The sequence below is a fragment of the Aspergillus chevalieri genome, chromosome 8 (assembly GCF_016861735.1).
Source record: "Aspergillus chevalieri M1 DNA, chromosome 8, nearly complete sequence".
Taxonomy (NCBI): domain Eukaryota; kingdom Fungi; phylum Ascomycota; class Eurotiomycetes; order Eurotiales; family Aspergillaceae; genus Aspergillus; species Aspergillus chevalieri.
In genome coordinates, this window is record NC_057369.1 from 1527683 (window position 1) to 1664348 (window position 136666).

Consider the following 136666-nt stretch of genomic DNA (forward strand, 5'->3'; position numbering starts at 1 on the left):
CACATTTGTATTTAGTTGATATTTGATAGCCTTGGTGCTGCCCTCATTATTTCGTGGAATAATTCATTTCATCAATAACGTATGTTAGGACCAGATGGCATCGGGAAGGTTGGCGAAGTCGTTTTCTTCTTGTTTTAATATATATAGTTATCTGAATTTCTCTTGTTTTCCGATGCAATGAAGCTCGAGCAAGATGGTGGGACAGCGAGAGCCGGCGTGAACCGGGAGGCCTGGGATCGGGGCGTTCTCCGGGGGGGAGAACTAAATCGAAATGGAAATCCTCCACCCTTTTGCCGAATCAATCGACCCTATTACTTTTCAGCGATGCGAAGCTGCTTGCGAGGATATAGTCATTTCCTTTGATTCTCCAACATTTGTGATTTCCATCGTGTGTATGGCTTTACTAGACCTCGAGGTCCAGGTTTCAGGAGGAAGATAGCGTTAGGCCACGGGATCAAAGTGAATCCCAACATCTGAATGTGTAGTTAGTATGTTTTTCTTATCATTATCTTTACGACCAATTTCTGTCTGTAGCCACCACTTGTTAAATTGCTTCTTACTCATGTCGGATTAAAAAACCCAGTCACAACTTATACCTTTCATTTCGATTCTCTTTAAGTTCGTTTTAAACAATGAATATCAGCCTTGAGAATATCAACTTCTGCTATCAACCTTCTCCACCTAAACCGCGCTCACATGCCTTTCCTACCTCTCGTTGGAAGCCATACCAAGCCCCTTCAGCTCCAGCACGCCTGTCACCCTGGACTAGTCCCATTCCATCTAAACCATGTGCCCTCACGATGGCGAACATTCCCACCCAGAATGGTACACCAGGAACCTCCCAACAGTCTCAAGATCTGAGGGTCTCCTCCAGTGGGGGTACAACAGCAGTTCACAATGAATTTGATATCGAGTTTGAGGACACTTGTCTGGTAGAAAACACCTTGATAGTGTCTGAGAAGGGTCCAGAGACAAACACACCTGTGGCCACCAGGGTAAGAACGTCAAGGATGTATTTTCGAGCCAGAACGCGCCCTCAACAGTTGGTATGCTCAACCTACAGTGGACACGCCTCATAGCTTACTAATTGTGGACATGTAGATTCAGTGGCAGAGGCGACACAACTACAGACCAATGATGGTGATGGTCGTGAAATCGTGCATCATGGACCGGCTGTTGAAGTGGACAACGTCACACAGGGGCGGTCGCATCAGCAGGTGTTTCCATCGATGGACATTGCCAGTTATTCAAACTCAGAACAGGTTGGAACTGAGCAAGAGTATCCAGGTAGGCATGATTCACCAGTGGCTTGTTACATTTTCCTAATACACGATATACCCTCCAGTGGCCACTAGTCTGGGCTTGTCTGAAGATCACGTTGAGGCTTTAGGAACTAGCCGCCAGAGCAGTGCAAGAATGTCACTGCCAGTATGTACCAACTCATATGCGCAGATCTCTCAGTCGCCTTCAATGGGCATCTTGGATAACACACTGAAAATTGGAGGTGAATCTTGAGCTGAAAATATTCAGTCCGAGGAAACGGCTGTCGAGGGATCTAAAGGCGAGGTCGCCCCAAGCTATGAAGATGAGAATGCAATGGACGAGGCGAACATTACTGAAAGCCTCCGATACAGGAGCCTTGGGGTCGAAAATTCAAGTGCCGATATGGGTGAGAAATGAGAGACCTGATGACAATGATGGGGAAGGTGCCGCCTCCAGTTCCAAGCAAACCCATCCTAACTTACCTTCAAAAATACCTGCAGGTTGCTTTCTCTCTCTGTGTCGTCATCCACAGGCAAGACCTGGAAGGGCAACACAATTCCCATCTGTCTCCAAGATCATGCCGATCCGTCAGCCACAGTCAAGCGACAAGGACCACTAAAGAACCTGCACCCTGAATGGTCCGAGGTTGCCAAGATTCCAAGAATAACCACAATAGTGAGAGTAGTCCGGCAGCAGGTGGGCTAGTTGAAGATTCTTCAACGTCGGTATGCAGACCTAATTGTGAGCCAAAAGAATTCCCAGCAAAGACACGCAGGCATCCACCAAGGGTGAAGACAACAGCTGGAAGCACTTCATCCATGGCCAATGATGCTACTAGAGAGCATTTGAGTCTGTCACAGATACCACAGGACAGCAGCTTTGCATTCACTGATGGAGTACAGGAGGTCTTTGGCCGAGGAATTCTATGTATCCAACCCCATGGCCCTCGGAATGCGTATATCATAACATTTCTACCAGATGTCATTCCACCGGCGTCTACGCCATCGACATCTGAGATGCCTTCTGAGAAGTCGTCCGATTTGAGTGACCATGGCCTGGAAATTTCTGCAAGGGCGCAAGTGGCTGGCAATATGCCAGGTAATTATACAAAATGACATTCCGATTGACCCTCTAATTCTCGCCGATAATGGGCCCTGGGAGGCAGGAGATCTGCGTCAGCCGTCCTTGCAGAGTGATAGTCCAACAGTTTCAGAGATGATATGTCCATATCCAGACCCCCCACCTGTTTTCTGTGATGCACCAGACCAGCAAGACTCCATCACACAGAGGCAGGACGGTAATCCTAGGTCAATTAGCCCCCCTCACACCAAGGGTCATCAGCAGTTGCCTCGCTCCTATCCCAGTACTGAAGCCGGCATTTCTTCCTCTGAGAGCCCTCTTGATACCTCACACAGCGACAAAAAGTCTAAATCTCGCAAGCGAAAGCCGCACCAACCACATGAACAATCATCCAAACGGGTTTGAGGTCTCTCTACATCTATTGGAGGGGAAGATTCATTTTCAGTGCTTCGTCCACACTTCCTGTCTCTACCGCTTGACAAACGTTTGCAATTTCTTCGGAAGGCGCGCTACCATGTCACATTCCTAGATCTGATCCAATGAAATCCGGGAACAGAGATGTGCGGTCAGCAAGCCGCTTGACTCACCCACCTGATTACAGTGAGCCCCATGGGAGCTCCAGGAAGGGTATGCCATGGTCCCGTGAAGAGGTGGACCTTCTACTGAAGCTAAGAAGGGACGAGAGACGGCCTTGGTCGGCGGTGACAAGGTTATTTTCGAACCGATTTCCAGGTCGAAGTCAGGGCTCAATCCAAGTATACTGGAGCACGACCCTCAAGAATATGGCAGATTGACGCTCTACGGGGCCGCACTAGATAGAGTGTTTTTGCAACGGTCTCACTATTTCATGAAACTATTAAATATTCTAGCTTGGTCTATGAGATGCCCTGGCCTACCTTCCAACCAAGACGCTGTACTGGTTTCCGTATACATTATAAAAGTCCATCTAACGTTCTGGCTAATGGGATGAATGTAGATGAAGGCTGATCTAGACACCATGGAGTTTGAATGCTTCATCGCCTGGACCACTATCTTTGTGCCTGAGCAACATCGAATTCATAATACATGTATCAGCCATTAGGATCTAGATGGAACTTTAACATGAGGGTGCTCCTCCAACCTCCATCCCTCTTCAGGCCTTCTGACACTGTCTCATAAGCCGTTGTCTGCCTTCCCCCATTTAAAACTGCGATCGGCCATAGATGTTCAAAAGCAAGCAGGGATTTCTGCTTAGATAACTTATGAGAACGCGTCCTCTAAATCATGCACTGCCGCTTCACGGCGACGCACCTCTTCCGCGGAAGGCGGCGCCTCAGTAGCTGGATTGCGTTCGCCAAACAACTGGTCCTCTAAATCATGCACTGCCGCTTCACGGCGACGCACCTCCGCGGAAGGCGGCGCCTCATATGCTTTTCCGTACTTGATCTTGAATCTGGCGACTTTATTCAGGTCTGGTGAACCTGGAAGGATTTCAAAGTCCCCACCACTGTCGCGAAGACATACGAATCCCCGTTTGTCGCTGTTTGGAATCCAAGCAACTAAGCTCACTACATGCCCATCTGGGATACTTCCTTCTTGCTCATCATCGGCAAGTTCAGTGTCCCAGAAAGCAAACTTGACCGGAGTTTGAGGACTGGTGGCAGCGAAGAGATAGGACTGGGGGACATAATCCATCAAGTTGGACGTAGCTGACAGGGACATTGACTCGCCTGGGTTATCGATCTGATATTTCTGACCGCGTATTGCCTGGGATTCCAACCTCAGTTAGTCTAGAACTGCCTACAGGGCATAAAGATGGAGGACACCCACAAGTTTGTTGCCTTTAACGTTTTCAGTTCGGATCTTGAATACCTTGGCAGCTTGAGTTGCATTCCGTGAGGTAACTCTGCGCACTTTGCTTGGGTCTCCCCCGAAACTAGTGGGCAAACTACTATACGGAATCAAGCCACCTATGTGATTTATGTTTCCCAACGGCAATACATGTATCGCCTTTCCTCCCATCTCAAGCTTCACTTTCAGCCAATGTTTATATACAGCTGGCAAGAGGAATGTTGGAGTTAAAGCCATTGCGTACTCATCTTTCGCCACAATGTTGTCTGTGAACATAATTAAGTTTAGTCGTCGGCTAAGGATAGATTCAACTTACCGCCATCAGTACCTGGACATTTCTCATCCAATGAAAATTCCTTGCCCTCAGAGCCTTCCAGCTCGAGCGAGAACTCCACAAAATATGGTACTTTCGAAGTTGCAGTATCTGGTTTCTGATTTTTGGCGATCTTCTTAAATGTGTCTGGGATGTGTTTGAACCCAGGAAGCTTGCCAATGAGATCTGGGAGGAAGACAACATTTTCTTGCTGTCGAGTTGAATTAATACATGTCAGACTATTGACACGTCGGAATAGAGGCCATTTACCTTAATAGTGCGCCAGTTATAGAATGAATGAACTGTTGGGCACCAATCCGGAGGGCTGGGAAAAGGATCAGCGATGGGTCTGAGACCAAGCCCCTTAGATTGTGAGTGCAAGCCCTACCTGTTGCAAAGCAGTGTATCGCCACCTTGTGCCTCCCAGGACATTGACTTATTGTATGATATCTTCTGTTCTGTGCCATCACTTGCCGACTTGCTTTCATGGCTGTAGCTTGTACTTCCCCGGGCTGATGGGCCAGAGAAGGAAGCACTAACAGCAGCCTTAAATGCATTAGCCTTTTCCTCCTTAACGGAACTTGAAGTAGATTTTATGTCTTCAGCGGCGTGTAATCGACCCCCCAGCTGGACTTGCGTTGCAAAGAATTGACCTATTTAAAAAGGTGAGCAGCAGGAAGCTGGCTGATAAATTCAGCTCAGATAGAGTACTAACCGTAATCAGCAAAAAATTCCGACATGGAATTGAAGTCTGTCACCTTATCAAGGCGACTACGACAGACTGGGTCCAATTCCAATGAATTTTCATCCAATCTTATTACAACACGGGGGAACTGGGAGAAATATCAGTCTGTGAAATTCATCCATGCAGGGTATGCCCACGAACATTGTATGAAATGTGCATCATTTCCACATTTTCCTGGCGAGCCTGAGCATACCCGTCTTGCTCTTTCGCGCTAAAACCAAACTTGGCGCCAACATCATATCCAAAGACATTCCCCCCTCTGATGATAGATGTCGTGGTCAGTTTAAGCAATAGAGATTGTGGACATTGTTTCATTAGAAAGAACGTACGCAGCTACTTGGAAGTCGTGTTGGCTGAATGAGCTCCGAGCGAACGATGATTCAACATCAGTCTTGGCTTCTGTCATCCTTACATATGAATCATCCTGGATGCGGAACCGGGGAATGGCAAATCCAACAGTCTGGAGGTTATGAGCAGAGATTCTTCTTTTTAAGACAATGGGAGGTAGTCACTTACTGTATCTACCTCTACACCGGGAGCCTTCTTGTAAAACTCAACAGGCCTTGGCTTCAGGGTGAACGCTGGAAGGAAGTCAGCAAAGTTGGAATAGTATTAGTATTATACTCAGGCAACGTACCAGGAAGGAAGGATCGATCTATTCCATTCAAAGTAAGCTTGTTGTCTGGCGCACGCGCAGGAATAACTCGGAGGCCATGCAACAGGTCATTGTTTTGCATAACTATAGCCCAGTCCTCTTCAGACATTTCGGCTGGATAACTGCAATCTTTCAGCGTCAGGTTGAGTGGGGGGCCTCAGGTAACAAACGTTCTTGGGCCTTTGTCGACTTCTGCTGCCCACAACTTATGATCATATGAGCTTTTGAGCTGCTTCAGCACTGCTTTTGGTAGATCCCCGCTTTGCTAGACATCCATGTTAGTAGTGTGAAGGAGGAGCTAACTAAAACTGAATGCTTACAGAGAAGTTCATGTCCAGCGCAGAGTCAAGCAAGTTCTTAACTGGATCACTGAGTTGTACCTCTGTCTTCTTCCGGGCGATCAGGTACACATCACAGGTTGTCAGTTTATCACTCTCATCTGATCCATCCTGGAGTGGACAACAGTCAGCGATCTTAAGCTGAATTCTTCCGCTGAAGATGATTCCATACCACAGGTTCTTGGGCTTCTGTGGAGGCGCTACCACCATCTTTGCGCTTAACAGTTCCAGTGTCACTCTTCTTGTGAACCAGTCTCGCATACTCAGAGATCGTCGTTGTCTCCTCTACCCTCGCTCCATCCGCGGTGCAAAATGGAAGCGCTGAGCTGGAATATTTGTCAGTTGACCTTGTAAAGTCTTCTTGAAGTTAACAGGGTTGGCAGTGATTACTCAATTGATTTTAAGATCTTTTGGTTGTTCAAATATTTTCGCAAATATCCGAGGCTTTCATTCTCAAAGGTGGCAGCACTTCCAACTTTACAAACCGCCTCAGGGGATGCTTTTTCTGCGCCGGGGAAGGTCTTGAAAACCCTGACTGACAGCTGTGGGCCTACAGGCACAACTGGCTGCGCATTTTCCGAGACGCTCTCATCTCCAGGGGGATTGTTCGTGTCCCTTTCATCCGGTGTGGTGCCTTCAGTAACTTTGGGGTTGTTGGTGGATACCATTTTCATGAGCTTCTTCAAATTAAATTTGAAACAGGTCCCAGAAATCTTTCTGGCCGGTCTCTGATGAACTGGTTCAAGAGTTATTTTACACTGGGGATCTGGGAAAGGGTGGTTTATAGCTCCTTTTAAATTCAACCTGCTCCACTTTGTGGGCTGCGTCCTGGCTGCCGTCCTGATACTACATAAGGCAACGAGTATCGGAGACTCCACCCCATTGCTTGAGAGAGACCGAAGCTGGCTGAAGTTTTCTTTCCTTCGGGATATCATGGGTGCGCACGTGTACAACAGGCCCCTGAGATCTGCAAGATATCCACTCACTTACAGCTGAATCACTATGGGCGAATGGAGGCATCACCTTTTCAGCATTGTAAGGAGGGCGTGTCAGCTAAAACCACCCCCAAGGCGGGGTCAAAATATGTCAATCTGTTCCTGAGACCCTCAAGACTGCATGACTAGCGTATGTTCTATGCATTATTACCAATGATCGGCAATTTACTTACAACGTAGCATGAACTTGCGTTCGTAGAAAAACGCAATAGCAGAAATACCTCATGATTTAGACCTCACCACGGCCCGCCCGTGGGCAGAAGGGTAGAGCACAGCCCGCCCGCGGGCCGGCCGTTACATAATACCATCCTCCTCCCCAATTGGTCAGCTTCGCTGTTTCGCATGCCATAGAAGGTCCACGCCAGCCGCCACACTTTGAATCTAGGTGTGATATGTGTGATGGATCCAATGTGAACATCCGTCTTCCCCAGAAGGGGGGAAGGTGCTTGATTCTGCTTTGGTCCTGGGTTCTTGCTGATTTCTGCCAGAATAGGTTTTATCCACTTGCGAAGCAACAGCCTAGCTGCCTATGTAACTAGTGGTAGCTACATACTGAGTAGACCTGGACATGGGAACCCAAATGGGTACGAGCCTCGAAGGCAGTTGGGTATTGGGTACAAAGTCTGTATCCAAGTGCCAGGTCTAATACTGAATGACATTCGCCAGTGTTACCCACACCCGCTATGAGATCACACAGATCCTACTGCTGCTCTAAAGACAATAGACATCACCGAGATGAGAGAGGTAGGTATTGGGTGTCAGCAATACGCAGGATGGAAGACTCGGATTCTTGGCATAAGCCAACTGACACTTGGCTTGAAGATTATCACCATATGCTCGGTTGCAAGGACTCTTGGGGTATAAAGAAGCTGCTAAGTCACAAAACCAACTTTCCACCCATCGTTCATCCAAGCATAAAAAACCTTCTTCTCTTTACCAGATTCCTTGTGTCTCCAAATTCAGCCCAACGTGTTATCACTATCTAGATGAATTGAGTGATCTTGCATTGATTTCGGCAGTATCACAGGATCTTCATGCATTGACTCTACCCTTGCTATACAAAAACATTTCTTGGGAGTGGGATTCTGTTCCCCTATCTCGCATCTTACGCCTATTTCGAACAGTCATTCAAAATCCAAATCTCGCCTCATTTATACAACATGTCACCCTTTTGTCTGCACAGAAGAATGTGGAACAGCACAATTGGAATAATGAAAAAGTCAAAGACGACTGGGAATGGAAAAACAAAATATCCAAATTCAATGATGTCATTGAAGTCGCAAAAGGAGTGATTAGAAAGGCTGAATTTCCTGAAGAAGCAGTTCCAAAGTGGAACAGTGCCATTGAAGATGGCAACGCCTATGCACTAGTCGCTATTCTTCTCTCCCAGCTACACAACTTGGTATCTGTTCGACTTGACTATACATTTGTGTGGCAGTCAGGCTTCCCTGGCCTAATGCTAAGACATGCCCTGTTCTCCGCCCCAAACGGTACCATGTCAAAATTCGCCCATCTTGCTACAGTTGACTATGGCAGCAATGTTCCTCTTTCTGAGGAGGAGGAGCCGCTGTATGAGCATTATCCTGAAGGCTATCCTTCTTGCGACCCGAGCCAATTCATGGCGTGGTTCCACTTACCATCTGTTGTGTCTATTTCAATATGGCTACAGAATTTCCAGGATACTATCATTTCCCGAAAACAACTTGAACAAGTACATACATTGGTGCTTGCTCGCTCAACTCTTGCTGATCAGGAAGTTTATGATCTGCTGCAACACACGCCCAACCTGAAATCCCTCCACTTGGGCTTGGCATACAAGACCTCACCAGCATTGAACAACCCATATATCCTTCTTGATGCTTAGAGTCTGTAAGCCACACGTCGAGGCGCTATCAATGGGCGTGGAATACTACCCCTTCTCTCGCGGGAACCACGCGTTAGACTACAATGATTGGGGGAATAGAGAGGCGTTCCAGGGCTTTCTAAAAATGTTTCCCAAAATACGCTCTGCAGAAGTCCCTATAACAGTTCTATTAGGTGTCTTTCCTGAAGAAGCACCCGATATCAAGACTGTCTTGCCCAGTTCTCTGGAAGAGCTATGCTTGCAATGGGATAGTCAGGAAATGATGGGGCAGACATGGGATTGGGAGACAAATCTGCTTGGCCGTGTACAAGAATTACTCGTGGACCTGAGGTCTCACTTGCCAAGGCTCAAACGGGTCGTGAGACGCCAGATGGCGTGGTTTCCGGAACGGCGTGGGGATTCTGAGAAGGAGCGGCGGGAAATGCAGGCCGACTGCGCTCTGGTTGGAATTGATTTTCATGTGGTTTTTGACTGGTTATCTCTGGGGCTATGGACTGAACGGGTTAGATAAGTCTAGATGAATTGTATCCATCAAGGTTTTTTTTTTTTTTCTTGCACTGACCTCTACAGCGTACTCGCTGCTACGTATCAACCGGGAAAAATCTGGCCCGAGTACTTCATCATAAAAAGCACAACTCGGTTATTACACGAGTAAGAACAAAAACATACAACAGCCGGGATTCGCTGGTGATTACCCACCCAACTACTAACCGGCCGGCGTGTGGCTTAACTGCGGACAATGGTTCGGTGGGTGCCTTCCGGGTGGGTTAAAGGGTGATGCCGCTTTTCGGTCGCGCGACCAGGGTGAGTTAGGGTGAGTGCGCTATAGATGAGGGTGAGCCATCATCCAACATCGCGCGCAATCTCAATCCTTTGAAATCCTTCGAATCTAATGGCATGCTAAAGCGATTAATTATTGGCTGTCCTTTTCCAACTTCAAAACACCGATCCATCTTGGCATCGAGCTTGTTAAGAATTCGAATGAAGAACTAGAAGATGCCCCTGCTAGTTTCAACACAACTTCATCACAGTCAGAACAGGGTCACTCTTGGGTTGTGACATCAGACACTGTGATTCTCGTGGATGAGGCATAGAAGGCTTACAGTGATTCTGTGCTCTGGAACACAATTTTCAAAAAGAGACAGAAGTCTGTCTGTGCATATAATTTTCGACTATGTCTTTTCTGCTCTTACGGCAGTCCAGGCACAGGCCCAGATCAAACATTCTTCACTCCAGTTACCCTTGTCAACAAAAAACGTATCTCATTGACACCACAAAGCCAGCCAGGATCACCATCTATAGGCTTATTTTACAGCAAAGAGGAGTTCAAGGATGTTGTTTCACGATTGATTAAGTATCTCTATAAGCAAAAGTTCAGTTTTGATGAAGGTGCCCTGGACTACATATTTGTGCTATCAGGTGGTCATCCAGGAGCGGTTGAATCCCTAGTCAATGTAATTTTCCAGGTATGTGCCAGAATTTTAATTTTTTTTTATTTTGATGTTTCTCCCACACCACCAATAGTGAGGCATGGTGAGAAGCTTTATCTGAGTCAAGAAGCTAACAGTTTTAGAACTACCGCCATGACATCAAGCATGGGATTATTAGAACCTTGACAGAAGATCATGTCATCTGGTTCCTGGAGGGCACTGCCACAGTCTTTGACAAGCTTAGTAGAGAATCAGTTAATCGCTCTTTCCCTCGTATAGAGAGGTTCACAAGCAAGATTTCAAACATTTTGAACAAAATTACAAAGGAAGTGTTCCATTTGATCTCAATGATGCAGACATCAGGTTCTGCTATCAGAATGGTTGGATTCACAGGGTAGCTCTGGATGGTGATGATATTGCAGTTCTGCCATCGCGCTTACATGAAAAGTAATTATTCTCATATACCAGTTCAGTAATGGCATGACAGCAGCAACAGCAGCACTTGTATCAGCAACATCACAAATGAAGTGTAGATGAAGACAAGAGGGTTGAATATATGGTGCAAGATGGTCAATGGCGCGGTACCATTCTGAAATGACTTCTTGGTATTGCGGTATTGACCTTGAACTGAGAGGTTCATCGTAGTGAGCACAATCAGGGTGAGAATGGATTGGCTGCTCCTTGCAGCATGACCACCCTAGCTCACGGCTGCTGACATTAAGAAAAACAGTCAATTTAACAACAGGCTGAATAACAAATTTCTGCAGTCTCTGCAGATGGGAATTTCGTATTGATCAATAAAGTGTTTGTTGAGTACACAATTGGCGCCAGTTCGTTGTAAACTAGGCGGCATGCCAGTAGCAAGTTCCGGCAGTTTTGTCGCAATTTGTGATTACGATAATGTGGTCTGGCCAAGCTCTTCGTAGGAAATTGGACTTCATCGTGTGGAATAAGATGCTCGTAGATCCGCTGGCGAATTGCTCGGGGAAGACCTAGGGATCGTGGGCGATGTGAAAGATTTGACATGGAGAAGTAAAATGATAAAATGATAAAAATGAAAGTAATTAGGAAGAAAGAATAAAAAAAAAAAAACCGAAGCTTTTCAATTACTTTGTGAGAACCAGAGACAAGCGTACGGCGATACATTTGAAAGTGTGACGGCTCGATGCCTCAACGAAGAATTAGGGAAGGGATGAGGTCAGAACAGTGAGGGAGGTCCTTCCATACTTGGGAGGCCAGGCAGACGGCGTTTACAGTACAGCGTATCGGGAGACTATCAGAAACGGCAAAACTAACCACGAGGGGGAATTCACAGGTGCTCGTTTTGCGAATACAATAATGTCTACTTGTATGGTCATGATGGTAAGTTCCATATAAAATCCAGAGCCCCTCCTTCAAGCGCCGGTATCTGTCCACCACTACTAATGCCAAATGGAGCCATCGACGGGTCGAACGGCAACGAAAGCCAATCGTCCGCAGCCATATCATTCAGCGATGGAATGAAGCTGATATCCGACATGCTACGTGATATTGGTGTACTGTTCACCATTGTCGTATTGCCATTAGCAGTCCCATTATCAGGCCGTGAAGGTGGGCATGTAGAAGATGTTGTGGTAGTTCCACGGCTGTTCTTGCCCTTTGAAGATACTAATAGGTTGCGTCGTAGACGCGAGACGTGCAAGTCCAGTAGTGTAGCGTAACGGCTACTCAGATGGATATCATCCAGAGCATTGGATTTTAGCGCCTGGATGGTCCTCTCGAGGATGTCGAGTGACTCCCGCAGTTTTGCTTGGCGCGCGCCCAAACTTAGGGCCTTCATTAGGAATATGGACGAGCTTGTGATGCGCAAGAAAATCCGGACTGGTGAGAATCGCAATGCACCAATTTCTGCGAGCTGGGTGACCTTTTGAAGGATTTGGCAGCAGCCATCGATGACTTCTTGGATATATTCATAATCGATGGAGTCAATGTTCAGAGGGCGCACTTCTTCCAAATTGGGTTCGCCATCTGCGAGGACACGTTCTACAACGGCTTGCATTCCGACTGAGTGAGTATAGACGCGGACGAAGTGGTATTCTATAAAGAGGATATTGAAAAATGGCTTATCCAATACTGCGCGCGATGATAGTCAGCCCATTTAATACGGAATATAGAATCAATGGGACACTTACATTGAGGCCGAAGATATTTCTCTTTCCACTGAGTGAGCAACGGTCGAAAATGATCCAGTAAATCAATATACCGACCACTATGCAACTGCTGCCTCGCAAACGAAACAGAAGGAAAGAAAGTATCAGTCACCGATTTCGCCAACTTGGTCAAATCCATCCATGAGTCCATGAACGTGAACCATCCATCTCCAGAGCGGCTGAGATCTCTTGTCGCTTGCCCGCTTATAATCGCGTGATTCAAGCTCTGCGGCATAAGCGATATACACCCTATCCTCCATGCCAACTGGTTGATATACACGTATAGTAGGCGCTGTACGCGCTGCCTGCGGAATTTCATTTGGTCACCCGGCACGTGCCCTTCCGGTTCTAATGGAGAATTCGGTTCCTTATCCCCGACCTCGAAAATACCAAGTTCATGTGCAAGCGACAAGGCTGATCCAAGTAACATCCAGGACATTTGATCCGATCTTCTAGCAGGCTCGATCATATCTTCTAGCCACCGGTTAGCAGACAGCATATCTTCCTCGTCCGCGTTTGCGCGAGACTCGGTAGTCCCTGTCATTAGGTCACAATCCCAACCGTCAACTTCCGGAGGAAAATGCAGTGAACGAGGATGCCATTCGGACATCAATAGAAGTGCTTCAATAGTTCCAATGCCGCGAATCTTTGACGAAGTAGATTTGTCCTGACCAAATATGAGGCGTGTGATTAGTTGCTGGCAATGCTGCCAGAGTCGGTGGTGGATGAAGAAGTTTCTTGATTCGCCGCCAGCTCCTGGTAATACGTGATAGCGAGCTGATACCATCAGGATTGTGCAACAGAGGACTGGATCGCGTGTGAGTAGGCAGTAATGGTTTTTGTGGTTTCCGTAGAAGTCTGTAAGGATCGGGGATAATGGAGACATATTCTTGAAGAACCTGTCAACATCTAGTTAGTTGTATTTCGACTATGTCCAATGACAATGAGACATACAGGTCAATAAATGTCACCGCTTCCCTGGAAGTAAACCATCCCATCTTAACAAAACGGCATGACTCCCACACATCGAGGACCTCTTTCGACACCCGAGAGATTTTCACAGGGTGCACCATGCTCGTTGAACCCTCTAAATCGGCGCCTGAGTAGCCACCTAATGAATCTTCGCTTCTAGTAGTTCTGTTCTCGGAAGACAGAGCGTTTCCCGGTTGAGCACCTGCAGCCGTGCCATTTCCACGACTGTGGGCCGCAGCAGCTTCGAAAAGGATATTCAAAGCATCATTCCCGCTAGCAACGACAGTGCGCATCATCGAATTACCGAGACTGGAGGTTGGTTGTTGTCTATTTTGGCCGCTCTCGTTGATATTCCCGGTATTCTCTGCAAATGTGGTGTCATTGTTCCCCGGACTAGGTCCATACTCTGACACATCACGCGAATGATGTCTCTCACCAACATCATTTAATCGCCTTCTTCGTGTACTTGATGAAAGCGTATCAACACCATCTTCCGCATCTAAATAAAACCCACATCAGTACAGACGTGGCACAATCAAACCAGACCCGGATAACAACCCACATCTCTTATTTCCCCTCTCCCACGCCCTCTTCTCACTAAACAAACACTCCTTCTGCTCCCTCCGACACCTCGCACACGGAGGCCCGATCGGAGTACCATCTTCTCCCGTTCCCAACTCGCATTTAGCCTTGCGTTGCCGACAGGAGATACAAGCTTTGTAGGTGCGCTGGTACACCCGGTCCGCGGTGTGTTGTCCACGGGATGGCTGTCTGGTTTCCATATTGGTTAGAGAGGCGCATTGGCCAATAGCATTGAGAGGATTGTTATCTGGTGTTTTCTGGAGCGATATGAGGTCACAATCAGGAAGACGAGGAATGGAGGAATAGTGTCAAAATATCCGGGAGAGGGGGTGCGGGGCGGATGTTGCGAAATAGCCGCTGATTGCCGGCGGCGGGTGTTTAGAACATTCGGTGGAGGGTAGCCCTAACACCCAGGTTCAATTGGCGATCATGTTTTGAATAGCTTATAGCTATTGATGTGATTTGGCACGTGAAATTATAGTTCCTAATTCATTTACTTTGTGTCATTTTGTAGGCATAGTCACTAACTGGCTATGATATATCACGTGCATTCATGAAGTTTACACTCCCATCCCAATTCGCAGTTTCTTAATTGAAACCGAAGATAATAGTTCTAGAACAATTTCAAGAATAGCCACGAAAGATGGCAAATCAGACTACAGAAAACGGAAATAAACGGAACTCCGTCCATGTAGACTCGGGTATCTCAGCAGCGGAAACATTCCGCCCCTCCTACAGCCGTGCAGAAAGCAATCGTCAGTCCGAAATACAACGATCAACTCGATACATTGGCCAGTAGAGGGAAATTATAGATCATTCTAGGAATATGCCCCTGCACAACGGTAAGGAATTTGTACGCCTATTGCCGGGCAAGTTTGCATATTTACATCCGCTCTCATATTTGTAGCCCTGTGGTGTTCTTTGGTCACGGGTCGTGGGGTGGGCACTAATGGATCCTTTCGCAGACAACGCAGCTATCGGGTATTCCAGGTTAAACTTGGAGAAATGGACAAAGGAAGATCGGTCCAGTCGTCTGTGGGTGAACGGAATAGACTATTCGCAAGGAGTCAACTGCTTGAGGCACTTGGGATGAAACAACTAGAGCCATGATTATCACCCTTGAAGAATGGGCTGCCAAAGGCATTAAGGCGGTTTTCGATGTCGAGAACTTGCCCGACGATCGCTGAGTTGCTTAGTTGTTTATGAAAGACGCGGACGGGTTCTGAGCCGGGGGCTTGCTGAAGGCATCGTTGTTCATGTAGAAGCAGACATTGGGCTAGTAGAAGAGGTCGCTTTTGTGATTGTCAAAGAAGCATCTTTCTTGCTTTAAGTCTTGGGATTATACCATTACTCCGGTCGAACAGCCATAATCATATCACATTACTGGTTGTATGATAGTAGAAACGCTTGGCTGATTGAAAGAGGAATGTCCAGAATCAACTCATACTCACAATGGCTCCGCAATCTCAATAATAACACCCTCATACATCTATGAGTTTCAATGAGTTCCTGCACCGCTGAGTGGGCTTTAGTGTTCAATAAACGCCCAGTGCGTGGTTAGTGTTGATCAGTGAGTATCCCAAAGCCCTTCGGAAATAGTCCCGCGCTACCGTATTAGGAAGTCAGACAAATACATTACAGTACCAGACCACTATATCTAGACAGCAGCATCTAAAACCAAGCCGTCGTCCCCCACAAAAAGCAAGAAGCAACGAATAATTTCACACAAGCAAACTCACACAAACAACCCACCAAAATGACGGACATCACCAACATAACTCTCTACACCTACTTCCGCTCCTCCTGCTCAGCGCGCCTCCGCATCGCCCTGCACCTAAAAGCCCTCCCTTATACCTCCATCCCAATAAACCTCCTCAAAGACGAGCAGCGCGCCCCTACCTACGGCACCCTAAACCCCTCGCTCACCGTCCCGTCACTTATCATCGAACACGGCAATCAAACCACAACAATAACCCAATCCCTCGCCGCCCTCGAATACCTCGATGAAATCACACCTTCAACACCCTCTCTCCTCCCCCCGTCCTCCGACCCCGAGACCAGGGCTACTCTCCGCACCCTCGCATCTATCATAGCCTGTGACGTGCAACCCGTTACGAACCTGCGAATCCTAAAGCGTGTCGGACCACTTGGTATGGACCGGGCGGCGTGGTCGAAGGATTTGGTTGTCGAGGGGTTTAGGGCGTACGAGGCGATTGTGAAAAAGACGGCTGGGAAATTTAGTGTGGGGGATAGTGTTACGCTGGCGGATGTTTGTTTGGTGCCGGCTGTTTGGGGGGCGGAGAGGGTTGGGGTGGATATGGGGGAGTTTCCGACTATAAAGCAGGTGGCGGAGAGGTTGGAGGGGGAGGAGTGTGTGAGGAGGGGGCATTGGATGACGCAGGAGGATACGCCGGAGGAGTTTAGGGTGAAGGAATAGATTTGTAAATAGGATTGATCTTTTATATGTTTATACTTGCACAAGGATGTCGGATCCTACTTGAACGTTCAGGTTTATAGTCATTTCGTATTCTTCACTTTTCATACAGCAAACATTTAAGATAAAAACGGAGAAATGAACTATCTAAAATTCAAGCTTCAACGCCGGCAGGATAGTAGCCTCACAGTCACCGAAGCCCACGTAACTTCCCTCCTCACCAGCCAAACCACGCAGAACAACGCGATCGCCATCCTCCAAGAAGATACGCTCCGAACCATCACTCAGCTTGATGGGATTCTTTCCATTTGTCTGCTCCAGAATACTACCCTGTGTTTGCGGCTCCTTTCCAGAGATCGTACCACTACCAAGCAGATCACCAGTGTTCATGTTGCATCCCGTAATGGTATGGTGCGTAAGCATCTGAGGGAACGAGTACAGAAGGTTCTGCGCGTTGCTCTTCGAGATAACCGTCGACTTTCCACCATCAGGCGTAATTTCAACTTCGAGGGGAATGTTGAAGGCGTTGACAGCGCGCTTCTCACGGAGATAGGGCAGCAGAGTCTCACGGTCACCTGGCTCGAGACCCGGCGCGCGGAAGGGCTCCAATGCATCAATGAGGACAACCCAGGGGGTGATTGTGGTGGCAAAGTTCTTCGCGTTGAAAGGACCCAGAGGAACGTATTCCCAGGCCTGAATGTCACGGGCAGACCAGTCGTTCATCAGTACCAGACCGAAGATGTGGTCCTCGGCTTCGTTAACGGGAACTGGCTTGCCCAGGTCATTGGGCTTGCTAACAAACGCAGCCAGTTCCAATTCAATGTCCAACTTCTTGCACGGAGAGAAGGTAGGGACCTTGGGGTTGGCAGCTGGGTTGGTCAGGATTTGTCCATTGGGACGGTGGATGGGTGTGCCCGAAACGATCACAGACGATGCGCGACTGTGGTATGCGACAGGAAGATGGGTGTAGTTGGGCTGTAGAGCATTTTCTGGACCACGGAAGAGCACACCGACGTTGTAAGCGTGGTTGAGACCGGCGTAGAAATCCGTGTAGTCACCGATTTGCAGAGGGACGTGGTTCGTCACTTCTGACAGAGGCAAGAGCGCTTCCTTCTGCAAGCTTGCATTGTCTTTGAGGACTTGAGGGTACGGAGTGTCGGCGCGGAAAACGGCTTGAAGGTATTCGCGGACCTGGCGATGTACCGGACGACCGAGAGCGGCAAAGGCGTTCAATGTTGGCTCGTTAAAGACGCTGAGATGAGGCTGGATTGCGGGGAGCTGCGAGAAGCCAGAAGACGAGGCAAAGGCGCTCAAGTTCAGCGCATATTCACCAATTGCGATCGCGGGAACTCGAGGGGATGCCTTTGTTGAGGAGATAATGCCAAAGGGGATATTGGCCAGCGAAAAGGGTGAGTTCTTCGGGATCTGAAGCCACGAAGCCATTGTTTCGATATAGATAAGGTTGAAACTTGACAGGGTATCTATGAGGATAATTCAAGAACTTGGAGAGCGACAAGAAGGCCGATTAAAAAGACACTGCCCCTCCTTCTAATCCTAGCTTCTGCTGTCCTCGTCATCTCCTCTAACCGTGTCGCCTTCCCTTTGCGCCGTCCTCAATTTTCCGTTGTTCTGGGACTGCGGAATCAAGTCCGCCCCCTCTCCCCGCTTATTGCCGGCTATATTCCGCGACTTCCCCGCAACCTTGCTTTACGCGGATGAAAATTCCCGTCGCGACGGACGAAGTCGCAATAGACTGTGGAAGGGAAAGGATGATGGATATATTTCACAGAGAGCCCAGTTGAGCTTGCCCTTCCAGGAGATTGACTATTTGGAACTATCTACGAGAAGGAACACCACTGAAACGACACCGCCAACACAATGCCGGTTACTCAGTTTAAACACCCCGATCCATACAAATACCAGAATGGCTTCGACTCTTATCATGAGTACGTGATAAAAACCACAGAAAGGGAAAGTGACAACTGCTAACGATAATCCCAACAGAACCGAAGCCATCGAAGGCGCCCTTCCAATAGGACACAACTCCCCTCAAAAAGCGCCATATGGCCTCTACGCCGAAAAACTCTCCGGAACAGCCTTTACCGCTCCCCGACATGAGAACAAACAGACCTGGGTCTACAGAATCATCCCCGCAGCATCCCACGAGAACTTCAACGCTGAGGAAACAGATACATACCACACGCGCATGACAACCGAAACTCACAAGCTGCACCATATCCCCAACCAGTTGCGGTGGAATCCGTTTGATCTGGACGAGAAGGTTGACTGGGTTCATGGTTTGCATCTTGTGGCAGGCGCAGGAGATCCTACCTTGAAACATGGTCTTGGGATTCTGCTGTACGCCGCTGGAAAGGACATGGGCAAGGAGGCGTTTTACTCGGCTGATGGAGACTTTTTAATTGTTCCCCAGCATGGCGTGTTGGATATTCAGACAGAGCTGGGAAGACTCGTCGTCCGTCCGAATGAGATCTGCGTGATTCCTCGTGGTGTGAGATATCGCGTGACTCTTCCCGATGGTCCTGTGAGAGGATATATCTGCGAGCTTTACCAGGGCCACTTCCAGCTTCCCGAGCTGGGCCCAATTGGTTCCAACTGTCTAGCCAACGCACGAGACTTCCAGGCTCCTGTGGCTTCCTTTGAGGACGATGAGTCTGAGTACCATCTGTATAGCAAGTTCGCAAACACTCTCTTCTCCGCCCGTCAGGACCACTCTCCGTTTGATATCGTTGCTTGGCACGGCAACTACTATCCCTACAAGTATGACTTGGGACGATTCAACACCATTGGTTCGGTTTCTTTTGACCATCCCGATCCGTCGATCTACACCGTCCTCACTGGCCCGTCGGACCACGTTGGTACAGCGATCGCGGACTTCGTGATCTTCCCTCCCCGCTGGCTCGTGCAAGAAGACACCTTCCGTCCCCCATGGTACCATCGTAACACCATGTCTGAATTCATGGGACTGATTGCCGGAAACTACGATGCAAAGACTGGTGGTGGCTTCCAGCCGGCTGGCGCCAGTCTGCACAATGTCATGAGTGCCCATGGTCCGGACATGAGTGCTTTCGAGGGGGCGAGCAATGCGGATTTGAAGCCTCAGAAGATTGGAGAGGGAAGTATGGCATTCATGTTTGAGAGGTGAGTTCTGTCTTCGTTCACTACACAGAAATATCTTGCTAACCTATGTGTGTAGTTCGCTCATGGTCGGTGTATCTGAATGGGGTCTGAAGACTTGCGAAAAGGTGCAAGAAGAGTACAACGATCACAGTTGGCGTCCACTCAAGAGACATTTCAAGGATCCTCGCAAGGCATGAGCAGGTGTATTTGATACCAGTGTTTTGATGTAGCAATAGCAATGTCTTAGTAAAGAGAATCGTTGAAGCAATGGCAACACACGTATGAAAAGCATTTCCTAGTTAAACACACGTTATTCAGATATACACAATGACATTGTAACAGAATAACGGCTACAAAGTAACAACTCATCCTACAACCTCCTTCCTCATCGCCTCCTTCACAATAGCTCCACACATCTTCGCATACGGATTCGTCTGCACCGCCATTTGCTGCGCAATCTTATTCCCATATCTCCCTCCCAGGAAAAAGTCCCTACTCGCCATCTCCTCCAACTGATCGGATCCCAGCTCCCACAGTTGTCCCACCCCTTGAGCCTTGGAATTCCTCCTCGCCCTGGCAGCTTTAAGCAGCAGATACCCGCGATGTGTATGCGTGTCTGCCAGGATACGCGCCTGAAGGAGAGAGACGGGGTCTGCTGGTGATAAAGGCGTGGATAGGTTGATTGCTTGTCCCAGATCAGCGAAGAGTCGAGAAACAGTAGGCGCATTCGCTGGATCCGTGAACATTGCATCCCCCGTTTTTAATTCCAGCTTCTCACTCAGACTAGATTCCTTGTCAACAAGCATCCGAAGCACCTGCGCTCTATTAGCATAGGCGGGCGGGTAAGTCGGGTTATCCTCGATAAGAGCGTCTAGGGCTGTAATGGCGGAGTGGATGGTTTCTTGGGAGACATTGTCGATTTGGAGGGATTTTATGATGGATTTTTCGCGGTTGCCGAGTAACTTGTGATCTTCCGGGGTGATTTGTAGGTTTGCAGGGAATGGGGGGAGGGTTGAGTCGATTTGTATTGCTGAGGATGGGGAGGATTCGGCGTCGAAGAGAGCGTGGAGGACGGCGGAGTCGTTGGTTGTTAGGTTTGACATTTTGACGTTCGTAAAGTAGGTACACAAGAGAATTTTTGCGTATGGAAATGCGAATGATAACGAGAAAACGGAATATATATTATCATTATTTATTTACCTTTGCTCGTTCGTCATCGCGTTGAATGCTATGGCCCCGGATATCGCAAACACCCGCTATTTTCCGCTCCGCACCGTGAAATACCCGCTAACAACCGCCATCATCCTTTGTTTGCCGTGGCTTACCCTGGGTGTTGCTTCTTCGATAACCATGATTTTTATGTTAGTCGCGGCTACTTTATGGAAAGGAAATCGAAGATAGGATGATAACCGTGTCAACCATGGTTTATAAATACCGCTCCATCTACTGGTCATCCCCAGCATCATCCAAACAGCCCTGATCTAACATAGTCTCTTGATCCAAGATTCAAGTCCCAACCAAGTCTTTAAATAGATAAACAGAACAAAATGGCACCATCAGCACTCCCAGACTCAACCCTAACAAGCGACTCCTCCCCGCTCGCCTCCTACAAAGCCTACGACCACGTCCACTGGTACGTCGGCAATGCCAAGCAAGCCGCCTCATACTACACCACCCGCATGGGCTTCAAGCGCATCGCCTACCGCGGCCTCGAAACAGGCTCCCGAGCAACCTGCTCGCACGTCATCCGCAACGGCGCCATCACCTTCATCCTAACCTCCCCGCTCCGCTCGCTCGACCAACTCGACCGCTTCACTGCCGAAGAACAGGACCAGCTCCGTGAGATTCACGCACACATTGAGAAACACGGGGATGCAGTGAAGGATGTCGCGTTTGAGGTTGATGATGTAGAGGGTGTTTTTGGGGCTGCGGTGAAGAATGGAGCGAGGGTTGTGCACGGGGTTAAGGTGTTGGAGGATGAAGGGGGTGTGGTGAAGGTTGCGAGGGTGCAGACGTACGGGGAGACGACGCATACGTTGCTTGAGAGGGGGGATTATCGGGGGGCGTTTCTGCCAGGGTATCGGTTGGAGAGCGGGGTGGAGGATCCGGTTGAGAGGTTGTTGCCGGGGGTGTTTCTGAAGAGGATTGATCATTGTGTGGGGAATCAGGATTGGGATGAGATGGAGGAGATTTGCGAATAGTACGTTTTCTAACTTTCTGCTTGAGATGATTGGTTGACCTTTTCCAGTTATGAAAAAGCCCTTGGCTTCCATCGTTTCTGGTCCGTTGATGACACTCAGGTTTGCACGTGAGTAATATACTCTCTACAACCCTCTACAATTGAGATTAACTAACAAATGCAGCGAATTCTCGGCCCTCAAGAGTATAGTCATGGCCTCCCCCAACGAAATAGTCAAAATGCCCATCAACGAACCGGCCAAAGGCAAGAAACAATCCCAGATCGAAGAATACGTCGACTACTACAACGGCGCCGGCGTGCAGCACATCGCCCTCCTAACGGATGATATCATCCGCGACATCACGAACCTCAAAGCGCGTGGAGTCGAATTCATCAAGGTCCCGGATGCGTATTACGAAGATGTGCAGGTGCGGCTTAAGAAGGCAGGACTTGTTCTGGAGGAGGATTTCCAGACCATTCGCGATTTGGATATCTTGATTGATTTTGATGAGGGTGGGTATTTGTTGCAGTTGTTTACGAAGGTGAGGAAACCCAATTCAACACTAGAAAATAGAGCTACTAACGGTGTATAGCATTTGATGGATCGTCCAACTGTCTTCATTGAGATCATCCAGCGACACAACTTTTCTGGCTTCGGGGCTGGGAACTTCAGGTCGTTGTTTGAGGCGCTTGAGCGGGAGCAGGAGCTGCGTGGTAACCTTGTGTAGTTTCTATAGCTTGGCTTTCGACTGATATCGTATATGGTATATGAATTATGACTTGCGTGTACATAATTTATCTCAATTCAAACATCTTTCAATAACTTGCTTAGCATACTCGCACATTATACGTGCTGTATCTCAGAGAACAGATATTTTGAACCAGGCTATTCAAAAGAAAGAAACCAAAATAATGACAATTTGTACACACCATAACATCGCAAACCTAATCATTACCATTTTAGTTTGGCACATAATACTCTTAGCTGGAGATGTAGCTGAACCTGTGGCAAGGTGGCCGAGTGGTTAAGGCGGCAGACTTAAGTCAGACAATTCTGAGGTTTCTGCTGATCGTAAGATCTCGTGGGTTCGAACCCCACCCTTGTCATTTTTTATTTATTCCCCGATCACCTTAATTATTCCATATAAGTTTTCGTGGTTATTATGGGCTTTTCAAGTGGGCTTTTCAAGGCTTGAAAATTCTTATTTTTATTTTAATATAATATGACATCTAAGCGTATATCATATTAGTGAAAATTGGGCGTGTAGCTCAGTTGGGAGAGCGTCCCAAGTAGGTTGGTGATGGTCCGAGTTTCGAGTTCTCGCATGTCCGTCCAGTTTCTTTATTGGTTGTTTGTTCGAGCTCCACTGGGCGCTCGCTAATGGCTTTTTTTTTTCTTGAACCCACTTTCGCTTTACCTGATTTGGTTGTTCGTTTACTCTTTTTCTTTGGTATCACTATCATACGTCAAGAAGGAGTTTCCATGCTTGGATGTACAGACTCTTTCGCTCGTTCGTAAATATGCTAGATAGATACAAGTGTTCTACGTTTTGTACACATCGTCCACTCGTAAGAATACCCTTCACACAGCCACCCCTGTCACTGTACAACCATCTACTTCTTCTTCGACGCATTCGCCGTCGTACCCCCACGACGCTTATACTTCCGCGGATCTGTTCAAGTTAGCAACAACCCATAACCGACGACCCAAGGAAAGAGGTGTACGCACCCTTCCGACTCATCAACACCCGATTTCTCGTCCCCTTTCCACCCTCCCAGAACCCACTTCCTGCTTTCCCGATGAGGATCGCGTGGCAGATGCCGCAGTTCTCGGGGCGGTAGATTTGTTCGCGCGAGCAGAAGCCGCTGGTTTTTGTTAATTGTGATTTATTACTCATTAGTGTGTATGATTAGTGTGGGGCTTACCAGAGCATGCGGTTTGCGTGTTCGTTGGGATGGTCTGTTTCTGCGTCGTGGCATCTGGGGTTGTTAGTATCTTTTCGTTTCGAGGTAGAAAGAGGTTGTGGACGGGTTGCGTACTTGTCGCAAGGGAAAACCTTTGCGCAGCAACTGAATCTGTTGGTTGTAAGCAACTGTACGCGACAATGTCAAGTAAAGGTTGAATACTCACCGGAACCAACGGTAACTCTTTGCATAATGCGTGCAACGCCCCCGTCGTGGCAATTCCTGGCCAGCGACGATACCAAGGACCTCCTTGGGCTGTCTACGTTAGTCTCCTTGCTCATATATGGCTATATACCGTGTACGAACCTTCCGTCGTGGGGCACGATCGCGAGATGTAACTGGAACTATCAGCATCTATGTGATTCCAGCTTATGATATCCGAACTTACCTGCGGCAGACGCAATTCTAAGGAATTTCACCTCGGGTATCTTCATCACTGTTCGATTATCAGAAATTGTAAGCGCGGGTGGAAAAGTAACCAATACATACCCATCTTTCGATGGCACTGACGACACATAGCAGTCGAGCTCTCGCCACGGACCGAAGCAATACCTGGTGCGGGGAACGTCGTGGAGCATTCCGCACATGTTGGGACGAAGTTGCTAGAGAGAGGTTCCCATCAGCTACTGAAGCGTTACAAGGCGTCGAAGCAGGTCCTACCTGGGAAGTAGATCAACCACGGTACATCCATCCAAATCCAAGTATCCCGCGCGGTTTGAATGAGGATGCATCAGTTGTCGTCGGAATCCTGAATAATGCGCCAATCAGTTATGTTGTTCACAAGCCAACAATCCTTGTTCAAGTCAACTCACCAACACTCATCGCATTAGCACACTTCTTGCATGTTTCAGCCTTGGGTGTGTACGCGTCGCTGTTATCCTTCGCTTGAGGGATATTCTTCACATCAAGCGTTTCCTTGCACCGCTCGCATCGTATCGTAATGTAGAGACCCATGAGTTCCAAAAGCTCGATTCCGTAGAGCTCCAAGAACGGAAAAGACAGTGCAACACCACGTTCCGCCGTGTTGAGCTCTGAGATCGTGACAGGGGCTCCTCCATCTTCTTCGTCCTCCGAGTACACCTCAGAATCCGTAAGGTCACTGGAGTCTTCCTCGCCATCGCCGTCGTTTTTAGGAATCGACCATTCCGGAGGTCGTGGGATAACATGAACGTGAGGTTTATCTTCTAATCCAGCCACAGGCTCCGGAAACGGATCCTGTGGCTGCTGGGGTTCTTCATGTACAGGCTTCTCGACCGGTGCTGGAGCGAGTTTCGATTCAAGTGGTGTCTTTGCAAGGTTGTGCATGTTGCTTGTCAGGTAGTTGACTTGCGACATCAGGTTGAGTTTGCTGTTCTCCCCAGTCCATTTCGCAAAACCAATTTCAACGGCTTGAGCTTCAGGGCCGACGACGCCTAGTAATTTGATCGTACTAGGCTCCAAGGGGTATAACTGTGGTACTTCGAGATTCACCGTCTTGATGGAACGGAGCGAAGCAGGAAGTCGATCTGCCTTGGTCGGTTGAACGGGCACGGTATATGAAAGCCCGTCCCCGGATCTCTGGAACAGTGGCAGTCTACCGAGACGAGCATCCAGCTGTTTAGTCTCAGTTTCCCGTCTCTTCTCAGCCTGTGCTTTCTCCTCTGCAGTGAACATACGTGCTGGCGCAGCTACTGGCTGCGTCCTTGGAGCAGATCGAACTTGTTCTGAGACGCTGGTAACCATCTGTTGTCCCTGCGCTGGTTGTTGACTCCCTGGCGCTTCTCTGCTGCCAACGTTCGCAACAAATTTGATAGTGGGTCCTCTTTCTACTATTGTCGTGAGTAAACGCTCCAATTGCCGGTCAAGACTGTTCATCCATGCAAGCAAAGTTCCCCGATTATTCATCCGCATCGAAGTATCCACGATGTCGTCAAAGCCCCTCGCCACATTATCTTGAAAGGCTTTGTCCATATCAGCATTGGTAACATTAAGCTTGGGTTTTGCCTGTGCAGGATACGATTGCGGAACGTATAAGGTACATTGCAGCTTGTCCATCTCAAACGGGAAATCAGGGTCTGAAGGGGCCAGCTCAAGCTCCATTGTTGTCCCGGAATCATCATTGGTCTCCTTTGGGCGGAAGCGTCGCCGCAATTGGTTGATCTGGAATTCCCGTGGGTTTTCGCTCTCAGCTGTGGAGACTGGTCTTTGAGCAGGCGTAGGATTTGAAACGACTGGTGGCTTGGAGACTGGTCGTGGCCTCATGGACAGGTTTCCTAGATCGGTGGCTACATCTTGTACAGGGTCTTCTCTCTGTGATGCGCGATTGGCTTGGTCGACAGCGTTATCTGGCGGTGAACGGGTTTGGTCAAGTGTGGAAGTATCATGGAGATAACGACAGGCATTGCCAGACCGGCAACCTTGATGAACGTCAGCAATGAAACACGGAAATCAAGACAAATGAACGGCTCATAAGAATGATGTCATCACGCAGATATCTTCAACACCAAGGCGATCAAACGGTCGCCAACAAGACCAAGTTACAAGTAACTCATTGGATCGGCCCAGCCCTGATACACCCATGTAAAAAACCAGACCGTGTGTATGCGAGATACCGTAATCAATGGCCAAGATTATGCAATAATGCAAACGACAAATGACATGAAATCAAAAAAAAAAGCGGTGCGCCAACATCACAAATGGATTGTACCTACCCTTACGGGAAGTAAAGAAGCGGCACTTCTGCTTTTTTGCGGGTACTTGTTGAGCATTAGGCGCTGCAGTAGCCGGAGGCTGAGTGGCTGCCAACTCAATACCCACCATCGGTGGCTGTTGACCTGCGCCAAAATATCAGCATGAGCGTGTGATCAAGGTTGCGGGCCGGGTTGTCAGGTGTAGAAAGAAACACGAGCTGAGCTGCCTGAAGATAATGCGGGCACGGCGCCTGGACCACAGCAGCCACCCGACATCTGCACAATGACGGACATTCAGCCAGTCGGACGATGGGCCATGCCGATCGGCAAGCCCTGCGTCTGGAATACGACAACATGGAGGGAGGACTTTTTTCACAGCCATAGCTGCGCATTTGCGGCGGGAAATATGGCAGATGTCGTGCAGACAGAGTGATCCTCGAAACTGACTTCCCCCAACATCGATAGTGACCTACCCTCAGACATACTTTCCATAGTTATCTCGTTAATCAATCGACTCGTTAGCCGAACCCGGTGTCATGAATCGATTCCTGAGAAGCGGTCAGTAACCGACCAGCACAAATCACGCGAAGCACATGGGAACATCAAGGATTTACCCGGCAAGTGCGGCGCGTAAAAAAGGGGACCTGCTGACAATAAAAATTACCAACACTGACTTGTCCGTCTGAATGGCGACGAGCTCGGGCAGGAATAGATCCCAGTTGATCGCAACTGCCAACTCAGAGATCTGGTGACCAGGTCCGATTCCCCGCGATATCTGCAGGTGCTAGATGCAGGAGAATAGCCGAGTGATTTTCTAATAAGGGCACGATAACGATTGCGTTATATAGCCAGTGGCCAATATTATTGTTTCTATATACGTTTCTATATACGGATGTGGTCGTTGGCGGTCGGATGACCACGTGACTAGATTTCCAAAGCAGGAAATGACAGATGAAGGATAGTCAACGCCACCGTGAGTCACAGCGACTCACAGTGAATCGAAGTGGAACTTGATACATATTCAACCCTTAGCATTCTATGGGGATAGTATGGAGAATTGTCCTCGATGCTTAACTTCGGTGGCAATAAGTTAATAATATGAAATAATATGAATCATAACGTGCATATGCTGAATAAAACTGGGGACGCCATGTCATATTGTGCCTTGTACAGAGTACAGTAATGGAGTATGGACGCATGGCACGCATTTATGCACTAACCTCCAGGACATTCATGGAACATAGTGCTCCGACAGGCATCCCATTCGACAAATAAGGCTGAAATTTCTGCCCGAACCCCCAGGCAGATAGGCATCAATCTTCCCCGCCAAAATGCCCCGCGCCGTTCACCGGGAATGCAACCTCGATCCACTGCACGAAAATATTCAGGAAGCTTTTTCTTCTTTGGGATCTTCAAGAGGTCACCGGACCTGAAGACTTTTCTACCTTTCCAGAATACTTTACTTTTACTTTACTTACCGCAGTTACAACGAAAATCATTCGTTTCTGAAGCAGGCTTTTTGTTCGAGTTTATCTGCTCGAAGCCAATGGGAGTTGAGGTATTCGTAGAAGCTCAATTGAGCCTGAGCTAGAATCCAATAGAGTGGGATACATGCGGAAAACTCAGTGAGGACACATGATTTCTTACTAAAATGCGGAATACAAAAGCTGGGGAATGCTTCCTCGGTTGTCAGGTCTCCGGACGCTCATATTCCGGCATTCACAGGTGGATGTAAATATGACGTCCAACAATTGTAAGTCTCATCCAGTTTCTATAACAAAGCCTTAACTTCGACGAGAGGTTTGAACATGCAAAACATAAACCCATTTACGGTCTTGTATCGAGTACTCTGAGACTTGTACTGGAACTATGTAAGATACACCATAGCCGCATGCAGTACGGTAAATTACACATGACTCGGTATGTATTACCAGGGACGTTAATACAAGCCCTAGCTGCATTTGGAAAAGCGCATTTCTAGAATGTTTCTCGAAACAGCCTACGAGTCAGAATGTGTTCACTTCGGCTTGAAAAATTGTGCTAAGTACGAAATTGTCGTCCGTCGCGGATATGTTTGCTTATGGTCAGATGAGTGAATATGTCGGTAGATACTTTGTAGAGCACTTTTGATTGAGCGGCCTCGAAGTACTCCGTGTTTGATGCGGAGAGTGGTTTGCAAGGTATCACGGAGCCAACAAGAATGAGAGCATTTAGTCTAATAGAGTAGTCGGTAAAGTGCCAATGCAGCCAAGATATTGAATCAGGATTACAACAGAGCTACTCCATACCCAAACAAGTTGAACGAGTACTCGTTGGAGATTGCGAATGCAGTACATGGCATTGATTAAAGCGCAGATACTTTGCATGCTCCCCTTTGCCAAAGCACATTCTTCACTACAAGTACATTTGCACGTTCTACTATAGCTCCCCTTCCATATGCGACGGTGCTCTGTACTCCATACTCCGTCCTACGTATCCAACTCAACCTATATCCCACCAATCCAGACATTCCAAACCCCCAAATCCATCCAAGTAAAATGTATTGCATAAAAGCAACAAACACTCTGTCCGATACATCGGACCTGCCCGTCAAAGCTCCACACCGCACTAGCGCTGGAACCAATTCGTACAAGGCCGTTTGACTCGGCATCCACCCGAGTCGTCGGATTGCAGTGGTCCGTGACGACAGAGTTGTAACGCTTGGATCAAGATAGGATTTCTGTTGGTGAACATTCTTGTACAAAGTAATTGTAGGCTTAGGCGTTATCTACAAGTATATGCAGGGTACGCTCGAGTTGTATGCTATATCTGCAGCAATCGACTTTACCTACTCCTTACACAAGAATACATCGGTAGCTGGAGAATTTAAGAGACGAGGAAACACATAAAAAAAAAAAAAGAAAGCAAACAAAGAAGACTCTTCTCCGCGTGGAAACCAGCATAATTTCGGCCCGGTGTGCCCCGGAGAATTTTGTCTTCGGCATGCCGAGACTACTCGTCTCGGTCGGCGATTTTGGATTCAGGTCGGAGTTTTCCGTGTATATGTCATGCCGACAGCGACGACCCATTGAAATGCGTAGTCTGTACGTAGTTTGTGCAGCCTGAAGAAAACAGAAGAAGGTAAAGTATCAGACTATCTAAGATCATGGAAAATGAAGAGAATGATGTACGTGTTTGACCTATAAATCTTCCACAGCCAAGATAAAAGGTACCTGCACCCCTGCAAAATGCCAACAAATCACCGAAAGTTCCTATTCAAACAACGGTCAAAACCAGCTCAGCTCTAGCCCGCCATCGACTTCATCTACAAAATCCCCATAAGCCCCATAGTGACTCCATAAGGATGCAAATGTCAGTACTGATCCACTGTACTGTACATACCCGTAAGCCACCCGTGCAAGTACCTATACATACGAATACACCCTGTTTACACTCAATAGCCGGTACCTGTACAGTAAAACAACCAACCCAACCAGTTACTCGTAAAAAAAAAAGCCAACAAAAGCCAACAAATCACAACCCCCCGCCTCAAGCCCCACAAACTGAGCCGCAAATTTCCTCTCTTTGTACGGGGCTTCTAGCACGTGGGGTCCAGCCAATTAGCTAATACAATCACTTTTCTTTTCCCCTTTGTCCGCATTCAAGCAATATGACTGGTCAGCATCTTTGGGGTATCGGGAGAAATAGGAAGACATCCTTGAATTCTGGCTTGGGTCAGGTGACCACTCCAATTTTTCTTTCTTTTTTCTTTGATACATCGGCGTAATCCCGGCGAATTAGACCACGGAGAACCAAGTTAGAGGTTCAAGGTACTTCCACCTTTTCCCCGGCCGGGGGATACTCGATCTGGTCGCCGAAACGGGTAAGGACTGTCATGACTTACGGTGGCGAAGATTTGGGTCGATAGTTCTACTACATACAAGTATGTACACCTGGGATGACTTGATTCGAAGAGTTAAGAATGCTTTGGAAGGTGTTTTATTCATCCACGCATGGTCATGGTGGGCTAGATGTAGCATTACCTGAGTGGAATGTGCAGAGTTGTACAGAGTACAAAGTGCTGCCTTGATTTTCCAAGGCGAATAATGAGCGAGCGTAGTTAATCGTATAGCACTCTACGGCGTACCCGAATTAGCAGACATCATAATGAACCCTCCCACCGGGTCGCATTTCCAGCATTCGGACGTTCAGTCACAAGGCATGACTCTCCAACAAGCCACGGCTGCGTAAAAGTAAGCATCCCATCATCCTGCATACCAGAGCGATCAGTGCGATTCTAGAACACCTCCATGGTCAAGCTATCCTGGTCCGGGGAAGCATCCCGGCCTGAAATTACGGTGTAGTCGATAATCATGGCATCATCTGATCTTGAACTTCTTATATGCTTTTTTCTATGATGATGTGGAGATAGTAAGGTACATGTGAACCAAGAAACTCGCAAGAAAACTGTCTGGTATCTGGTATCAAAACAAAACTGAAATCGACAAAAAAAGTAAACATGCATTTTTAGCGGCCTAATAAGGCCGGGTCCCTAGTCACGATGAAGACAGGCGTAGTCGTAGGCCGGGAAAGAAATTTTTGAATGCCCGTGGGCCTTCCTGAGCAAATAATAAAAAAAGAAAGAAAACATGAAAACCACCATGACCCAAATGCCCATCGTGCAACCGGGAAGAAACAAAAACTGTACAAGATAATTAATTCTGTAGTCGGTCCTCTAAATAGCCCAGAACATAAAACAAACAGCCGAGGCCATGCAGTGCGAAGATGAAAAACCGATCGAAGAAATAAGACCACAGATGAACGTAAAATGAATCCCTCAAGTGCGCCAAGATGCTATGCAGAGTCGTCGTGATCGTAACTGTCACAGGGGTATTTTATCGGTGGTCTTCACAAAGAAAAGACGTAAAGCAAAATCGGTGGAAATCGGATATCGAGGTCAGAAAACACATTAACGTATCTCCGAAAATACGAAACGGCATATGCACGAGTCGTGACCCGGGAAGGAGAGGAAGAAAGAAAGATGAAGAGGATATGAAGTCGAGAAATGAAGAAGCAAAGAGGTCTCTACCAGCCCTTGGCATGGTATTCCCACGGTCCATAGTCGGTATAGTTGGAATATGAACCATTGCCTTTCGATAAGTCCTTCTCCTTATGTTGGCTGCCCTGTCCTCGAGCACCCTTGGCTCCAGGATACTCCTGCAGGTTGGCCATATCATGGGCAGTGTGTCGTCGCTTCAAAAAGGCGTTTGCTGTTGCGCTCTTCTGCTGGCGCTCCCACAGGAGATGGTGTCGAAGGGATTCGGTCAACTCGGTAGCAAGCATGTTTCTGCGCGTTGTCCGCGGGGAATGGGCGACGGATTGCGGATTGGGTGTCACGATTATCGGCTTGGATCGAGGCACTTCTGGGCCACGCATTGTCAAATTGTCCCCATCTTCGGGCGGCGAAGTGGGATAGGACGGGCCATTGGGACATGTCAGACGCGATCGCTGTCGCTGAAGGGCAGGGCTGGAACGGAAGGCAGGACTCTGCAACTTGTTCGGTTGGTTCATCATCATCGTGAGCATGGAGCGACGCGAGACAAGATTGGGTCGAGAATCCACGCGCTGGAACATGCGGTTATCATCCACGCTGGACCGTCCACTTTCCGTAACCGAATCTTCCCAATCCGAGTCCTCATCATCATCATCGATAGCACTTTCAGAGATATCGTCATCATCGGTCTCGATCGCATCTTCATCGCTGTCGTGGCTGGCATCCTTTGGTGGATCGATCGTGCCAACTTGGTCCTTGAATGTGGTCACTTTCTTCATCGGACTGGGGGCGACGGTTGTAGGCTTGCTCAGTTCATCCGAGAGAGAGCTGCGGTGCGTTTGTTGGGCCAGCATACGATCGTCGAACGAGCTTTCGTCATCATCGCCAGACGAACCACCCAGTGTGAACATTCCACCTTTCTTCTTCAAAGGGGATGGTCTGCGTTGAACGGGGGTGCTCATTTTCTGGGGTTCGGGAGCCAACCTGGGCTGCGAGCGGTACGACGAGGAGATTTGCGAGGGAGAGAATCCACGGACGATGCTGGGAGACTTGATCAGGCTAGGGCGGGTCGGGATAATACCAGAGGAAGAAACGCTCGTATCAGAGCCATCCTGCTGTGGTACATCGCTGTCATTGTTGTCGGGCGCAGTGGTCGAGCACGATTCGGTCGACTCAATGGGTTGTTTCCGCACCAGGGATGGGCGAACTGGCACTTCCTTCGCGGTTGAGGTCGAGGGCGGGGTAGGAGTGGGGGATGAGGGTCTTGTAGAGGGACGGGTAGTAATGTCAACGACGGGTGGCGATACTGTCATGGTAGGAGGAATAGGTTCAAGATCCTTCTTCTCTTTGATGTTAAGAACCATTCGTTCCAAACCAGAAGACGTGATGTGCTTCTCCTTTCCGCGACCGAGGTTCAGCATGGAATCTTCACGAACTACTGCCGGCTTGTAGTCACATTTGGGGCGTTTGATGTGGTGTTCGATTTTCTCCGCTTGGTCTGAGGCCGCCGATTCGACACTGGACGAAAGGTCGGGCAAGTCACCTGCCTCAGAACGGAGAAGTGGCAATACCGACGCCTCACTCGAGGTTTCCGGGTCAACACAAAATGTTTCCCGCGTCCATAATCTCCAGCTGAGGTTTTCCAATCGACGACCCTGATCCATATAATCGGCACATTTTGAAAACACTGTTCATAGAAAGATAATTGTCAGTCCAGATTGATTAGTCACACAGAAGACAGCAATAAGCTTACCCATCCACATCCCATGTAAACTCTGCGCATTTGCCGTATCTACCTTGTGGATCTTCTCTGTATCCACAGTCAATACCGGAGTAGCCAAGCGAGGAAACATATTGTCCTTTCTAGCGAAGCCACGGTTTTAAAAGGCTCGTGATCCTTTTCGTTGTTCGAGAACTTCTCGTCGATTTCGGGGTCGCCGTCTCCCCCGAGTGCGGTCGTACGGCGCTAGGGTAACGATGGCGAGAGTACACCGCGAACTGATAAAGGATATCACCGGACGACCTAAGCTTTTTGTTCTGCAGTATGCGCTGCAGAATACCGATCAAGTAGAAAGAAATTGGCGCCGCAGCTGCAACAAAGCGTGTGCAATGAATGCAGCCGATCAATGGAGGAGCTTCCAAGAAAAGGTTCGGTTACGGATGAACGGGGATCGTTGTAGATATCGAATTCAATCCGGATGAGAGTAACACAATGGTGCGGAAGGCCTAGCAGGGTATAGATAACGCGAATTGATCCCTTCAACGAGCTTTCGTAGGTCACGCTTGATGTCAGGGTTTCCCTTTCCTAGTTCCGAGCTAATTCGATAATCTTTTTTGCCTTTGCTCTTTCCCTCAGATGGCTGGCTCGTTCCTTGTCTTCCTTCACGCCCGTCCTGCTGAGTTGGATGCGGAGAAGGTGGGAAACGACCGACGGTAGGAGGGTTGTATGGGAGGTAGGGTCGACGAGGTGAGAGAATTGAAGCCGTATATCAGATAGGTTGGTAAAGAGAGAAGAGAGAAAGAGAGAGAGTACGTGGTGGGAAGGAGAAACGGAAGAAGAACGACACGAAAAAGAGAGAAAAAGAGGTGGAGCGGAAGGAGGAAAATACCTGTTATTAGGGGAGTGGAGAGTATGTATGTATGGTATATATTACCATACAGTATGGATTGGCAACGTATGTAATGAATACCACCGGATCAAGAATTGCGAGGGGCGAACGGGGGTTCCCGAAAAGCAGGTTCCAGACCCAATTTTTCTATTGGATAACTGAGGATGGCGGTCAGAATTTCAGCCGGTTGGGTTGGTCCGTTTTATTACCGCCCTGAAAATTTACTTGGTAATAAATTACGGTACTTCCGAAGTTGTACCCCAAAGCGGTGGGTCAGTAATTTTACCGGTCTGTTTCCGGAGGTTCCACTGTTGAAATGCTGGATACAGCCATAAGGAAACAGCATACATAATAGAGTGAAGCACAAAGTACAAACTGACAGCGGTTAATGATAGAGTACCGTGATTGATGAGTTGTCTATGAAAGTCTGGTGATGCTCATAGAAATAATGTCATGAAGAAACCAGCGGTTACTCGGTGCTCGCATAGACTGCCCAACTGAATGGTCGCGGTCTAGACACCAATCATCCAGATCCTGTGACCTATCGCTTGCCTTAGTCAGCGAATTGGACAATTCATCCGTCACTTGACCAGGTCCCGCCAATGATTAGCGCCCGCGAACAACTTCAGTCAAATCCGCCTTGCCTTCAACTTCTATTCTCATCATGCAACAATAATCATCACATCAACCCTCAACAGAAGAAGAAAAGAAAGGGATTCGCGTCCCTGTCCGTTTTTGTCGTGCGCCACTCAGTTTGTTCTGCTGATTTTCTACTTTCTTTTTTCCCCTAACTACGGAATTGCTGTTGCAATGGTTGCAACTAGATGATACAAGGACCGCGCGCTCTGTTCAACTGTTTGCTCTGTGGCCACGGAATTTCGGATTCTTCTTTCTTTTTTCTTTAGGAGTTCGAGAACTGTTGGTTTTGAGTCACGTTGCTCTAGAAAAAATAAAATCTTCTTCTTTTCCCACCGGAAATGCTTCCCACTTCCGGCCCTGTCTGTAACTGTTTGCTTACCGGATTGGGATGTCCATATGACCTTGCAAATTTTCCGATAGTCGGGATAGCCTGCTAAACTGTTTGTTCCTTCCTCGTCATGTTGGCGTTAATTGGGATCTTCCGAGGGTTTTGCTTTTTTGTGATGCTCCTGGATCGGTGTGGCATGTCCCAATTGTTTCTCGTTGCATACCTTACCGGCCCGGGGAACTACCGCCAGGCTTCCGATCTGGTTGATCAATTCTTTATCCTCGGTGGTATTCAGGGCCATTTTTCTGCAGTGATTCGTTCGTTTTTATCTGGTCTGTATCATGCGAACATCTCCCGCGTTACCGCCCCTTTGTTACGTCTTCCGATTCATCCCTGGCGGGATATCCTCGACCGTCAAAGATGAACGGGAAGACGGAGTAGGAGTAGTCCTTTGTGCCCAAATTCGGGCAACGGTCACAAGAGCCAAACGCTGCTACAACTTCCAATCCGGGGCCAAACAATGACAGATGCCCAGCTCAGTGATTCCAACAGTCCGGAACTGGCTGTTAGTGCAAGTGGCACAGTTGCATGCTCTCGGGCTCATGTGAACGCGAGTCCACGTCAGGCTGTGTACAGATATGCACGGTTGGTTATACTTTGCAAGCGACAAAGGAAAGAAAGAACCCTTTTCTGTGCAGCCGCACCGGGCCCAGACTGCAAAAGCCGCATAATAGGGCTAGAATGAGTACAAGAGCGTATCCTGTACAGAGTACATACATAAACAGGGTCATTTGATGTTTACTGCCATGTATGGCGTGCTAGTACTACCTCTGGGAAGGCATTCAACCAACGCCTCACCAAATATAACTCAGCACAGTGCGTACGGAGTAGTCAGACGAGCTATATTTTGTTTCGCAGTTCTGCTACTAACCGGCTTTCTTTCATACGTCGCTCTCTTACCGGCATGTTTCACCATTTAATCATCTGTACAGAGCACTACGTACAGGTACTTGTATACTATACAAGTACTCCAATTCCAACAACTCCGCACGACGATCAACAAGACTATAGCCATGACCATGGACCGGGATGAAATCATGCCCATCTATCCGGATTCAACCCCATAAAAAACAACTCGCTTAACATAGTATGCTATAGTCTGCGGATAACCCCAGAGTGGCAAAACCCCAGGTTTGGTCACGAGGACATACATGTCCCTATCCGGTAAAAACCGGGGCCCCTGAGCCGAGGCAGAACATCACATGACACATTGGGGTTTCCGTCCTCGGAATATTAGACTGGTTCAGTATTTCTAGCCGGATACTCATTTTCCGACGAACTATGTACGGAACGGCGTTGGTTGGGGGGCGTACGTTTTCAATAGAAAACAATAATAAAACACCCATTGATTCGGTGACAGGTAACGCGCGAAAACTCATCCGTTGTTGTTCCGGGAGGTCATGCGCCGATAGCAATACCTGATTTCCGTCCTACTTTCTGCGATTATCCTTTTGGTTACCAAATATCCTCATTTTTTGTGCAGTCCGCAGTTTGTCTTGTATCGGGCGCTGTACGGTGTACTCTGTACAGTACAGAGTATGTACTTGTGCAGATGCACGCGATGGCTTCTGCTTCTATTCAGGGATATCGATATCCACCGCTGCGTCGATCATGGGTGATCACTCGATGATAGACATTGTCTTGGAATACAGGCGCTAATAGCATGCAATAAAGCGATAGCTATCGAGCGATCAATCACTCAATCACGCCGTATAGCTATACGGCAGCGGTGCACGGAGTATACGCACCAACTATTTCGATTACGATCAATACGATGCTCGATACATATTCGGGCTGTTTTTCCTGCCTTGTACGGAGTTCGCCGTGGTCAGATAGATATCTACCATCCTAGTGATGGATATTAGTCGACTCATCACATTTTGCCTTCCGGGCCGCGTCCCCGGTTAGCCCCTTGACTCGTGGATGTGAGGAGATGCCAGTCATGTTTGTTTTATGCGTTTATCACGTACTTTAGTGTTGTTGATTTATTGATATCGCCGTACGGCGTAGTTGACGATACTTGCTGTTCCAGATTGCAGTATATGCGAGTTGTTGTCCGGGTAGCCGGTACGGACTCTGAATATACATAGAGCGATAGAGTTACATAATGTAGATCCATCTCGATATATTCGGTTAAGAGCACAAGTCAAAGACCAGAGAATCTGTACTTTGCACAGATATGAATACAAGCAGCAGTGCAGTCTTGGTATACCGAAAAGGCACAACTTCATTCCTTAAACTATGCATATCGTATTCAATCCTTGGGCCCCTCGATCAATGTCTTCGTACCCTCACCACGCTTAGCAGTTTCCCACGCCTCAGTAGCCGACTCAAATGGAAAGACACTTGTCACCAGCCCAGATAACGATACCTTCCTTGAACCCACAAGGTGCACCCCCAAGTCAAAGTCCCCCGCTCCATACCGGAAACAACCCTTAGCAGTAATCTCCTTCTCGCACATCTCTGATATTGGAAACTCGATCTTGCGCTTTCCCATCCCCACTTGAGCATAAGTTCCTCCCTTGTGTAGCGAGAATAATGCTGTTTGCACTGACATCTCAGCACCAGATGCATCAATAGCGATGTCACCCCCTTCACCCAACCGATGTTCTTGTACCAAGCGGACTGCGTTCTCCTCAGGGCTAAGAGATGGATCCGCAAGGACCGTTCTCCCCACAGATCCACCAACGAAGCGCTGTGCGAAAGAAAGCTTGCGCTCCATGATATCCACGGAGACAACCAAAGCTGCACCAAATTCCCTAGCAACAGCCGCACAGAAGAGCCCAACAGTCCCAGCACCAAACACAATAACTTTCTTCCCAGGTCTAACATCTGCCTGGCGCACAGCATGGATGGCAACAGCTAGAGGCTCCATGAGAACAGCTTCTGTCAGACTGACGCTCTCAGGCATCTTGTAACAGAAATCGGCAGGCAGCATGAAGTATTTAGTGAGTGTTCCATGCAGCACGGGCGGATCGGCTGCAAATTTCATCTCCGGGCAGAGGTTGTAGTGGCCATGCTTGCAGTGGTGACAGCGGCGGCATGGATAGCCGGGTTCAATTGCGACCTTATCTCCAGTTTGAAGGGAAGTCACCGCGGAGCCCACTGCATGTATAGTCCCCGATGCTTCGTGGCCCATTGTTAGAGGTTGTGTTTCAGAAACGAACGTCCGAATTCCCCCGTGCAGCCAGAAATGGACCTAATCGAAAAGATGTCAGTAAAACTAGGACTGGGTACTGATGACAGCAATACTTGTGCTGGGACTACTCACATCGCTCCCACAAACACCTGTATAGGCGATGCGAACAATGACATCCTGCGGATTCTCGAGAACAGGAATTGGACGGTCCTCAAACCGGGCATCTAAAGGACCGTAGAGAACACACGACAGATTCTGTGCGCTTGGTGACATGTTTTCTTTGCTCTGCGTTGATTTTCTTGAAGACCGCTTGGGAGAAGAATTTTATCGAGAGAACACTCAACATGCAGTAGACACTTATAATAGCATGGCAGGACCCACTTAGAGAATGGGGTTATTGCGCGGCCGACAGTCTTCCTTTGTTGCTATTCCAAAGCTAACCCTAGGACAAAGGCTATCCGTCATCCACTTGGACGGTTCTATGTTATTGATATACACAGCAGACAGACAAATAATGAGCAAGAAGTAGAAGAGAAGAAAAACAAAAAAAAAAAAAGGAAAAAGACATAGACATCCCTTTGTTACACGAAATCGATTGGAGTTGGACTCGGCCGGTGCTGCTCCGATAGTTGCAATGCGGAGGTCCAAGGCCCACTACAACACTTAGGTAGCAAAAACAATGAAATAACTAGATCTCCATGATTTGGATTGTTTGCCTCGCTACAGGGCTGACTTGAGATCTGTTTTGCCAGTCATAGATACTTCCCTGAAGCACAAATCTCCGATGAACGAAAAAAGCAAAGACCAATGATTGTCTGCAATCCCTGCTCATTCAGTACATAGCATATCGCTGTTGATCGAGAGGACATGATCAGCATGTGAAGCGGACAAGAGTGGTTCGGAATTTTGCAAGTGCACCCTGCAGATCCTCCACGGTTGACAGTGGCCCGATCTTGTGGGAGCGCCGGACCACCTTTTTGGTGAAGACCTGGAAAGCAACACAAGGAACGACTTCCGGAAAATGAATTATTTTGACAGTCTATGACTATCGAGCCTAATTTGGAGAGAATGATAGAAAAAGGGGCAATTTCACTCAAAGCAGACTTCGATAAATGTTCAGTTCTGCTCAAAGATGGAATGTGTCTATTCGGACTCTCGCTTCTCGGGCCCTTGGGATATACCAATCCCGGAATAATGACAACTACGCTTCAAAACGAGTCATCATCGCTCTAAGCGGCCCTTCGGGCTCAAGAAAGTCCACAATCGCAAATGCCTTGGTTACACGTCTCAATTCGCAAACCACAGAGTCACTTGCTATCACGCTCCCGACGGACGGCTTCCACTATTCAAAGGCATATTTGAATTCCCTATTAAACCGCGAAGAGTCGTATCATACCGCGGCGCACGCTGGACTTCCAACGCAGCCGGAGTACTGCAATTGGTCAAAACCCTTCATCTCAGCAAGACTGACGTACAAAGGAGGCTTTATATGGGCCGCAATTTGACCATGCAGTAGGGGATCTTGTTGAAAACGGTATATGTGTATCCCCAGATATTTCGATTATAATCCTCGAAGGCAACTACCTGTCTTGTAATATCGCTCCGTGGTCCGAGATTGTTGATTATGTGGATGGTACTTGGTTCGTGGATGTTGACATGGAAAGCACAAAGCAGCGTGTTGCTAGACGGCTCCTTGCAAGTGGTATTGAAAGTACGTGGGTAGATGCCGTCCGAATAGCCGAGAATAATTATCTTCCCAATGGTATGAATATACGAACACACTTATCAAGCCGGCTGTGATTGTTCAGACTCGAAGAATTAAGGGGGTGAATCTACTGTCCTTGTGTACTATATTTGGTGGAAGGACGGGGGGATGGCATTCACAATGCGATATTTCAACATTGTCTTTAATATTCAACACCTTGTCTATGGATTACTTGCCAGGCTCAATTATAAGTGCTTGAACTAGAGGAGACGATTGTAAATGATAAGAGCCATACTCTTTCCATTTACGTCAATTAGGGTAATACATTAGCACCCTCAATAAGAAAGTCACTACAGTTTCAATGCCATTTTCAAAGCAAGACCGGGCTTGGTGTAATGCTTGCTTCACTGTGAAAAGCACTTTCTCTCCGCATCGTATGGTGGAGACCAAATTGAATCTGGAGAACCATGCTTTCGGAATGCTGTGGCCCGATTGATTTGCACGTGATCATACGTATCCATCTCAAACTACAAACTTGCATTTTTTCCACACTATTGCGCATAATTGATCATCTCTGACTATGCCAAAATCATTGAGTGCTGTGTCACGGCTTACAGAGGTCCGGGCAGTAGGTTTCCCTTGCTTTCTTTCTGGTAGTCCGTCCATCTGGTTGACAGATGTCCACAGTGTACAGAGTGCAGGGTGAGTGGAGATTAATGTGCATGGGAAAGGCTATCAGCTAATAAGGTGTACTCGCATCGAATAGAAACGGAAGAGCAAGGTAAGCTACATGAATAATACTCTTTGTTTGACCCAACAAATCATTTACAGACGACAAAGTGTTCGGGCACTTCGCCTTGCCATTACTGCTCTCGGAACCACAAATCTTGTGTCTATGTCCGTCCACCGTCTCGCACGCCTTTAACAAGGAGGTCAGCGCTTCTGTTTTTTCTTGGATTTTCCCGACTCTAAAGGAAGTAGGCATTTGGATGAGTTTGAGAACCGATGTGCCAATTTGAAGAGAATGTTGCAAAAGCTCAACCCGGATGTTGACATTGAGAGAGCCTTGAGAACAATGGCAACGTCTAGCGAAAGCAATGAGTCTTCACCTGAAGTACAGTGGCGCTCGGATCCCGGAAGGGAAAATGCCCCTTCTGCGGACAAGTTTGAGTGGAACGAATCTCCACCCTCGCAAACAGACGATCTAGATGGAATGGCATCATTGCCAACAAGAAGCACAGGGTCCGGCTATCTTGGTAATACAACACGAGCCGTAACTTAGAGCGTGTTCTGACACTGCCTTTAGGAAATAGCTCAGGATCTCATCTTCTAAGAACTATCTCGAACTTGCTTCCTGGGTACCCTGTCCCAGAGAATGATCAACTGGAACAACTTTCGCCTACGATTCCCAGTGCAACCAAAGAGCTCTCGTTGTCGGCGGATCTGGGCAACACCGTCGTCTTAGAAAGCTTAGTTGACTCCTATTTCATGTTCTATAATCCATCATACCCGATACTGCACGAAAAAACATTTCGGCAGCAATACCAGAACCGCGCAGACATTGACGCCTGCTCGAGATGGCATCTGTTATTCCATATTGTCTTAGCAATCGGGGAATGGATTCTCGCTGGCGGACCAGAGACGGAGCAGTCAAGATACTACATCGCTGCACGCTCACGCATGTCGATGCGTATGCTGGAATCAGGAACGCTCCTCACTGTGCAGGCCTTTCTTCTAATGGTAAGAAGGACTATTATATTTATCTGGTCCTGTTTTCCCTTACTAACGTAATTACAGGGCAATTATCTTCAGAAGCGAAATCGGCCCAACACAGGGTACAACTTCATTGGGATTGCATATCGGATGGCCCTTGGGCTTGGGCTTCATCGCGAGCCACCTGCGGTAACGGGCAATGACACATTATTATACGAACAGAGGAGGGTTGTCTGGTGGATCATTTATTGCTTTGACAGTGGATTGAGTCTCACCACCGGAAGACCTAGCACGATATCTAACTCCTTCATTGAAACTCGGTTCCCTCGTAACATCGACGATTCCGTAAGTGAGAACCATTTTTGTTCTAAGGGACAGACCGTTGATCTTAATGTTGCAGTCCTGCTCTATGAACTCGCCTCTCCCGGAACCAACGGACAAAACAACTAACGTACTCCACATGCGAATGTAACACACGGGCGAATGTAACACGAAATCGCTCCGACGCGACTTCCGATTTCTACTACAAATTTCACCACACCCAACGATGCCTCAGAAACATGATGAAAGCCAAGTAATATTGGCCCTTCAAGCTATGCAAAATGATAAAAATCTAAGCGCTCGAGCCGCTGGCAGGATCTATCACGTGGATCATGTGAAGCTTAGTCGCCGCCGGCGTGGCATGCAATCACGATGCAATATATCAGCCAATTCACGGAAGCTCACTGATCTAGAGGAATCAACGATTGTCGAACACATACTTGATCTAGATTCCAAAGGGTTTCCTCCTCGGTTGTCTGGTGTGGAAGATATGGCCAACCGACTACCGACTACTCACAACGCGCGACGCGGGACGCGTTGGGGTAAACTGGGCTAGCACCTTTGTCAAACGGCACCCAGAGCTCACAACTCGTTTCAATCGGAAATATGACTATCAGAGGGCTCTATGCGAAGACCCAGAAGTTATTTGTCGTTGGTTTACACTTGTTCAAAACACAATTGCGAAGTATGGCATCCAGGAAGCAGATATCTATAACTTTGATGAAACTGGGTTTCAGATGGGAGTGATCTCGACTACAATGGTTGTCATAAGCTCTGAACAACATGGAAAGGCAAAAGCAAAACAGCCTGGCAATCTTGAACACTGCTGATGTCCTTACAAAAGGCACGAGGAAGATAATGCATAAGATGGATTTGATGGAAGCAGAGATTCATGATCTTCGGGCGGCAAACGAGGCCCTTAGCAAACGCCGGAGGGCTAAAAAAACACGTCTAAGGAAAGGAGGGTCGCTTTCAATACTGGAAGCTCAGGAATTAGGGGATCAAATGGAGGTTGAGGTGCAACTAAAGGAGGAAACACGCATTAGGGCTGGTCGGCGACCGCGGACTGAGACACGCGCGCGGCGCTGTGGCAATTGCGGAAAGGCCGGACACAATGCGCGTTCCTGTCAGATAGTAGTAGAGACGTCTGAGGAAGATGATTCTGAATAATTTTAATGGAATTTTAGTGCATTGGTGGAGATGTTGGAGTTAACATCGCGGCGGAGCGATTTCGTGTTACATTCGCCCGTGTGTTACATTCGCATGTGGAGTACGTTACTTATTCGGCCATTATTGCACAAGCACGTTTGGCAACCATCGGAAATATGGTTTACAGTGACGTGGTTGGTGCCCCAAATGAGAAATCATTTTATCCAAGTATCTCACGCTCCCTCGATCATCAACTTCAAGCCTGGAAACTATCCCTGCCTGACTATTTCACATCCCAAGATATTCCAAGGTGGTTCCGTGGCCCACGAGCAATAGTATGCTGGAAGGAACAAAACCTGCGGATGATGCTCTGGTGGGGGACTCAGCGTTTGTGCAAGCTGCCACGGGATAGCGAAGAGGCGTTTGTAATGTGCCAAAACGCGGCACTCACAACTATCCAGAACATCACAATATTCTGCATTGACCAAGCTGATGCCTTGCATACTGGCCTCAGCTGGTATGCCACTTACTTTCTTTTTCAGGCAGCGATTGTTTTAAGTATCCATCATCTGAAACCATGTCAACCCACGGACACAGACCTGGCAGCAGTTCATCAGGAACTCTCGGTTTCTTCCTTTCCAAGGCATGTGACTGCTTGGCAAATTTAAGCCAAAACAACAAAGCCGCAGCAAGATGTCTAGAAGTCCTGAATAGAATTAGAGACCGGTCTCAACCGGCACAGTGTCTGGCTACAGATGTAGCAAATCCTGGATTGAATTCGAATCCGGACACTACGCAACGACCAACCACACTCGAGAACACGGACGCGCACCCGACAAATTTCACGGTCGACCCTTCATTGCGGATTCTCTTCCAAGATACTTCCTGGAACAATGACATATTTGAAGGCCTTCAAGGATTTCCCGGTACGAATGAGGTGGGATTGTTTGATTATATTCCTGAAAATAGTTTCGATGCACGTGTACTTCCTGATTGGCCTACGGACTCGGGCTTGGGCCCTGTTTAGATGCCTATTGAGTGCTATGGTGTCTGTTCATTTTCCCACAAGTCTCGCCATTATTGAAATGCTCTGTGTCATTATCTCTCATGCTATCTATTTGCCGATTAAAGTTGTAATCTATCTGTTTATTACTGCTTGACAGACAGACACGTAAAATCACAGCTATGGACCCGGAAAGCTTCTGGCGATGATTATCATTGACCTTGGTAATACCAATTGCCTACGTAGCTACCTTGTACTTGGAGCAATTAAACACGGGCCAGTGTGGACGACATGTAAAGGCCCTAGAATGCCAATCGGCTCGATCTGTTTTGACGGTGGGTAGCAGGCAATGGAAATGTGTCCAGCCCCAAGATTGTCCAGCCTCCCTTGTTCTTGCCTTCGGCTCAGTTCAATCTGATGGTGAATATTTTCCTCAATGCTGTTAGCTGGGTGATTACCCCGCCCCCGAATCAAATAGAACTTGAGATACATGCTGTCATAGCTAAGGTTGTGCATATGACTCGAACGGGCTGATGAGAAATTGGGAGAAAATCGGGACATTGGCGGAGGATGGTAGTAATGATGTTGAAGCACTGTTTGCTATCTCGAGTTTCAAGGCTCGCACAAGTGAGTATTATGTAAAGAATGAGTTGAGTCAGAAACATGCTCTACTCCCGAATGAAGTGACTTGGAATTACAATGGTCCCCAGGGAGTTGTATGCAGCCAACTAGCTTGCTTTGGTTACCCATCGCTTTACTTGAGGGACCGACAATCCGATGCTCAGTTGTGTAGGTCAAAGTCCGTTCCCCGTCCTTAAAGATCTCGACTACCATAATGTCTCTCATAAACCAGAGATGCTTTTTGGTCGCGAATACCTGTATATCGCTGCCATCCTCCTTCCATACTTACGTTGGCTCCAGCCATCTCCTCAAGAAAAATGAGCAATGTCAACCAGTCCTTCTTCATTCCAATGGTAAAATTTTCAAGGTCCGAGCGAGGGTCATCTGGAAGGAGACTATGAGCAGATTTCCAGTAACGATTATTTGTTTGTTCCCATCGCGTTTCACATTGGATATTTGTACATAGAGCCCTTGATGCAGGTGCGATTCCTAGACTTCAGGTTTGGAATGGTCCTGGAGAGTCCTAGAATCTGATTACATTGCCATTTGGTAGTTACTGTAAGTAGCTGCTTTATCATAGTGTAGCAATTGATACAAGCCCCTGGTAGCCCACTAATAGGACTGTAAGACAATTTAGTACTTATCATGGGCTTGCTTGCTATCTATATCTGCAATAGTTGCCTGGATGCTTTGACTGTCAATATCATAACCCTAACATATCCGTGGGAACAACGGATCCCATAAGCTAGCATCATATCGAATATGCCCTATCTCTCTGACCAGCCACACTCCCATAATATAGTGGGCCATCTCGGATGTTACCTGTAGAGAATGGAAGGTGCTTTCTTCCATGGACATCCCGGTGTCTTCAAAATGTCTCTGCTGACGAATCTGCCGTTACAACTAGGCTATGTTCTTCGTCAAATTTATCAGGGGTTTATTAAATGCAGTTCGAAAAGCTCTTTCAGAAATTTCGTGGAGGGCTGCTGAGCGAAGGAGCAGCGATATCGTCAAAACGTGTCATATTAGGTATCGCTTTCCGTCAAAGGACCGCACTGTCACATGTTCTCGATGGTCTGACTTAGGCCTGTGGAAGGAGTCTGGAGTACATTCATCACCTGCAAGAACACAATAGTAGGCATTTTCTTCCAGCCAAAGCTTCGTGTCGATTTCCATAACGCCGTGGTCGTATGTGATCATGGACTCTTTCTGCCGCCGAAATAACCATAATTGTCATCACATCGGAACTCAACAAAGACAACATATCGAACGCTGTTTTAGTATTTCCTGCTCCATAACCTGCTTTGTATTTTCAATCATCGATCTTTCGTTTTCCATACGACCATGGATATTATAAGCTTTCTGAGCGTTGAATAGTCATTTAATAGTGCTATTTAGGACCCGATTTAGAGGGGCATGACCTGATTGAATATCTATTTGCTCCAAGATTATAGCCGTCAGAAACGTATTTCTGGAACGAACCAGAAGATAGGCAGGATCAGGGAGGCTAGTCCCAAACGAGATATTGAGATCATGGACACGGTTCTTCTGCCCTAGTGCGATTAATTGTGTTAGTTTAGGGTTGGGACTCGCCCTGACTGCAAAGTGTTAACTTACTGCTCATTGTGTTTGCCTCTAAAGAAAGCTGGCTAACCATGGGCGGATTTCATATTCCATGTATTGGCTTTTAGTTCTCATATTGTTGTAGGTCCTATTGTCTTTCGCGAAGAAAATTGACGGTACATAAGTTTCAAGAAAGAACTGGCGAAAGACAGGTTAACATGTAGCTACATCCACGGACTAGACCCAGTAGTTGGATCCCTTACCTTGACAGACAAACAAAGAAATTGCCGCTGGTTGGTAATGGTAAGATCTTTCATAAGTCGAAGCTCCTGTGGTCCATGGATCTTCGTCTATATGCATTTCAATTACGAAAGTAGCGAAACGGTGGCTTCTGGAGCTCACGCCACATGGCGACATAGATTTTTCAGGGGTAGGATCGCCTGACTTGGCTTTTCCACGTTTTTGAGCAATTGGACGCACTCAACGCTCAAGTCGTGGGGGATAGTCATCGTCTATCCCCCGCCGTTAGTAAAGGCTTAGGTTTTTTCATTGCTCCATAGCAGCCTCTGGCTCAATATGGGTCTTTGCATAATTACTAGAAGAAAGAGCTCGAAGAGAGGGAAGGAGGGGAATCTGAGATGGAAAGTAAAGTAGAAAGAGAGACTGGGAAAAGAAAAAGAGAAAAGAAGCAAGCCTAATGAAATATTCACTATGGCTACTTACGCATATAACGTTATTTCGGGATCAAGTTGTATCAAGCACGTCCGTTGCTTTTATTCCATTGGACACTAATACTGTCTACATAAAACATGAGAAACGAATTACCAAGATATATGTAACTGTGAATTCCCTATGACTGCAACGTCCGTTCAGCAGCAGTTGGCCACCGGGAGACAAAGGTTGTATACAAGAAATCTAGAATTCTTGGTCATCGTCGCCGGAAATGATGACGTTGTTGATCTAGTAACACGTTAGTCTGGATCGTAGGAGAACGAGAAGAGCGGCCACATACCTTGAGAACCATACGGCACAGCTGGGTGGCCAGCAACAACTGCTGGCGCTTTCCGATCAATGGGTCGATAGCGAAGTGCTCTCTCATGTCTTTACAAATTTGTTAGTACAAGTAGTAGATTGGTCAGAGTACAGAAAACATACCGTTGTTGCCAGTCACCATGCAGTCGACACCCAAGCGGGAGTTGTTTTCCTTGACCTGGCGCGACTTGATAGATGCGAGGGTCTCAATAGGGCTCAAGCCAGAGTTCTCGGCCAAGGCCAATGGCACGGCATCAAGCGCATCAGCGAATGCGCGCATAGCATATTGCTCAATACCAGGGCTCTATAAAGTTCACAGGTCAGCCTTAATGCAATTAGAATTAAGAGGATCCCCAAACCTACCTTGACAGCAGCGTCCTCGACGGCAAGCGAGCAAGCAATTTCAGCGGCACCACCACCGTACACAACCCGGTTGTCTCTGACTAAGTTGCGGACGACGCACAGAGCATCGTGTAGCGATCGCTTGGCTTCATCAATGATCTGCAGAGCGCCAAAGTTAGCAAACCATAGAGAAACTAGACTAGGGACTTCAGACTAACCATTTTGTTACTTCCCCGGACGAAAACAGTCACCGCACGGCTGTTGGCGCACTCTTCAATGATAAGCATCTTCTCCCGAGTAGTACCGAAAGTCATTTCCTTAACACGGCCAGCAGTTCCCAGCTTCTCCGAGCTCAGGTCCTCGAAACGGGGGACAATTCTACCATTCGTGGCGATGGCAATCAGTTCAATTTCGGGGCCACCAACCCACCGGACAGCGGGAAGCTCATTCTGGAGCAGAAGGTGGTTTGCCTCGTCATCGAAACCCCACTGGCAGATAACAAGGTTGGCGCCTGCGTCCTTCAGGTTCTGAATCATCTCCTTGAACGTCTCGCTTTCGTAGTTTTGCAACCGCTTGAATTCGTCGACCGATGTGATGTCAAGCTTGTGCTTGGTCTTGGGCTTCGGGGGCTCGAACGGGCAGGTGAGAATCGCCAGTTTTGCGTCTGTCACCTCGTCGGGCATCTGAGGGTGGGAGAAGTCCTTGTCGACAATAACACCCTTCACCAGAAGGGAATCCTCAAGAGCACCTCCAACCTTGCCATCAACCTTAATCAGCTCGAAGTCGACGTCCTTACGCTCAAGATCGGCAACGGAGAGAACGGCATCGATGGCGATCTGCGCAAACTGGTCGTGAGACTTGGAGACAATCTTGCTACCCAAACTGGTCTTTGCGACCTTCAGCAGGTTCTCAGTGTTCTCTCTTGAGAAGGGTATTTCGTCGCTGATCTTATCGAGTTGTTCAATGGCGATCTCACAGGCGGTATCGTATCCATCCGCAATCCGGATGGGGTGAATGCCCTTGTCAATCAAATCCGCGGCCTGCTCCAACATAGCCGCCGCCAAAACGACAACACCAGTGGTACCATCCCCAATTTCTTCGTCTTGGGATTTCGAGAGTTCGACCAGCAGCTTGGCAACGTTGTTCGTGATTTCCATCTTCAGGAACGCGAGAGGTCAGTGACAATTTCATACAAGCGTCGAGGGGTTGAGGACGGACCTGCCCAAGAATAGTTGCGCCATCGTTCGTTACCGTAATATCACCATCCGGAGAGATCAAGATCTTGTCGAGACCACGTGGACCCTAGAATATGACTTAGATTTTGTTCAAGCAACGTGTTCGATAACCATACCAGAGAAGTCTTCACGATGTTGGCAACCGTTTTGGCAGCGACAATGTGCGATTTCACGGCCTCCGTGCCATGTTGTCTCTTCTTCTTTCCCTGGCTGTACCGCGTCTCCCATCAGCACAAGTTCTCCGGTGTATAGCCATTAACCGCAAAAAAAGGTATTCGAAGAACGTACTCCCGGACAACGATGAACGGCCGGCCCTGCTCATCCTTCATCACCGACGCTATTATGACTGTCAGTCGCTAATTCGATACGGTCGGATCATTTCGCAGGAAGGGATATCGACCTTGAGACAAATCAAGCTCTGTAATGAGAAAAGTTGAGAGTTAGTCCATAAATTCAAGAATGAGGGGCACCGAGACGTACGCATCGCCATTTTTTAAATGTGGTCTGCCGCGTGGCAGGAAGTCAGATTTAATAAAAAGAGATAAGTTAAAATATCACAGAGAGGATAGAATTAAACAATAACCAAGACAAAAGCCCTTGATAGAGTGAGAGAAGCGGGAGGAGGGGAGTTGAATCTGGCCACGATCCGATAGTCGTTCGGAGGCTCTTTTTAGAAATTCTGGAGATGTCCCAATCGGGCTAGTGAGCTGTTTTCCCAAGGCGGTATAGCGCGCTTCCTCTCTCTACGCGCATCGCAATTCGGACTCTTCGCAAGTCAAGCATCTCTATCTAACTCGATTTTGCACCCTGTACTTTCATCAATTAACCCGCCGATCATCATGGTTCAATGATAGTTTCACATCCCGCGACCACCGTGACTTTACTTTCCAGACTTTTCGGCCTTACCTCTTCATCCGGCACCATGCCTCGTGGGTTGTCCCTCGATTGAATTAGCTCGATCTCGGGCTAACCTTCTTGCGCGTCTTAGCTCCGCTGGAAGAGACGTCGGACGGCGAGTCTACTGGGGGCTCTATCCCCTACGCGAACAATGATGAGCAACAACAAACACCCAACGACACAGACCAGGGCGGAGAAGAAGGCGAAGAAGGCGAAGAGGAAGAGGGCGTGTAAGTTGCGACAATGGACATCAGATGGACCGCACTGACTTGGGCAGCTATATCGTTGAACAGATTGTGGGCCATGAATTCCTTAAAGATGTACGCGCAAACCCAACTCCCCTGTGACAGCCAAATGTGATGCGCTGACCTGACAATGCGACAGGGTACACTCCTGCTTCAAGTGAAATGGAAGGGATACGATGACCCCGCAGATCAGACGATGGAGCCCGAAGAAAACCTGTTGTACGTGATCGAGCATAATTCGCAGCGTATAGCCGCCATACTCACCAGTGCGATAGGGAGGGTGCAAAGGATTTGGTTGAGGAGTACTACAGAGTTCAAGGTGGCCGTCCGGAAAAGCCAGCTCCCAAGAAGCGCAAGTCGGTTGGAAGATCCAAGAAGACGCCCGAAAAGGCAGCACCTAAGAGACAAAAAAAATCTGATGGCAACGCTATCGGAACACCAACTTCAACAGCAGGGGAGGAGAACGAGAATGGCGATATTTACGCCGACTGGACACCTAATCGCAAAAGCTGGGAGAATGATGTGCAAAGCATTGAGACCATCATGCGCGAAGCAAACACAAGCATCCTATACGCGTATATCCAATGGAAAGATGGGAGGAAGTCGAAAGTATCTCTTGAAACATGCTACGAAAAATGCCCGAAGAAGGTGAGTTTTTCAACTTGTTGATACTTGCGAACCTAGACTGACGCGCAGTAAGATGCTCAAATTCTATGAGGCTCATCTGTAAATTCCAACCTTCCATTATTGGTGAAACAGAACGCTAACCTTATCGCAGTGTCTTCAAAGAGGGTTAAATTTGATATCAATGAAATCTCTCGAATGGCGATAAAAATTGCCTGGCAATGATCTAATGATGTGATTTATTGTTATGTACTGTCGGTTTTAGAGTCGATGTCCTCGTCTATCCTTACATTCATGGGTTTTGCAGGCGCCGTTATATGGACAGGGCGGGCTAGAATGCGTAAGTGCGATTGAGCTTTTCAGTTTCTTATTATTCCTTTTCCGGGTTGTTCTATTTTTCTCGATTTCATCCGATGCCTCCCTGGTTTCCTGTACGATATACGACACCAGTTGTTTATGAAATTTTGGATTAAGGCTCATTACAGCATGATCATTGATCATCAGGATTCTCAAGCCCTGCATCCCTCGCCAAACCAAGATACTCCCATCTTACATTGAAATAATCCGTCCCATGCTTCTCCAGCACGCGTTCAATATCCCGGGCATTAGCCCCTTCCAAGCACCTATCATCTTCCGATGTCCACACCCCCGGCATATCATCCGGTATCCCCTTCCCGGCGACCAGATTACCCAGGATCTTATCAGCTAGGCTTGGGTCCATGCTCGTGCAGCGTAGGGCTTCGATCACCTGTGCGTCGTTCTGTGCTCTGCCACTACGTACATGATCATCGATCCAGTCGTCGATATCGGGCTGTGAGCTTTGTTCCTCTTCGGGTTCTAAGGTCGGAGTTGCGGGGAAGAAGGGAAGTTCTAGAAATAGGCTGTCGACTTCGTTCTCGGGTTGTTCGGGTTGCTTTGAATGATCTTGTTGTTCTTTGTCTCTATGGTGATTCATGGCTTCGGTTTGGCGGGTTGTTTCTGGTATTCGAGTTTCTCGTGGCGTGGGCTTTGGGGCCTTTCTTCTCTTTTGTTCTGGTGACCCCTGCTGCCTGGATTGAGGGCGATCAATAGGTTCGATATTAGATGATCTCTTTCGCTTTCGCTCATCCGGTTTGTTGATAGTTGGCTCCGTTCTCTGCCGGGGCTGTTCTTCCGTAGTCGTACTAGGAGCTCTTGAAGAAGTTCTGTCGACCATGATCTCATGTACTATTGGAACCCGGCCTGTAGTAGAAGCTGGCGACTGTCGATGACTGCTGGCGGGCTCCTGATCCCGAGCTGACGAACTAGGCCCTGCGTCTGATGTCTGGGCCGCAGACCCCGCCATACCGCCTGGCCGAGGGCGTCCACGTAACCTCTTCAGATATCGATCACGATATGACTGCCATGTATGTCTAGGGTTCTGCACAACATTAGCTTTCAGCCTCCCAAACCGCTATCGTCTTAGGCATACTCTCGCCGCCAAATCCTGATAAATCTTATTCCCACTAATAGCAATCCCAGTCTTTCCCTCAAACTGTTGGACATAGTCCCAAAGCATCTGATCATCTTCCAGGGAATAGATAACCTTGATGCCACGGCTTGGGATATAAGTAGCTCCCACGGGGCGCTGCGGTGATGGGCCAGCGCGGTAGTCTTCTAGCCTTGCTAATTGTTTGTTGCGGATGGAGTCTTCGATGTATTTGTATGAGTAGCTGGCGGCTGTTAATACAGGGTACCTTTGGGAGGTATATGGGAGGCGACTGACGTATCAGAAGGGAGGTTCTTCCTCTTATGATCGACTAACTTGACGTCTGCGTCTTTCTCTTGTAGTCTTATAATTCCGCCATGTTCCTGTCCGGTATATCAGTATCAGTCCCGAAACACGTGAAGGGCAAGGGATCTTACTGTAATGAGTTCCTTGAACCTACTCCTCTGCGGGATATTCTGCGATAACCAGAACTGCTTTCCCTGGAAGAGGGAATCAGAACCCTGATTGGGTCTATCTCCGCCATCTTCTGTGCTCATATCTAGTTTTTAGGTGCTGCTTTTCTCTCAATCCAATGCGCTGGTGCGCGTTGTTCTTGCGCGTAGGGGGTCCCTTGGTTTGCAGTCACGTGGGCATATGTTGAAGGACCTTTGCTGGAGGTTGAATTATGTCGTTCTTAGCTTGACACCATTGCATGTAGATCCTTTCCAATTACCTGGTCCTTGAGCGTCACTGCAGAAACACCGGGAATGAGATCAAGTCGGCGCGGTGTCTTTGGAAGAATGGGCGTCACCGGACGGAGAACATCACGATAAAGAGCTGTACTGGATTATTGAACTGAAAGTTTACTCGTATATTTTAGACAGAAAGACCAAATAATAATGGGATTCTAGCAAGTGTCTAGAAACTTTCACAGAATCTACTAGATCCCTGTTGGTTAGTAACGATCCTTATCGATAACTAGTCAACGCGTCTTTTGCTGCCTCCGCAGCAACTGCTCGCATCACCAACTTTACCTCGACCTCACCTCAACATAAATATCTCTCCCTCCTCTCCTTTCCTCATCCCGACTCTCTCAATCAACTCCTTCTTTCTATCCACAAGCAAAAACCCGCCTCAACCACCAAAACCAACCCCCAAGAGAAAACCAGCAAAGCGGACACCACCCCGCGCATCCTCCCACCAAAATGTCCACCTATGAAGGTACGCCCAACCACAATCCTATACACCCTAATTAATCAAACTAACAAAAGAACGAAATCCACAGTCGAACACAACACCACAGACCCCAGCACCACCCCCTCTACCGCCCACCGCCGCCGCCGCCCCGATCTCTCCACCTTCTTCGCAACGCTCTCCGAGATCTCCAACCCCGAAGCCTCGCGCCACAGACAACATGCCGTTCCCGTGCCGGGAGACATAAGCGCGGCATTTTACTCGCTTGCGGAGGCGTTGGAGGTTATGCGACGGGAGGGGGGTGATGTTGGGACTAGCGCGGGAGTCCAGGAAGGTGGGCAGGGAGGGGAGGATTTGTTGACAACGATGATTCAGTCGTTGTTGAGTGAGGCGGATACGCCGCCAAGGGAGGTGGAGGGTGTTAGTGAGGAGTTTTGCGATGGTCCTTTCTCCCCTTCCCTTCTTGTAAAAATAAGGAATTGCTAACGCTGGCTGTGGTAAAGTTCTCGACCGCGTCCCCCGCAAATCCCTCAAAGAATCCCAAGTCTGTCCTATCTGCAACAACCCCTTCCTAGAAGACGAATACCCGCTCGTTGTGCAGTTGCCCTGCCATCCTACGCATCTGTTTGATCTCGAGTGTGTGCGGCCGTGGTTGAGGTTGAGGGGCACATGTCCGCTTGACCGGACGGATTTTGCGAAGCAGGAGAGGGAGAAGGAGACGGCGAGGAGGCAGAAGCCGGCGGATGATGAAGAGGAGGAGTGGGATGGGATGTATGGTTGATTTGATAGAGTGTGAGATGGAGGTGTTTGGATATGGTAAATTGATCACTGATGAGAAATGATTTTGGTGATGATCAATGCGTACGATCTCAGTGTTGTTGTATAGTGGAGATACCAGCAGTGCATATGCATAATCTTCGAATCCAATGTAATGCAAAACATATCAAAGAAAACTCTATACAAGATCATCTATTCGTACATGACATTCCTTCACATAGTTATCCTAGTAACCCCGTTATTATCCGACTTGGGCTGAATAGCCAACTTTCCCGTTTTATCGATCACAGCCTCGAATCCACTCCGTTCCAATAACCCTCCATCATCCTTGACAACCTCCCTCGCCTCAAGCTCTTCCACCATCTTCTGGTTCTCTCGGTTCCCTTCTAACAGGAACTTGAGACACATGACGGCATGTTCCTTAATGTAGGGGTTATGCGCATCGAAGTTTGTGCATGAGAGAATCGTCTCGAGACCACCGTATCTCCGGATCTGGTCTTGCACTTCGGAGCACTTCCAAACGAGCGACGAGAGCACGAGCACGACCAGTTTCTTGAGATTCCGCCATTCAAACTCGGAGGGGTCCTCTGTGATCGGTGGTGACTCGGCTCCCGAGCCTGGCCCGGCATCTGCGGGGTCAGGGTCGCTGGGGTCGTAGGGTCGTTCGACGGCGACGGGGCCACCATTTGTACCTGGCTGCGGGCTATCTTTGGGAGGACTGGTGTGCCGTGGAGGGATCCCCATGGGCAGAGAGCTTAACTGGCCCTTGGGAATGCTAGCCTCGAGCTCCTTGATCAGGGTGACCAGGTCGTACACGATCTCCCACTTGACGAGCAGATTCTTCCAGTCATTGTTTTCGGTGAGGACAGCGAAGAACTCGAGGAACTGGTAGACTCCTTCGTAGACGCGTTCCATGTCCCACAGATTCAGCGGGAAGTCCTCTGGCAGTGCGCGTCCGGCGCGGATCTGGCCTTGGAGGTAGATCAGGGCGCAGGTCTCGGGGATGATGTTTCCGCGGAAGATGGTGAAGATGTAGCGCACGGTGAGGACGTCGACTCTGGAAAGGGGCGCGGGGTTCTTTGAGGGATTGGGCTGTGTTCCTGTCACGGATGCAGGAGAGTACTTGGATCGGAAGATGTGGGTCAAGATCTTGACCACCACGGCTTGCGCTGGGGAAATGATATCCTTTGGTTGCCCAAAGTCGGAATAAGCGTGAGACATCAAGCCGTTCTTAAGCACCGCATCCATGATTTGCACCATCATCTTGAAGTACAGCTCGTCGTCAGGAAGATCCCAGGCGGCAATGAAGATCAACAGTTCGCGAAGCAGGTTGCGGCCGGTCTCCTGGGTCAACAGTATGTGACATCGAAGTGCCTGCATATTCCTCGAGCCAACCCTCTCGCCTCCTTTGAGACCAAAGCTGTCGACAATGCCGGCCTGGACAATCATCGGAAGAGCTTCAATTTCCGCAGGTCCAAGCACAAGCGGAATATCAGTCAACAAACCCCGTTGTTGATCGCCTGGGCGGCCTCTGTAGTCATCATCATCCTCGTCATCTTCTTCCTCTTCCTCCTCCATGCTTCCGTCCGCGACAGCCTCCAGACTACGCGAGTCGTCATCGGCAACTGTCCCACCATCGGGATGGTCATACTCTTGGCCACCATCGTCACCCATTTGCGACGTTTCTTGCAATCGTGCCATAAGCTCATCCTTGGCTTCTTGTAATGTCTCTGCGGCGGACTGTGCGGAACGCGGCATACCAGTATCTTCTTCGGCCACAACGGCATCCCCTGAAGCGACGGCACTGAACTCGGCAAGGTCAGGGAGATCGGCCCAGCAGATCCGAGGGAAGCCTGCAGTAGGACTGCGGTCGATGGTAAGAATAGACTTTTTGCGCGGCGGTTCATCCTCCGGAAGAGCTGGAGGAAGGTCCCTGGCCCTATCCTGAAGATCTGACCATCCGTCCACCTTCGCACCGAGTATGGCGGTAAGAACTGCCCGGATTTCTTTAACCTGCTCAGGATCTTTACCCATTTCCTGGATTGCCGTCAAGTCTCGTCCCAAAAGCTTTTCCATGTGATCTTTGATATTGGCGAGAAGCAGCATAGCTGCTTCCTCCTTGATCGTCGCAGGCTCTCTCGGGAAATTGGAGATAGTCTCCAACAGCAGATCCTCCGCAGTCTGATCATACAGAGCCCGGATCGGCGGATTAACAATCCTCTCCCCAGACTTAACAATCGGCGCGACACCCTCCGGCTTGCTAATCGTCTGATCCAACGGCTCCTTGGGCTGAATAATGTTCGTATCCCCCGTAGAATGATAGCCAAACAAATCCAGCCAAAGCACCATCTTCCGCTGCTCATTGTGCATGATGAAATTGTGCAAAAACTGCAGGCATGTGATTAACAGACGTTTGTAAAGGTTGACGACCTTCTGCCATCGCTCCTCGTTCCTCGCATTGGTTTCCCCGTCGAAGCCCCGCGCCGTAACCCTCACGCATGTATCCACCAGCGCTATAATCCGTTGATCGAACCCTTTCTCTGCTGCCATGTTTTGCGCCTTCTTTGTCGTGGCGAGGAGGTTGCGGGCGATCGTGCAAAGGTCATTTAAGCGTTCGATATCCTTGACCAGCGAGAAATAGTTGAATGCGATGAGGTTGGAGGACGAATGGTCGTAATTAACGGACGGGGGACTCTTCCATGCGAATGATTGGGCCTCGAGGACAGGGATTGCTTTGGTGAGTACGTCTGTGAAGCCCTGCCAGATGTCTGGCGACAAACCCAGATTGTGTCTAGTAAAAAACAACAAATTAGCATACAGTCCCTATCGGATGACAAAAACGAGAACAAATATAAGCATACCTGACATCACTCTCCTGGTGCGTCTTGTACAAAATCTGCTTCCCAGCGGAGAGCATATGCTCCAGTCTCTTGTCGTCAACCATGCCGCGGGTTTCATAGTGGCTCAAGGTCCCCGTCAAGATGACCTTCAGCATTAGTTCGGCTGGTGTGCATTTTGGTTTTGCATCTGGCCCTGCGCGGTCAGTCATGATAACTGATTATGACAGCTGGTACTAGCTAAACGCCGAACAAATTCGTCTTTATTATTGATTGCAGGTGGCGGTTGGGGTTAAAATAATTATCAATGCGGAGCGAAGAATACTCGGATTTACTCGATCTCCGAAGTGTCCCGCTGATCACTCTTTCGGGAATGATAGTTACAAACTGATTGAAGCCTCAGGCATTTAAAATAGTGAATTAGTTATAGAGTATTCAGGCAGTTCTATTGCACCTTCTTGCTGACAGGTAGCTTGAAAGCTTCCCGCAGATTATCCCAGAATCCCAAGTCGTAAATGTTATCAACTTCTTCCATACTGCGCACGCGAAGCCATCTCGGATCATAAGGTGCATCGAGATCATCTGGCTGGATAATATCGTTGGACCTCGACGAAATCTTGTAGCCTTCAGCTGGCGGCTCCCCGTCTGTCAAAAGAAGGATCTGATCACTGCTCATCGGCCAAGCCGATTGAGGCTTCTGGTTCTCACCTGGAACAGGCGAGTTTCCGTAAATTTCTCCCTTTGTAGACTTGAAAGCGCAGCCATCAGTCACTTCATCTTTCCATTCAGACCATTTCGCGCTTTCATTGGTCGTCATCCCAGCCCAGACCAGGTAGGTATGGTACACAAGAAAAGCCATCGCCAGCGGAGCCGTCATGAACGCCAATAAAGTCACAGTTCCGATGCGGATTTCGGACGCAATAACCAACGACCAAACATTAAACCACATAGTCCAGCTTTTCTGCGCCAACTTCAATCCAGACTCTGGAAGGAATAGCACCTCCATGGTCTGAGTTAGGAGCGAGTGGCCCAGGAGCGAGCCGTAGATCAGCAGGGCTGACAAGGACAGCAGCAAACACAGAAAGTAGTGGTAGTTGTTCGCGCCCACGCAGTTGATCAGCCATACACAGTGGTGGTCTTGTCGAGCAACACACGCCTTGCAGAAACTGCAATGCTTGCTCCGTGCTGGTTTAACGAATTTGCACGTTGGGCAATAACGTCCCGGGTGGAAGATGACCCCGTCGTAGGGATAACGAGTCATCTCTTGCGCATGGTTCTCCGGGGTGATGTAGGACGTGGAGACGACGCACGCATACAAGTGGAAATACGGGAGAGCCGCAACCGGTGGTGCACAGATTTTATGGATGGTGGAGATCCGAGGCCACGCGGTTGGGATAAACAGGTATTCTCCGGTAATAAGCAGCGACAAGAAGAAAATCTACAAACGTTAGCACGGGGAAAGTCACACATTGCGTTGAATACTGACTAGAACTAGTGGATGGTTCTCGTTCCATACGTATTTGCCGGTTCGGTTACAGCAGAATGTAAGACATCCACCCAGCAGGCGGTTGTCGAAGTGAGATATGCCATTTGGGATATATTTCCAAATAACCTTATAGAGGAAGCTGATAGGTGTTTTCCTGCCGACCAGTTAGAGTTAGACTCGTAGAAACTGGGATTCTTGAGTTTTTCATAGTACCTAAAAACCGGCAGTCTCCCAAACAGAGCCACGAATGTCAGACCGGAGATCCCCAGAATCCCCAGGGCCACCGTCCTCAGGAGGCCCATGGCTTATTCCGCACAACAGTTGGTTTTGCAGCAAATAATCCTTCAATGCTATCGATCAGGCATTATCGGTGTATTATATTTTTCTCTTGAATATCTCAGGAATAAACGCGACGACTTCTATGTTGGCAGTTGTCGGAGTACAGATTTTGATAGCCCGATGTTGTATTGATGACACGTGACCTTACAACGTGATGGCTGACAGCTGCAATACGCAATACTTGAATGGGGTCGAATATAAACACGAAGGAACACATAATAATCTATGGGGTACATAACCTTGAGGTCTTGAATTATTGTTGGTTGGGCTGAAAAGTCCCGTGGCTGACATCTGCATATATATCCCCATCGGTCACTGCTCCAGTTCCTGTCATTTGTTTACACAGTAGAAACTGGCACGCTTCTCCTGAAATCAATTCCACTTTAAAGGCAATTTAACTCTCATCCTAATTGCAAGTACCGCGTATGATCTGGCTGTCACTAAGTGAACCACAGTTCCAGAAACACACCTAAAGTGTCTCTAACAATACTCCATAGTAGGCGGGATAAATATAGACGCCGCGTGGTCGAGGCCGATCTCCAGGCCAACACCGCCACCATCATGTCTTTACACGAATTAAACTTGGACAAGGCTGGCTTATTATGAGGTCCAATTCCCTCTCAAGAAAACAACAACACATTGCCTAGTTAACGGCACTCTGCGTACATACATAGTGCAACAAAACCCCCGTTACTAGGCGTGCTTTCTTTAGCAACACCCGTGGAGCCGCGCCGGTGATCGACTGTTGCGACAGCCTCCAGCAAACATTCTTTGTGTCTCTCTTTTCCCTCTCTCTTTTTTTCTTTTCTCTTTTCTTTCAAGTAACCGGAGGACATACAGAATCACCGCCAAAATGCGTTCCAAAAAGTCATCCGTCAAACCCTCGCTGTATCCCGCCATCCCCTTCCATATCATCCGCTTCTTCGCCCTTCTCTCCACTATCATTGTCGGCATCATCCTCGCCGTCTTTATTTACCACTTGCACCAACAGAACTACAAGCTACCATGGGCGTACCTAGTCGTAAGTCTCCCCCCCTCAATCCACACAAAACAACTGAACTAATAAACACAAAAGCTCATCGTTGCCGTCGTCCTCTCCCTCATTAACTTCACCCTAACAACCCTCGTCCACTGCTGTTGCGGCCTCTCCCCGCGCCTAAACCTAACCTCCAACACAATCCTGCTCCTCATCTGGCTCGCCGCCCTGGGCGTCCTATGCTGGAGCATGTCCCACACCATCCTAACCACCTGCACAGAAACCTACTGGGGTAATTCCACCGGTATAACCGTGTGCCGCATCTACAAGGCGTTTTTCTCCTTCACAGTTGCGGCGGTCGCCTCGCTCATCGCGGCCGTCACGCTCGATATCATCGTGCGCAAACGCCAGACTAGACTCGGGAAGTACGATCCTATGGCTAGTAACCCGATGATGGCGGGGGATGTGAAACTGGAGGAGAGGAGTAGTGGGAGCCTGATGGCGGCGGATGATCCGACTGCTGGGGCCAGGTACTATCATGATGTTCCTGATCCGCGTATGGGCGGGGGTCTTGGGCATGGGAGGGCTGATAGTGTGTCATACTCGGGGTCGAATGTGTCGAGGAATGGACATCTGGAGCAGTATCATGCCGGGGAGGCGCAGGATTATTCGGATAGTGCGCCGGCGAGGGGTGTTTGGGGGGCGCCCAGGGTGAGGTTTAGTGCTGTTGGGTCGGGATATGCGCAGCCGCCGGAGCAGACGAGTTATGATCCTGGTGCGTATAGGTGAGAGGCCTCTTTGACCGAAGTGATCATGCGCACTTGGTCTTTGATACCTGTTTGCTCATCTTCACTGATCTATGATGAGTTACGATCTTGCACATACTTTGATTTAATTTATTGGAAGGAATTGGGTATGGCGTTGGTATTTGGTCTCATCTCTTCAAACTGGTCATTTTAATACATCATCGTTTCACGTCTTGTCTTGAATAAAGCAGCAAAGCGAGCGCTGGAATGTCATCTTGGATTGAGCAAAAGTCATCTGCAAACAATGGTGTAGGTAGAACATTAAGTAGACAATGGAAAATAACAGAACAAAGGACTCTACATAATGACCTCGTTGGCAACATCCTGATAAAGTTAGTAACTGGATCGATGCAAGATGAAGATGGGAGTAAACATACCCTCTTGAGCTCCTTGAACGGCAGACACACGCAGTTCTGTACCCGCACCTCATCGCCAACAGCACATTCCTTACCCAGAATCGTAATGCTCTGCACCTTGATTCCGTGCTTCACAATGCTGGTCGAGTGGCTGCCCATCGGAATCGGTGTACCCTCAACACGAGCCCAGGCGCCAACCCGGCTACTCCACCCGATAATCGAGTGCATAACGCATGCATCGTGCTTGATCTCAGCGTCCTCAAGCACAATCGAGTCTTTGACACGAGCACCAGCCCCAACAACCACACGGGGCCCAATAGAGACGTTAGGACCCAACTTCGCGGTCGGGTCGACGGTTGCGGTAGGGTGGATGAAGACTGGCGGGACGATGGTCGCGGAGGGAGGAGTGAGTTCTTCAGATTGTGCCTGGAACGCCTTTTGCAGGTAAAGTGCGTTGGCCGGGACGGCGGAACCGGCCGTCTTGATCTGTCGCCAGAAGTCCTTGGTCTCGTGAACAAAGAATCGGTTGCTGTCAGCCAAGTCGGAGAGGATGTCCTGCTCGAGACGGAGGACCTCGCTCTTCTCCGACTCCTCTTCGGCGTTGGCCGCGACGAACGATGCGTCAAGGTGCTCAGACGAAGGGTACGAGACCAGACGAGGGCGGGTGGTGCGGCGCTTGATGGCGCTACGGATCGCGGGGAAGATACACTCGGTCGAGAACAGGTAGACACCGCAATTGATGAGGTTCGAGATGTGGCCTTCGGGCTTCTCGACGTAGTGCAGCACACGCTTGGTGTGCGAGTCTGACACTATACAACCAAAGTTGGTGGCCGCATCGTTGTTGACCCTGGTTCCCAGAATAACCGCCTCTGCGTCCTTCTCTTCGAACAACTTCAGCATCTCACCCAACGGGAACGAGCAGCAGACGTCCGCATTCAGCACAAAGATGCGCTCTGGCTTCCCCTTGAGAATAGCATCGCGGAAATGGTAGAGACCCCCGGCCGTTCCCAGGGCCGTGTATTCACGTAGGTATTGGAGGCGGAGCTGGGGGTAGTCCTTGGCAGAGTCTTTGATGAATTCTCGGAAGACCGATTCGTCATAGTATCCGACCAGGATCACTTCGCGAATATCGGGAATCTTAGCGACGGCTTGGAGGCAGTGGCGGAGGATGGGATGACCAGCGACTTCGAACAGGGGCTGGTATACAGCATTTTGTCAGCGCGGGTTGACAGAATGGGCATTGAAAATTGGTATGCGCCGTGGTGGCAGACGCAATGCAACTTCAAAACAGAGGGGGAGGGGCATGACTATCACCAACCTTGGGCACGTCGAGAGACAATGGCCTAAACCGGGTTCCTCTGGATGGACCCCCGACCTATTCATGAATATCCTGTCAGCATTGACTGAAGCAACAATGAGGACAGTATGTGGCTGCATATGATCCATACCAAGATCACGGCCTTAGTCGAGGCCAGGTTGTTGTGTTCGCGGACTGGAACTTGAAGCATGGAGACGTCGAAGGACAGAAGAGACCTTTTTTCTTTCAGAATAAAATAGAGAATAGATGAATTGGTATAAAGATACTGCTAGGATTACTCGCACCCCTATACAGCTCAGCTCGTTGACAGGAGAAATTGACCAAGTTGGCTGAGAGACCCGAAAGCGGATCACCGAATCTCAGGCCCACCGCCAACAACAGAAGGAGCCCCGTTGGTGAACCGTTGGATCTGGGAACCACTTGCCGCCAATTTTATCGGCATCTTAATACTGAGAATTGGTAATCATGCTGTACAAAGGGAGTATCAATTGACCATGCTTGATCGCTAGCATCGCCTTATACCAGGCCTGCAGCCGGTGGGCGCTGGTTGCAATGAGGGCAGTCAAGGTATACCCAAACGACGTGCCGGGGGAATGGTCTAGTTGAGTTCTGCTACTCACAACAGGCTCGGGTTGTGATCAACTGTGTTTGTATCAAAGCTTGGAAGAGAACTTGTGATTGCTCCTATGGAATCAAGACGTATTGCTGGCTGGTGTTGACCATTCACTGGGAGGTCGAACCGCAGGGCCAACCTCTTCTTTCACTTCAGAGGGGCATGCACTCTCTTCTACCTTCACCTTTCTCTCTTTCACTCTTTTTCCCTCGATGTGTTAACCCTCTTCCTCATCCATTTCAAGCATCTTGAGCTTCTGGACTGCCAATTTGTTTCGAGCATTTGTATCGGATATTCTTGATTGGCATGCGCTCAACAACACCAGAAGCGAAGCATATGTCTCAAGGAAAAGAAAGTCTCGTCTCGACCGGTAAGCTTATCTTTTTCTTGGATACAGATAGACAACTCACACTGAATAGACACGATGCAACTCGCCAGCCCCCCAAGTCTGCCTGCCGCTGAGGATTCGATCAACCTCATATCCCAGGATATGAGAACTCTGGTTAGAAAGATACAAGATTTGCGTCACCTGGGGATCGAGGACAACAAGATTGCGCTGCCGAAAATCTGTGTAGTTGGAGACCAAAGCACCGGCAAAAGCTCGCTGATCGAGGGTATGAGTGAGATCAGGGTCCCTCGCAGCGCCGGAACTTGTACCAGATGCCCGATGGAAATCAACCTGTCGCATTCCGACCCCTCCCAACCGTGGACGTGCAAAGTCTATCTTTCGCGGAAATACATCTTTGACGGCAGTCGGAAGATCAAAATCTCGAAAAAGTTTCAGCTCGGCCCCTGGATTGAACAGGACCAGGAAGATGAGCTTTTTCTGATACTCTCTGACAAGGACGATGTCCAAGAAGCGGTGAAATGGGCGCAACTTGCAATCCTCAATCCTGGCAGACCACCAGCGGACTACGTACCCGGGCAGAATGCAGGGACTGATGGCTCGCATTACCAAGTCAAATTCTCTCCGAATGTGGTCCGTCTTGATATTTCCGCCCCGGACTTCCCCAATCTTTCTTTCTACGATCTTCCCGGTGTCATCAGTCAGGCAGAATTTGACGAGGAAAGATATTTGGTTGCTCTCGTTGAGAACCTAGTCAAGGAATATATCTCGCAGGAGAATTGCATTGTGCTTCTGGCGTTGCCAATGACGGATGACGCGACCAACTCCAGTGCGGCTCGCATAATTGGGGACGTCCGCGGAGCGAAGTCGAGAACCCTGGGCGTCTTGACGAAACCCGACCGAATCCAGCTGTGCGAGTATACTCAATGGATGGAGATACTTGAGGGCGACAAGTTCTCACTTGGCCATGGATACTTCGTCGTTCGCAACAACAAAGACCCCTCCATCGAGCATTCTGTTGCTCGCGAGGAGGAAGCTGAGTTTTTCGATTCGAGTCCTTGGAGTACTGAACTGTCGGCATACCATGACAGATTTGGTACCCGGCGTCTCCAGGCCGCTCTCTCTAATCTTTTACTTGACCAAATTCAAGGGTGCCTTCCTCGAATCATTGAACAAATCGACGAAAAAGCGAACCGCATTGAACACGAATTGCAGGAGTTGCCCAGTCCTCCATCAAATAATGTACCTTACATACTCTGCGGGAAGTTGAACCATCTCAAGGAGCAGATTCGGGCACATATTGAGGGCGGTTCTGGGCAGTATCCTCTCCCAAAGATCTGGCTACATATAGCAATGGACTTCAAGAGAGCGTTGGTCAAGGCCCGGCCTACGGTTCAGCTCCTATCTCCAGCTGATTCCACGGTTATGGCAATGAATCGTGAGGGAGACGATTCAGATTGTGAGATGACTACCGTTCAGCCTTCGCTGAAGCGTGATGCCTCGGGTGCCCAAACGGCTGGCCCACAAACTCCAAACGAGATTCCTGCACGTAAAGCTACGGGGTACTCTACCCCACATTTCGATGCTTTCGACCGTCCGGCGAGGATGTTCACCTGGGAAGAGATCAGGGAAATTAACGAGGACTCCTATCGTGCCGGAATACCAGACCAGACCGATCCTAAAGCTATCGAAATCATGAACCAGTTAAGTGTGGAACATTGGCACAAGCCTATGACTGCCTTTCTCAACGCGACTCATCGACTCGTTAGAGAAATGTTGATTCGACAGCTTGAAACTGTGTTCTCCCAATACCATCGTACAAGCCTCTTCCGCGAACTCACCCGCATCATCGACGATTACTTGCAGAGACTCAAGCAAGAGCATTTCCAGCACGCCTTTGAGAACTTCAACATCGAGAAGCACAAACCCTTCAGCATGTCTCAATTTGCGCTCGAACGTGCGAGAATGAGTGCATTTTCATACCTGAGTTCTCGGCGTCATCTGGAACGCGCCCACAAGTACCTGGACATGCAGGATAGACTTCCTCGAGAGGACCCGCGGCGGGATGCTGAGATCAGAAAACTCACGGAGGCCGATTTGGGTATCGACATGTTCATTCAAGAGGTTAAGATGATGGCCGTAAGTTCGCAGCTTTTTTCAGTGATGCACAGAATTGACAATCCTAGACCACTCGCGGATACTATGAAGTTGCGAGCTCTCGTTTTGTGGATTCAATCTGCCAGAGCGTGTACACCAAGCTCTTTTTTAAATGCCGCGAAGAATTGATCGATGTTATTGAACAGGAGCTTCAAATCTATGATGAAAATGGTAAGCCTAATTCCTTGATGTCCTCTACATGACAGTCAACGCTAACATATCTTACAGCCGTCGAGCGTTGTATGGAACTCATGACCGAAGATCCTGAACGTCAGCGCCGTCGCCAGTACCTTCTCAGAGAGAAGGAAAAGATCTCGAAGGCGCAGGGATGGTTATCCACTGCTAAAAAAGAAGAGGAGCCTATGGTAAATACCGAGACGACGTTTCCGACTCGTATTAAATCTGAAGATTGGGCCGGTTTCTCTAACATCCGCGCTGGTGCTGGTTAGGGAAGTCTGATTTGGTGTGATGCTTTACGACGTTTGGGTTTTGTTCATGGCATGTTTACGTTAAGGCTTGTTGAGATCTGATACGGTGGACGGCAGTCGTTCGCCTTTGGTGTGGAAACTTCGTCTTTGATGGAAATTGTTATGGATGTGAGATTGTTAAATAGGGAGCTTTGTTATCAATTGCGTGTCTACTGTCGCGGCTTGGGTGCGTATTGCTGCATACTCTACCGCTGTATAGAACACCGAAAACGGCAAGGCGGGGTCAACCCCACCTGGCTGCCCTATGCCCTAAGCCCCATTACCAAATTCGTAACTACTGGCAGCAATCGCATATCAAGAACAACAGAGAGCTACAAATTAAGCTGCCATAGCTTAGGAGAACCAGAAACTAAGTAAAAACACCTAATATAAGTTCCGTAGCGTAACCGTCGCCAGAACGCAGCAGTACCATAGTAAATCCCAGAAAAAAATTCCACCGACCAATAACAGCCGCGGATCCTGACTCAGACCCAAAAATCAACCTGCCATCGTCCCTCCCACCAAAACCCCTCCTCCGTCTCAATTTTCCTTTCCTTCTTTTGTTTCGCATAACGAAAGACAATCTAATTTATCATGACGGACAACGGAGTTAAGGAGGCCGAGACCTCCATGGCCAACCTCTTGCTTGACGAGGTCACTGGCGAAAAGGTCTCCAAGACCGAGCTGAAGAAGCGCCAGAAGCTGCGCGAGAAAGAGGCCAAGAAGAAGGAGAAGGAGGCTGCTGCTCCTCCTAAGACCCAGAAGAAGGCTTCCGCTGAGGAGGAGGAGGCTAACTTGACTCCTAACGTGAGTGTTTCTGGTTTTGATATGTGTGGCGGTATCGGACTGTCAGCTAATGAAGGTATTTTTTCCCCCGCTATAGCAATACTTCGAAATCCGCAGCAAGAGAATCAATAAGCTCCGCGAAACCAAGTCGCCCGACCCTTATCCTCACAAGTTCAACGTCACCGATGACCTGCGTCAGTTCCTCAAGAACTACGAGGGTCTTGAGAAGGGCGAGCAGAAACCCGAGACCACTGTTCGCATCGCCGGTAGAATCTACACCAAGCGCAGCTCGGGCGCCAAGCTCAATTTCTACGACATTCGTGCGGAGGGTGTCAAGGTGCAAGTTGTGTGCCAGGGTCAGCACGCCACTGGCGACGTGCCGTTCGAGCAGCAGCACGAGCACCTCCGGAGAGGCGACATTGTCGGTATTGTTGGATTCCCCGGTCGGACTAGCCCCAAGAACAGAGCCGATGGTGAGCTTTCGATCTTTGCGACTGAGGTCGTCCTTCTGTCGCCTTGCTTGCACGCCATCCCCTCCGAGCACTACGGTCTGCAGGACAAGGAACAGCGTTTCCGCCAGCGTTATCTCGACTTGATCATGAACGACCGCTCGCGCAATGTTTTCGTTACCCGGTCTAAGATTGTTAGCTACATCCGCAACTACTTTGACACCCGCGATTTCATTGAGGTGGAAACTCCCATGATGAACGCCATTGCTGGTGGTGCGACTGCCAAGCCCTTCGTTACTCACCATAACGAGCTCGACATGAACCTCTTCATGCGTATTGCTCCTGAGCTGTACCTGAAGATGCTGATTGTCGGTGGTCTTGAACGTGTGTACGAAATGGGCCGCCAGTTCCGTAATGAAGGCATTGACCTTACCCACAACCCCGAGTTTACCACCTGCGAGTTCTACCAGGCCTACGCTGATGCTTTCGACCTCATGAACACCACCGAAGACCTCGTTTCGGGTCTCGTCAAGCACGTCACCGGCGGCTATGAGACTACTTTCCACACCCAGAGCGGCGAGACCTACAACGTCAACTGGAAGGCGCCCTGGAGGCGCGTGGAGATGATCCCCGCCCTCGAGGAGGCCACTGGCGAGAAGTTCCCGCCAGGTGACCAGTTGCATACCGCCGAGTCCAACGAGTTCCTCCAGCGCGTCCTGAAAAAGACCGGCGTCGACTGCTCGCCACCGCTAACCAACGCCCGTATGCTCGACAAACTCGTCGGCGAGTTCATCGAAGAGACCTGCGTCAACCCCACCTTCATCACTGGTCACCCGCAGATGATGTCGCCACTGGCCAAATACCACCGCCAGCACGCCGGTCTGTGCGAGCGTTTCGAGGCCTTCGTCTGCAAGAAGGAGATCGTCAACGCCTACACCGAGTTGAACGATCCCTTCGACCAGCGTCTGCGTTTCGAGGAGCAGGCCCGCCAAAAGGACCAGGGTGACGAGGAGGCTCAGCTCATCGATGAGAACTTCTGTACTTCCTTGGAATACGGTCTGCCGCCCACTGGTGGCTGGGGTATGGGTATTGACCGTTTGGTCATGTTCCTTACCAATAACTACAGTATTAAGGAGGTTCTTGCTTTCCCTTTCATGAAGGAGGACAAGACTGCCCAGGAGGGCAAGACTGCTGCTGAGGTCGTTGGCATTGAGCCCAAGCCGGAAGAGGGCATTGGTAAGTTTCACCATACCCTATAACCACTACCGTTGAACTAACAAGATGTAGCCCACAAATAGATGCTACGAAACTGGACGAGGGATGTTGAATGCGTTTGATGACTGTCTATTATGGGTTTATGTTAGGATGTCAATGAATAGATGCATTAGGGGAATAAAAACCTTTAGCTTACCTTTTGAAATCGGAATACCCTTCAAGAATCTTTTGGACATCCAGCCTCATTATCATTTCTACACAATAAGACAGACAAATTACCATTCAATCCATTGTACAATGCTTTTTCTATCCAATCAAGGGAACTCTCCATGCCCATGCCTCAGTGATATGTCTCATCTACGTTCTCTCACCACATGTCTAAACAAGAAAGTAATAAGCAAAACAAAGTACTTTGTATACTGACTCAGACAATAGATAAAAAGGTCCATTTATCCTGTAGGTTCCAATGCTACGGAGGAGGGAACTTCCTGAATGCTTTTGTTTCCGCAGGTAGCATCCAGCTATAAAAGATGATCTCTTTCCTCTCTCTTGCCATTCACTTCTCCGGACTTTACTCCATATACACCCCTAACAGCGATATCTCCGGTGCCCTAACCTCCTTGAGACGGGACTTATCGGCACTCCATTGATGGTAATAATTACTATCTGATTCACGATGGTGAACCAAACAAAAAGTGACCAGGGGAACTGCTTTAAGGGCTTTCGTTTTCTGCCTTTTCCAGCTCGTCGTGGTTCTCGTTCTGCTCTGTATCCAGCGCCTCAGTTGCTTGAGAATGTTAGTCTCTTCCCGCTTGAAACTGATACCCAGGAGATCGTGGTTGCTGACATTTAGATGGAAACAGCTGCCGCTGAAAACAACCAAAGGCTCACCTTTCGTTCGAAAACACGAACAACCTTCTCCCATCGAATACTCCAGTGGCAGCGAGTCTTCCCCACTGAGGAACTCCGAGCCTCAGTATACTAATATGTCTGGAACACCTGGTTCCAGCTTTCCTTCCCCAGCTGCTCCCGCCGGCACGCCTCCTGCTACGTCTGTCACCACAACCGCCCAGACACAGCACTCCCTGACCCGAACACAATTCGAGCCAGTCACGGCGCACACCGCAAAGTGCGACCTTTGCAACGCCAGAAACGACTTGGGCATGTCCCGATGCTCGTCCTGCGGCTGGCAATCCTGCCATGCCTGCACGATCAAGAACGGCTGCACGCGGACGCACAACGCTGGGAGCCGCGTGCACACTGGCCCAATCGACCGGAACGAGCTTGTTTCATCAAGTGCCTTGCCCAAGAGCAAAAAGAAGAAAGGTCTACCCAAGCGAGAGAACGCCAACAAGGTCCAGAAGGACCTGGCGAGGCGCTCTCAGCGCGGATGTGGACGTGGGCGTGGAAGGGAGCAAGCGCAGACACCTCGCACCCAGTCTCAAACCAAAAGGGACCAGAGACAAGGTGTTCATAGGGCTCGCAGTCCCAGCCGTACCCCCGAAGCCACCGTTAATTCTCCCGTTTCCTTGGACGACTGGCAGTCCACCGCCCCGCTTCTCGACGACGAGGCCTTCACTCCCTCCACCGCCACCGACGTCGATGAGGCTGAAGCCGAAATGGACAAAGTCCTAGCCGGGGCTAGAAATTTGTACGCCTTCAGCCTCGAGGCGCACGGCGAGTGGATACAGGAGGAGCGAGAGAAGGAACCGGCGAGGAGGTGGTGCTATCAGGCGTATAAACTGAGCGATCTTCATGGGTATGCGCAGGACCAGGCGGCTAGAGCGATGGAGGAGTTTAGAAAGAGGGATGGGTGGTGGGGTTGTTTTTGAGGTTGGTTGGTGTCGTGGGGGATGAGGATGAGTGGATGTTTGCTTTCCTTTGTTTGGTTGGGTTATGGTGTCTTGGATTTTTTGGATGTTTTGTATGGATCAGTGGTCGGTATTACTGTGATTCGTGGACTGTAAATAGAGAAAATAACAAGTGAAAGAATCATATTTTACAAGGAAGAAGAGAGGTACTAGTTAATATACAGGCATATAGTCATCCATATCTTTTCGTGACAAACAACGAGAACAAGCCAGACAGAAGACTGACTATACCCTCTTAGCCGCGTGAGCAGCCGCCTGCGAAAACTGCTGCCCACGAGCCTTAACAGCCATCTGCAACAACTTCGCAGTCCTCGAGGGGTGCCAGACCCGGCTCCCCAGAACCATAACCCAGGTCAACAGGAACAAGCTACCAGCCTGGTGCGCCGAGGCAAGAGGAATAGGGACGAGGTAGAGCAAAGTTGAGATACCGAGTCCAACCTGCATGAACGCAAATGCGACAACGCCGTGAACGCCCTTTTTTGCGGCCGGTGGAAGTAGCTTCTTCATTGTGGGGGATTTTCGGGAGTATGCCCACAGGGCCATGATGCTGGTGAAGGTGGTGGTTGCCAGGATGCGGTGGTCGAGCTGGACGAGCGAGGGGTTCTCGAGCATGTTTCTCCACCAGAGGTCGGATCTGTCTTCGTGGCGGGAGTACCGTTCATCGAACAGCTCGGACTTGGGGGGAGCGAAGCCATTGCCCATGTACGGGAATTCGTTGTAGATCAGACCAGCATCGAGACCAGCAACGAGTGCGCCAGAGATGACCGTGGTGAAGACAAGGAGAGCCAGACCAGCAACGGAACGACGGAACAGCTTGAGCCGGGGGTCACGAAGTGCCTCGAGCGTTTTAATTCCAGCCTCCGGATCCACCATGAGTCGACGAGACCGCAAGATTGCAAGACCGTTCCAGAGCATAGCAACATAGCAGACGAATGCTGCACCCAGGTGTGCCGTCAAACGGTACTGGCTGACACGAGGGTGACTACCGGGAGCGAACAGATCATCTTTCAATCCCGACTTGACCATCCACCAGCCAATGAATCCTTGAAATCCAATGAGACCGGCGATTCCAGCAAGACGCAGAGCCATTGGCTTGCTGACTTTCTTGCGGGCGACGAAGTAGATAGCGGGGAAGATGAACGACAGACCGACGAAGCGGCCCCAGATACGGTGGATCCATTCCATGTAGTAGATCGACTTAAATTCGGAGAGGGTCATGTGCGGATTTAGGAGCTTGAATTCGGGGGATTCGCGGTATTTTGAAAATTCAGATTCCCAGTCTTCGTCGTTCATGGGAGGGAGGGAGCCGGTGACGGGACGCCATTCCGTGATGCTTAACCTGTAACGACTCGATTAGCCTTGTTCATGATCGTGCTTAGTTCCCATGGAAGTACACACCCTGATTCCGTCAATCGAGTCAAACCACCAAAGATCACAATACCAAACACACTGACCGCACTGCCTAGCAGCCAGTACGCAACCGATTTATCGCTAACCTGCGGAAAGCTCGACTTCGCTTTTGTCGCGCCTTCCTCTGCAGCATTGGCAACCGTAGATGACGAAACCGATCTTCTCAGATTCTGCGAGAAAAATTGTCTAGTCTTCGAGTTCAGGATCGTAGGATTGGCTCTCTGGCCAGACTGAGCGAAGGATAGGCCGGCTAACTGTCTACGGAAAGCGGATTTGGTCGCATAATTCTGAGTACGTAGGCATTGGCGACAGGTGAAGGAATCCTTGAATAACCGGGGCGCGAAGCCTCGGGCCCAGGATGCTGAGCTCCCCAAGGAAGCCATGATTGTTGATTCCTGGGAATATCCTAGGTGGGAGAGATACAAATAAATGGCATGATTATTGAAAACCGCGAAAAATCGCGAAGTCGGAGGCCGAGACGCCGAGGGCCAATCAGAGGACATATATTTGTCTACTAAACCAATTTATTAGGAGATTCTTGTGCTAGGCAGAAGAGGCTAGGTCTTGATTCATTTAATCTAGAATTCACTGTGGAAGTACTCTGTAGACAAGACTTGATTCTATATGCCTGACTCTTAAGGCATATATGCAAATTGCCGGTTTGGGTATGGCGCGGTACATCATCTCGAAGACCGCAGACCAACAGAACAACCACTTCACCCATCCTCCTTGCCCAATCCAATTATACAACCAGGAAAAATGTCCTACGCACTAGAAACCAAAAAGCGCAAATTCCACCGAGTCCTCGAATCCCTAACCAAACCCTCGATCCCCGACCAACCAGCCAAAGAATCCACCACCACCGGAGCTCCGACAACAGCACGCGATGCGATCAAGAAGATCCGCTTGAGCAAAGACGACAATAGCTCCTCTACTTCTTCCATCAAGAATTCGATGCTGAAAGTCGCCCGACCCGGCACGCGGGCATCCTCTGTTTCGTCGACAGCACGACCCAGTTTCGTCCCTTGGGACCGCGAGCGCTTCCTCGAACGACTCGAGACGTTTCGTCGGGTGGATCGCTGGTCTCCGAAGCCGACTGCGGTTAGTGAAGTGGCTTGGGCGAAGCAAGGATGGATCTGTACGGATGTGTCGCGGGTGACATGTGTTGGGGGTTGTGGCGGATCGGTGGTTGTCAAGTTGCCGGACGAGCTGGATGAATTGGATGGGTATGATGCGGAGAAAGTGCAGGAAAGGAAGGACGTCCGTATGTTTCACTCGACCCATGATTTAGATTCAATGGGGAAACTAACCGAAGCGCAGGCGCAAGGCTCGTGGAGGAATATACAAAACGTTTGGTCGAAGGTCATGGTGAGAATTGCCCGTGGAGGAACAAGGGCTGCGATGGTGAGTGCATTCTGCATTTTTCCTGGCTACACTCAATGCTAATTTATCTAGCTACGATCCATCGCCTGCCCTTGTCCAACCCTGATGTAGCAATCTCCGGCCTACAAAAACGGTACTTGAACTTGGTGAAGATGGAGGATAAACTACCAGTGGAGGAAGCCATCCAGACACCGGAGTCGCTTGATCTTGACGAAATCATCAACATATTACCAACCGGATTTGTTGAACCAGACAAGCCAAGTGAAACAATTGAACCAGAAAAGCAGCCAGAGACGACACAGCCAGAGACCCCCAAACCGGAGACAAAGGAAGGAGAAAAACAAAAGAGCGCTCCTCAAACTCAGGAAGAGATATCTCAGAAAATCACAATCAACAAAGCAGCTTTCGCATTGGCATTATTTGGCTGGGATACTGTCTCAGACGGAGCAGCAGGACTAGCTGCGTGTGGTGCGTGTTTCCGACGACTTGGTCTCTGGATGTACAAACCAAAATATGGAGACACCGAGCTTGACACTCAGTTGGAAGTGGCCGGTGAACACATGGAGTACTGTCCCTGGGTCAGCGGTAAAGCGCAGAGCGGTACAGGCAAGCCGACTGATAAACCAGAGACATTGCGCAGCGGATGGCAAGTCTCGACTCAGGCGCTGAAAGTGAAGCATCGTCGCCAAATCCGCTCAACTGCCTCGATGGACACTCTCCGCGCTGGCTCGGAGACGCCTTCAATGATGGATGGGTCAGTGGTAGATTCAGAGGTTGACGAGGAGACTAAGAAGGCTACTGATCGCGAGTGGTGGTCGAAGATCCGGCGAATGCGGCAGGTCTTGAATGTCAACTTTCCCAGGAAGTCGACCCCGGGGCATTGATTGTATTGGACCAATTGTTCTCTTGTTATTATCGCATTCCTCAAGCACGGCGTCGAGGTCATGTTATTTGGTTCCTATGTATATACCCATTGACGTCATAGATCCTCAGATATTCAAGCATTTAATGTCTTTGATAGCAGTTCTGGTGACTATTCCACACACTGCAGTACTCTCTACCAATCCTCTCCATTGATTCTATAACCCTGTATCTTCACTGTAGTGAATCTCTTCCGGATGCGGTAAGGGGAATGACGGAAAGCGCTGGGCTCAACCAAGGAATCCAGGGAAGGGAACCGTCAGTGAATGGGTTTGTCTTTCACAATGAAAGCCACCAAGCTCTTCTTTCCCCAAATTTTTCCATCTTCACCCTCTACAGCTACAGCATGAGCGATGACCGGCGAGTATCAGGAGGCGCTATGTATGATCCCGCCCGCGACGCTTGGGCTGACCGCGACGCCGACGCGGGCTCTTGGCCTCAGCGCCGCACTGTGGACCAGGAGGCCCAGTCGTACTCTCCGCCAGCACCAGCGCAAGCTCCTCGTCCAGTTTCTCCGGTGTATGCTGTTCCTGTTCCTGGCCCCGGTCCGGTGAGTATCTTTTTTATCCGCTCGTTTGTCTTTTGCTGCGTGGTTGTTCCGAGTGCGCTAGTAGCTGGTGTGGGTATTTTCCGCGGCTAGCTAGTGAAACTGGTTTCTGCGATTCGTCGTTCATCCTTTTTGTTGGCTTGATTGAGGCCAATTCTTTTACTGATGGACTTGTGCTTGTGAAGCAGTCTTCGTATGATACAGAGCCGTCCGTGAAACCAGCTGCGCAAGAAATTTCTACTGCCGCTCCAGAAGAGCCACCGCATCGTCACATCTCTACGGAACAGACAGGAGCCCCGGAACCCGATAAAGAGACCACTCGATCCTCCAAGCTCACAAAGAAGAAAGGAAAACGCCCGGCTGCCAAAGCAATGGACAGCCCCGACGCCACCAGACCGGCTTCCGAAGCCACCGACTTCGTCGCCAGCCCATCCGACCCAAACGGTGAGAAGAAGAGAAAACTAGCGGAAGAGAAACCAGAGGAGCCCAAACCAGGCTCAGACCGCCCAGTCTCCAAGCGCAAGCGTCTCGAAGAACGACACCAGAAGCTACGCAAACGTGGCCGAACACCACCGTCTGCTTACGCACGACGCGATGCGGATGAGAATTCGGGCCGCAGTCGTGATACCCCGAAGGATCGCTCGCCTTCGCCGCCGCCGAGAGCACCGACTCCTGAAGCGCAATCGCGGCCGCGCAAGAGGCCGGGTGGTGGTGCAAGGATGGGGCTTGTTGACCGTGAGACGATACGGCGGAGGCAGGAGGAGCGGGAGCGTGCTCAGGAGAATGATGCTATGCGGGCGTCTCAGGTTCGTGGGGTGACAGATGTTGTCCGTCAGCATTACAATACGGTGCCGCAGCGAGGAAAGGAATGGCGGAAGACGGAGAGTAAGATCAAGGGTCTGCGGAGCTTTAACAACTGGATCAAGAGTACTTTGATCCAGAAGTTCTCTCCGGACGAAGAGTTCCTCTCGCGTTACGCTGATTCCAAGGACTGGGCAGAAGGCACCGGGCCAATGCCGATGGAGGAAAGACGTCTTCTAGTAGTCGACTTGGGCTGCGGTAAGGGAGGTGATCTGGGCAAATGGCAGCAAGCTCCGCAGCCAGTGGACCTCTACGTTGGCCTTGACCCAGCAGATATATCTGTCGAGCAAGCTCGCGACCGTTACAGTTCGATGAGAAATGGCCGTGGCCCGCGCGGACGCCGTGGTCCACTGTTCCATGGCGAGTTCATCCCCAAGGACTGTTTCGGAGAGTTCCTGGGCGATATCCCTATCATCCAGCAGGTCGGGATTGATCCGAACGCAGGTCCGGGAGGTTCGGTCATGAGCTCGCGATGGGGTGGTGGAGGATTTGACGTCGTCGCATCCATGTTCGCCATCCACTACGCATTCGAGAGCGAAGAAAAGGCGCGCCAAATGCTTCGCAACGTTTCCGGATTGCTGAGGAAGGGTGGTCGGTTTTTGGGGGTGTGTCCCAACTCAGACGTCATCAGCGCACGGGTGGCCGAATACAACACGAAGCGCAAGGAACGCGAAACAGCCAAGCAGGAGAAACCAGAAGATCCTGAAGACGGCGAGGTTGAGGAGGATGATAACAAGCCAGCATGGGGAAATAGCATCTACCAAGTCCGGTTCCCCGGTCCCGCGCCGGACGATGGCGTCTTCCGGCCGCCATTTGGATGGCGATACACATATTTCATGGAAGAAGCGGTGGAGGGAATTCCGGAATACGTCGTGCCCTGGGAAGCTTTTCGAGCGTAAGCCTCCTTTTCCCATTCTTCACCGATCACCGCTAACCAGTCAGTCTGACCGAGGATTACAACCTCGAACTCTCCTACCGCAAGCCATTCCTGGACATCTGGCGAGACGAGCAGAATGATTCTGAATTGAGACCGCTTAGTGAACGCATGGGAGTACGGGATCGGGAGACTGGTGCTCTACTGATGACCGAGGAGGAGAAGGAAGCAGCCAGTAAGTGCAGCACGGTGTACTTGCTTTGAATTATGCTAATAGTCCAGGTTTCTATCACGCATTCTGTTTCTACAAGGTTTAATACCAGCATATTGATAGACAATCGAGTACTGTACCAATCTGACCATCCCGTAGTTATCTAGATATAGTTAACTAGTTACTCCATAGATGCCTGTAACATAAGGCATGGTAAATCATACCCAAAACAGACTAGCGCATCGCGCCGCGTCCATCGTATTTTCTCCTCCACATACATACTTGTACTTGTACTCCCCAGGCCCAAAGCCCGATACACCAGGCTGGTCAAGCTACAAAATGCCATTAGCGACCCCAACACCCTCCCGCAACAGCCGCTATGCCTCCACCACCACCAACGACAACGGCAATGACGATGGCATCCCCAACCTCGACCAGCAACTCCCACCCTACGAACCTCCTCTCGCACCCCTAACGCAAAAATCGCAAACCGCCCTCGCGGACCTCGCCCAGTCGCACAAACTCAAAGCCCTCCAAACGCACATTACCCACGCGGTCGAGAAACTCGGCGACTCGGCGGCGCAGGTCAATGAGCGGTTAACTGATGCGAGGGAGCGGTATACGCGGTACACGGCGAGGAAGAGGTCGAGGAGTCAATATGAGAATGAAAATAATGGAGGAGAAGACCAGAGGGAGGGCGAGGGTGAGGACGAGAAGGATGAAGAATTCCAGCGCTTCAAAAGGACAGAAGAACAAGTCCACGCTATAACCGAGAAACTCGAGTCCGAAATGCGCGGCATCGTCGATACAGAAGTCAAAGCCGGCGGTCTTATATCCATCCTCGCAGACCTGGGTAAAGAAGCAGAAGCCGCGTCTACGGCTACACAGCGCCAACAACCCCGCAACACACGACGACGAAGACGCAATTCCAACCCTGACTCGGACGAGGAAGCGGAAAACGAGGACGAAGAAGACGAAGACTACCAAGAAACCCAACAATCCCAGCGAGCCAGCGAACCCCCCAGCCAGAAATTAACAACCCAACTCACCACCGAAACCCAAAACTGGCACGCCCTCTCCCTAACCCAACGCTACTCCACAAACAACACCTACATCGGCTTCTACCGCATGGTCCACGACGCCAAGCACCCCGGCGACGACATCCCCCCTCTCCCACACGCCTCAACATGGTTCAGACACCTCGAAGACCCGTCCACCGCCGCAGTCCCTCCACGAACCCAGACACGGCCGCAAACTCGCCGGCACCAGTCCACTCCCGCTGAGGGTAATGACGAGGATATTGCTATTGAAAAAGAGCGCGTCTCGCTGAAGTGTCCGTTGACGCTGCTTACGTTCAATGAGCCGTTGACGTCGACGAAGTGCCCGCATAGTTTTGAGGCGCAGGCGATTATGGATATGATTTCGCATAGTCCGATGATGGTGCCTGTTGGCCGGGATCGGAGAAATCGTGTGCGTGCGGTGAAGTGTCCGGTTTGTTCGGTTGTGTTGACGCAAGAGGATTTGAAGAGGGATGCGGTTTTGGAGAGGAGGGTTAGGAGGATGCAGAGACAGCAGCAGGAGGAGGAGGAGGAGGAGGATGAAGATGAGGATGAGGATGAGGATGGGGGAGATGGTCGTCGGAGGAAGAGAAACAGGGCTCAGCGGAAGTCTGGGATTACAGTTGCTAGCGACGATGAAGATGATGACGATGACGAGGAAGAAGCGCAGCCTGTTCGGGTCAAGCAAGAAAAGGCCATGACGCGTGGTCCTAGTGCTATTTAGTGTATATAATTGCTACAGATCACATAAATTAAAGGTATCGCTCGATTGAAGCCATCCCGACCACACCGGCCGCGGGGTATATAAAACAGACTCTAACAGTACATAATAAACGCTGAATAGAAAGGACGTGTCATCAGCATGACAGTCATTGCGAGTCACATAAAGACAATCAAAGAATCAGGGAAAGTAAAGCCGCCGTCCAGGCAATCCATCTGTTCCAGACAAATGAACACAGCGTAAAACCAATATAAAAAGCCAACCCAAAGAAAATTACTTGGTGAGAATGCGAAGATAATCGGCCACGATCAACGTTACCATCCTGTGGAGCAGTGGGTCAGCGAAGGACAGCTAAATAAGACAATGTGGGGACACTAACGCATGAGGCGCGATCCGCACATAATACGTGCCGAAACCACGGTAAAACCGCAACCAACCCTCATCCCGGATGACCTTGCCGGCACAGTCCAACATACCCTTGTACGGCAACTTCCCAGTCTGTGGATCCTTCTGCTGTTTCTGCAGACGCGTCTTGATAAAGTCAAACGGCAACGACAAGAAACTAGCAAAGAATCCCGCAATAGCAGAAGCCGCGAACGTCTGGTTCTGAGCCGACAGGTTCGTCCGCTTGGCCAGCTGAGCCTTAGACTCGGAGAAGAACGCCAACTGGCCCAGGTTGAGCGACATGGCACGCACAACAGTCGGGAAAGCACCAGCCCACAACGCACCAACACCCTCACTCTTCGAAATACGAGCCAGAGCATCAAGAACACCACGGTAATTCGCACGCTTCTCAGGTGCCTTCAGCCCATCAGACTGCATGCGAATAAGAGCCAGATCGGCCGGGTTTCCAACCATGGCGGCGATACCACCGGCAGCGAGACCGGCACCGGCACGCTCCCCAAACGACACGCCTCGGTTGGAAGACTCGGCATTCTTGTTAAGCGTCTTCATGAAGGTATCAAAGAATCCCAGACGCGCAGTAGTGTAGACAGCCTGACGCAGCAGACCAGCGGACAGACCGGTGTAGAGATCGGCCACCTTGCCCGAGGTGATTATATCACGGGCCACGCCAAACGCAGAGGGACGGGGCCCGGTCCGGACACCTTCACCGGCGAGTTGTAGACGGACCTTGATCATGTCGAGGGGCTGGATGACGACGGTAGCAGTCATCCCTGCCAAACCGCCGTTGACGAAGGGGAGGGCTGCTCGGGTGTAGGGGTGGTGGAGGAAGTTAGGGGCAGGCTGGGCCTGGGAGGGAGTTGCTTCTTTGACGGTAGCCATGGCTGTTGTTGATAAGACGTTAGCGGATGATCGTATAGCCTGGTGAGAGCTACGAGGATGAACACCTACCGTAGAGATGGAAGTATCACAACGTCACAGAAGCAGAAGCGATAACAAGAACGGGGTACACAAGTATATATACCAGCTCAGGACGAAACAGAGAACCGAAAACGCAACCGAAATGGAGAGCAGGAGAGATGAAAAGGAGATAAAGCGAGGACGTCAATCTTCCAGCCAGATATAATAACCGACGAAACAACGGAAAGCGACGGATCTGCCCGATTGAGTAACTGCGTATACTGCTCTTTCCTTCTATACTTGCTTTTCTATATAATGCTATACTATATACTACCAGTGATTCATTTTTCTTGCATAGTTCTATAATCAATCAATACCCAGTTTATTCTCACATTGTCCCTATTATCTACACTACCATCTACAATGCCCTCATACTGCTGTACGGGGAGAACTCATAATACAACGATAATAACCTCCCCCCATAACGTCATAAACTGCGGGGCCGGTAACTTACATAACAATACATTACACATCTTCCTGTCACCCGCTAGTCCGTTTTAAGTAACCACGAGAACCGACCGGGATCCCGACAATCGATATTCTACTCCGTAGCTGGGGAAAACAGCCATAGATGAGCCGAGTATGTATCCGTAGCCATCACGAATAGATACCATTGATAATGAGTACCGCAATATACAGCAGAATAATTGATAACTAGTACTAGAACTTGAAAAGTACTATGAAAGGATACGTGAATTCCCTCCGCCCGAATCTCACCCGAGGATATACATCTGCCTTGGTACATACAGCCTACTACGTACGGTTGTATACGTGCTAGCCATAGTTCCATTCCTCCCGCACCCTTGTCACTGAATTATATTCTTCCGTGATGGGGTCCCCCTCGGGTGACGGTCCGGTAAGTGTTTGTTCTCTGTTGGTGTTAGCACACGGGTCCACGGACCGTGGCTATGAGGCCAATCACCAGTCCATAATTACTAGTTCCCTGACCGGGTGTACTAGTAAACTGTCAATGATGGATCCCGCGGGAAACAGCCGGTAAATATTTTTACCTAGATCCTATTCCCGGCGTTGGTTTCCTGTCAACCGAGATAGTGGCTGTCTTGCCGGTAATGGCTGTGGCAGGGCGTCTTGTAGAGGCCTGAGCATACTACTTTACTAGTTACAATGTTGATGCTACACGGACTACACCCAAGTACGGACTAAGTGCGGAATATGGAGTAAAGAATAAGATGAAGTATTCAGGTATCAATGATATCATTCTTTTCCCTGTACATAAAAATGAAATACAAATACCAAAACTCACGCCATGCAATTATTTAAACAAAGGAAACAAACAGAAAAACGAAATCATGAAACAACTGGCCCAGCAGCAATCACATCTTCTGTTGCCTGGTCCGCATACTTTGTGAAGTTGTCGTTGAACAACTTGCCCAGCTTGTTAACCTCGTCCTTGAAGCTCGTCGACGCGGTCCAGCTGTTCTTGGGGTTAAGCAGCTCCGAAGGAACACCCGGGCAGCTCTTGGGAACGGGCAGGTTGAAGACGTCGTACACCTCGTACTCTGCGTTGGCGAGCTCGCCGCTGTGGATGGCGTCGAGGATAGCACGGGTGTACTTGAGCGGGCAACGCTTGCCACCAGTGGTAGCGCCAGCGCCAACCCAGCCGGTGTTGAGAAGCCATGCGTTGGCCTTGTGCTGCGAGATCTTGTCCGCGAGCATACGGGCATAGCGCATGGGGTGCAGAGCCAAGAAAGGTTGAGCGAAGCAAGACGAGAAGGTGGCCTGGGGCTCGGTGACACCGTCCTCAGTACCAGCCATCTTGGAGGTGTAACCAGAAATGAAGTGGAACATGGTCTGCTCGGTGGTAAGCTTGGAGATCGGAGGCAGGACACCACGGGCATCGCAAGTCAACAGGATGATGTTGGTGGGGTGGCTGTCGCTCAGGCAGGGGAGCTTGGCGTTGTCAATGTACTCAATGGGGTAGGCGCAACGAGTGTTCTCGGTCAGGGTGCTGTCATCGTAGTCGACTTCACGGGTGATGGGGTCGAAGACAGTGTTCTCCAGAACCGATCCGAAGCGGATAGCGTTGAAAATGTCGGGCTCCTTCTCAGCAGAGAGACCGATGCACTTGGCGTAGCAGCCACCCTCAATGTTGAAGACACCACGGTCAGTCCAGCAGTGCTCGTCGTCACCAATCAGAGCACGCTTGGGGTCGGCAGAGAGTGTGGTCTTGCCGGTACCCGACAGACCAAAGAAGACGGTAACATCACCGTTCTGACCCTCGTTGGCGGAGGAGTGCAGAGTCAAGACGTTGTGCTTAACGGGCATTTCGTAGAAGAGGATAGTGAAGACACCCTTCTTCATCTCACCGGCGTACTCGGTACCGAGGATAACCATCTCCTTCTCAGCGAAGTTGATGGCGACGGAAGTGGCCGAGGTCATACCCTCGGTGAAGCGGTTGGCGGGGAAAGAACCAGCGTTGTAGATCACGTAGTCGGGGTGGAAGTGCTCAAGCTCCTCACGCTTGGGGCGGATGAGCATGTTGCGCATGAAGAGAGCGTGGTAGGCACGGGCGCAAACAACCCGGACCTTGATACGGTACCGCTCATCCCAGCCGGCATAACCGTCAATAACGTAGATGCGGTTACGCGTGTTGAGGTAGTCGACAGCACGTTCACGGTTGATCCGCCAGACCTGAAGGAGTTTAGTTAGCCTCAGCCCTATAGAATGACATCATGACACGTGATGCGGCTGGTGGAGAATGCGGATCACGCCATGCCCGAAAAGGCAAATGGGTCACATGCCCCTATCTTCGGGTTGTACACGATAAGGGATACATAAATGCCTCAACGTCGCAGGAAGACATGTCACAAAGCATCCATAGCAGCGGCACTTTCATGCAAGTTGGAAAAATGCCGCTGCCAGAAAGCTTGACCGCGGCCACGCAAGGGAGAGTGCATGGACAAGGGAATGTAACAAAACTTACGTCTGTGGTCATGGGCTTGTTCACGGGTCCCCACCAGACATCCTTTTCTGACGATTCCTCCTTGACAATCCGCTTATCTGAGGGAGAACGGCCAGTTTTGGCACCGGAGTAGGCAGAGAGAGCACCGCTGGAGGTGATGGCAGAGCCGGTTTCGTAGACGAGAGCATCTTCGTAGAGCGCAGGGACAGAGGGGTTTGCAATCTGCGCCATTAGTATAGAACTTCATGATGGAATAGAAGAGGGAACATACAATAGCGACACGGTTGTAGTCAATGTGTGCGTGCTCGTGGAGTTCCTCCTCGAGTTCAGTGTGACGGTTACCCGGCCTGGAACAGTTAGTTGCCACGTCCAGATAGTATCAGAAAGGGAAAAGAATGAACATACTGAACACCACCGGGGTGCAGAGCGGTACGATTAACAGAAGTAGCAACCATATTGACTAGAGAAGTAGAATGATAATTGTTGTTGCGCTGCTTTGCGACTTGTTGTTCGAAGAAATCTGAGTAGAGAGGACCAGATTCTCGAGGGAGACCCGGGGGTATATGAATGTTCTGCGACGAGGCCATGATTCGGTGGTTCGCGAGTTGGAGAGCAGCCGTTGAGGCGGATTGCCTTGGGTTCTCCACACGGGAGATGTCGGATTAGTGGCGAGAATCCGAAAAGACCCGAGAAAACCCCAGATTATTGCGAGCGGACACGAAGAGGTTACGGAAGCGCTAAGAATGGATAAAGGAATGGACAGGGGGGATTGGATAGTATTGCGAGAAAATCACGCGTGATTTAGGGGGAAATACGTTGCAAGTATGCAGGAGAAAAGTACAGAGTGCAGCGGAAGAAATAGTTGAGTACTTCTACAAGTGCAGAACAGGAAAGAATGATTGTCACGACGGTCACGACTACGCAGTGGTGACGTTACTGGGAGGTTCAAGGAAATTCTTACAAGTACAATTAGATCCAGAAAAGCGGAAGAAAGCCAGAAAAGAGGCTATTCGAAATACAGTAACCATCCTCTCCATACTCTATTGTAGTGAATCCAACCGGCTTCGTGACGAAATGCCGGCCGAGGGGAGCACTATCGGCTCGCTTATTGGTTACCGACCATCCCCACTTACATAATAGCCTTCCAGTGGCTGGGCCGAGGGTATCCTTGTGGACAGCCAATCAGAATACGCACTGGTCCTGATTTCGCATCAATGGGAGAACTTATTGCCGCTGTTATTCTTACATGGTACGTAGTAGTACCAGTATAAGATCCTTTTCCCCGTTGCCACTACAGTACTTTTGAAGAAGAATCAGAAGCAAGGACCATGAATCAATAGTTTCTGTGCCAGTACTGGTAGAATAGTGAATGCGGTCTGAGTGTGGTCTACAAACGGATAGCAAGTGACGGTCTCGACCGCAGGACTCGGGAAGGCGAAGACATTTCGGGAAACATTACGTAGTGCTGCACGAGATGCATCAGAACAAGAGCTTAGCCTGCTCCATAATTGATAATGATAGCCAACTTTTGGACTGTGCAACAGGACTATACTCGATAGCAATCCTGCACTGCTTCCGAGTCGGAATGTTTGACATTCCGATGCGGCATTTTCAGTTGGTCAGAACAAAGCCCTCCCTATATGTCCCGGTTCGATCCTGTTGCAACCGGTTCCTTGTCCTACATTGCCCGAAGTGGACCTACCGTGTCGGGGAGGAGGGCATGTGGTTTATTCATACTTCTGCGACCATTATTCAGGGTGTATACCCCAGGTATCCATAAGGCCCCTTCCCTCTGTCTGGAGACTCCGCAGTTCGGATGCGGGGTACAGTAGTTCAGAGGATTGTTTTTCTTGGTTCTGTCCGGTGACTCCTTTTTTCCGATGTCACGGGATCCTGACCCTGTGGTCTTGGATGTCACTTGATATGCCTACGGGAATGGTATATTTCTGTAGCCTGTAGGCGAGCCAATCACACAGTATAACGATGAGATGATCATGCAAGACCACGCGCAATAGGATTTGAGCTAGCAAAGCATGGAGTATGTTTGGGCATTCATGATACACGAAGGTCATTCTGTGCTGCGCAGATGTGTACCATAAGCTTCTTCAAGTAATTACCAGAGATCCAGGCTCCCAAAGGTGGAATCTCTGATCCAGGATCGCCATGCCTTTGTTTAGTTAAGGCACCAACCTGCTCGTAATAGCCATCCTTGCCTTCCACCTCACTCAACAGCAGCCCGAAATAGCGCATTTCATCGATCTTCTTCTCGCCTTCAATTCGCCAATACCTGGTAAACATAATCAGACCACACAACGCCCCAGAAATTGGGGGGAATCCCTCGAATTTCTGTGTTTTGTAGTTGGTTTTCTAGGACTTGCCTCCCTCCAAAGCATGTACCGAAATTATGCGCTTCCTTTGCTGTTGTCACCGCTATGCAGCCGTGCTGGTCCGATGTTCTGCCTTTCCAGAAGATAATTGACATCGTCAATTCTCATTTTTCCCTCGATGCAAAGGGGCGCTTCGACAATCAGTGTGCCTTGTCCGGACCTCACTTACTCCTCTATGGCTTATAATCTGGGTGAATCAAGGATGTATCGGTAAGATATATCATAGTAAGTGAAATATCTTGACACTTATAGCCTTTTCATAATTTCAGACTTGCAAGGTTCGCAGGGTGGACGATGTCGGAGCTCGACCTGAGAGATTCAAAGGTGTGCTCTCAACAAAACTGTGAATAGATACTGTGATCTAGAGATACGTTGATCAGGCTGAACTGATCTGGAAAAAGCATGCTGCTATCTACCTTTATCACATTGTGAGATTGATCTGAAAGGAAATACATTCACAGCCTGACTGAGGGGCAAGTGCAGTTGCACTCTTTGCCTTGTCTGTGGAAGAACTGACACAGGGTAGCTTAGTCGCAGAGGCAACACGCCGACAACCAACTGGAGGGCAAAGAACGCAAATGCAAGATGAACTGTATCTTTGTTTGAGGCACATAGGAAATCCTGTGAGTCATAATTCTGGGTCAATGACGGGCTTCACAAAAGAAATAATAAGCATGGAAGATAGAATGTCGAGGCAATTGACGCTGTACACGTATCGCAATGACGCTGAAGCCTAGATAGTTGATGCAAGGCTAGGTTTGAACCTGGGCTAGCGGCGATCTCTTGCTTACTTTGTACCATTTTGGGCTCGTATTGAGGCTCTAGACATAGCACCACTATGCAGATCATCAAGCGGATATGCCATGAGCCTCATTTGTGACTCATGGTGTATTGCCCGGGCAAAGTACGAGGTGTAATGGCAAAACATATAAACGGAGGATAGATATTTTGATCTCACTAGGATATTTCAGGATATTTCTTGTTTAACACATAACTGCTGAAAATGGGAGATATCTCTACCGGTAAGCTATTCGACTTCAAAGCAGCATCTACACACTAGCTAATGTCTCTTTCAGAGGGAAAGTCAGAGTCTGTCCAGTTCGCCCCGACAGGCTCCATCTGCCAAGTTCACAACCTATACCAAACCAAGCCCGATTCGAGAGGTCGGTCCTCATGGACAAAAGAATACCCCGACGATCTCGTACAGCCTGCCGAGAATGAAGAATCAGGCCAGTATGTGCTGGTTGCACGGAATGTCAAGTGTTATGATGGACGCAAATCCCTCCAGGTCAAGTCGATCGTGGTGCAAAGTCAACCACTCAAGACGTTCCTGGACGACGTGATGAAGGGATATCCCGGCATTACAATGAAGCTTGATCGTGTCGAGTTCAACCGACCGTTTAAACCATTCGTTCACCGGTGGGAACGTTTTGTGGAAGCGAGGAACAACGAGCAGGACATGACAACCAGGAGTCATGTTGACTTGCTTTACAGGGTACTAGATGAGGAGCTTCGCGATGTTATATCTTCTAGGAATAACCTTGTTGCAAACGGTGTGATATCTCATGATCTCCTCTGGACTATCTTCGAGCCGGGTGACTTTGTTTTCAGCGTTGTGGACGGTCGCAAGCGCGCCTTCTCGTTTGAATCGGGCGATATAAACCCCAAGAACGGGAAGTTTGAAATGGAGGGAAAATACATTGACTTCGATGGAGAGGACTTCGGCTACGTGACACACAGCATGTCGGTGCCTGCTTACGAGGGAACGTCAGCTATCGCAGCGCTGCCAGCGTTCCCTTTGGTTTATCACAGCGACCACGCCACCATCCGGAGACAACTGACGGCACGTGGAAAGCTCTGGCAGGATCACCGGGGATACCATTACAAGCAGTATGAGGGCATTGCCAAGACTTACTTCTGCAGTCGAGAGATGAAACTCAGCATCAAAAGCCGCATTGTCATCGACACGAAAGCATACACTACTTTTAACCCGAACGATGAGATATACCTTGATTCTGACGTATCAGACGAGCTTTCCGATGATCAGCGAATGATTTCAACCCCCATAATTCGTGGCTACGCCCTGAAGGAGAAAAGGTGGCTGGAGTTCTACATTGACGGCGTGCAAGACATTAAATGGGACGCCCGGGCATTTGACTCCTTGGTACTGCCCCATGCACAGCAAGATCTCAAACAGCTGATTCTTGCTTTTGCTGATGCCCACTCTGAGCACCTCGATGGCTTTGATGATATCATTCAAGGAAAAGGCCGCGGTGTTATTATGCTTCTCAGCGGGCCACCTGGAGTGGGCAAGACTCTTACGGCAGAGAGCGTTGCAGAGGTGATGAAAGTACCTCTTTACGTGCTCAGCGCAGGTGATCTTGGAACGAGCGCCTCAAGGGTCGAGGCGAGCTTGAAAGACATTCTTTCCATCGTTCCGAGATGGAATGCTGTTCTCTTGCTTGACGAGGCTGATGTCTTCATGGAAGCCCGTAATTCAACTGATCTGGAACGGAACGAGCTCGTGTCCATCTTCCTGAGAATGCTGGAATATTACGAGGTAAGCAACTATACCGCCCCCCCCCAACCCGGAAACGACCAACACCATTAACACATTCTTTAGGGATTTCTCTTCCTTACGAGCAACCGTGCGGAGAATATCGACCCTGCCTTCGAGTCCCGCATCCATGTGTCCCTACGCTATCCGGAGCTCAACACAGCATCGAGACGGCAAATCTGGACGCAATTCCTTGGTGATGCGTATATCGGAGGCTTCTCAAGCCAAGAGCTTGACCAGATGGCCGAGGTGGCACTTAATGGAAGACAGATCAAAAACGTGCTCAGGACTGCCCACCTTTTGGCGAGGAAGCAGGAGGCGAAGCTCGGTTTCTCACACGTCCAGACGATTCTAACTTTGAGGGGATCTGGCTCGGGGTCTACAGGAGACAGTTGGATGTAACGGGTCATCTACTTAGGTATTATCATAGACCGGAAGCATACAACACCGTTCTTTACTATTCCACCGTGTGTAAATTTGGTAAGATGTAGTTAAGTTCCTGGGTCTTCACTCGGTTCGGGCCGGGATGACTCAGGATTGCCTAATCAGTGAGTTTTAGACAGTCTGGATGACTACACCTTAGTGCTTTGTACAGAGGCGACTTGATATCACTTCATTCCCAGTAAATGTATACACACGTACCACCGAGAATATACTAGTAAGCAACACCATAAGCAACCAACCAATCACACACAACCAAATCAAATCCTGACTCACCCATAAGCGGGGTCACGATAACAATTTCCCTTCCTCAAATCTAACATCTTCTCTCCAAATACTCCTATCAACGAATTTATTTACATACCAGAACTATAATTCCACCAAGGTACCCAAGATCTGTATGTGGGTTGCGATCTACTAATCTACTACCCGAGACCATCAACTAACTTCGACTCCATGTATAGATTACCATGCCCGCCCACAACAGCTGCCCCTCCTGCGGTGCCGGTATCCCCGGCGAGACCAAGACTTGCAACTCGTGTGGAAAGGTGTGTTTTATGGTAACATGGCTATCTACCTGCCGAAGTATGCTGATGAGATAGACCTGTCCTGTTTGAGAGAACTCGAGGTGGCTAGCGGAGGATGTAGACGATGATACGAGAGATGAGATATGATAGATGAGATGCGACGAGATGAGAAGAGACGAGAATGAGATAATGACAGAAAGTGATTCTTGATATCAGTTTCATGTCCGGGTAACACAAGAAGAGTAACACAGTAACTGTTATATCCCGTACCAACCCCGGCACGTTTGATCGACGATGACTCGATCCTCTCACAACATGTGTCCTACACTCTCTTCCCGATTATAATCGCCGTGCCGTGTATTCCGTTCCGACTTTGCCGTTAAACGGTGGTTATAATTATAGTCATAGTAATCGCTCGATTAACCAGGGCTGCCCCACCAACCATCAAAAATATGCGATTATATGTACGTAGATGCCGCAAGGACATAAACATAAACGTTTACTAATACATCGGAAGCAAAAAAATGGAGCATCTCAGGTATTTATTTGATACATCTCTTCTGTTGCCCGCTTCCAACCTATGCTGACGTTGGAATAAGCCCGGAAGTTAGAAACGGCCAATTAGCCAGGCATATATACTCAGTCTTACATAAAGAAACTTCACTTGCCCCAGTTAAATGTCCAACTCTTCATTAACACGAGGATATCAACACAAGAGGCCCAATAGCGATATCAGCGGCAAAGTTTGTTTATACCCAAGGGCATTAGTTAGGGCAAGCAAGCAACGGTCAAAGCAAACATCAGCTTCCATCATGCATAACCACCGCATAAGTGCATATCTTCGGACTCTTAAACCGGACTAGATGGAAATAAAAGCATTGGATGCATTCTGCATGGCGCGATGTATAGCCGCTCGTCTGCAGAGTTTCGGTTTCAACTGGAATGAAGACTTGGAATGTTCAGATATATAGAGCCATATCTGCTGGCCTTCTAAGTGATATTTTTAGGCCCAGGAATATTTAGCGACACCGCGCAAAATGACACAAGTTGTTAGTCCACAAAATCCAGAAAATGCAAAGGAAACTTGGAAGCCCAGGTTAACTCATTCTAATCGAACACATAGAGACTCGCAATCGGCTACAGCACCCCGGCAGCCTATGAAAAATACGGCAAAGACATATGGGACCTGTACTATTCCCTTTATCCCCATATTATACCATACAGAACTTCCACCGTCTAACGGCACCAGAGTAGAAACCAAATTCGGTGAACTAGGAATCGAGGAATTCGGACCATTTCGTTCAGCGCAGAGCTATCCCCCTGTTCAATTTGTTGGGTATGTCCATCATTCCCAGCCCAGCCATGGATCTTTTGTTTCATTGCGTGCTGATGTGGTCAGGCTCGAGGTACCGTATGACGTCTCGTTATATAATCTGAGGAGTGTTAAGCTGGGAGACGGTATTTGGACTGATTTCTCGGTTGTGGATGAGTATTCGGAGGAATGAATGGGTGTTTTTTTTTTTTTTTGGTGTTTTTGTTATTGTTGAATCTAACGGATGTATACATAAATATTTTTGTTGCAGGGGTTGAGCTTATTTGATCGATGATAACTCAACCTCAACCCTCTCACAAACAATTGACCCCGTGTCATCTCGTGCCGTATCCCGCGTATTACCTTCCAAATATGATGCTTCTGACACCCTTGAGAACTGGTTGTTCACAATAATCGACTGTCGCTGCCTATCCAGTAGTACACTGTTATTTGGTAGCGGCTCGTTCTCAGACAAGAGATGGATTTCCACAGGATGGTCGCGGACAGGCTGTACTTTGAATATCTTATAGAAGATATTGAGGACAGGGACGGAGAGACCGTGGACGATTATTGAGGACAGAACGAGCCAGTATACCACTATATCAAGTGTGAGTCTCTTGTCGTGATCTGCAAGGTGCACATACCAGGCCTCATTACAGCTGTCAAACGGTTAATCTCGTTATCACTCTCCCCGGGTCTCGGAAAAAGTCGACGAGCATACTCAACGTATGAAATCGCCCCGATTCCTACATTGTCAACAAAACCGATGCTGAACAGATAGGTAGGAATGCATACCAATAGGCCCAAACCACCCCAGAAACAACCCCTCCCTCCAATCCCTACAGATCCCCCTTCCCAAAAACTTATACCCCAGCATCATCGCCGGAACCCTCCGAAACAACATCACCATCACCCCAAGTCCTACCAGTCTGCTCACTGTCAGCCCTGAAGACTGGGGCATGTGGAATTGGTCCCATGGCATGGCGGCGCCCAGGAATAGAAAGGTAGCGAAGTTGAGGAGTGTCTCGAGGGTTGTGTTGAAGGAGTCATGGCGGGACTGGATTTCGGCACGATACGCGCCGTTCCAGTTCAATGTACAACCGGCCATGAAGCAAGCAAGGGTTTCGTCGGAGCCGATGCAGCCGCAAAGACCGGTTAACATGAGCTACGCATCACTTAGCACGCTGCATATCGACCTCAGAAAAGGGAGGGGGAAGCAGACATACACCCATTGCAACAGGAACCAACATAAACCCCTCCTGATCAATCCACCTCCTCACCCCAAACCCAACTCCCCACCTACACAAAATCCCAACAAACCCACCCACCAGACCCCCCAGCAAAATCATATACCCAACCCCTTCCAAAACCCAATGCCCAAGTGCCACAAGCCCCCCGCCCCCAAACCGCCCCTTCCCCACACTATCCAAGTACGCCGGCACCCCGCGCTCCAGATCGAATTGCTCCAGACTAAACGCGTTCGCCGGTGTCTCTGCGTACCGTAGTAACGACACAGCTAGTAACAAGAATGGGAAGCCGAAACCGTCGTTTAGGCCGGCTTCCGCGGAGATGAATTCGCGTAAGCCGCGGCGGACGTAGGTATCGGAGAAGGGGCCTTTGGCGATGGATTGGCTGAGAAGGGGGTCTGTGCAGGTTATGCAGGAAGATATTATTAGGGAGGAGAGCTGGTCTTTGATCAACACACTTTGTCTGCGGCTTTACCCAAGGGAGGGGAAGTAGTGAACATACGAATGAGATATCGGGGACCATGAGCATAATGCATCCTGCACTCACGAGCCACGAAATCATCATGAGCGGAAGTAAACAAATGAGTAACTCTAGTAGGCGTTCTTTAATATATCGCTTCGGTAGCTCGTAGCCTACCTTGACTAGTTGGATGCCGATGACGAGGCGGGATAAGCCCTGCCAGCAATAGACATCAGCTCATGGAGCCAAGAGAGGAGATGAGGAAAACATACATAGGCAATCTCGCTTGTTCCGGTAGTTTTGTCATAGCTCCACTCATTCACACGGAGGAATCGAGCACCGAGGGGTCCGAAAGCGATTCCGGTGATGAAGGCGGGTACTGCGGGTATTAGGGCTGGAAATTTGAGATTGTGGTAGACGCATCTTACAAGTCTCGCCTAGATACCATCGTTGTTTGATTTTGAGGGATAGGAATCCGAAGAGGAGGATGTAGATTCCTGTTTGTGTTTGCTAACTGTTAGTCCAGCTTGTGGGGTAAAAAGAATGGAGAGGAAGGTACCCGAGAAAGTGAGGACGATGTTTAGGTCAGTCACATCGAGGACTGGATGGAGCATCCTTTTCTTTCTTACTTCCAAGGAAACAGTAATCGATCAATCCGTTGAACGCCTCCGTTGGGTTGGATACAACACGTCTAGACCTCGACTAAACAAACAAAACAAGAACGAAGCATGTTGGTCATAATGCAATAAGACATATTCTTCAAGATGAAAAGACCAACAATGCCTGATCGCTTATCTCCCCCTGTCTTCTATAATTACTACATGTTGTACCAGGTGCTTGCTTTTGATACCTCCCTTGCAGGAAACATATCGATCCTTGTCAATTGGCCTAGACGAATGCCAGTTGGGCTAGGTTATCCGGAGGTGCCGATAAGGGCGCATGCTTAGTGTATACATTCCTTTTGCAGGCAGGTGGGCTGAGCTTATTTTATTTGGGATTCTGACGCCTCAAGAGTAGGACCTCGGTGCAAGTATGCATAAAAGATTGAGCTACGAAAATATTGAAAACACAAGGGGAATATATTGCTAGACGATAAAGATACAGGTACTCGTAAAGATAACAGCAGTAAACAGGGAAATACCAACAAAACCACGGTATATAGAAATAGCAAACAACCCACTCAGCACGGTGCCAAAACCATCTGGATCGCTCATGCAGTCTTGCGCCACTGGGACTGCAAACCAATCAAACTGGAGATGGTACCACCAATACCAACGATACCGTCGTCTAGATCCATGTACTTGAGGGCGGAGACGGGCGCGGCCAAATCGCAAACGTCCGAAACGAGCTGAGTGCGAGCGGTCGAGCGCTCCCTGCAATCATAAACATTAGCAAATACCTCAACGCAGCCAAAGAAACAGGGGACGCACTTCTCAATCTTCTTCGCCTCAACAACACCCTCACCCTCCTTCCGATCAACCGTCTTCTCCTTCTCTTGCAACCTCCACAACGAGTACACACTCGACACAGCACTGAAAATCAACCCCACCATCCAGCACCGGTACGCATTCTCCTGCAAATTCTTCGCATAGCTCAACTTCTTGATCCCCATCGTGTCCACGACCCCAATCGTGTCCAGCGTCAGGTATCCTGCATAGCCCAGCTGGCGACCGATGGCCAGGTAGCGCAGCACCGGGTCGATGGGGGCCTTGTTATCAGCTGCGATGGCGGCGGCTTTCAGATGCTCGAGAAACTTGCCGATGCGGATGATCTTGCGGGTGGTGCCGAATTGCTTCTTGATGGCGTTGAAGGGCTCGATGGCGGATTGCGGGCGGTTCGTGCGCAGGAGGTACCAGGCGTAGAAGCGCGAGAAATATTGCAGGGTCCGCATAATCTTGTCACGACCGACTGGTGTTTGTGTTCTACGTTAGTATTCTTTGTATGCTATGGCAAGACGAGCTTCCGGTTGTCCAGACGTACCGGTGGTCGCGACAAAGCGCAAGTAATGCGCCAGCGCAGGGTGGTAGACAACAGCGTCTGCGACCATTTTGGTGGATTATTATTGTGAATATATTATCTTGTCTTGTCTTGTATAGAAGAAGTGTTGTATCCTCCTGGAGGACGGTTTGGGTAGCGGATGTCGGATTCCGGGAAAGTCACGAGAGGGGTTACTCGACCGAGAGCGACGCAACGAAGCGCGAAGGAGCGAACAGACCAGCTGGAGTAAAGTTAAAAGAGATTAAAAATATTTCCAAAGGTAAAGGAGAGGACGGAGGGAAGAAAGTAGATAAGTAGGAGATCAAGGACGGGGGTCACGGAGAAGGGAATGTTCGTCGGTAATTGACAGCGCCGGGGACTGAAGACGAAACCTCGGCTCAATGAGGAGAGGCGTAACCTCCGAGATTTCCCTGACGGAGGGTTTTCTACATGTTGAATGGCAAATCATGTGATGATCTTCTTTCTCTCTTTTCTGTACTTGTTTGTTATTGTCTACATATTGTTTATCTCGCGGTCTGGTTTCTGTTTAGATGCTCTATCTATGGGGTATGGAGCTACAACTCATCTGTTGCCGTCATACTTCGGACAATTCAGACAATTCATCTTGCATTCCAACGCTAGACAGGTACAATACCCGCGGGCCATTGCCCTGTCAAGGCCGACCATTAAACAATCACCCTGCGCGGATTCGAGTCATGACATTGCTCATTTTGCAGAGACCCAGATCATTACGGTGATAGATCAGGTTTCAGTCATCCCGACATGACGCTCTACTGTAGCGGGGAGGTAGCACAGATAATACGGCATGATATGACGCCTCATGGTCTAGGGTGACGCGAACAAGCTTTATACATTCGCTGTATTTTGCATTTAGCTTTGTATAGAATTCTGGCCCATTACACTCATATATTAAGTACACTCGGGGCAAAGTATTGACAATGGTATAGCAAGGGCACACACGCCGGTCAGACCATGGGAACGAGATCAGCGCAGTATGTGTCAGTGGGTTTCCCCCTTTTCTTTTCTGTTGTTCTCTCGCGCATTCGGGCATTCAAGATTTGGTTGTTGCGTGGGGGTGTTCCATAACTTTCATCAGTCGTGGATGTGGGCATGGGGGGCTTGTTTTCTCTGTTTGAACGTCCTCCGCAATTTGTCGCTCATTGTTGATGAATGTCGCAAGGGCCGTATCAGAGGATCCAAGAACCGGGAAAGCGCTGAGGGCTGAATCTGGGCTAGTAGACGGGGATATCCAAAAATACAAAAAGGGCGCTGTTCACTGCTCCGGGGGGTTAGTTATCGTTGTCGTTGTTTGCTCCGCGTTACCCATGGTGGCAGTATCATAGCCGTTAGCTTCGAGGAATGCGCGGAATTTCTGGTCCTCTTCGGTGATAGTGTCCTGCCATTGTCAGCCAGACCTTACCAGGGAAGAGACACGTGGAAATACCTGTCCAATCTTCGGAAAGAGGAAGAAGGCGACGACGGCACTGAAAATGCACAGTGCACTCGATACAAAGAAAGGATCCTGACCAGATCGAACCTCGTTCGGAGCGTTCTTCTGTATAATCGGGATGACATACGTGCCTACAAAAGCACCAATCTTGCCCGCAGCTGCGGCGATACCGTAGTACTGACCACGAATAGCAGTTGCGCTGCTCTTTGCCGCGCAAAGTCCGATATTGTCTCCGGGGCCTAGTTCTCCAAGCGAAACGAAGATACTGTCCAATTTAGTCAATCTCACCCCCATGTGAAGGCGTGACAGCTCTTACCCGTAGACGACCACAAAACCCGCAACATTCTTGGGCGTCGCAAGATACTCATAGCATCCAGACATGACGAAGCCAATAATCCCCTGAAGACCAACTCCAAGAACTAAGGTACTGCGCGGGCCCAACCAGTCGCTGACAAAGGCACCGCCAAATGAACCAGGAAGGTAGAAGAGGTAGATCACAGTGCTCAGACCAAACGACTTCCACAGTGGCGCGTTGTCTCCCAGGATAATGGACACCCATTTCGACGAGTAAATGCTGAAGGAGTAGGTTGAAAAGTCGTACACGAACCAGACGAGGGATATGATAGTCTAAGCAGTTAGCTTGCAACGTACACTTGCGCGAAGGATCCATACCAAACGCCACCAATAGAACCTAAAACGGTCAGCAAACCTACCCATCAACACCAAGGAGGCACTTACTTGATAATTAACCAAATCGGAAACTTGCGCATACGCTCGCGATTAAACTCCTCGGGCTCATTCAATTTCAACCGCAAGTAAAACAAACTCAACGGCGGAATCACACCCAAACCCAATGCAACCCTCCACGCCGCACGCAGATGATCCTCCGTGAAAATCAACACCAGAATCATCGGCACAAACGCCGCAAGCACAAACCCCATATCGATCTGAAAGTTCGTGAAGATGATAAACCACCGATTGCGATGCCCTTTTTTCAGCTCTCCCGTGCTCTCCGCCGCAGCCACAGAGCCAGCCGGATACTCGCCGCCGATACCAACGCCCAAGAAGAATCGGTAGGCTGTAAGCGCTGCGAAAAGGCCGTATTGACTGCCGTGGTAACCGTAAGCGCCTGCGGAGAGGGCGCCGAAAACGATAAGGATGATGGTAGAAATCATTAGGGCCCATTTGCGCGACCAGTGGTCGGCCATGTAGCCAAAAGCGAGTTGGCCCAGGACCGTACCGGCGAAGGCGATGGAGGAGACGTTTTGGCTAGCGGGGGATTTGGTGTAGGTGTCTGGGTAGATTTGGCCGAGCATGGTGTTGACTTGACCGATCACCTGCGCACGTTAGATTAGCCAATTAACGAAATTTTCGGCTGTGACAGTAGGACATACACCATTGAGATAGCCATCTGAGAAAAGACCAGCACCGCAGGCAATGGTTGGCCAGCTGCGCTCCCAGCGACTCTTCTGGGTATTTTCCAGCGGAGGCGCATCGTCGATAGCTCCTCCCTCCAGTTCAGGAGCCTTGAGCGTGGATTCTTCTGGCTTGACTTCTGTCTTTTCCATGTTACGATTGTCCATACCTCACCAGTATCCGGGGGTCAACAGAAGCGGAAAGAGACAGCGTGGGGGAGGGGAACAAAAGCAACAAAGAAGTCAGAAAGAGAGAATTCGGAGATTTAAGAGATCACATTCCCGGAAAAAAGAAAAAGAAAAAAAGGCTAAGGCCGAATCCAATCGAAACTAAGAAATCCTTCGCTATCAAACCGTTCTTAGAGTCGGATATCTCCGACCAAGACTATAGTGAATGTCACGCTAAGCTTTCCGCGCCGAGAACGCAGTGGGATGCCATGTTGCAGTGAAGATAAACCAAGCTATCATTGCCATGCAGTTCATACACTTGAATCACTATGCACATGAATCAGTCGATCCCTGTCACTCGGGATACCGGTTTATCCAAGAAAACTATCATCGTAAACCTAACCATTCTCCATGTCGAACCCCCATCCGCAAGCAGATCTTGAAGGGGCTCTACAGTCCTCTTCATCACTCAGATCCGACAAGGTAAAGGTAGTCAGTGTACAAAATATTCATCATAAATCATATCATTGCTATGCAGCTTCATAGGCTCATCCAACATCAATATATCTATGCGCATGAATAAATCAAAAGAGGCACCGCCCGTCGTCTAATTTCCCCCTCCATCTACTTATATTTGGCCATGAACTTGTTGTGGAACTCCACAATCCGCTCAACCCAGTCGGTACCAGGCGCAAGGAATGTGGTCCGGAAGTGTAGCGTGTTCTCCTTCTGACCGAATCCAGATCCAGGGACAACGCAGACTCCGGTGGCTTCGAGCAAGCGCATGCAGTAGAACTCATCGGCAGCGCGGCCCTCTTCAGCGGCAGCCTCGATGGCCTTGGTAGGAAGCGTGATTGTGGGGAAGAGGTACATGGCACCCTATCGATTTGTTAATATTGCATTGAAAATAATACAGAGGAGGAAGCTTACCTGAGGCTCCTGGCATTCAACACCCTCCATCTGTCGGAAAGCATCATACAGAGCAAGCGCACGCTTGTGCAGTCCGTCCCGGATGCCATTGTACTCCTTCTGGTACAGCTCGTAGCTGGGATCACCCTTCTTAGGCGGGTTCACCATTAGCTCGAGTAGACACTGTCCGACAACCGGCGGGCAGAGCATGATACTGACGAACTTGTAGATCTGCGCAGCAACCAAGGGGTCGAATCCGACCAGCTCAAAGTAGCCACCACGCTGACCGCATTCGCCAACCATACCCTTGGAGACACTGTGAAGGGAAGCCAGTTCCACGTCATTATATTTCTTAGGCTCCTCCTGCTGGAGCTGGCGGAGGCGCTTCTTGAACGAGGTGAATTCGCCAGCGAAAACGTTGGTTTGGTAAACTTCGTCCGCAATCACCACCAGATTCTCCTCTGCAGCGAGCTCGAGAACGTTCTTGACGTCCTCCGGGCTCAACGAAGCACCCGTGGGGTTGCCTGGGTTGATGACGACAATGGCACGAACGTTGATGCCAGCGGACTTGGCCTGCATCACAGACTCGCGAATAGCCTTGACATTGGTGCCCCAAGCCTGCTCCTCTTCCAAGAGGTAGGGGACGCAGTGCGCATTTAACAGAGACAGTGTGGCAGTGTAGAGAGGGTATTGCGGGATAGGGACGAGCACACCAGCGTCAGGGCCATTGCAGATCACGTTAAGAAGCGTGTTGACACCAGACGAAGCACCAGCGCTGCAGTAGAGGTCCTGAGGGTTCGCGGGGAATCCATCACGCTCCTCAATGAACTTAGCGATACTATCCCGAACAATAGGGGCACCCTGACTGTGACTGTATGCGCCCACGCTCTGCACATCCTTCAAAAGAGTATGAGCGCGATCGATGACATCCTGCTCGTAGCCGAACGACTTCTTAAGCGCCTCCGGGTTCTCCAACAACGACGGGTTCTCGACCAAACTGAGCACTTGACGGAAGAAGGTTATGGGCTTCTGATCCAGCTGCTGCGGGTTGCCAATGTTCGCGAAGATGACGCTGTCGAAGGGCAACGACTTGTCTCCCTGTGCCAGTCTCACGCGCAACTCCTCGGCCTTGACAGCCAGCTCACCACGGACGGCATACTTGGCTTCTCTCACATGAGGGTTGATGTTGTCGAGGTCGAGATTGCGAGTACGAGGAACGGTCGTCGAGAGGGTTTGACGGGCGGTATATTGCACGGTTGTTTGAGCCATGATGCGCGACGCTAGGCGAGTCAAGAGGAGTCAGTAATAGCTTCTTCGATGAAATGGCGGTTCGCTCTGGAAATCAATAATTCATTTGCATAGATATAACGGTACACAACAGAAGTTTTACGGAAAGAGTCATAAACCACGCAGAGATAAAACAATACAACCCGTACTATACCCCCTACCCCAGTGTCACGAGATCGGGAACAACCGTAAGGGTACCTCGGGGAAGGACGATTGGCACCCGGCGCTCTGTTAATGACGGCTCAGGCACCCAATCACACCAAATTCCGACAGGATGCTCATCGGGGAAGAGGAACCAAAACGGAAACCGCCAAATTTGGGAAATCAGAACATACTGGACAAGGCTATCGGCCGGGAGACGCCCTGGAGAATTGGGCGTCGCAGCAGCGGACTTGCCCGCATGCTGGACACGAGTCTCATTTGCCAGACCATGAGGGAAATAATGAAACAATTAGAAGGCGGAGATCAGTTGACTATGACGGTCGTCCTCGTCCGGTCAGCCGCGCGTCGATGGTCTGGACTGCTCATGCGAGTGACTGCGCTCTGTTGTTGTCCGTCGAGCTTTTGTCCGCACGCTTCGTCGATCACATGATGGTTATCGGGATCATGTGACTTTCCCGTAGATCACATTTACGTAGTCGGTCAATACCCGGTATTTCCAGGCTCAGTTCATCGGAATAGCAGTTGCTTTAAATATACCAAAGCAAAAGGCGCAGAACCAAGCTCTTGTTGATCTTCGCTGGCCATCACGCCATGCTTCCCACCCCAGACTTCTGGCGGATATGAAACTTTGAATTGGGAGATACACCAGTCAAATTTGTTCGCGGTATAAAACTAATGTCGTCAGTTTATTGTCGAAATGCGTTTTCAATGGCCCTATATATGACCCCGCAATTATAAGAAGAAATACGACCTGCAAGGGTTAACTGGCTTTCCAAATAATAGAGCATACGCAGGCACCGATTTCCGCCGCGTTGAGTTTGTTCTGTTAAACAATGGAAACCGATGAGATGAAAGAAAGGTATGATTCTATTCCGGTGCGTATCACAGCTATACTGACATTTGGCTAGTCTGTAGAGCAACAATGATACCAGAATAGATGACAACTTGGCGAGGTTCTCAGAACTATAAACTCCTCCCAGATGTAGTCAGACTCACCTCGTTCTATTTGATCCACAATACTATAAAAGAACGACTGGACCTTACAAAGTCCCCTACTAGTTTCGGGGCTAAATTGATTGGCGAAAGAATTGCCCAAATGGAAAAGTGCCATCTAGTTGGAACCCCGGCTTCGAAGAATATGATAAAAGAGATTGTCATATGGAGAGTGTTTCAAAAAGACGGCAATCAATGTATAAGTTGATCATATTTGCATACCAACACGTAAATTTTCTTCATATCCCTATTTAGGGGTGACTGAAGTTATAGATCGTGGCCAAAGAGGCACATAGCACATCGGTTGAACAGACTAAGCGCATTGGTGAACACTTGTTGGTCTATCTCGATATGCACTGTTAAAGTTGGATGACTATCCTTTGTAGTGATGAAATGAAGGACAGACTGATCCGCGAGGTAAATGCGGCATGTTCTATAGAATATCTGTCCCATAACGGAGGGCAACCTCATTGAAGTCTGTCATATTTACCTATGACGATGATTTGTATCCAGGCAAACTAAGTGCCGCCTGCTTTTCCATTCCAAGATACAGCCATGTGCTTCATGATAAGGCCAGCAACTCATTGCTACTCATCGCTAATAAAGGAAGGCCTATAAGCGCTTCCATATTCTGGCAGCAAACTGCTCACATGATGAACTCAACCAATGCCTCGATCAGCATGACAGCAATTATAACTCCCAGTTATACAAGAAGCTGAATCTCAGAAGGGAATGACGTTCATTCATGTATACAAGCTGAGAACTACAAGCCAAAAAGGGCACGAGTAAGTCATCAAAAGCACGCGATTTGGATACAGCTAACATATTCCCTTGTCAGAATTCCTAGGGAACTATGTACCTAAAATCACCCAGGTGTACCAGGTCGACATAAACGAGAAGATTATGAAGCATGTGCTGAGGAGCCCTTTCTAGTCGACTGGGAATAAGTAGGTGCGTGTTTTGCGAGAGTATAATGTATACCAGTGCGGAATTAGTGCTCACTAAGGCGTCACCCTGGTAGCGATGAGGGAGGGACAAGGATAACCACGGAGTACTGACTGGTATTAACCTATGGCTCAAGTGCAGCTGAGCGGACAGCATACCCTCGTTTTCACGCCATGTGGTCGAATTGCTATATAAACAAATATACTGAGTTGAATAAACAGATTTTATCTGACTGTGTATCTATTACTGAGCAATTGAAGGAATAATGCAGCCCATGTGATGTAACTCAAGATTTCCCACAATGCCTATATGTAAGAAATTTGTCGTTTTCCTTAAAGCTGTGGCCTGCCGCAGGGCCGAAATTACCACCAGGTTCAGTCTGCCATAGAACAATAAGCCTCATAGGACAGCCGTTATTCTACCTAAAAAACTGTGGCCTGCCGCATGGCCCAGCTTGTCGCAGGATCAGGAACTCCTTAAGGATAGCAATTTTCTTCCAAAGACCATGGCCTGTCACAGGGACAATGTTACCGTGGGGAACAGTTTGCCTGACCCTTGACCCTCGCTGAACCTCATCTACCCTCATTTTCATGGAGTTTCATAAAATTTTCACACTTTATCTGATTTGTATGCATGAAATGGTTATCTATCTTAATATAATACTGTTTGTCTTATTTGATCACCCGCGGATTAAGGCGAGGTCTAAATCTTGTCACATGGACGACGTGCGCTAAAACGCGTCTCCAAGAATGGCCCTATTCGAAAACTCACCTCTAACCCTTTTCAACCATTGTGAAAAGTTTATCAAACAGGAGGCAGAATACTGTTAAGTATTCCAAACATGACAAACCGCCTTGCCGTCGCCCACTAGCTTCAGTCTGTTGGTACAGTAATTCAGCTTTACACCTTGTTCATTTATTGTGAGCTTAATGCGTCGGTGCTCTTCTTAAAGAGGTTTCTTTCTTTCTTTTTCTTCTTTTTCTTGCTTTCGCCTGTAATTTAAAACCATACCATGTCGTTCAAAGGATGATCAATCGAAATCGTCTAGCTCCCAGACTCCCTATTTAATACTTTGGAAAGAAGAAACTGTAAACATATGAGAAAATTGCAATTTATTGTAGCTCAAAAAGAGATGGGCTGCCATGGGAGGATATGAGTTGCAGCCCGCCAAGAATTGTATTATTACTGTAAAGTTAGCTTTATCTTTACAAATTCCACGTGATTGATGTATAGTTATATTACTGTAATTGTATTCGTCTGTCCTGGCGGGCCCGACCCGTGGGCGAGCTCTCCAGAGGTCTAGTCCGTGGGAAGTTTTGAGGAACGAGGGGATGCTTGTAGGCATGGGGTGGAGTAAGTGTTTGATGTAAGGAAAGTTGGTGTTATCCATTGTATGGAGCATTATACCCGTATAAGCTGGTATAAATTTCCTTTAACATTGGCTTTTTGAATATATGTGCTTGTGACAGTAATTCCATTTTTTCCGTTCGAATAAAAAGTGAATCGTCACTTCAAATGTTTGCCCTAGACATCGCAGATTTCCAGCACGATGATTCTGGCGATCTCAAGTACACCCCAGGATGGATATTCCCCATCTGCCCATCATATGTAGGTTGCCAATCACATCACCCCAAGCCTCTCTCCCACTTCGTGCTAACTCAACATCTTACAAAAAGTCGGTGTCTCCGCCGCTCTCTGGATACCGCTGATGATGTACGCCTTCTGGGAACAAATCGTCCACTATTTCCCTTTCGTTATATATAGTCAATTTGGCAGGAAGATCCGCCGGAGACAAGAAAGTGATGTACACACAGAGAACGACTCAGATCCGTTTCGCTTAAGAGCCGAGACACACCGGGAACTCGGACGTGGACTCGAGCGACGCCGGATATACGACACCGTGAAGAGGCATGCGATCGTCTATCGGGATATACCTTTTGATGAGGAGGCGGCATTAGACCAGAAAAGGGGCAATACCTACTAGCTTGCTTGGCGAGCAGTGTTGTCCTATGCTATGTTTGCTCGTGGATCAGTAACCCGGGTACTATGGGTAGGACTTTCCGGCTTGAAATCATTTAGTAGCAGCTTCATGCGAAGAGATCCATGTTCATGTAATCGACGACTCTGGTTTTTTTGCCATTTATTTACAAGAATATCTCAATTACCAAACCAACCTCATACATGTCAACATGCCAGCCCATTAATACAAAACCAATAACCAAACCCATCCAATATTCCAACACACAGCCCTACCTCCACATGAAAACTCAGAACCCAAAGCCAAACCAACAATCACCAAATTCAGCTACCTTCCGCCTCCTGCCTCCTGAACTCCAGAACAGCCCGCGTTGCGCTGAGCAAGGCATGCTCATGGATCTCCTCGAGACGTACAGCGTGGTAGCGCCACCGCTGTGCAGGATTACGGTCCCGTTGATCGTTGGTCCAGACCCCGTATGCCTCAATGCTGAACGCATACAGATCCCGCACGCCCTCAAAGTACTTCTCATTTTCGAAGAAGTCTCCATCAATGGCGGATGACGGGTCTTTGCTGGTAGAATAGGGCGACTGCCGACGGTGGGTATTGAAGGAGGGAGAAGGGGTGGCCGTTGCAGCGGGACTAGGGCTAGGAGTGTTCGCCTTGCGATTAGCTCCTGCCCTCTCCCTCAGCTGCGATTGGTCCCGTCCACGTTCCCACTTCAACACCCTCGTCGGCTGAGACTTCGGTCGACCCTGACTCTTTTTCTTGCCCTTGATCTTGGACGAAACCAGCGGAACACGGTCGATTGGGTTGGCATGCGTACGACTACCATAATTGTGCATCCTTGTACACCCGGTGCTGATTTTACAGGCATGACACGACTGCCAGCCGCAGGACTGGCAGCGAGACATACCTGAGTCGTTGCTGGTATTGCAAAGATCGCACTTTGCAGTATGGGCGGCGACCGCTTCGAACTTGGTGTGTATCACAGGAGCACTGGCAGGAGCAATAACCGGAGTGCTAGAGCTTGCTTCTTGCGGAGGAGTCTGAGGCCTGGAAAACACTGTTAGTCTCAGTACCATTCAGCTGGGGAGGACCATGAGGAGGTGGGCGAGTCGTACCTTGAAGGCGTTTCTTGATTGGAGGGGTTGAAGGAGGACGAACGGTGCGAGGTTCCTGGCATGTTGCTGATATCTCGTATACTGGATACAGAGCGAGAACCAGAACCAGAACCAGCCTTGTCATACATGTTCGAGAAAGGAGGCCCCTGCTGTTCTTGTTGTTGTCGTTGCCGTTGCTGTTCCTCTGGCGAGCAAACAATCGATGAACCAGGAAAGCCCTGTGCTATCCGTAGCGGGGGTTGAAGCTTTACTCTGTTCCGTCTAACATGAGCACAATCACAACCCTTCTCATGATGAAGGAGAAAGAGAGACGTACATTTTCGTATAGCTAAGGCGCTGGATACAGAGTTGAAACCAGAACCAGGAGGAGGGGAGAGAAGAAAGCGAGGATGTCTGAAGTAGTGTCCTGGTGATTGTTTTGTTCTTCAGGGTTGGTATTCATTGGAAAGGACGGGATTATGGATCCTATGGACAGTTCGATAGGTTGTATTCACTGAACATCCGTTACTGGGTAGCTATCTAATATGGAGTCCGTAAGACAGCAGGAGGGAAAAGTGGAAGAACAAACTCTTCATTTTCATTGCCAGACGCCAAAAATCCAGGGCTTTATACCAGTGAATGGAAAGAAAGTCTGGATATTTCCTCCTTGTTTATGTTCATAATGTTCATACCAGAGGGATAAATAGACTCTGTTGTCTATTGTATAAGCCATTATACAGAGCAGCTATTTTATTGTGTTCTTTTGAAAGACTGACGGATTGTATAAAAGGCCTCATATATATAGATAGGAGTTACTTCTTCCAGGAGTCTGCTGCTTGCTGGTGTTAAGAAACAAGTTTAAGCACCTATGGGGATGGACTACGAGCCATCGGTGCCAGATGGAAGATCTGGATTATGGGGTATTTTACTGAGATTTAAAGTAACAATTATACGGAGTAGAACCTAAAACTTCGGTAATTAGACAGGCATTAGAAAAACACGCAAAGTCAAATCAGGAAGCCGAAACCATTTCAAGTCACAGCCCTTTTCGCATACCCTAGCAGTAAGGTCAACTCAAGGCCAAGTCTCCTCCGTGTTCTTGATTTCATTCCAGTACCCAAAGACAACTCTCATCCTACTGTCACCGATAAACTCAATAACAGCCGCGTTAGCGTTGCAGACGTCGGCCCCAAGTAGATTGAGCTCAGCACAGTACGAATTCGGAGGCGATAAGTAGACTTGATTCTTATGTCCAGCAATGTAGAGAAAACCGGGGGTATCAGGTCTAAGTTTGGTGGCTTTAAGCGCCTAGAGCTAAGTTAGCATTCTGATATACTCTCTATTATAGGGTCACTAACTTGAGATGAGAGGTAGGTTGCTGGGGTAGCTGTGCCCACAATGAAGTACGCCCAACGAGCCTAGCCTCACCACCATCCGTGTGAACAACACATGGAAGTATAGGATGACTCTTATAGCCGTGCAGACAACCAACTATGCACTTAACAACTTTACTTTTCTCTTCTTTAGTCGCCTTGCCAAGGTAAGGTATGCCGAGGGCCTCTTGAAATTTCAGATCGCAGTTTTCCATCATCAACGTCGCTGATATTAAAATTATTCGCCCGGTGCAAGGGGATCGTAGTCATGGATATCAATCCATTCACCCCGGCCTCGAGCCTCTTAGTCCTTCTTATGGAAGATACGGTTTATGCGAGTTAGATAATCAGCATGGGTTCGAGTAATCGTATGATAAGTTTCGGATAGAACTTTGCGGGCGTCGAAAGAATGAGGAAGGAGAGCACAAAGGACGCTGGAGAGGTTTGCGGAGAGGTACCTTGAGAGGGCTATAGAGTCCCTTGAGGGTTAGCTGCTTGCTGATTAATCTCGACATGGAGAAGCAGAAAGTGGGGGAGTCGTTGGGTGGCATGGACCCAAAATAGAGTTAAGGCCACCTGAAAAGTAGAAGCCACCCAAAACCATTTTGGGTGGCCGTAACTAAGTCACATGATTTTTCAGGTGGCCGGAACTTTATAATAGCCCTTGCCCTGAACTTTTTAGTGTGAACCTTAATTTTTCGGTAAAGAAAGCAGTGAAATGATGAAATCACAAAAGAAGTACTTCTTTTCTGCCTTCCAAAGTACTTTTTTATGCTGTATACAATGGGGTCTGATATAGATCCAGCTTCACAACAGCTGGATAATACCTTACAACAATACCTTCTTGATGCATCATTATTGCCAATTGATGATTCCAGTTATTTACAGAGGATCAATATTTATAATAGTCTTCTCGATCCCTCACTTCAAAATCAGGGTGCTGCTGCGATACAACATGAACATGACTGTGACCAGGTAAGTACTTATAAAGCACTTTCAAAGTAACATAAAAGTACTTATCAACAGTAGCGAATGATGCTGGAGATCACAAAGGGAAAATCAAGTTCTCTGAGAGTTTGCAAGATGGAATATCTTAATGATCTTCCTGAATATCCATCTACCCATCAAGATGGATATGCTTATGTTGTGTTTCTGGCTGATCCATCTGCAAAAGGTGTCGAAAACATGATTGGAAAGGTAATCAGTAACCTCTGAAGCTTTATTTAGTGTATTATAAAGTTCTTTCAAAGTACTTATAAGATGTTTAGGTCCAATATTCAACAAAACAGCGATATAAGAACCGGGCCTATCATAAGAGTTCCTTTCTTGGAGGTGCTTATTATCATAGTTCCTCAGACTGTCAAGGAGTAAAGCTATGTGAATTTGCATCAACTGAACTCAAATCTTTACATCATTCACAATTGAATGATAATTTGTGCAATGAAATATATGACATTCAAAAGGATCTTGAAAAATTGGATGAGGAACCAAAGACAGAAGCCTATAAGTAAGTGCTTTATCAGACTGCCTGGGTATTCCTTTTTCTTTTTTTTGACCCTAACAATTTTAGAATGTTCTCTGCTGCGAAGTCTCTCTGTGGCAGTCATGGTTGTTTACAAAAAGCATTAACATGTGCATTAGAGCTTGGAGAGTCTCAATTTACAGTAAGTATTGTTATATTATCTTTTATTTATATCAAAGTACTTATAGGATTCTCTAGAATGTCTTTGGGATGCATGAGCCCTATATCAGATGTGTGAACACTATGTCTGATCCAGCAAATCATCTTACATGGAAAATACCTATGGATGGACAGGTTGATATTCCATTTCTGCAAGGGCTAGTGGAAGGTAAGAACCAGATCCCTGAGGATCAATGTGGTGTGATTAAGACAACTATTTCAAAATCGAAATGTGGTAGGTGATGAAGCTTTTGAAGTACTCTTCAGGTACTTACAAAGTCCTTAGGTATTTTTCATCCACAGGGATCAGGAGCATTACGACATCATAGGTGTACTGCAAGGTTTCTGTTACAGACCTTATCGTATTAGTCTCACGTGACAATACGGGAAGATAAGGCAGAATCATTGGATATGGAAAACAGGGATTATGATGGCACAGTGCAGTTATATGTGGCACAGGATCACGTGAAGGAATCACGTGACTATTTGGTAGTAATGCGGGTAGTCAGGAAGGTAGTTCAGCACTACCATTGACACTACCAACCCTACTACCACTCACAGGATGGAAGGATATATAAGGACGCTCATTCATGTACTTAACTTAGTTCTTCGCGATCAATACAAGTCGTTCAGCATTGGTTACCTTCTAGTTTCTGACTCGTCCGCACTTAACCAACAACCCAGTATACGTACTCGGTTGGCCTTGTTTCTCTATTCGTTACCTTTACCGTTTCTATTTGTTGATTATCTTACGGAGCCTGGAGGGGGCGATATACCCATCAACACATACGACATACCGAACCGGACCCGGAGGGGCATTGAGCATACGATTACTTGGGAGACACTTAGGGTAAGTGTCCAGTCTCGAAATACAACTAACTAGAACCCTAGGTACGACACGAGAGAAGCCAGGTTGTGACACATTGATCGCCAGTCAGTACGAGTCAGGTTTCGAGACTATATTGACTTAAAACACGAACTGCAACCATGTCCAACAACAGTAACAGCAACACTACTCCCAGGTCCTCTCGTGGATCTGAGGGACGAACTCCAACTTATGAAGAGCTCTTTGGGATGGTTAGCCAGCTGCAGGAAAGCATCACTACTTTGGAAGAACGACAGTCAGCCAAAGCTATCAAAGTTCGACCGCCGGAACCCTTTGATGGTACCCGATACAAGTTGCGACCCTTCATCACCCAGTTGGACTTGTATGTCCGAATGAACCGGAGCAAGCTCATCTTCGAATCCGACAAAGTCCTACTTGCAGCAACTTATTTGACTGGACCAGCATTTGATTGGTTTGAACCTACCTTGCGTGATTTCCAGGAGAAGGATGAACAGTACCATAACGACAATACCACTGAGGTTTTCAGCAGCTTCACTGAATTCAAGAAACGACTCCAGGGAACGTTTGGAGATATTGACGCCACGCGGAACGCTGAACGAAAGCTATGGCGACTCAAACAGACAGGATCAGTAGCCAAGTTGGTATCCGATTTCCAGCAGATCATCACCCATCTAAATTGGGATGAAACGATGTACATTGCGAAGTTCGAAGAAATGTTGAAACCAGAGATTCAGGAGAAACTGGTTTGGATGGAACGACCGACTTCATTGAACGAACTCTTTGAACGAGCCGTCAAGATTGACAACACCCTGTATGACCTTAGAGTCAGACAGAAGGAGTCAAGATATGGGAACACCTTCAGGGGAAACCCACGAACGAGCCACTATCGATCGAACGATAAACGACCAGCTCAACCACGAAGCCAAGGGTATGAAGATCCCTATGGACCACGACCAATGGAGCTGGATGCCACACAGCACAGGCCCTTTGTATCCGATAAGGAAAGGGAACGAAGAAGAAAAGAGAAACTTTGCTTCACATGTGGAAAGCCGGGCCACATGACGAAGGCATGCAGGCAACGACAGAACGTTAGGCCTCAGCAACAACGAAATAATAACAAGCAACTGCACGCTACCCAGGAGAGAGGAGCGTATGACACCACAGGAATTGTGAACCCTGAACTCAGAGCAACGAATGATTCTGGATGGCACATGCAAGAGGCTTTGGATGAGCATGGAGGACCATGGAGACCCAGAACTAGGATTGTACCCAACCTGAGCCCATTGAGGAGGTTGATGGAAGAACAGACGACCCTCACGACAGAGGAAATTGACGAGATCATGAGTTCAAGCGAAGAAGAATATTGGCCCAATGAATGGACAGTGGGATCCGACAGCGGAAGCGACAAAGCCCATATAAGGACGGATGGGTCCGAAAAAGCCATCAACGAGCCAGTTCATGAGAAATCACTCAGCGAACTGCCCAACCAAGATTGGTCAGTTAATGATTTCCTTGACGAAGAGTACGGTGCTCAGTGGAATGGCCACGATCCCAACGTGGAGGAACTCCATGAGATACCGGAGACACCTCAGAACGCAACTCCCGAAAATGAAGAACATGACGAACAGATTCTGGCAGAAGATAATGAGGGATACACGAAGTCCAGTGTGTATAGCCCTATTTCGAAGCAACAGCTATGGTCCAAACGATACACGGAACAACGAAAAGCCGACGAAGAAACGAATACCGACGTTGCCGCGTACTTCATTGATGATATTGTTATTTCACTCCAGGAGAACCCCAAGAGGCTCTCTAAAGGATTGAAAGAACTATTCAATGAATTGAATACATATTGCCCACATCAGAACTTGAAATGTTGGGAACGAACGAACGAAACTTGGGATGAACACCTACGGAAATGCGACCAGCACCCATACATGTGCCACTACTGCGGACAGAACAATGGAGAACTATGGGGATACTTGCGAGACATCACGACCAAACGACTGCGAGGCCCCATCCACAGCTCATGCAAACACGATTGGTGTGATTGTGTGCACTATCGAGAGCACCCAAAGCATAGCCAATTACCTTGGATTGTGTGTTATAGCCATGCATGTGGAGAACACTATGATCGAAAGAAAATGGCGCATTATTTCCCAGAACGACCTAGGAAATACAATGACAGTTGTCCTTGTTGGGATTGGAACTGTGCATGCAGAGGATATCTACTGCATCCAGAGCATTCAAGCATGCACTGGACTGCTTATTATGAAGACGACTGTATAGTCCACTTTGAACCCAAGGATTACTACCCAAGTCCACGACGCCTACGGCAACCAAGATGGCAAGCAAGCCTATCAGCGACACAGCGAGGATACCACTTGAAGTTTACGACACCAGTTCTCAATCAACTAGCCAGAGTGATGGTTGACTCAGGAGCTACTGGAAATTACATGGATCCTAGATTCCAGCGACAATTGGGGATCTTAGGGATTGAGAAGGCGCAGCCAGAGCCTATCTCAGGACTGAATGGTGAGAATTTGGGAAGTCACCTGACAGTTGAATCGGGATTTGTCCCTATGGCTGTAGCGGAACATGAAGAAAGGATCAATTTTGACGTGACACCGCTGGGACAATACGATATAGTGTTGGGGATTCCATGGCTCAGGAATCACAACCCGGAGATTAACTGGAAAACTGGACAAATGAAGTTTGTGAATTGCGATTGCCCAAGAACAACGAAAGGACCGAGTCAACGGGAGGCCGGGACCTCACCACGATCTACAGGCAGGAGACCTGGTAGATACGTGAAGCAACCAAGAGGTGGGTTGAATAACAGAGAAATGAATGACACAGCGACAAACATTGTTTTAGCAGCCACCAGGGCCTCAGAACGACATTGGCTGATGAACTTATCCGGATGGGCACCGGACACAACCCAGAAGTATTGCGAATACTTGATGGAGGAGGATATATCCAAGAGATCAGCACCGATTGAGGAATATCGCTCAGGAAGAGTTGATGATGTATCATCAGACTCAGCGCTAGGCTCATGGGAATGGATCGACCATAAGGAGCTAGCTGCAACGACTCAGGAACCACAGATTCCACAGGAGTATATCGAGTTTCAGCACTTGTTCAAGCAGCCCGAACAACCTGAACTACCAGACCACGGACCACACGACCATCGCATACCCCTTATGGAAGGGAAGACACCGACATGCAAGAAGATTTACCCGATGTCAGAACGAGAATCGAAAATACTACGGGAATATATTGAAGAACAATTGGCAAAAGGATTCATCAGACCATCAACATCACCAGCAGGGCACGGAGTCCTATTTGTACCAAAAAAAGATGGAAGTCTACGGCTATGTGCAGATTACCGACCACTCAACGCCATCACCATCAAAGATCGACACCCATTACCACGAGTTGATGAAATGCAAGACCGAATTAGAGGAGCAAAATGGTTTACCAAATTTGACCTTGTGGACGCCTACAATCGACTACGGATCGCCAGAGGAGAAGAATGGAAAACGACCATCAGAACAAAATACGGACATTATGAATACTTGGTCATGCCATTTGGACTTACCAACGCACCAGCATCATTTCAACGATTCATTTATGATGTACTTGGAGTATATCTCGACATCTTCGTGATAGTCTACCTTGACGACATCTTGGTCTTCTCCAACACCTTTGAAGAACATGTGCAGCATGTCAAGAAAGTACTGCAAAAACTTGGGGAAGCAAAGCTAAGATTGAAGTTGAAGAAGTGCGAATTCCATGTTCAGGAAACTGAGTTCTTAGGACACTGGATCACTACAGAGGGAATCCAGATGGATAAGAACAAAGTTCAAGCAATCTTGGATTGGCCAGAACTGAAGAACACCAAGGAAGTTCAGCAGTTTACAGGACTTGTGAACTACTACCGACGATTCTTGAAGGACTACTCACAATTCATGACGCCACTGTTCAAATTGTTGAAAAAGGGACAAGAGTTTCAATGGGGACCAGAACAACGACAAGCGTTTCAACAAGCCAAGGAAAGAATTGTATCTGCACCAGCACTTGTGCAGTTCGACCCAGAAAAGGAAACCACGATTGAAACAGATGCATCAGACTACGCCATTGGTATGAGAATGACTCAACCAGGACCAGATGGAAAACCACGAGCCGTTGCATTCCACTCACGAAAACTAGTTCAAGCGGAATTGAACTATGACATCCATGACAAGGAATTGCTAGCCATAGTGGTAGCATTCAAGACTTGGAGAGTCTATTTAGAAGGAGCACAACACACTGTACTTGTGAAAACAGATCACAAGAACCTGACCTTCTTCACAACAACTAAAGAGTTGACCCGAAGACAGGCCAGATGGGCTGAAGTACTATCACAATACGACTTCAAAATCATCCACTGCAAAGGAAATGAGAATGGACAAGCAGACGCACTCAGTCGACGACCAGACTATGAGATCAAAGACAGAACGATCAATCCAGCGATATTGAAAACAAACGAAGATGGAACCATCAGCTACAACCACCAGGTGTTAGCAGCAACGATGCATACCTCAAACGAACCTCTGGAAAAGAAAATCATTGAAGAGACACAGAAAGATAAGATGATCCAGGATATGATTAAAAACTCAGCAGAAAACGACAAATTGACCACTGATGACAATGGATTAGTGTATTTGCACAACCTCATCTATGTGCCAAAGAGCATGAGAAATGAGATCATCAGCATGCACCATGACACTCCACTCCACGGACATTTGGGAACAGAGAAAACAGCTGAACAAATCATGAGAAACTACTACTTCCCAAACACGCGAAAAGTTGTTCAAGAATATGTGAAGAACTGTGAGACTTGCATTCGAGACAAGGCAGCAAGACATCAACCCTATGGAAAAATGCAATCCCCGGATGCTCCAACACATCCATGGGAATGGGTTACCATCGACTTCATCACACAGTTACCGACATCACAAGGATATGACTCGATCACAGTCATCACGGATCGAATGACCAAATATATCCATTTGGTACCAGCCAAAGGAACCATGACCGCAGCAGATATGGCACAGATATTCCTGAAGCATGTCATCACCAACCATGGAATGCCTCAGAAGATCACCTCAGACAGAGACAAACTGTTCACTTCAAAATTCTGGACGACACTCACAAACTTGATGGGTATAGAACACCGCCTCACCACAGCCTACCACCCACAAGCGAATGGTCAAACTGAACGAACCAACCAAACGATTGAGCAATACCTACGGCACTACATCAATTATGAACAAGATGATTGGGTTAGATTCCTACCCATGGCACAGTTTGCATACAACAATGCAGAGCACTCAACACTCAAAGTAACGCCATTTTACGCCAATTATGGATACCACCCAGTGCTATATGAGAAGCCACGACCACAAGAGTCCACATCAGAAGCAGCAAATGAGACAGTCCAAAAGCTGAAGAACTTACACCACCAACTGTCAAGAGACATTGACTTCATGAACCTACGAGCGGCTATATATTACGACAAGCACCATGGAGAGGGACCTACCTTGAAGAGGGGGGAGAAAGTATTCCTGCTCCGCAGAAATATCAAAACGAAACGACCAAGTCAAAAGCTCGATCATCAGAAGATTGGACCTTTCACCATTGAAGAAAAAACAGGACCTGTGAATTATCGCTTGAAACTACCGAAATCAATGAAGCGCATACATCCAGTATTTCACATCTCGCTATTGGAACCAGCACCGAAAAACGCCACGCCAACGGAAAACATCGAAATCGAAAGCGATGATGATGAATATGAAGTGGAACGAATTCTGGATTACCGACAAGTCAATGGACGACCATGTTACCTGATCAAATGGAAAGGATATGATACCTCTGAAAACACATGGGAACCTATCGCGAACTTGACGGGTTGTCATCAGATGTTGAAGCAATTTCACCAGAAGGAAGCTCAACGTTCTCCCAGAAGGAGGAAGGCATTTGAGCAATCTCTTCCAACATCTGATTAAAATCAGGATTACTAGAAGTCGCAGCTAACTGTTGAACCTCAACAACTGGCGGATCAAGCTGCTCTGAAGACTTCTCATCCATGATCCGCAATAACTCAGCATCATGTTCTGACATTTTGAAACCACGCTCTTTCAAGAACTTCTGTTGTTTACGCAAACGAGCATGACGAGCCAAAGTCGATTTCAATTTCTGTTGAACTTCCTCCAAATGAGATTGAAGCTGCTCCAGTTCATCATCAGCATTTGACAAATCACTCGCAACCTTAGCCTCAGCCTGTTTCAACAATTCCCACTCGCTACCAGTGTGAAATTCTCGACGACAAGGACGACGAAGACGGGTGCAAGAAGCACATTTTGAATAACGACGAGAACGATCCATGACACACTCTTCACCCATGGAAGCACAGAGCTCACAAGAAACTGAGGGAATGAAACTGTTGTCCAAAATATACGCAGTCTGCTCGGAAATAACGGCTTGCCAGTCACGGGGTTGTTTCGAAGCACTAGCTAAAGGGCTATTAGCACGACGCTTGGGCATGATGAATAGGAAGAAGGAAGTTGAAGATGGGCACTTACCTGGGGAAGTGGCACAGCTTTATGACTTTCGAGGACGAAAGCCTGAAAGAGGGGGAGGTAATGTTACAGACCTTATCGTATTAGTCTCACGTGACAATACGGGAAGATAAGGCAGAATCATTGGATATGGAAAACAGGGATTATGATGGCACAGTGCAGTTATATGTGGCACAGGATCACGTGAAGGAATCACGTGACTATTTGGTAGTAATGCGGGTAGTCAGGAAGGTAGTTCAGCACTACCATTGACACTACCAACCCTACTACCACTCACAGGATGGAAGGATATATAAGGACGCTCATTCATGTACTTAACTTAGTTCTTCGCGATCAATACAAGTCGTTCAGCATTGGTTACCTTCTAGTTTCTGACTCGTCCGCACTTAACCAACAACCCAGTATACGTACTCGGTTGGCCTTGTTTCTCTATTCGTTACCTTTACCGTTTCTATTTGTTGATTATCTTACGGAGCCTGGAGGGGGCGATATACCCATCAACACATACGACATACCGAACCGGACCCGGAGGGGCATTGAGCATACGATTACTTGGGAGACACTTAGGGTAAGTGTCCAGTCTCGAAATACAACTAACTAGAACCCTAGGTACGACACGAGAGAAGCCAGGTTGTGACAGTTTCATTGGCTAGTCCCACAAGATTTAGAGCAAAGGCCATACCTTATTTTCATTTCTTATGGTATTCATACTCATCCACCACCACCTCCGAATAAGCCACCTCCTGCTATTGTTCAAAGCTTAATTAAACTTATACAAGAATGCAGATTGGAGTCATTCCAACTTCGTAAGTACTTGATTGAAAGACACTTTGGAAGTACTTTATTTTCTTACATCTGGTAGGACAATTCTGCTTTTCAGATCAATTTATGCAATGGCTCCAAGAAAGGAATCCAGATGTTAAATGTCTTGCTGAATTACATGCTGCTTTTGCTAATTTGGATAAGTTAAGAGCTATTCTACATAAGCAAAGGCTTATTGCATATCCTTTTGGTCAGGATATCAATGGTGTTCTTTTTCAGCGACAAAAGGACCCTGAGCTACAAGTAAGTACCTTGGAAGTACTTTTCAACCTAAGTACTTGCAATCATTCTAACCTTGGTCAAAACTGATATATTATTCCAGAAATATGCAACTACTGCTATCTTTGACAATGGTGACTTTCTGATTATTTGCTTAACCAAAGCACAGGCAGAACTCTGGTTATCATTACCCTTTTTTCAACTTGATGCATCTGTCACAACCTGGCTTCTCTCGTGTCGTACCTAGGGTTCTAGTTAGTTGTATTTCGAGACTGAACACTTACCTTAAGTGTTCCCAAGTAGTCGTATGCTCAATGCCCCTTCGGGTCCGATTCGGTATGTCGTATGCGTTGATGGGTATGTCGCCCCCTCCAGGCTCCGTAGTTCAATAGTCGTTGATGGGTATATCGCCCCCTCCAGGCTCCGTAAGATAATCAACAAGTAGGAACGGTAAAGGTAACGAGTAGAGAAACAAGGCCAACCGAGTACGTATACTGGGTTGTTGGTTAAGTGCGGACGAGTCAGAAACTAGAAGGTAACCAATGCTGTAAGACTTGAATTGATCGCCAAGAACTAAGCTAGGTACATGAATGAATGTCCTTATATACCTTTCCTAGTCCAATGGTAGATTCTCCGTTCCTACCATGCTACCTCCTTCTGTCCTGTAATATCCATTCCCTGATAGATTGGTAGCATTCCCTCTTTGTCCTATCTACCATATTGGTATATTGGTAGAATTCCTCCGTCGTCCTTTCTACCGTGGTCACGTGATGCTTGGGTGTATATCTTCCTCATCATAATCCTTGTTCTTTCTGCATGGTCTTTTTGCCCAATGATTCTGCCTTGACTCCCCGCATTGTCACGTGAGGCTGATGCAGTGAGATCTGTAACATTACCTCCCCCTCTTTCAGGCTTTCGTCCTCGAGAGCCATAAGAACTGCGGCATTCCCGTCGGTGAGTGTTTTGTTTTTCTGTTTTTCTTTTCCTCATGCTTCGTTTATCATGCCCAAATCAAACCCTCGTCGTGATCGTTTGGCTGATAAAATAGATAAGGAAGGTTTCTTTTCTCCTCCTTGTCTCCGTTGTTCCGAGATGAGTGCTTCCAATATGTCTTGTGAATGTAAACGAATCTCGTCAAATCGAAAATGCAATAATTGTGTGCGTTCTGGCGTCAAGTGTGAACGTGATTTTCATAATGAACGAAAATGGCAAAATTTGGAGCGTGATCGAATGAGATTAGCCGCCGACCTCGAAGATGCGGAGCGTTCAAATGATGAGGCACTGGCGCGTCTTTCCGAGACGTCTGCCAAATTGGCCCGGTTGCGGAAACATAAACGGTTTCTTGAGGCTCGAAATAAGGCTATGTTAGAGAATGACGTGGCTCTTCTTGAGGAGTTGGATTCTCAAGTTTCCTGGCCTGTTGCTGAGACCGCTTCTCTGGATGCTCAGCTTGCTGCGGTGACAGATGATCCTAGTCTGTCTCAGATGATGAATTCTCCTTCCTTTTGGGAGAACTTCGACTCTGCTGTCGCTGGTGGTATTCCTTCACCAACTGGTGGCAACCAGTCAAGTTCGCAATAGGTTCCCATGTGTTCTCAGAGGTATCGTACCCTTTCCATTTGATCAGGTAACATGGTCGTCCATTGACTTGTCGGTAATCCAGAATTCGTTCAACTTCATATTCATCATCATCGCTTTCGATTTCGATATTTTCTGTTGGCATGGCGTTTTTCGGTGCTGGTTCCAATAGCGAGATGTGAAATACTGGATGTATGCGCTTCATTGATTTCGGTAGTTTCAAGCGGTAATTCACTGGTCCTGTTTTTCCTTCAATGGTGAAAGGTCCAATCTTCTGGTGATCGAGCTTTTGACTTGGTCGTTTCGTTTTGATATTTCTGCGGAGCAGGAATACTTTCTCCCCCTCTTCAAGGTAGGTCCCTCTCCATGGTGCTTGTCGTAATATATAGCCGCTCGTAGGTTCATGAAGTCAATGTCTCTTGACAGTTGGTGGTGTAAGTTCTTCAGCTTTTGGACTGTCTCATTTGCTGCTTCTGATGTGGACTCTTGTGGTCGTGGTTTCTCATATAGCACTGGGTGGTATCCATAATTGGCGTAAAATGGCGTTACTTTGAGCGTTGAGTGCTCTGCATTGTTGTATGCAAACTGTGCCATGGGTAGGAATTTAACCCAATCATCTTGTTCATAATTGATGTAATGCCGTAGGTATTGCTCAATCGTTTGGTTGGTTCGTTCAGTTTGACCATTTGCTTGTGGGTGGTAGGCTGTGGTGAGGCGGTGTTCTATACCCATCAAGTTTGTGAGTGTTGTCCAGAATTTTGAAGTGAACAGCTTGTCTCTGTCTGATGTGATCTTTTGAGGCATTCCGTGGTTGGTAATAACATGCTTCAGGAATATTTGTGCCATATCTGCTGCGGTCATGGTTCCTTTGGCTGGTACCAAATGGATATATTTGGTCATTCGGTCTGTGATGACTGTAATCGAGTCATATCCTTGTGATGTCGGTAACTGTGTGATGAAGTCGATGGTAACCCATTCCCATGGATGTGTTGGAGCATCCGGGGATTGCATTTTTCCGTAGGGTTGATGTCTTGCTGCCTTATCTCGAATGCAAGTTTCACAGTTCTTCACATATTCTTGAACAACTTTTCGCGTGTTTGGGAAGTAGTAGTTTCTCATAATTTGTTCAGCTGTTTTCTCTGTTCCCAAATGTCCGTGGAGTGGAGTGTCATGGTGCATGCTGATGATCTCATTTCTCATGCTTTTTGGCACATAGATGAGATTGTGCAAGTACACTAATCCATTGTTATCTGTGGTCAATTTGTCATTTTCTGCTGAGTTTTCAATCATATCCTGGATCATTTTGTCTTTTTGTGTTTCTTCAATGATTTTCTTTTCCAAAGGTTCGTTTGAGATATGCATCGTTGCTGCTAACACCTGGTGGTTGTAGCTGATGGTTCCATCTTCGTTGGTTTTCAATATCGCTGGGTTGATCGTTCTGTCCTTGATCTCATAGTCTGGTCGTCGACTGAGTGCGTCTGCTTGTCCATTCTCATTTCCTTTGCAGTGGATGATTTTGAAGTCATATTGCGATAGTACTTCAGCCCATCTGGCCTGTCTTCGGGTCAACTCTTTGGTTGTTGTGAAGAAGGTCAGGTTCTTGTGATCTGTCTTCACAAGTACAGTGTGTTGTGCTCCTTCCAAATAAACTCTCCAAGTCTTGAATGCTACCACTATAGCTAGCAATTCTTTATCATGGATGTCATAGTTCAATTCCGCTTGAACTAGTTTTCGTGAGTGGAATGCAACAGCTCGTGGTTTTCCATCTGGTCCTGGTTGAGTCATTCTCATACCAATGGCGTAGTCTGATGCATCTGTTTCAATCGTGGTTTCCTTCTCTGGGTCGAACTGCACAAGTGCTGGTGCAGATACAATTCTTTCCTTGGCTTGTTGAAACGCTTGTTGTTGTTCTGGTCCCCATTGAAATTCTTGTCCCTTTTTCAACAATTTGAACAGTGGCGTCATGAATTGTGAGTAGTCCTTCAAGAATCGTCGGTAGTAGTTCACAAGTCCTGTAAACTGCTGAACTTCCTTGGTGTTCTTCAGTTCTGGCCAATCCAAGATTGCTTGAACTTTGTTCTTATCCATCTGGATTCCCTCTGTAGTGATCCAGTGTCCTAAGAACTCAGTCTCCTGAACATGGAATTCGCACTTCTTCAACTTCAATCGTAGCTTCGCTTCCTCAAGTTTTTGCAGTACTTTCTTGACATGCTGCACATGTTCTTCAAAGGTGCTGGAGAAGACCAAGATGTCGTCAAGGTAGACTATCACGAAGATGTCAAGATATACTCCAAGTACATCATAAATGAATCGTTGAAATGATGCTGGTGCGTTGGTAAGCCCAAATGGCATGACCAAATATTCATAATGTCCATATTTCGTTCTGATGGTCGTTTTCCATTCTTCTCCTCTGGCGATCCGTAGTCGATTGTAGGCGTCTACAATGTCGAATTTTGTAAACCATTTTGCTCCTCTGATTCGGTCTTGCATTTCATCAACTCGTGGTAATGGATGTCGATCCTTGATGGTGATGGCGTTGAGTGGTCGATAATCTGCACATAGTCGTAGGCTTCCATCCTTTTTCGGTACAAATAGGACTCCGTGCCCTGCTGGTGATGTTGATGGTCTGATGAATCCTTTCGCCAATTGTTCTTCAATATATTCCCGTAGTATTCTTGATTCTCGTTCTGACATCGGGTAAATCTTCTTGCATGTCGGTGTCTTCCCTTCCATAAGGGGTATGCGATGATCGTGTGGTCCATGGTCTGGTAGTTCAGGTCGTTCAGGCTGCTTGAACAAGTGCTGAAACTCAATATACTCCTGTGGAATCTGTGGTTCCTGAGTCGTTGCTGCTAGCTCCTTATGGTCAATCCATTCCCATGAGCCTAGCTCTGAGTCTGATGCTTCTTGGTTGCTATCAACTCTTTCTGAGCGATATTCCTCAATCGGCGCTGATCTCTTGGATATATCCTCATCCATCAAATATTCGCAATACTTCTGGGTCGTGTCCGGTGCCCATCCGGGTAAATTCATCAGCCAATGTCGTTCTGAGGCCCTGGTGGCTGCTAAAACAATATTCGTCGCTGTGTCATTCGTTTCTCTGTTATTCATTCTCAACCCACCTCTCGGTTGCTTCACGTATCTACCAGGTCTCCTGCCTGTAGATCGTGGTGAGGTCCCGGCCTCCCGTTGACTCGGTCCTTTCATTGTTCTTGGGCAATCGCAATTTGCAAAGTTCATTTGTCCAGTTTTCCAGTTGATTTCCGGGTTGTGATTCCTGAGCCATGGAATCCCCAACACTATATCGTATTGTCCCAGCGGTGTCACGTCGAAATTGATCCTTTCTTCATGATCCGCTACAGCCATAGGGACAAATCCCGATTCGACCGTCAGGTGGCTTCCCAAATTCTCACCATTCAGTCCTGAGATAGGCTCTGGCTGCGCCTTCTCAATTCCTAAGATCCCCAATTGTCGCTGGAATCTAGGATCCATGTAATTTCCAGTAGCTCCTGAGTCAACCATCACTCTGGCTAGTTGATTGAGAACTGGTGTCGTAAACTTCAAGTGGTATCCTCGCTGTGTCGCTGATAGGCTTGCTTGCCATCTTGGTTGCCGTAGACGTCGTGGACTTGGGTAGTAATCCTTGGGTTCGAAGTGAACTATGCAGTCATCTTCATAACATGCAGTCCAGTGCATACTTGAATGCTCTGGGTGCAATAGATATCCCCTGCATGCACAGTTCCAATCCCAACAAGGACAACTGTCATTGTATTTCCTAGGTCGTTCTGGGAAATAATGCGCCATTTTCTTTCGATCGTAATGTTCTCCACAGGCGTGACTATAACACACAATCCAAGGTAATTGGTTGTGCTTTGGGTGCTCTCGATAGTGCACGCAATCACACCAATCATACTTGCATGAGCTGTGGATGGGGCCTCGTAGTCGTTTGGTCGTGATGTCCCGTAGGTATCCCCATAGTTCTCCGTTGTTCTGTCCACAGTGGTGGCATGTGTATGGGTGCTGGTCGCATTGCTGTAGGTGTTCTTCCCAAGTTTCGTTCGTTCGTTCCCAACATTTCAAGTTCTGATGTGGGCAGTATGTAATCAATTCATTGAATAGTTCCTTCAATCCTTTAGAGAGCCTCTTGGGGTTCTCCTGAAGTGAGATAACAACATCATCAATGAAGTACGCGGCAACGTCGGTATTCGTTTCTTCGTCGGCTTTTCGTTGTTCCGTATACCGTTTGGACCATAGCTGTTGCTTCAAAATAGGGCTATACACACTGGACTTCGTGTATCCCTCATTATCTTCTGCCAGACTCTGTTCTTCTTGTTCATCATTTTCGGGAGTTGCGTTCTGAGGTGTCTCCGGTATCTCATGGAGTTCCTCCACGTTGGGATCGTGGCCATTCCACTGAGCACCGTACTCTTCGTCAAGGAAATCATTAACTGGCCAATCTTGGTTGGGCAGTTCGCCGAGTGATTTCTCATGAACTGGCTCATTGATGGCTTTTTCGGACCCATCCGTCCTTATATGGGCTTTGTCGCTTCCGCTGTCGGATCCCACCGTCCGTTCATTGGGCCAATATTCTTCTTCGCTTGAACTCATGATCTCATCAATTTCCTCTGTCGTGAGGGTCGTCTGTTCTTCCATCAACCTCCTCAATGGGCTCAGGTTGGGTACAATCATAGTTCTGGGTCTCCATGGTCCTCCATGCTCATCCAAAGCCTCTTGCGTGTGCCATCCAGAATCATTCGTTGCTCTGAGTTCAGGGTTCACAATTCCTGTGGTGTCATACGCTCCTCTCTCCTGGGTAGCGTGCAGTTGCTTGTTATCGTCTCGTTGTTGCTGAGGCCTAACGTTCTGTCGTTGCCTGCATGCCTTCGTCATGTGGCCCGGCTTTCCACATGTGAAGCAAAGTTTCTCTTTCCTTCTTCGTTCTCTTTCCTTGTCGGATACGAAGGGCCTATGCTGTGTGGCATCCAGCTCCATCGGTCGTGGTCCATAGGGATCTTCATACCCTTGGCTTCGTGGTTGAGCTGGTCGTTTATCGTTCGATCGATAGTGGCTCGTTCGTGGGTTTCCTCTAAAGGTGTTCCCATATCGTGACTCCTTCTGTCTGACTCTAAGGTCATACAGGGTGTTGTCAATCTTGACGGCTCGTTCAAAGAGTTCGTTCAATGAAGTCGGTCGTTCCATCCAAACCAGTTTCTCCTGAATCTCTGGTTTCAACATTTCCTCGAATTTCGCAATGTACATCGTCTCGTCCCAATTCAGATGGGTGATGATCTGCTGGAAATCAGATACCAACTTGGCTACTGATCCTGTCTGTTTGAGTCGCCATAGCTTTCGTTCAGCGTTCCGTGTGGCGTCAATATCTCCGAATGTTCCCTGGAGTCGTTTCTTGAATTCAGTGAAGCTGCTGAAAACCTCGGTGGTATTGTCGTTATGGTATTGTTCATCTTTCTCCTGGAAGTCACGCAAGGTAGGTTCAAACCAATCAAATGCTGGTCCAGTCAAGTAAGTTGCTGCAAGTAGGACTTTGTCGGATTCAAATATGAGCTTGCTCCGGTTCATGCGGACATACAAGTCCAATTGAGTGATGAAGGGTCGCAACTTGTATCGAGTACCATCAAAGGGTTCCGGTGGTCGAACTTTGATAGCTTTGGCTGACTGTCGTTCTTCCAAAGTAGTGATGCTTTCCTGCAGCTGGCTAACCATTCCAAAGAGTTCTTCATAAGTCGGAGTTCGTCCCTCAGATCCACGAGAGGATCTAGGAGTAGTGTTGCTGTTACTGTTGTTAGACATGGTTGCAGTTCGTGTTTTAAGTCAATATAGTCTCGAAACCTGACTCGTACTGACTGGCGATCAATGTGTCACAACCTGGCTTCTCTCGTGTCGTACCTAGGGTTCTAGTTAGTTGTATTTCGAGACTGAACACTTACCTTAAGTGTTCCCAAGTAGTCGTATGCTCAATGCCCCTTCGGGTCCGATTCGGTATGTCGTATGCGTTGATGGGTATGTCGCCCCCTCCAGGCTCCGTAGTTCAATAGTCGTTGATGGGTATATCGCCCCCTCCAGGCTCCGTAAGATAATCAACAAGTAGGAACGGTAAAGGTAACGAGTAGAGAAACAAGGCCAACCGAGTACGTATACTGGGTTGTTGGTTAAGTGCGGACGAGTCAGAAACTAGAAGGTAACCAATGCTGTAAGACTTGAATTGATCGCCAAGAACTAAGCTAGGTACATGAATGAATGTCCTTATATACCTTTCCTAGTCCAATGGTAGATTCTCCGTTCCTACCATGCTACCTCCTTCTGTCCTGTAATATCCATTCCCTGATAGATTGGTAGCATTCCCTCTTTGTCCTATCTACCATATTGGTATATTGGTAGAATTCCTCCGTCGTCCTTTCTACCGTGGTCACGTGATGCTTGGGTGTATATCTTCCTCATCATAATCCTTGTTCTTTCTGCATGGTCTTTTTGCCCAATGATTCTGCCTTGACTCCCCGCATTGTCACGTGAGGCTGATGCAGTGAGATCTGTAACAGCATCTCACAAACGTGTACATTCAAGTAGAATTAAAGAGGTGGTATTTGCAGCGAAGATCAGATCAACCAGAAAAAGTGAGTAACAGTAACTAAGTATTTATATAGTGTCTCTAAAGGACTTTACTAATACTCTGATTGATATTTAGTAATAACACTCTGCCGCTGTTTTATAACTGGTGAAGATCAAAATACTTATGCCAGATTATTTTGGCATATAAATGCACGCATCAAGGAGTTGACTGATCAGGTGATTCATTGGAAACATATTGATGGAGATGGGTGGCAAGTTGTTACATTGGACATGGACAGAGGTCAATTAAAAGGTTAGTACTTCCTACATACTTCCAAAGCACATCCTATGTACTTATATTTCACTTATAGGCCTAGCATCATTTATCAAGGCCTGTGATGAAGAAGACAGAGATGAATTATGGCATATACAAAATTCCATTCGTTATTGTCATATTCACTTTCAGCGTGGGATTGATGAGACTCTAAGAAAAGGGTCATCCCATTCTGGAGTAAGGCATCGCATGGCTAGTCTGTTATATTGTCAGACTGAAGAGGAGTATATTCAATTGATTGATCTGCTAAAAAGTAAGTACCAGAATAATGCTTCATAAGTACTTCATGTTCTAATTAATACCCTCTGTAACGGGCTAGGCCCGAAAGGCACCTCGAACCATAAATGGTTCTCGATTGAAGCTATTCACAAGAGCGTGCCGAAGTCAGGTGATCGTAGATCACCTGATCACGAGTATATAAATCCACCGCCAGCGTGTCTTTCTTTCTTTCTTTCCTTTCCCCAACGAGTTCTTTTGTACATATCTATATATTAGATAGCAAGGCTTCGGCCCATTACATTAGAACTCGTTCCTTTCTCATCTATTTACTTAATTTATCGAACAACGGATTACCTATTGGATTGAACGGACAACGGATCGTACATCGTACATCGAACACATTGGAAACATCGGATACACAGGAAACATCGAACACATTGGAAACATCGGATACACAGGAAACATCGAACACATTGGAAACATCGGATACACTGGACACATCGAATACATTGGAAACATCGGATACACTGGACACATCGAATACATTGGACACATCGAATACATTGGACACATCGAATACATTGGCGACATCGAATACATTGGCGACATCGAATACATTGGACACATCGAATACATTGGACATATCGGACATCGAATACATTGGCGACGGACATTAGATACATTGGATGCATCACGGTTGAACACAACGAAAAAACACAACGGATTGAAGCCATTGGAAATTGAGATCGAGCAACTGTTATCTAATGGTAACTTACACGCCTGACGACGTTGAAAGCGACACTATGAACAGTCCCAACATGGAAGATGATCTTGCAGCGATGGTTGAGTCCATGAGGACTCGAATGGCCGAAATGGAACGGGAGCTACAGAATGTTCGACCAGCTCAGCGGACCTCACCACCCCGAAGCGAACCAACACCTTCAACAACTGACTCCCTTAGGCGTCCTAGGCCTAAGATTGGAGACACTGAACCATACGACAACTCTGACCGAAGCCTCTACCCACAGTTCATCAGTAAATTGCGTGCGAAACTAAACATCGACAAGGATGCAATCGGCAGTGCTTATGATCGCATCTGGTATGCTTTCAGTCGACTAACCGGCTCTGCTGCAGCCCAGGTCCTCCCCTGGATGGACCACTACGCTGGAGATATGGATACTGTCACAGAACAGACCTTAAAAGACTTTCTGAATCACCTTGACTTCAATTTTAAGGACCGTAACCTCCGTGAACGAGCCGTCCGTGCCCTAGGGAACCTAAAGCAAGCCAACAAGCCTTTCGCCACCTTACTCAATGAATTCAACCGACTGCTCATGGAAGCTGGAGGTTACGATTGGGATAATGAGGTCAAGCGGTCTTACCTTGACAATGCATTGAATCATGAAATGAACGACCGATTGGTCACCGTTGAAAAGAAGGAAAACTTTTCAGAATATGTTGTTCAACTCCAGCTCATTGCGGACCGCATGGAGAAGAATGCCAGCCGATCACGGACCCTACAGCATAACAATGCTAACCGTCGGGCCAATAATCCCAACCCATCAAGCTTCAACACCAACCCGGCACCACCAGTGACCACCCCACAAGGCGACCAAATGGACTGGACACCCACTATCTCCCGCCACCGTCCGCGACAGACTGCCAAATGGGTCCCCAGTGAGGAAATAAATGCAAGGAAGGAGCAGAACCTCTGTATTCGCTGTGGGGCATCAGGCCATTTCATAAGCAAATGCCCGTACAATGCACCCCAACGCACACACGTTTCAAAGACCCAGGTTGCTCCAAAGTTGGAGAATGATGAAGATGAGAGGAGCCCCAGAGAAACACAGTTGGGAAAAGAATAGCTCCTGCGAAAAGTCTCTCGCAGGAGCGTCACAAACAGTTGATGGATCTACCTACGTGGCGACCGGCCCCAACAGCTCAGATAGACCTTCAGAAGGAGTGGAACGACTTCCGAAAAAGAGTCAAGTTTGACAGACCTGAATTCAGAGTATCTGCATTAGTCAATGGAGAACAGGTCAGCAGAACTTTAGTGGACACCGGTTGTACTACATATGGTATGGTTTCTGAGAATTTTACCCGAAAACATCAACTGGAGCGTGTGACCATCAAACCACGAGCTATCGATGACTACAAGGGCCCAACAGATGATTGTATAAAGGAAGTAGCGAAAATCTCATTGAACGTGGGGGAAACCACCAAAACACTGCATGGCTGTATGTCGTTCCTAAACTGGGTAGGGGACTCGACATGATTTTAGGCCTCGCATGGATAGACGACCAACAAGTGTTTATCGACCCGAATGGCCCGAAATTGCGCTTCACCAATGGCATTGTTGTTAGCAGCATGGAAGATCAACCACGAATGGATATCCAGCCCATTGGGGCGAACGCTTTTGCACTATGGAACCGACAAAAGAAAAAGGACAGCAGTGTACAGATTTTCGCCGCAAGTTTAAAGGATATTGAGAAAGCATTACGACCCAAATTGCCGACAGACCCCCGCACCAAACTACCACCTCATTACCATAAATTCCTATCAGTATTTGACCGGAAGGAAGCTGACAAGCAACCACCACATCGAGGACCAAACATCGACCATAAGATTGAACTCAATAAGAATGCTGATGGAACGACCCCTGAACCTCCATGGGGCCCCCTTTATAATATGTCAAGGGATGAACTGCTCGTGCTACGGAAGACATTGACAGAGTTGTTGGAAAAGAACTTCATACGTGTTAGCAATTCGCCTGCTGCAGCACCCGTATTGCTTGTCAAGAAACCTGGTGGAGGCTTGCGATTTTGTGTTGACTACCGAGCACTGAACGCCATTACAAAGAAGGACCGCTACCCCCTACCACTAATTAATGAAACATTGGAAAGAATTGGGAAAGCAAAATGGTTCACCAAGTTGGATGTTATTGCTGCTTTTCACAAGATTCGTGTCGCTGCCGGCGATGAATGGTTGACTGCATTCCGAACTCGATTTGGGCTGTTTGAATGGCTTGTAACACCATTTGGACTAGCCAATGCACCGAGCACCTTCCAACGCTATGTCAATTGGGTCCTACGAGATTTCCTAGATGAATTCGCTTCTGCTTACCTCGATGACATCTTGATATTTACAGATGGGACATTGCCAGAGCATCAAGAGCATGTCCGCAAAGTATTAGGCCGTCTCCAAGAGGCCGGCTTACAGATTGATATTGATAAATGCGAATTTGAAGTGAAGTCAACAAAATATTTAGGATTCATTATTGAGGCAGGAAAAGGTGTCAGCATGGATCCAGCAAAGGTTGAAGCAATCATGAACTGGGCTGCCCCTACCACTGTGAAAGGTGTCAGGTCATTTTTGGGATTTGCGAACTTCTACAGACGTTTCATCCGAAACTATTCTGAACTTACAACTCCACTAACAGCGTTGACTCAAAAAGATAAACCCTTTGTGTGGGATGATAAATGCGAAGAAAGCTTCCAACAGTTAAAAAGGATGTTTACAACGGCACCGATCCTCATGCAATTTGATCCAGACCGCGAGACTGTCGTTGAGACTGACTCATCAGGGTGGGCCACTGGTGGCGTACTTTCACAGTATGATGATGATGGTGTATTACGACCTTGTGCGTACTTTTCCAAGAAAAACACTCCTGCAGAGTGCAACTACCAGATTCATGACAAGGAACTTTTGGCGATCATCAACGCATTGAAAGAGTGGGAATCAGAGCTCATATCAGTGGTAAATTTCCAGATACTGACAGACCATCGCAATCTCCGTTATTTTACTACCATGAGACGACTGAATGAGAGACAGATGAGATGGGCAGATCTATTGAGCCGATATGACTTCACACTTCATTACCGACCAGGGAAGCTCGCAGGGCGCCCTGATGCACTGTCTCGACGAGAGCAGGATGTTCCTGCATTGGGTGATGAACGGCTAAAGCATCGCGAACAACGACTATTCGATCCTGAGATCCTCAAGGACGGACCAGTTGAAGGAAGCAGCAAAAGAGGACTAGTTGAAGAACCCCATCCTATCAATGTGTCCCGGATCCTTCTAGCACCAGTCGGCACGGAGCCCTATAACAGCGAGCCAAGCACACCTCAAGGATATGAACAGGCGAACGAACCTACCAACCTCAATAGTGAGCAACCATCGTTGGAAGAACTACTGGATATGACTCTTGATGAGCATTGGGCTCGGGTAGAGCCACTAGATGAAAAGTACGGTCGTATACGAGAAGCAGTGCAAGTGGGAGCACCTCAATTCCCATGTGAACTGGGGATCAAAGCCTCAATCTCAGAATGCTCAATTGAACTGAACAACCGCTTGTGCTACCGAGGCCGGCGATGGGTCCCTGACATTGAATCTTTGAGGACAAGGTTGCTACAAGAAACACATGACTCGGTACTTACAGGCCATCCAGGGAGGAGCGCAATGTATGCTATCCTGGCACGAAGGGTCTACTGGCCTGCAATCTCTGAGGATGTCAGACGATTTGTACGGAACTGTGACAAATGCAGTGCCAACAATGTATGGAGAGACCGCCGACAAGGCCTACTGAAGCCTCTACCAATTCCAGACCGAAAATGGAGGTATATTGCGATTGACTTCATCGAGAAGTTACCAACTTCGAATGGTTATGAAAACATTATGGTTATTGTCGATCGCCTTGGAAAAGGTGTCATCCCTGTACCCTGTGAGAAGATCAACACCTACACAGTAGCACAGAAGCTTATTCAGAGTTTCATTGGTTACCATGGCATTCCAGCCAGTATTGTATCAGACAGAGGAAGACAATTCACCAATGAGATGTGGAAGCGTTTTTGTGAGCTACTGGGGATCAAACGACAATTATCGACTGCCTACCATGCTGAAACCGATGGCCAAACTGAGCGAATGAATGCTACTCTTGAACTATTCTTGCGCTCATTCTGTGACCACACACAATCAAACTGGGCGTCATTGCTACCAATGGCACAGCTTGCAATATGCAGCCGGGATGCTGCCTCCACAGGTGTCAGTCCATTCTTCCTTGACCACGGCTACCACGTTGATCCCTTTCAGTTAGAAGAGGATGTTGAAATCAACCTTTCAGCACCAGACCTGGGCACCATGCGTGAACGAGGTGAACGAATTGCAGCCAAGCTAAGGGGAGCTCTTGACATTGCCACAACAGAACTTGCTGTTGCCCAACAGAAACAAGAAGACTATGCCAATCGTCGAAGAGATGTCGCCCCTGAATACCAGGTTGGGCAGAAAGTCTGGCTTGACCTGCGCAATATACAAACAGAACGCCCTAGCAAGAAACTGGGAAGCAGGCAGGCAAAATTTACTGTGTTGGAAAAGATTGGATCCCACGCCTACCGCCTCAACACACCAGGCACAATCCACGACGTGTTTCATACAGCGCTCCTCCGCCCAGCGGCAATGGATCCCTTCCCTAGCCAACGGAAAGATGACTACCAACCTCCTGCAGAAATGATCAATGGGAATGAAGAATATATGGTCGAACGAATACTAGATGAGCGTTTTCGACGGTGGGGACGAGGCGAAAGACATGAGTTTTTAGTCAAATACATTGGCTGGCAGGAACCGGAATGGAACGATGCAAGGAACATGGAGGATACCATAGCATTGGATGACTGGGAAACCTACAAAACGATGAATGGGATTGTTATCCAATCGGCCTTGAGTATACCAAATGAGCCACCCCACGCCGGGGGGCGATCGCGGAGGCGACGAGGAGGGGGGTAATGTAACGGGCTAGGCCCGAAAGGCACCTCGAACCATAAATGGTTCTCGATTGAAGCTATTCACAAGAGCGTGCCGAAGTCAGGTGATCGTAGATCACCTGATCACGAGTATATAAATCCACCGCCAGCGTGTCTTTCTTTCTTTCTTTCCTTTCCCCAACGAGTTCTTTTGTACATATCTATATATTAGATAGCAAGGCTTCGGCCCATTACACCCTCTTATAGAATATGAAGATCCACATATTCAACGATGGGCTACTCACAAGGGATCCCCTATGATTGCATCTGGTTTGAATAGAGCCTGTTCATTAATCTCAGCATCAGCTTGGAATGCTGCTGAGAAAGATACCAATGCTGTTGAACAAACTCATAATAAATCCAACCAGTATGGCAAACATCTGACTTTGCTTCAAGCAATAAAAATGCAAGTATCTCTCTAACATATTATGAATATTTGTCTAATATATCACTAGTTCTTGGGGTCTAGATGTACAGGACATCAGTCAATATAAGAGTTGGAAAGAAAAGGGCGTTCATCATCAGTATCACCAGAATACACTTGAGGATTCTGTCACAACCTGGCTTCTCTCGTGTCGTACCTAGGGTTCTAGCTAGTTGTATTTCGAGACTGGACACTTACCCTAAGTGTCTCCCAAGTAATCGTATGCTCAATGCCCCTCCGGGTCCGGTCCGGTATGTCGTATGCGTTGATGGGTATATCGCCCCCTCCAGGCTCCGTAAGATAATCAACAAGTAGAAACGGTAAAGGTAATCGAATGGAGAAACAAGGCCAACCGAGTACGTATACTGGGTTGTTGGTTAAGTGCGGACGAGTCAGAAACTAGAAGGTAACCAATGCTGATTGACTTGTATTGATCGCGAAGAACTAAGCTAAGTACATGAATGAGTGTTCTTATATATCCTCCCTTTTCCTGGTATGATGTTTTCATAGTATACTTGTATACCTATACCAGGCTGATGGTATAACATCCGTCTTGTATATTAGTATACTCCTTGCATATCACGTGAAACACGTGATCATCAGGTGCCAACACGCCGAATATCAATTTGATCCCTGTTCCTTCTTGCATATTCTCCATGAGCTGTTATCCAATGAGCCTGTCTTAACTCTGTATCATCACGTGAGGCTGATACAGTGAGTTCTGTAACAGATTCATATCGCCGGCATATCAAATCAGCAGGTAAATACTTATGCAGTACTTCTAAAGCACTTTAAGTGTGCATTTCATATCATTATATCACTGACTTTCTGTATAAAGAGAAAAGAAAGCATCATCAACAAAGTGCAACTCAACAGTGCCATTCTGAAAGTGACTTAGATCTTGAGATTCTTGAATTAGAGTCGCAAGGCACCAGTACAGGCAGGGTAACAACTTCAAAGCCTCAGTAAGTAATAATAAAGTACTTTATTAATGTTGTCTATACTCATTAATCTTACAGCAGAAAGAAAACCAAAGAGCAAGGTAAGATATAAAGTACTTGTCAAGTACTTTTTTATGCTAACTATCAATTTCAGATAATACTTCTGAGATACAAAAGCTTCAACAAGCTATAAAACTTGAGGAGTTAAAGATTCAATTATTAGAAAAACAGAAACAGCGTCAACAGCTAGAACTAGATCCTTGATTAATCAAAAAGAAATTATTAATAATCTTTCCCTTCTCAAATATATATACTAGATTGATGCCTTTAATATAAAGAGAATGTATGTTTTCACTGAATCTCATAATCATCATTAAATACTTTTCAGTTTGAATTAGTAGCATTGAGACCCATCTGTTCAAGTTCCTCAGGACTTCTAAGATCAAAATGATGCATAACGATAGTGCATATGTTCATGTCTGAGAGGCAACCTAAAAGATTATCAGAAAGTACTTTTAGAGTACTTTGGATAAATTTACTTACTAATACCAGCTTCTTGACATGCATCACAAGGAAACACCCCAAGAGCCTTAGCAATTGCTCGGACTTTGATGCGATTGATCTAATAATGTTAGTTAAATAAGTACTTTGTAAGTATCCTGAAAGTACTTACATCCATCAGATCCTTTCTCCATGGCACATATGGCTTTTGATGCTCTTGGTCGTCCTCCTTGGACTGCTCTTCATCCTTACTCTCATCCATGATTTGGTTGCTCTCCACAAGTTCTTTATACCAGGCTGAGCAATACAACATTGTAAGTATTAATTCAGAATGTGTTTGAAGTAATTTTAAAGTACTTTGGAAGTCCTTACCATTTGTCATATCTTTTTCCACTTGCTTAAAGCGACCAGTGCCACTATTTGCAATTTGAACATCTCGATGGTGTTTGAGGTGCCAGCGAAGATTAACTGTTTTTGAGAATTCTGTCTGTTCATCTGTAAGTACTTAATAAGTACTTTAAACTCAGCTTCTACTCACAGTTCGCTTATCACAGTCTGGGTAACGACAAAACAACTCGCCTGGTTTCACCAGAAACTCCCCATTTTCATTCTAAGTACTTCATAAGCACTTTCAAAATACTTGCAGATTGCAATGATTATCACTCACTTGTTCATATTCTGGCAGCTGGAGCTTGCCCTGAGAGGCTAGCTCCTTGTATGCCTGGTACCACCGGCTGTTTTCCAAGAATTTCGCCATTTTAAGTACTTTGAAAGTACTGTGGAATGAAGCAGAAGCAGAGAAAATTCTTGCGGACTTTTGGTGGAGAAAAAGCGGTACGAAATGGAGAGCGTTCATTGGCCGAGCGTTTATTACATAATTTTCTGACTTCGGGCCACCCAAACGCCACTGGTCAGGTGATTTTTGGGTGGCCCGAAGGTAAGTTTGATTCGTTCTTATCATATGACTCAAAGTGGGGATGGGTAGGGAGCTCAGATTTGGGCGAAGATTCTATCGGTACTCCGAGTAGGCGTGCAGTGCTAATGTAACGCGTTTATGCCTCCTTAACCACGTCCTAGTCATGTACCTAACTCAATGCAACTACGATTTGTCCAGGTACAGGCTCTGCCTCGAGTCATAGTGTATCGCATTAAATGTACTTTAAGATATGAGCAGTCTCGCATGCTTTTGTCTAACACATAGGGAACAGCGGACATCGACAACGGAAATCCTCAATCATTCAATTCCCAAAGTCATGGACCAACATGGCATTAGAAGATCAATGGAAAATAACATGCTATGCAACCATTATCCCTCTAGCTCCGTTCGCTTCCCCGCAACCGCACAGCCTGGCCATACTTCTGAAGCTTGGTGATCAGGGCATCACCGTGTTTCACCACATCCGCGTACTGCTTGTTCTTGGAGTCGGGTCGGTTCGTCTCGATAATGCCGTTGACACGGTCAATTGTGCATGCAATACGGTCGCTGGCGATGAACTTGGCGAGATCCCTAGAGGAGATTCAGTTAGAGTTCACCGTGACGACGGATAGAACAAAGACTTACCGGTCCAAGTAGTCAATGGTAACACCGAAGTCGCTAGCCATGGTCTTCAATCCTACCACCCGGTAGCTTTGAAGCAGCTGTTGGTATGCGCGCAGTCTCATCTCCCGCACAAACCAAGCGCGGTGCTCGTACAAGTACCGATCCTTGGTCAGGAAGTTGTCCTCCACGGCTGCCAAAGCCCGGAAGAACGATTGGTAGTTGCCGTTGTAGAGACTGTTGACCAGGTTTGCGAGCGGAGAAAAATCCACGGGTTCCTCGGCCTCAGCCTGCTGGCCTGAGCCGGTTCCCAACGTGGTGAGGTTAATGGCAGTCTGGGCCGGTCCTGTGGTTGTCCGCTGGGCGGTAGCATCCTTCATCTCCTCGTCTTCGGCACTAGGCCCAGAAGAGATTTCGCCCGTCAAAGCAGCCAAACGGTCCTCGCCAGAGCCCAAAATAGCCTTAATCTCTGCCGCATCAACAACCTTCTCTTTAAAGTCCACACGCTTCAGAGACAACGAGCCCGCAAGAACCGAGTAGATCACGAGGGCGGAGTAGCTGCAGAGTTCGTAGCTCGTAAATGTCGACAAGCTGTCAAGGAGGAGAGGAGCGGCAAGGTTGTACGAGCGGATGGTAAGCAGGTGCAATCCCTTGTAAGCCTTCAGACGATTCCTCCGGTCCCAGTCACCACCGTCCTCAATGAGGGCATTGGCCCGCTCAATGTTCTTCTTGACAGATACCTTGTCGCCGAAAAAGATTCCGATCCGGATCATGGCCAGCACGAGGTCAATCTTGGTTCCGAGGAGCGTGATCTTCTCGAGAAGCTCTTCGTGGGATTCGATTGCTTTGTCCTGGCGTTGCATTTGAGTCAGCCATCTGCCACCACCCTTTCTCTAAACCGAAAATATATCTTGAAATCTCACCTTATCTCCTACTCGCGCCCAGAACTCAGCACGCTTCCCTCCTGCGGCCAGCACCTCCGTCTCTCCAGCGGCCTCCTTTGCCTCATCTTCCTCCTTCTGGAAAGTTTCCAGGTCCTTTTTGTTATCCTCAACTAGCGACTGGTACAGTGCCTCGTCCCACGCGAAATCGATCTTCTGGGGCGTATTCCGTGACGCCAGCATGTTCGAAGCGAGTAGGGTCTTGGTGGTACCCGAAACGTGCGGGTGCTGGGGGACGCCTTCACCGGAGTTGTTCAGGATACCTTCGACGGGGTGTGCGAGGTGTCGGTAGAAGGGAGCCATCTTGTACTCTTTGATGGCATGTTGGAGCTTCTGAAGCGATGTCTGGCGCACTGCCTGGGGAGCCGATGGGTTCGAGAGGTGAAAGACATCTTGGGCGAGAGAGAGGTCGGGGTACTTGATGTACTGCGGATCAGACCCCATCGTGGCGGTAGTGGGCAGAGGTCAGAAATAAGATAGGTAGAGTAGAAGAAGACAGAGTAAGAAGGAGAAAAGAGGGGGTGAGAAGCTGGTAAAAGATGAGATCTTTTGGATTGACGGACGACGCAAGACACCGAGACAGATACATCACGTAGGCGGACTGCCCGAGCTCAGCTGGATCAATGTTGTTCCGCCCCGGTCTACAATACCGTCATATTAAAGCTCATTTTCATTAATTTTGTTCACTTTACTTGGTATTTACAGCTTCAGTATATTCGAATAGCCCTCTTCATTCTAGCTATGATGCACGACATTAATGGGTGTCAAATTGAGTCAATTGCTTCGGTCAGTAGGTCATAGGAGGATCCCAGGGTGCGTTTCTTGGAATCTTCATGAAGATCTTTGCCGTTGATTTCCAGATTACAATCTTGCCAAGGGCTGGCGATGAGCCCCGGTCTGAGACTTGGCTTGGTTGTACATCTTCCGGCACCAATGTAGCTGCCTCGATCACAGTGTCAATAGCAATGACATGATGCATTGCGTGGTCTGCGCACGATCAAACATTTTAAAGGGACCATAAACCTCCATTGAGGCCATGGCAGTAGAATCCGTGAAAAGGATTGGGAATCCCTCATTTGGGGAGAAATTAGCTGAGCCGGATCCGCCTATCCGCCGAATTGGACAGACCGGTGCACTTGCTCGCGAATTCAGCATTGCCCCCGGGTGGATAATCCCTGCAGACCAGTTCAAGGAGGGAGACCAGAGAACAGGACCGGCACAAGCTAAGAGGAATGTACGATTGTCGAAGATGCCTGCCGCTTCCACCACCCTACAAATTCTTTGAACCTTGCCTGTTAGATTCATAGACATATTAAGGTTAGAGTGCCTGGCTTGGCAGCATGATGGGGCTAGTCGGTATCGAGTGGGCTGCAAAAGTTCGTTGTCAATTCTTAAGACTTCTCCTCGACCAAAAGCCCAAACAAGGTCGGACTAGAGATCTGGGGTGCGGGTGAAGCAATCAAGCAAGACGTGACGCAGAGAAGCTGAAATGAGTCGCACTCTCGCTCATTTACTCAGGCCGTGACTGTCTAGGAGCTCTTCCTCGTTCGGAAAAGCTCTTAGGCCTCCTGTTGTCCGACAGTATTGCGTGTTCCGGCAGGGAGTAGCCACTAGTATGAGTACTAGAACTAGAGCATCGCTTCGGGCGCCCGGTCTAGGGCTGCAACAGAAACACTTCACTTGATTGCTGCGACGATTGGGATAGAAGCAGGGGTTCATGCGATGTTTGGATTCAGTTCTTGTTTTCACGATAGACCCAAATTCTTCAAAATGTTGTCGGCGAAATGGTTGAAGTCCTCACATATTCTTGGTGTCATTCCTTTGGATAAGCCAAGGTGAGAGAAGCTTCTACTTTCCAAATCGATTTGAAGATACCATGTCTTTCATCCTTGTATTGATACCAACTCCCTATTGGCTTCGTGCATTGCGCCGCGACTGGCTGATGCAAAGAAATGCCCTCTCAAAACATCCGGCGGAGGATAGCAATAACATACTACCTCTGATCAATCATCAACCTCAATTGAGCGCTTTGCTAGGTAAGCTAGGATCGGGAAATTGTAATTTTGATCACTGCTTTCCAGCTCCCTTTCGGGACTTGTGGACGACCGCTAGAATATAGGTCAGCGCATTGGAAATAACGAAGCAGGTATTCTCAAAGACCTACGCATGCATACTTTATACCAGATGCCTTTCAGGCTTGGTTTTGACCACAACGAAAACCCAGATGCGCAAATGACGTCTGGGTGTCAATACTCCGTCTGTCAGTTTCCGTGTAGTCCCTCCAGCCGGGCCAGCGCATCATAATCTGGAGCATTGGGCCAG

General features: G+C 48.2%; 41 protein-coding genes and 2 non-coding genes across 43 annotated transcripts; 20 read left to right on the forward strand and 23 right to left on the reverse strand.

Annotated features, from left to right (window-relative positions):
- Positions 1 to 800: 800 nt before the first annotated feature.
- ACHE_80514S (uncharacterized protein) lies at positions 801 to 1515 on the forward strand (the record flags this gene model as incomplete). Its single annotated transcript, XM_043283893.1, has 4 exons — positions 801 to 913; positions 970 to 1046; positions 1102 to 1287; positions 1346 to 1515. 4 exons carry the CDS (start codon positions 801 to 803, stop codon positions 1513 to 1515), a joined length of 546 nt encoding a protein of 181 aa, XP_043141127.1.
- Positions 1516 to 3582: 2067 nt separating this feature from the next.
- ACHE_80515A (uncharacterized protein) lies at positions 3583 to 6892 on the reverse strand (the record flags this gene model as incomplete). The annotated part of the gene is made up of 14 exons (XM_043283894.1): positions 3583 to 4089; positions 4153 to 4439; positions 4490 to 4697; positions 4757 to 4811; positions 4875 to 5139; positions 5202 to 5319; positions 5373 to 5490; positions 5561 to 5691; positions 5748 to 5812; positions 5869 to 6008; positions 6057 to 6151; positions 6207 to 6335; positions 6397 to 6550; positions 6615 to 6892. The coding sequence occupies 14 exons, from the start codon at positions 6890 to 6892 to the stop codon at positions 3583 to 3585; spliced, it is 2550 nt and encodes an 849-aa protein (XP_043141128.1).
- Positions 6893 to 11867: 4975 nt separating this feature from the next.
- On the reverse strand, positions 11868 to 14456 carry ACHE_80516A (putative C6 transcription factor; the record flags this gene model as incomplete). Its single annotated transcript, XM_043283895.1, has 4 exons — positions 11868 to 12625; positions 12685 to 13601; positions 13657 to 14173; positions 14237 to 14456. 4 exons carry the CDS (start codon positions 14454 to 14456, stop codon positions 11868 to 11870), a joined length of 2412 nt encoding a protein of 803 aa, XP_043141129.1.
- Positions 14457 to 16012: 1556 nt separating this feature from the next.
- On the forward strand, positions 16013 to 16693 carry maiA (maleylacetoacetate isomerase MaiA; the record flags this gene model as incomplete). The annotated part of the gene is made up of 1 exon (XM_043283896.1): positions 16013 to 16693. The coding sequence occupies one exon, from the start codon at positions 16013 to 16015 to the stop codon at positions 16691 to 16693; it is 681 nt and encodes a 226-aa protein (XP_043141130.1).
- Positions 16694 to 16837: 144 nt separating this feature from the next.
- Positions 16838 to 18133, reverse strand: fahA (fumarylacetoacetate hydrolase FahA; the record flags this gene model as incomplete). The annotated part of the gene is made up of 1 exon (XM_043283898.1): positions 16838 to 18133. The coding sequence occupies one exon, from the start codon at positions 18131 to 18133 to the stop codon at positions 16838 to 16840; it is 1296 nt and encodes a 431-aa protein (XP_043141131.1).
- Positions 18134 to 18568: 435 nt separating this feature from the next.
- On the forward strand, positions 18569 to 20025 carry hmgA (putative homogentisate 1,2-dioxygenase (HmgA); the record flags this gene model as incomplete). The annotated part of the gene is made up of 3 exons (XM_043283899.1): positions 18569 to 18636; positions 18695 to 19849; positions 19905 to 20025. The coding sequence occupies 3 exons, from the start codon at positions 18569 to 18571 to the stop codon at positions 20023 to 20025; spliced, it is 1344 nt and encodes a 447-aa protein (XP_043141132.1).
- A 168-nt stretch (positions 20026 to 20193) lies between these two features.
- Positions 20194 to 20931, reverse strand: hmgX (the record flags this gene model as incomplete). Its single annotated transcript, XM_043283900.1, has 1 exon — positions 20194 to 20931. One exon carries the CDS (start codon positions 20929 to 20931, stop codon positions 20194 to 20196), a length of 738 nt encoding a protein of 245 aa, XP_043141133.1.
- Positions 20932 to 21375: 444 nt separating this feature from the next.
- ACHE_80521S (4-hydroxyphenylpyruvate dioxygenase family protein) lies at positions 21376 to 22735 on the forward strand (the record flags this gene model as incomplete). Its single annotated transcript, XM_043283901.1, has 4 exons — positions 21376 to 22028; positions 22077 to 22136; positions 22192 to 22549; positions 22601 to 22735. 4 exons carry the CDS (start codon positions 21376 to 21378, stop codon positions 22733 to 22735), a joined length of 1206 nt encoding a protein of 401 aa, XP_043141134.1.
- A 279-nt stretch (positions 22736 to 23014) lies between these two features.
- ACHE_t80012S lies at positions 23015 to 23114 on the forward strand. The gene has a single exon. It is a non-coding gene; the product is annotated as a tRNA-Leu (tRNA).
- A 151-nt stretch (positions 23115 to 23265) lies between these two features.
- ACHE_t80013S lies at positions 23266 to 23339 on the forward strand. Its single transcript has one exon. It is a non-coding gene; the product is annotated as a tRNA-Leu (tRNA).
- A 282-nt stretch (positions 23340 to 23621) lies between these two features.
- Positions 23622 to 27133, reverse strand: ACHE_80522A (uncharacterized protein; the record flags this gene model as incomplete). Its single annotated transcript, XM_043283902.1, has 12 exons — positions 23622 to 23680; positions 23737 to 23873; positions 23934 to 23987; positions 24048 to 24083; positions 24139 to 24227; positions 24279 to 24310; positions 24361 to 24408; positions 24462 to 24574; positions 24633 to 24720; positions 24785 to 26368; positions 26663 to 26785; positions 27115 to 27133. 12 exons carry the CDS (start codon positions 27131 to 27133, stop codon positions 23622 to 23624), a joined length of 2382 nt encoding a protein of 793 aa, XP_043141135.1.
- Positions 27134 to 31705: 4572 nt separating this feature from the next.
- ACHE_80523A (uncharacterized protein) lies at positions 31706 to 33526 on the reverse strand (the record flags this gene model as incomplete). Its single annotated transcript, XM_043283903.1, has 2 exons — positions 31706 to 33360; positions 33427 to 33526. 2 exons carry the CDS (start codon positions 33524 to 33526, stop codon positions 31706 to 31708), a joined length of 1755 nt encoding a protein of 584 aa, XP_043141136.1.
- A 4037-nt stretch (positions 33527 to 37563) lies between these two features.
- ACHE_80524A (NAD(P)-dependent alcohol dehydrogenase) lies at positions 37564 to 38448 on the reverse strand (the record flags this gene model as incomplete). The annotated part of the gene is made up of 1 exon (XM_043283904.1): positions 37564 to 38448. The coding sequence occupies one exon, from the start codon at positions 38446 to 38448 to the stop codon at positions 37564 to 37566; it is 885 nt and encodes a 294-aa protein (XP_043141137.1).
- Positions 38449 to 41177: 2729 nt separating this feature from the next.
- Positions 41178 to 42338, forward strand: ACHE_80525S (fungal specific transcription factor domain-containing protein; the record flags this gene model as incomplete). Its single annotated transcript, XM_043283905.1, has 4 exons — positions 41178 to 41409; positions 41460 to 41893; positions 41951 to 42211; positions 42267 to 42338. The coding sequence occupies 4 exons, from the start codon at positions 41178 to 41180 to the stop codon at positions 42336 to 42338; spliced, it is 999 nt and encodes a 332-aa protein (XP_043141138.1).
- A 5100-nt stretch (positions 42339 to 47438) lies between these two features.
- CCT5 (chaperonin-containing T-complex subunit CCT5) lies at positions 47439 to 49622 on the reverse strand (the record flags this gene model as incomplete). Its single annotated transcript, XM_043283906.1, has 10 exons — positions 47439 to 47483; positions 47536 to 47624; positions 47679 to 47859; positions 47919 to 48056; positions 48116 to 49054; positions 49116 to 49199; positions 49249 to 49342; positions 49421 to 49469; positions 49533 to 49550; positions 49613 to 49622. The coding sequence occupies 10 exons, from the start codon at positions 49620 to 49622 to the stop codon at positions 47439 to 47441; spliced, it is 1647 nt and encodes a 548-aa protein (XP_043141139.1).
- Positions 49623 to 49979: 357 nt separating this feature from the next.
- ACHE_80527S (chromo domain-containing protein) lies at positions 49980 to 50943 on the forward strand (the record flags this gene model as incomplete). The annotated part of the gene is made up of 5 exons (XM_043283907.1): positions 49980 to 50061; positions 50121 to 50259; positions 50307 to 50349; positions 50414 to 50493; positions 50550 to 50943. The coding sequence occupies 5 exons, from the start codon at positions 49980 to 49982 to the stop codon at positions 50941 to 50943; spliced, it is 738 nt and encodes a 245-aa protein (XP_043141140.1).
- Positions 50944 to 51388: 445 nt separating this feature from the next.
- ACHE_80528A (putative transcription factor Rap1) lies at positions 51389 to 52902 on the reverse strand (the record flags this gene model as incomplete). The annotated part of the gene is made up of 4 exons (XM_043283909.1): positions 51389 to 52297; positions 52349 to 52589; positions 52643 to 52728; positions 52783 to 52902. The coding sequence occupies 4 exons, from the start codon at positions 52900 to 52902 to the stop codon at positions 51389 to 51391; spliced, it is 1356 nt and encodes a 451-aa protein (XP_043141141.1).
- A 648-nt stretch (positions 52903 to 53550) lies between these two features.
- On the forward strand, positions 53551 to 54320 carry ACHE_80529S (uncharacterized protein; the record flags this gene model as incomplete). Its single annotated transcript, XM_043283910.1, has 3 exons — positions 53551 to 53566; positions 53631 to 53981; positions 54043 to 54320. The coding sequence occupies 3 exons, from the start codon at positions 53551 to 53553 to the stop codon at positions 54318 to 54320; spliced, it is 645 nt and encodes a 214-aa protein (XP_043141142.1).
- A 209-nt stretch (positions 54321 to 54529) lies between these two features.
- Positions 54530 to 57365, reverse strand: CTR86 (Ataxin-10 homo-association domain-containing protein; the record flags this gene model as incomplete). Its single annotated transcript, XM_043283911.1, has 2 exons — positions 54530 to 57107; positions 57178 to 57365. The coding sequence occupies 2 exons, from the start codon at positions 57363 to 57365 to the stop codon at positions 54530 to 54532; spliced, it is 2766 nt and encodes a 921-aa protein (XP_043141143.1).
- A 233-nt stretch (positions 57366 to 57598) lies between these two features.
- SWF1 (DHHC palmitoyltransferase family protein) lies at positions 57599 to 58941 on the reverse strand (the record flags this gene model as incomplete). The annotated part of the gene is made up of 3 exons (XM_043283912.1): positions 57599 to 58591; positions 58640 to 58793; positions 58853 to 58941. 3 exons carry the CDS (start codon positions 58939 to 58941, stop codon positions 57599 to 57601), a joined length of 1236 nt encoding a protein of 411 aa, XP_043141144.1.
- An 890-nt stretch (positions 58942 to 59831) lies between these two features.
- On the forward strand, positions 59832 to 60743 carry ACHE_80533S (uncharacterized protein; the record flags this gene model as incomplete). Its single annotated transcript, XM_043283913.1, has 2 exons — positions 59832 to 59999; positions 60054 to 60743. 2 exons carry the CDS (start codon positions 59832 to 59834, stop codon positions 60741 to 60743), a joined length of 858 nt encoding a protein of 285 aa, XP_043141145.1.
- Positions 60744 to 61057: 314 nt separating this feature from the next.
- On the reverse strand, positions 61058 to 62624 carry PSA2 (mannose-1-phosphate guanylyltransferase; the record flags this gene model as incomplete). The annotated part of the gene is made up of 4 exons (XM_043283914.1): positions 61058 to 61084; positions 61138 to 62313; positions 62435 to 62491; positions 62565 to 62624. 4 exons carry the CDS (start codon positions 62622 to 62624, stop codon positions 61058 to 61060), a joined length of 1320 nt encoding a protein of 439 aa, XP_043141146.1.
- Positions 62625 to 63353: 729 nt separating this feature from the next.
- On the forward strand, positions 63354 to 65999 carry ACHE_80534S (putative dynamin GTPase; the record flags this gene model as incomplete). The annotated part of the gene is made up of 4 exons (XM_043283915.1): positions 63354 to 63417; positions 63467 to 65532; positions 65580 to 65721; positions 65779 to 65999. 4 exons carry the CDS (start codon positions 63354 to 63356, stop codon positions 65997 to 65999), a joined length of 2493 nt encoding a protein of 830 aa, XP_043141147.1.
- Positions 66000 to 66611: 612 nt separating this feature from the next.
- On the forward strand, positions 66612 to 68550 carry KRS1 (lysine--tRNA ligase KRS1; the record flags this gene model as incomplete). The annotated part of the gene is made up of 3 exons (XM_043283916.1): positions 66612 to 66824; positions 66901 to 68488; positions 68540 to 68550. The coding sequence occupies 3 exons, from the start codon at positions 66612 to 66614 to the stop codon at positions 68548 to 68550; spliced, it is 1812 nt and encodes a 603-aa protein (XP_043141148.1).
- Positions 68551 to 69143: 593 nt separating this feature from the next.
- ACHE_80536S (uncharacterized protein) lies at positions 69144 to 70299 on the forward strand (the record flags this gene model as incomplete). The annotated part of the gene is made up of 2 exons (XM_043283917.1): positions 69144 to 69263; positions 69331 to 70299. 2 exons carry the CDS (start codon positions 69144 to 69146, stop codon positions 70297 to 70299), a joined length of 1089 nt encoding a protein of 362 aa, XP_043141149.1.
- A 264-nt stretch (positions 70300 to 70563) lies between these two features.
- cox15 (cytochrome c oxidase assembly protein cox15) lies at positions 70564 to 72131 on the reverse strand (the record flags this gene model as incomplete). The annotated part of the gene is made up of 2 exons (XM_043283918.1): positions 70564 to 71677; positions 71737 to 72131. 2 exons carry the CDS (start codon positions 72129 to 72131, stop codon positions 70564 to 70566), a joined length of 1509 nt encoding a protein of 502 aa, XP_043141150.1.
- Positions 72132 to 72507: 376 nt separating this feature from the next.
- Positions 72508 to 74015, forward strand: ACHE_80538S (uncharacterized protein; the record flags this gene model as incomplete). Its single annotated transcript, XM_043283920.1, has 3 exons — positions 72508 to 73012; positions 73069 to 73152; positions 73204 to 74015. The coding sequence occupies 3 exons, from the start codon at positions 72508 to 72510 to the stop codon at positions 74013 to 74015; spliced, it is 1401 nt and encodes a 466-aa protein (XP_043141151.1).
- A 383-nt stretch (positions 74016 to 74398) lies between these two features.
- On the forward strand, positions 74399 to 76651 carry abd1 (mRNA (guanine-N7)-methyltransferase; the record flags this gene model as incomplete). The annotated part of the gene is made up of 4 exons (XM_043283921.1): positions 74399 to 74602; positions 74785 to 76355; positions 76403 to 76569; positions 76617 to 76651. The coding sequence occupies 4 exons, from the start codon at positions 74399 to 74401 to the stop codon at positions 76649 to 76651; spliced, it is 1977 nt and encodes a 658-aa protein (XP_043141152.1).
- Positions 76652 to 76884: 233 nt separating this feature from the next.
- Positions 76885 to 78327, forward strand: ACHE_80540S (SUMO ligase MMS21; the record flags this gene model as incomplete). Its single annotated transcript, XM_043283922.1, has 1 exon — positions 76885 to 78327. The coding sequence occupies one exon, from the start codon at positions 76885 to 76887 to the stop codon at positions 78325 to 78327; it is 1443 nt and encodes a 480-aa protein (XP_043141153.1).
- Positions 78328 to 78597: 270 nt separating this feature from the next.
- Positions 78598 to 79608, reverse strand: MIC33 (putative mitochondrial dicarboxylate carrier protein; the record flags this gene model as incomplete). The annotated part of the gene is made up of 2 exons (XM_043283923.1): positions 78598 to 78646; positions 78704 to 79608. 2 exons carry the CDS (start codon positions 79606 to 79608, stop codon positions 78598 to 78600), a joined length of 954 nt encoding a protein of 317 aa, XP_043141154.1.
- Positions 79609 to 80994: 1386 nt separating this feature from the next.
- acuF (phosphoenolpyruvate carboxykinase PCK1) lies at positions 80995 to 83196 on the reverse strand (the record flags this gene model as incomplete). The annotated part of the gene is made up of 4 exons (XM_043283924.1): positions 80995 to 82338; positions 82631 to 82831; positions 82881 to 82956; positions 83015 to 83196. The coding sequence occupies 4 exons, from the start codon at positions 83194 to 83196 to the stop codon at positions 80995 to 80997; spliced, it is 1803 nt and encodes a 600-aa protein (XP_043141155.1).
- Positions 83197 to 85999: 2803 nt separating this feature from the next.
- Positions 86000 to 87955, forward strand: ACHE_80543S (ATP-binding protein; the record flags this gene model as incomplete). Its single annotated transcript, XM_043283925.1, has 3 exons — positions 86000 to 86018; positions 86073 to 87556; positions 87620 to 87955. The coding sequence occupies 3 exons, from the start codon at positions 86000 to 86002 to the stop codon at positions 87953 to 87955; spliced, it is 1839 nt and encodes a 612-aa protein (XP_043141156.1).
- A 2158-nt stretch (positions 87956 to 90113) lies between these two features.
- Positions 90114 to 92154, reverse strand: ACHE_80544A (putative plasma membrane antiporter; the record flags this gene model as incomplete). Its single annotated transcript, XM_043283926.1, has 8 exons — positions 90114 to 90430; positions 90478 to 90579; positions 90629 to 90998; positions 91060 to 91518; positions 91583 to 91756; positions 91813 to 91919; positions 91969 to 92037; positions 92100 to 92154. 8 exons carry the CDS (start codon positions 92152 to 92154, stop codon positions 90114 to 90116), a joined length of 1653 nt encoding a protein of 550 aa, XP_043141157.1.
- Positions 92155 to 92750: 596 nt separating this feature from the next.
- PEX11 (PEX11 family protein) lies at positions 92751 to 93587 on the reverse strand (the record flags this gene model as incomplete). The annotated part of the gene is made up of 3 exons (XM_043283927.1): positions 92751 to 92913; positions 92971 to 93448; positions 93521 to 93587. The coding sequence occupies 3 exons, from the start codon at positions 93585 to 93587 to the stop codon at positions 92751 to 92753; spliced, it is 708 nt and encodes a 235-aa protein (XP_043141158.1).
- Positions 93588 to 94811: 1224 nt separating this feature from the next.
- Positions 94812 to 96556, reverse strand: ACHE_80546A (putative MFS phospholipid transporter (Git1); the record flags this gene model as incomplete). The annotated part of the gene is made up of 6 exons (XM_043283928.1): positions 94812 to 94934; positions 94983 to 95253; positions 95305 to 95615; positions 95661 to 95679; positions 95727 to 96325; positions 96383 to 96556. 6 exons carry the CDS (start codon positions 96554 to 96556, stop codon positions 94812 to 94814), a joined length of 1497 nt encoding a protein of 498 aa, XP_043141159.1.
- A 639-nt stretch (positions 96557 to 97195) lies between these two features.
- On the reverse strand, positions 97196 to 99199 carry ACHE_80547A (putative alanine aminotransferase; the record flags this gene model as incomplete). Its single annotated transcript, XM_043283929.1, has 3 exons — positions 97196 to 97450; positions 97502 to 98760; positions 99103 to 99199. 3 exons carry the CDS (start codon positions 99197 to 99199, stop codon positions 97196 to 97198), a joined length of 1611 nt encoding a protein of 536 aa, XP_043141160.1.
- A 3969-nt stretch (positions 99200 to 103168) lies between these two features.
- Positions 103169 to 104094, reverse strand: ACHE_80548A (uncharacterized protein; the record flags this gene model as incomplete). The annotated part of the gene is made up of 2 exons (XM_043283931.1): positions 103169 to 103898; positions 103967 to 104094. 2 exons carry the CDS (start codon positions 104092 to 104094, stop codon positions 103169 to 103171), a joined length of 858 nt encoding a protein of 285 aa, XP_043141161.1.
- A 9686-nt stretch (positions 104095 to 113780) lies between these two features.
- Positions 113781 to 114293, reverse strand: ACHE_80549A (uncharacterized protein; the record flags this gene model as incomplete). Its single annotated transcript, XM_043283932.1, has 1 exon — positions 113781 to 114293. The coding sequence occupies one exon, from the start codon at positions 114291 to 114293 to the stop codon at positions 113781 to 113783; it is 513 nt and encodes a 170-aa protein (XP_043141162.1).
- A 2309-nt stretch (positions 114294 to 116602) lies between these two features.
- Positions 116603 to 117091, forward strand: ACHE_80550S (uncharacterized protein; the record flags this gene model as incomplete). Its single annotated transcript, XM_043283933.1, has 1 exon — positions 116603 to 117091. The coding sequence occupies one exon, from the start codon at positions 116603 to 116605 to the stop codon at positions 117089 to 117091; it is 489 nt and encodes a 162-aa protein (XP_043141163.1).
- A 9385-nt stretch (positions 117092 to 126476) lies between these two features.
- Positions 126477 to 129983, forward strand: ACHE_80551S (uncharacterized protein; the record flags this gene model as incomplete). Its single annotated transcript, XM_043283934.1, has 1 exon — positions 126477 to 129983. One exon carries the CDS (start codon positions 126477 to 126479, stop codon positions 129981 to 129983), a length of 3507 nt encoding a protein of 1168 aa, XP_043141164.1.
- A 1766-nt stretch (positions 129984 to 131749) lies between these two features.
- On the reverse strand, positions 131750 to 132623 carry ACHE_80552A (uncharacterized protein; the record flags this gene model as incomplete). Its single annotated transcript, XM_043283935.1, has 6 exons — positions 131750 to 131856; positions 131909 to 131987; positions 132039 to 132163; positions 132239 to 132353; positions 132405 to 132476; positions 132534 to 132623. The coding sequence occupies 6 exons, from the start codon at positions 132621 to 132623 to the stop codon at positions 131750 to 131752; spliced, it is 588 nt and encodes a 195-aa protein (XP_043141165.1).
- Positions 132624 to 133180: 557 nt separating this feature from the next.
- On the reverse strand, positions 133181 to 134788 carry ACHE_80553A (proteasome regulatory particle lid subunit RPN7; the record flags this gene model as incomplete). The annotated part of the gene is made up of 3 exons (XM_043283936.1): positions 133181 to 133373; positions 133428 to 134254; positions 134327 to 134788. 3 exons carry the CDS (start codon positions 134786 to 134788, stop codon positions 133181 to 133183), a joined length of 1482 nt encoding a protein of 493 aa, XP_043141166.1.
- A 592-nt stretch (positions 134789 to 135380) lies between these two features.
- Positions 135381 to 135629, forward strand: ACHE_80554S (uncharacterized protein; the record flags this gene model as incomplete). The annotated part of the gene is made up of 1 exon (XM_043283937.1): positions 135381 to 135629. One exon carries the CDS (start codon positions 135381 to 135383, stop codon positions 135627 to 135629), a length of 249 nt encoding a protein of 82 aa, XP_043141167.1.
- Between the last annotated feature and the right edge of the window lie 1037 nt (positions 135630 to 136666).